At 41.0% G+C, this 113,075-nt stretch overlaps 14 protein-coding genes across 22 annotated transcripts in view; 11 read left to right on the forward strand and 3 right to left on the reverse strand.

Annotated features, from left to right (window-relative positions):
- LOC116248094 (U-box domain-containing protein 7-like) overlaps positions 1 to 5,285 on the forward strand; it is an 8,024-nt gene extending 2,739 nt beyond the window's left edge. For 2 of the 3 annotated variants that reach the window (XM_031620694.2, XM_031620695.2), the window contains 5 exons: positions 109 to 294; positions 696 to 803; positions 2,151 to 3,328; positions 3,581 to 4,382; positions 4,795 to 5,285. In XM_031620694.2, the coding sequence (XP_031476554.1) occupies positions 109 to 294; positions 696 to 803; positions 2,151 to 3,328; positions 3,581 to 4,352 (2,244 nt within the window). In that variant the 3' untranslated portion in view covers positions 4,353 to 4,382; positions 4,795 to 5,285. The remainder of the gene's footprint in view (positions 1 to 108; positions 295 to 695; positions 804 to 2,150; positions 3,329 to 3,580; positions 4,383 to 4,794) is intronic. The other variant, XM_031620696.2, reaches the window with a different exon arrangement.
- Positions 5,286 to 9,244: 3,959 nt separating this feature from the next.
- On the forward strand, positions 9,245 to 12,537 carry LOC116247097 (uncharacterized). 2 transcript variants are annotated; one of them, XM_031619057.2, is made up of 7 exons: positions 9,245 to 10,733; positions 10,840 to 11,043; positions 11,136 to 11,270; positions 11,379 to 11,450; positions 11,564 to 11,824; positions 11,959 to 12,085; positions 12,234 to 12,537. In XM_031619057.2, exons 1-7 carry the CDS (start codon positions 9,561 to 9,563, stop codon positions 12,272 to 12,274), a joined length of 2,013 nt encoding a protein of 670 aa, XP_031474917.1. In that variant the 5' UTR covers positions 9,245 to 9,560; the 3' UTR covers positions 12,275 to 12,537. The 2 variants fall into 2 exon arrangements, with proteins under 2 accessions (XP_031474917.1, XP_031474916.1); XM_031619056.2 differs by having other exon boundaries at positions 9,498 to 10,733; positions 10,837 to 11,043.
- Positions 12,538 to 26,942: 14,405 nt separating this feature from the next.
- LOC116247922 (anaphase-promoting complex subunit 10) lies at positions 26,943 to 34,315 on the forward strand. Of its 4 annotated transcripts, XM_031620378.2 has the most exons (9): positions 26,943 to 27,172; positions 27,983 to 28,032; positions 28,210 to 28,278; positions 29,170 to 29,393; positions 30,332 to 30,392; positions 30,460 to 30,552; positions 31,947 to 32,017; positions 33,682 to 33,786; positions 33,870 to 34,315. In XM_031620378.2, exons 4-9 carry the CDS (start codon positions 29,221 to 29,223, stop codon positions 33,937 to 33,939), a joined length of 573 nt encoding a protein of 190 aa, XP_031476238.1. In that variant the 5' UTR covers positions 26,943 to 27,172; positions 27,983 to 28,032; positions 28,210 to 28,278; positions 29,170 to 29,220; the 3' UTR covers positions 33,940 to 34,315. The 4 variants fall into 4 exon arrangements, with proteins under 4 accessions (XP_031476238.1, XP_031476235.1, XP_031476236.1 ...); XM_031620375.2 differs by lacking the exon at positions 27,983 to 28,032; XM_031620376.2 differs by lacking the exons at positions 27,983 to 28,032; positions 28,210 to 28,278.
- Positions 34,316 to 34,398: 83 nt separating this feature from the next.
- On the reverse strand, positions 34,399 to 35,485 carry LOC116247921 (CBS domain-containing protein CBSX3, mitochondrial-like). The gene is made up of 5 exons (XM_031620374.2): positions 35,222 to 35,485; positions 34,941 to 35,022; positions 34,779 to 34,852; positions 34,636 to 34,696; positions 34,399 to 34,546 (listed from the first exon to the last, which is right to left on the reverse strand). The coding sequence occupies exons 1-5, from the start codon at positions 35,465 to 35,467 to the stop codon at positions 34,407 to 34,409; spliced, it is 603 nt and encodes a 200-aa protein (XP_031476234.1). The 5' UTR covers positions 35,468 to 35,485; the 3' UTR covers positions 34,399 to 34,406.
- Positions 35,486 to 44,502: 9,017 nt separating this feature from the next.
- Positions 44,503 to 49,572, forward strand: LOC116247600 (transport inhibitor response 1-like protein). 2 transcript variants are annotated; one of them, XM_031619791.2, is made up of 4 exons: positions 44,503 to 45,848; positions 46,654 to 47,224; positions 47,580 to 48,069; positions 48,174 to 49,572. In XM_031619791.2, the coding sequence occupies exons 2-4, from the start codon at positions 46,716 to 46,718 to the stop codon at positions 48,930 to 48,932; spliced, it is 1,758 nt and encodes a 585-aa protein (XP_031475651.1). In that variant the 5' UTR covers positions 44,503 to 45,848; positions 46,654 to 46,715; the 3' UTR covers positions 48,933 to 49,572. The 2 variants fall into 2 exon arrangements, with proteins under 2 accessions (XP_031475651.1, XP_031475649.1); XM_031619789.2 differs by having other exon boundaries at positions 44,504 to 45,848; positions 46,044 to 47,224.
- Positions 49,573 to 54,894: 5,322 nt separating this feature from the next.
- On the forward strand, positions 54,895 to 57,472 carry LOC116247601 (laccase-11-like). The gene is made up of 6 exons (XM_031619792.2): positions 54,895 to 55,052; positions 55,183 to 55,334; positions 55,417 to 55,661; positions 55,764 to 55,892; positions 56,030 to 56,953; positions 57,061 to 57,472. Exons 1-6 carry the CDS (start codon positions 54,951 to 54,953, stop codon positions 57,189 to 57,191), a joined length of 1,683 nt encoding a protein of 560 aa, XP_031475652.1. The 5' UTR covers positions 54,895 to 54,950; the 3' UTR covers positions 57,192 to 57,472.
- A 7,206-nt stretch (positions 57,473 to 64,678) lies between these two features.
- LOC116247238 (putative glucose-6-phosphate 1-epimerase) lies at positions 64,679 to 69,589 on the forward strand. The gene is made up of 11 exons (XM_031619277.2): positions 64,679 to 64,743; positions 64,865 to 65,185; positions 65,345 to 65,454; positions 65,593 to 65,710; positions 66,275 to 66,326; positions 67,795 to 67,932; positions 68,359 to 68,457; positions 68,544 to 68,641; positions 68,784 to 68,891; positions 68,984 to 69,065; positions 69,179 to 69,589. Exons 2-11 carry the CDS (start codon positions 65,064 to 65,066, stop codon positions 69,245 to 69,247), a joined length of 996 nt encoding a protein of 331 aa, XP_031475137.1. The 5' UTR covers positions 64,679 to 64,743; positions 64,865 to 65,063; the 3' UTR covers positions 69,248 to 69,589.
- A 79-nt stretch (positions 69,590 to 69,668) lies between these two features.
- Positions 69,669 to 73,028, forward strand: LOC126409187 (pentatricopeptide repeat-containing protein At4g37170). Its single transcript, XM_050075866.1, has one exon. The coding sequence runs from the start codon at positions 70,423 to 70,425 to the stop codon at positions 72,502 to 72,504; it is 2,082 nt and encodes a 693-aa protein (XP_049931823.1). The 5' UTR covers positions 69,669 to 70,422; the 3' UTR covers positions 72,505 to 73,028.
- Positions 73,029 to 73,113: 85 nt separating this feature from the next.
- LOC116247236 (uncharacterized) lies at positions 73,114 to 74,734 on the forward strand. Its single transcript, XM_031619275.2, has 4 exons — positions 73,114 to 73,716; positions 73,831 to 73,949; positions 74,071 to 74,204; positions 74,399 to 74,734. The coding sequence occupies exons 1-4, from the start codon at positions 73,662 to 73,664 to the stop codon at positions 74,544 to 74,546; spliced, it is 456 nt and encodes a 151-aa protein (XP_031475135.2). The 5' UTR covers positions 73,114 to 73,661; the 3' UTR covers positions 74,547 to 74,734.
- A 127-nt stretch (positions 74,735 to 74,861) lies between these two features.
- LOC116247237 (uncharacterized) lies at positions 74,862 to 79,584 on the reverse strand. The gene is made up of 4 exons (XM_031619276.2): positions 78,674 to 79,584; positions 76,475 to 76,577; positions 75,604 to 75,803; positions 74,862 to 75,269 (listed from the first exon to the last, which is right to left on the reverse strand). Exons 1-4 carry the CDS (start codon positions 79,441 to 79,443, stop codon positions 75,008 to 75,010), a joined length of 1,335 nt encoding a protein of 444 aa, XP_031475136.1. The 5' UTR covers positions 79,444 to 79,584; the 3' UTR covers positions 74,862 to 75,007.
- Positions 79,585 to 79,740: 156 nt separating this feature from the next.
- Positions 79,741 to 84,722, forward strand: LOC116247239 (phenylcoumaran benzylic ether reductase IRL1-like). 2 transcript variants are annotated; one of them, XM_031619280.2, is made up of 5 exons: positions 79,741 to 80,077; positions 80,240 to 80,374; positions 80,755 to 80,992; positions 83,160 to 83,363; positions 84,314 to 84,722. In XM_031619280.2, the coding sequence occupies exons 1-5, from the start codon at positions 79,892 to 79,894 to the stop codon at positions 84,379 to 84,381; spliced, it is 831 nt and encodes a 276-aa protein (XP_031475140.1). In that variant the 5' UTR covers positions 79,741 to 79,891; the 3' UTR covers positions 84,382 to 84,722. The 2 variants fall into 2 exon arrangements, with proteins under 2 accessions (XP_031475140.1, XP_031475139.1); XM_031619279.2 differs by having other exon boundaries at positions 84,328 to 84,722.
- LOC116247240 (phenylcoumaran benzylic ether reductase POP1-like) lies at positions 84,702 to 87,707 on the forward strand. Its single transcript, XM_031619281.2, has 5 exons — positions 84,702 to 84,834; positions 85,821 to 86,027; positions 86,111 to 86,245; positions 86,612 to 87,053; positions 87,422 to 87,707. Exons 2-5 carry the CDS (start codon positions 85,845 to 85,847, stop codon positions 87,586 to 87,588), a joined length of 927 nt encoding a protein of 308 aa, XP_031475141.1. The 5' UTR covers positions 84,702 to 84,834; positions 85,821 to 85,844; the 3' UTR covers positions 87,589 to 87,707.
- A 12,257-nt stretch (positions 87,708 to 99,964) lies between these two features.
- Positions 99,965 to 102,031, forward strand: LOC116247037 (phenylcoumaran benzylic ether reductase POP1-like). Its single transcript, XM_031618984.2, has 4 exons — positions 99,965 to 100,240; positions 100,330 to 100,464; positions 100,818 to 101,259; positions 101,624 to 102,031. Exons 1-4 carry the CDS (start codon positions 99,983 to 99,985, stop codon positions 101,788 to 101,790), a joined length of 1,002 nt encoding a protein of 333 aa, XP_031474844.1. The 5' UTR covers positions 99,965 to 99,982; the 3' UTR covers positions 101,791 to 102,031.
- Positions 102,032 to 103,104: 1,073 nt separating this feature from the next.
- Positions 103,105 to 110,718, reverse strand: LOC116248294 (uncharacterized). The gene is made up of 11 exons (XM_031621003.2): positions 110,143 to 110,718; positions 108,464 to 108,511; positions 108,232 to 108,387; positions 108,103 to 108,149; positions 107,686 to 107,842; positions 107,556 to 107,617; positions 107,147 to 107,333; positions 106,974 to 107,063; positions 106,190 to 106,335; positions 105,378 to 105,507; positions 103,105 to 104,507 (listed from the first exon to the last, which is right to left on the reverse strand). The coding sequence occupies exons 1-11, from the start codon at positions 110,614 to 110,616 to the stop codon at positions 103,494 to 103,496; spliced, it is 2,511 nt and encodes an 836-aa protein (XP_031476863.1). The 5' UTR covers positions 110,617 to 110,718; the 3' UTR covers positions 103,105 to 103,493.
- Between the last annotated feature and the right edge of the window lie 2,357 nt (positions 110,719 to 113,075).

The raw sequence follows: 113,075 nt of genomic DNA on the forward strand, positions 1-113,075 counted from the left end.
ATTTATGAGATGTCAACTCTGCTCATGACTTGGTTGAGAGGAGTATCACTTTCTTGGTTTCTGTTTTACATCTATGGCTGTAGAAATTGACTTTCCTGTGCATGGCAGGTGCACGGGATTATGTGTGGGGAACTAAAAAGAATTGTGGACAGGGTCATCCTGGTTCTTCCAAGACTGGAATCTGCAAGGCCCGGATTCATGTCTGGAATACAGAGCTTGTGCTCTTTAAACCTCGAAATTGAGAAGGCCAAATCACTTATTCAATATTGTTCTGAATCAAGCAAGTTGTATATGGTAAATTTATTGTTTTTTTTTTCTCTAGATGTGGAAAAGTTACTTTTATTAGGCTGCGGCCGTGTGAAATGAAAACTTTAACATAACAGGTTGGAATTTAAATGAAAACCATGTGCCTATTTCCAGGAAAGAACATAAAAACTGAAAAAATATCTATCCCCTCCTACTGTTAGGAGGAACCCCCCTCTATCAATGCCTTTGCACCTAAGCTACATTTAAGTTTGCCATCCATTCACACCCAAATCACCTGCTCCCAAATAAGAGATAGATCATTTTCTTGATCCGTTCCACATATACTAACATGTAGTTTTGGAGTGGCCTAGTCGTTCTTCTCGCGAGATATCACTTTATGAACAGTCATATGCATACAAGTATGTCTTATGTTCTACAAATTTTGGCAGGCTATAACAGGGGAATCAATCAAGAGAAGATGTGAAATTATACGGATGTCTCTCTGTCGACATCTGGTTCAAGTTCAGAATATGGTTCCTATTGGCTTAGCCTCTCAGGTTGTTGACTTGACCCATCTCCATTGTATGATTATGGTCTTGGATGGTTATGTTTATTACAAATATTTGATCATTGGGATGATGCATTTACTTGATGAACATTGATAGTCAAAGCTAAGTTTTGCAGTCATAATTGGTATCAATCAGCTTAAGTAGGCTGATTGGAATTGAAGTAGAACCTTTTCAATTTGATGCACTGTAATTAGTGGAGACAAGTGGCATTCTTTTTTATCTTTTATATTTTTGTTTTCTTTATTTTTCTTTCCTTTCTTCTTTCTGATTTTTAGTTAAAAAATATAAATCTTAACTTGATTTGATTATGAAAAATAATTCCCCTTCTAATCTAAATCAGCTGATTCTCTGAACATCTTGGATGACGGTTCTATTCACAAGCTGATTTGATGATGCATCTTTTTTCCTTTCAGAGACATGCAAAAATAATGGTTCAGGGGGGCTTACCCATGAGACATCATATGGGACCGACCAGCAGACTTAAATAGGTTTTTTGATGGCTACACTAACTAATTAACTAACTAACTACATATGTATATATATATGCACACACACACACGTGGCGTACAAACACAGTTTTCAGTTTTTTTTCCAAAAATACTAACATTATATATTTTATCTTTATAATTTAAAATATGGTGATCCAACTCTTGGACTGGTTTTCCATTTAAATATGGTTCAATATTAAAGATGAAAGCTTGACCATCTAAAACTTCTGAAATTTCATAAACTATAAAATCTTATCTATTGGATCTGATATAAGACTTGATGTGTATTTAGATGTGAACAAGTAAAATTGCATCATGAACTTGGTTACAATTTCAAAAATAAATTAAAAAATTGAATGTTAAAAACATGACCAGACATTTTGAACTACCACGAAGAGGCCGAAGTTGCTCCCCTTTACCCTATCCATCTAGTCCAGGTATACATATAGATATATATTTATCAGTTACTTTTTGAACTATCTTTTGTTGTTTGTTGCAAATTAATCTCTACACTGAGGCTTGGTAGCTCTCTCAGTCCACATAGTGGTTTTTGCAAATTAATCTTTACACTGAGGCTTGGTAGCTCTCTCAGTCCACATAGTGGTTTGCTCTCTCTTGGGTGAGTGCATTTTTCGGGAATATAGTTCTTATTAGCTATATTTTTTCCCCAATAAAATTGTAATATCTGTGTAGCGCATAGCTTATATTTAGCTGGGAAATTCACCATTTATTTCACTTGTTACTGTTGGTAGAGTTATGTTATGAGTCACATTTTTTGCAGATATATGAAATTCTAAATGATCTTAAGGTGGTGAAGATTAATGTTACGAATCACATTTGTTTGCAGATATCTGAAATTGTAAATGATCTCAAGGAGGTGAAGTTTATGTTAGAACTGTCAGAAGAGGAGGCTGGCAAGGCAATTGTAGCAGTGCTTCTGCAGGATACATCTACAAGTAATGCAACAGAAATTTCTGAGATGGAAGTGTTTCAAACTGCTGCTCTCAAATTGCACATTCTGTCTCCTAAGGCAAGATTAATAGAGAGAAGATGTCTTAAGAAGCTCCTCGATAAATACCGTGGTAGTGACCAGAAGAAGGAGAACATTATACTTTTTCTCTTACACCTATTGAAGAAGCATGGAAGGTTTGTGAAAGATCAGCACCAAGAAAGTGCTGATGATCAAAGTAAAGAGTTGTCCACCACCTGCGATTGTTTATATGATAGGTGTAGATACAAAGGAGATGGTACCTTTCATGCAGTCTCCTGCGAAGAGTTTAAGAATCATGTCCAATGCATGCCCCCAGCTCCTGATAAATTTAGATGTCCACTTTCTTTAGAAATTATGCATGATCCTGTAGTCATTGCTTCTGGTCAAACGTATGAAAGAGCATGGATACAAAAGTGGTTCGCTGAGGGCCATGACATATGTCCGAAGACAGGGAGGAAGTTGCCTCATCTTTCAGTGACTCCAAATGATTGTCTGAAAGACTTAATCTCTAGTTGGTATGTTAAACATGGGATCCCTAAGGAAGAGGAAAGGATAAGACTGACACCCTCTACATCATGCCATTGGGATGGGTCCTGCTCAAGCTCAGCTTCTAGTATAGACATTTCCTTGGAAATGCCAAACTTTCTAGCAAAGAAGAAGACCTCAAGACCCACTGATGAAGTTGATCTCAGCCACATATCAATTGGCTCTTCATGCAGCAGTTTCTGTTCAGATTCATCATCCAACTTGAGCTTTACTACTTTGAACTACAATTCATTCAAGTCATCATCTTTAGGAAGTCACAGGCATGGACTTCTAATCAAGCTGTCTTCCCCACCATTGGACTCTCAACACAAAGCTGCAGCAGATATTAAATTTTTACTGGAGGAACATCATGATGTTTGTAACTCCATGTTACATAATGGTTACCTTGAAGCCTTGTTGAGTTTCATAAAAAGTGCATCTGAACTGTCTGATCTAAAGTCGCAATGTATAGGAGCACAGGTGCTTTTTTCTTTTGTGAAGAAAAGCAGGTAAATTCCTGTATTTCACCTATGACTACTACGCACTTATTAACAGTTTATTGTACCAAGTACCAACTTTGTTGGTCGTGCCTAAAGGGTAGGATTATGGTGGCTTTGGTTGACTGACAAATGCTGGTTGATTTCTTCACATGCTGTGGATCAAGTAGACATAGGAGATATTTTAGTATCTTAATGTTGTTGGCATTTGATGTAGCTCTGTGGTCTTTCTACTTAATTATGATCTTTTTCCTGACCTTGCAGAACCAAGGTGCCATTCTTGTCAAATGATGTATGTGACGTCCTTGTCCTTCTTCTGGATTCTGGAGTTGTACAAGAAGTTTTATCTATCCTGCAAATTTTATCTGATGACAACTATTGGAAGTCCCAATTGATTGCATCTAAGGTAGTTCCTTCTGTTGTCAAAATTTTTGAATCTCAGACTGGCGAATGTTTGGCATCCGCAATTAAAGTCCTGTATAATCTGTCCCCTCTTAGTGAAGCCCAATCTTATTTGATAGCTTCAAGATGCATCTCCAAACTGGCTCCACTTCTGAGTGATGCAAAACTTGCTGGAGATATTATAGGAATTTTGCACAATCTTGTTTTCACTGAAGTAGGCAGGGCTCAAATTGCTGAGACCTCAGGTTGCATAAGTTCTGTGGCTGAGCTGCTTGAAGATAGCTGTACAGAAAACCAAGAACATGCTGTGGCCGTACTCCTTTCTTTGTGCTCTCATGATACTGGTCATTGTGACTTGGTCTTAAGGGAGGGTATAATCCCTTCTCTTGTTACGGTCTCTGTTACTGGAAATAAAAATGGCAAGGAAGGTGCCCTCAAATTGCTCAAGTATCTGAGGGACTTGAGACACATCTATTCTGAGGAAGGCAGGCCACATTATATGAATGTTCGGTGTGAAATGCCAATGCGTCAAGAATCCTTGCCCCAAGAAAGGAAGCCAGTGATCAAGTCTTCCAATTTTTTTTGCAAGAAAATTGGCAGGTCCTCAAAGCCAGAGTCAGCAACACTAAGATGAGAAGTTTCGTGAGAGCAATGATTCATCCAGGTACATATTTTTTATTATGTTTTCCAAGATTTTTAAATTCTGAATAGTTCAAGTAGCTTGTAATTTAATGTCGTTAAACTGTGGCTGAGTGATAAGGATAAGCATAATTTCTGCGTATGCTTAATTGAGTACGCTAGTCTTCCGAGATTTTGAAGGTATTTTGGCCATTTCTTAGATGAGAGCCAAGTTCACTGTGATGTTTGAGGTCCTTTAAATCTTACGTTGGTCTTGTCATGGGTTTCATGCATGTGTGGTGGACTCCATGCTTCACTTTGTAAGAACTTAAAAGGTCATCGAAAGTCATTGAAGTTGATCAAATATTCCTTTGTAGGTCTGCCTTCATGTTTGACTTCATCTTGCTTGCTTCTGAGACTGTATATTCTCTTTATGCTTAACTGAAATTAGTTTACAGTTATCAAATCTACAGCAGCTTCTGGTGAATCTTAGTGAGTGCAAGGGAGGTTTCAGTTCAGGGAACAATTCAAATATGAGAATTAGGGGTTGCATAATACTAGGTCATGGTGAAGCATCTGCAAAATGATCACAGTGCGAAGTACAGAATTTGCCTTTGTGAAGCAGCATAGTTTAACCAGAAGCATGAGGAGGAGGGAGGTGTATAACAATTACTGGGTCTCTTTTTGTAAAATATAGCGTGTTTGTCTATATGTGTCTGAAAGAATGGTGTGTATAGCATTAATGCTAAAAGCCTTCTCTGCTGTCGTTTGGTTGTATTTGTTCTCAGTGTCTCTGTTCTTTATTTTTTGTTGAAAATGGAGGCATTTGTGTTCGCAAGGGCTTGTAGTGCATCTTAGAATGCCGCCCATCCCACCATAGGCCATAGTTCATTCGTTTATTGTGTATACTGAGTATGGATACTTCAGAAGTGGTAATTTCTTTTCAACTCCTCTCCCTCTCAAGCATCTGTTTCCCAGAATTGAGGAAGGCTCTTTGAATTTCTAATCCATTCTCAGTAAACGAAGTTCTCCTATACGTGGTGGGAACAATGCGATAATCGTAAAACGATGTTGAAGGGGCGAACGTGGAAAGGAGTTTCATGCGCATTCCCCTATTCCATATGATATGACCGGTAAGAACATGGTAGGAAGGGGATAATACAGCTGACCTGCTACTTTTCACTTGCCCATGCATCACGAAAGTGCCAATAAACGGCAGTGGCACTTCAATCACCTGTGGCGCTCATTCCCCAGTCGGAATCTTTATACCTGTAGTACCTGGAAATCCTGGTTTATCGTAAAAAAGGGAACATTGTGTGACCATGGTACCCTTGTGGCCTATGTTGTCAATATGGTCGAATCGGCTGACTCGAGTAGAATTGTTGGAAAACCGATCTGATTCGGTGGCTGAATCGAGGGTGTCCCTTTTCAGTTTGAAGTAAGTTTTGGAATACTTTTAAGAAATATTTTTTTTCTTTATTTTTTGGAATAACTTTTCTAATATTTTTGGCCCCTTCACAATTGATTCACCTGTATCGGTGAATTGCCCAGTTTACCCAGCGAGCAGCCGTGCTGAATCAGTTCAGGATCCAATTTTTACGAGCACCGATTTGGAGATCAAGCTGCTTCTGTTCTTATTCTATAACGCAGCTCTGATTTTTTTATTTAAAGATAAAAGAAAAAGAAATCGATATTGGGAGGGAAAGAGAGGGAAGCTGGGCCGAATCATGGACGGTAGATCGTAGAGAACCCACTTTACCTGTGCATCTATATCCAACCGGCCCCTTCGTTCCGAGGACCTCCTTCAAGCAGATGGGCGGATGTATTTGTTATTTCGAGGAAAGAGATCAGAGTCATGGATGAAATTGGCCTTAAATCTGTCACTAAGGCCGGCAGCTGGGTTTCTGTGCAGATATGGCGACAGGGTAAGCGTGTTGAGTTCTCTTCTCCTTTTGCCATCTCACGAGCATGCTTTTATCAGGGCTCGAAGGTGTATGCCATTGTTGTTGTTGTTCTGTGGTTCTTAATTTTCTGTACCATTGATAATATTTCTCCGATAAAGGTGGGGAGGCAGATCTTTCATTGGAAGTAACAAGTTAAACTGCATGCCCAAGTGAAGCTCCACCTTTTACTACGCCCCAGTCAATTGTTGGGTTGCCCTTGTAAGATCCCTAATGCTGAATTTTGGGGAGATTTTCATGCATGGCACATGGGTTCCCTCAAAGGCGGTCCCTATAGCAGCCATGTATACTCTCACCTGATTTACAAGCAACACACCTTCGTCCAAACTTATTTGGCCAGTTCCAAATGCTATTTTTGAACTTCCAAACCTGTTCTCATACGTATTTTGGACGGAAAAACACTCTCATGCGTCCACCTTGATTACATCTTAGTCTACACGATGATGAGTCTTTGAGTTTAAAAAATTGACGTTTTCTTTTCTCTAAATGCAAAAACTTAATATTGTTTCCACATATAAGCCAAGAAAGTTGGATCACTGATGTTCAAATCCTTACAAAATTCTTATTTTATACAGAAAAATAATTTTTTAAGTTAACTCTTAGGTTTATTAGATGCATGCATGCACATCACAAAGGCCATTACGTACTTAATCGTATATACAATTGGAGCATTCGTTTTAAAGTCATTGGAATGTCATATTGGATGAAATACATTAAATTTCAGGTTGATTCTTACCCGTTTCAACAGAGGTACAGCATATAAATTTGTGATCCGGATGTCTAAAGGCACAAAATGTGACATAAAAATTAATCATTGGAACTGGACGTAAATGATCATGAGCCCCCACCCCACCCCACCCCAACAAAAAAAAAAAATCAAATTGGTCATGTTAGAAACATATAAGATCTTATCTGCGTACATAAGGATTCATAATGTTTTGAATGTAAAATCGCATCAGTAAACTAGATCATACAAAAAGTTGATGGCACTTTTAACAAAATGGATATGCATGGTTAAATGATTACGAACATGAGAGATTGGTTGAATGCATTTGCATTTCACAGACGTGTGTGTATATATATATATATATATATAGAGAGAGAGAGAGAGAGAGAGAGAGAGAGAAAGAGTATCCATAGTTCTGATGTGCCCTCTATTATATTCAACCTGATGATGCAGCTAAGTTCAACATATTTTTCCTATTACAAAGTCATAGCCCAAATGTTATTTTATAAGGAAAACTCATAGCTAGCACAGTTTTATGTCGGTGTCTCTGCGTGTATGCTTCCGTCTATAAGTTTTTTTGGAGCAAGAGTTGAAGGGAATTTCGGTTTTCATCTTATATGAGCCGGCAATAAATTAGGTATTTAGGTGTCGTAAAAAAGGATCAAGTGGGTTTTCTATTCGAAAGCCACCCGTCAACCATTGTTTATGAAACTCCTGTTTCAGATAACTGGCGAGAGAGAGGTCAGAGGGCGAGAGCATTTCTTAAGTTGCTTTAATCATGGCACGTTTGAATTTTATACATATATTTTTCGTAATCATGTTGCTTTTGTTTTGATGTACGCCGTCCTCTACTTCTATCTATAGGATGTTTCTGTCGGGGACATCCGATGTCGGAGTGGGTGAGCTAAGTCATTAATTTATACATCTTGAATGTTTGATCTAGAGCTCCACGCCTACCGTAGCAACGTTTCTATAAACCATCTTTATATATGCTCTAGAGACATGCACCATGCATGTTCCGTACAGAAAAAAATATTTATTTTTTTTCTAGTAAAATAATAGACTAATGTTAAACAAGTGTTTTTAAATCACACATTGAAGATTGAATTGGATCAAAGCTGGTGCAGCCAAAGAAACGGAAGAACCGCATCCTGGTGCTTAGATGATGATCCCCTACTCGAAAAGGTATATAGACTTTTTCAATAGGTTCAAATCACTTCCTTTTCTCATTAATTTTTCTTGTTCTCTAGGATCTAGACATCCCAGCTAAGCCTAGCCCATCGGCCTGGGCCACATCTCATGGCTGCAGTGTGAGCTCGGGTCGACATCCAAAACTTGAGCTCCAATATATTTTAATATAAAATAATACATATATATATATATATATATATATATATATGTTAACAATACTAAAAAAATCTATCAGATCCGAATGAGCCCAATTATCAGATCTGTTTTTCTGATGCTACGGCTTAATCCCAACGTTGGATGCTGGTGGGGTAACTTAATTAATTAAAATCATAAATTTTATTATTCCTCGGTCCATGCACCAGCACACTACCTACCTGTTCGCCGCTCCTCCATTCCCTTCCTCGCCGTGGTTTTCTTTTTCCTTCCTTTCTTTATCGTCCTCATTGATGGAGAAAAAAGCGACAGGTTTGCATTCTTATCGCAATTTGTCGATGAGATCGCTCCCTTGTAAATGATTCCCCCAAAGTTTTAACTTAGTGGCTAAGTTTCTTACAAACGTGGGAAAAGCTGCTAAGCATGGACTCACATACAAGTTTTCTTTGTTCAGTAACCAATTTTATTGCTAATAATTTAATTAAAATATTGTGAAACCGACGTTCATCGCGTCCGTTGTAAAACGAAAGGGTACCGAAGCCGATACGTAGTCTTATTACATATTTTAAAAGTTTCATTATAAGTAATTTTACACTTAATCAACAGAGATGATGCAAAATATAAAAGGAAAATGCCGAAGTTCCTTAATTTTGCCGGAATGATTTGGCTGCCGTCGTATGGGTGGGGAGGGAGACAGACAGGCGAAGGTAATATTCTTTGATGCTTAATTGACGGAAGAAAAGCGATTGAGGACGTCGACATGGGCTTAACGGAAGCGAGTAAAGAGGGCGGCATAATATATGTTGACAGGTAAGGGAGAGGCGGAGAAGTACAGAGGTAGGATGTAACCGCTGCTTTGGCAACGGACTTGTCTCTCCGCTTTGCTCTTTTCCCCGTCCCCGTCCTCTTCTGCGCTGTGCTTTCTTTTTTCTGGGAACTTGATTGCGTGCAACTGCAAGTGCAATGCATTCAGCCAAACAAATCGAGAGAGATTAATGAAGAGGGCGGGGACCCAGATAGCGAAGGCCCATTGGACGCTTCAGTAATCTTCTCCTCCCAGTCCCATGCATGGCGTCGATAGCAGGAGGGTCCACCTAACCCAACCTCTCTCTCTCTCTCTCTCTCTCTCTCTCTTCTCCCGTTGTGTTGCGGGAGATGACAGGATGACGATGTGTATGGGGAAGAGCTCCAGATGGGCAGTCATGGAGAGCCAACGTCCACGTGGGTGTCCATCGCCATCAACCCTCCTCTCCTCCTTAGCGCTGGATCGAGGAGGAGGAGATGGACGCCGCAGCATCCCCGCCGCCTCCGGCACTTGGACATGCCCACATGCATCGGTCAAGTCATTCGGTCCCACGCCATTGGACACCCTTCTGTCATGCCCTTGTCCTTGCCCCTCACTCTCTCAGCTTCCATCTCTTTCCGCATCACCATTCGTCAGCACCAAGCGAAACGCTCCAGGCCTTGTCGTGGCCTTAAATATACGGCCGCCCGCCTCATCTCCCTCGATATTTGTCAAGGTAATCAACGCTTCATTTTCCCTTGCCCTTCTCTTCCTTCGGCAGATTCATCGACTAGGCACCACGGCATTGGGCACAAGGGGCGGTGCGACGTTCGCCCTATAATTAACGAGGTCGAAGGTGGAAAGGGGCTTCCGTTCCCTCACCTTCGACAAGAACAAGAACAAGAACAGCGGCAGTCTCCCCCCCTTTCGCCTCTCTCCCACCTCTTCCACATACAGCAAATGCAGACCGAGTTGCTTGACTCCGCGTTAGCTATGGCAGGTCAGTCGCTTCACTGCCACCATCCCATCGACGCTCTTCCGCCAAACTTTGCCATGGACATGTTGGCCTTGGACAGGCAGGTAGCCGGCTTACGATGGCAGCAGCACAACCCCACCACCGTCGCCAGTCATGCTGCTCTCGACCACAACAACCATTTCTCCCTTCCAGCCGGAATGTTTTTGGGAACAGGCGAGCCGGCCCAGGAATCGACGGAAGTGCTGATGAGAGATCAGCAAACGCCCATCACGACGACGACGACGACGACCGCCACCACCACCGATGTCGACGGGCCGAGGATGGGTTGCGGGTGGCAGGAGATGACGCAGCATCAGATGACGAGTCATCATGTGCAGCCGACTTCGTTCCCCACCGGGTCTTTCGCCACAGTCACTGAATCGAAACCGTTTTCGACGCTGGCTCGCACGACGAGCTGTCCTCCGGCAATGGGAAGCGTCCTCTCTTCCGCCGCACGGATGGGCTTGAGATCCTGCAAAATCCCTTTCTCTCCGCTCTCTGGAGACGGCTCAAGAAAGCGGAAAACTGTGAGGAACGAGGTGCTAGCAGCTCTCGCAACACCCAATGTATGTTCCAGTGAGAACTAGCTAAAGCCAAACAAGTACCCGGCTGCCCTGCTTCTTTTTCTCTTTGCCCCTACTTAACGGAATGTTTCTTTCGTTGTCGCAGCAGGTGGAAGGGTCGAAAACGATCAAGGGAGAAATATTAGAGGCGGATGAGCTCGGTCCTGATACTGCTGATAAAGGAGGGGAGAACTCGGGTTATGGAGGCAAAGAAAATCCCAAAGGCGCTGCACCGTCTATTCCAAAGCCTGATTATATCCACGTGAGAGCTAGGCGAGGACAGGCCACTGACAGTCACAGCCTTGCCGAAAGAGTAAGAGAGAGAGAGAGAGAGAGAGGTTGATGCTTCTGTAGCTAATTGTTTACGCGGATGCACACATGTAATTGCGAACCAATCTTGTTCAGGTTAGAAGGGAAAAGATCAGCGAGAGAATGAAGCTTTTGCAGGATCTAGTCCCAGGTTGCAACAAGATCACTGGCAAGGCAGGGATGCTGGACGAAATCATTAACTATGTGCAGTCACTTCAAAGGCAAGTTGAGGTAAGGGAGAGATCTCTAGATTCTAAAGAGAGAGCGAGCGAGAGGGATATAACTTTTCGAATATATCTGACTTGGATCGCGATTGCTGAATTCGGTTGAGTTGAACAGTTCCTTTCGATGAAACTCGCTGCTGTGAGTCCAAAATCAGAAGGAACCGGCGACAGTTACTTGGGAAAGGAGGTAACTTATATATGGACTGGAGAAAATAAATATTGTTCAGAGAATCAATTGATGCTTTGAACTGTCTATTGATCTCTCTCTTTGTCTTCCTGTTGTTGTTTTGATACATGTAGGCGTTTCCACTTTGCCACTCGAACTTCCCGGGCGTGGGTATCCCGCCGGAAGTTACTCCATCATCCTATGTCCATCTCCACATGATGCAGTCAGCAACGGGGGCATCCATACAACAGCAGCAGGGTGGGTGCGGCGGCGGCGGCGGCGGAGGGCGGATAGATGTACCCGTCAACAATAACCCTTCTGGGATGACGACGTTACGGAGGACGACTAGCGCTCCCGTTGCGGTCACGGACGACTTCATAGATTCCTGCTTCCGTGTATGCACATACTTGCTCCTTTCCTTTTGCTTTCGTTCTTCTATTCTCATTTTTTAAAGGAGGGGGTTTTGAGAGAGAGTGAGAGAGCTTTGCAGTGGCCCTTAACAGTGTTGGTGGATGAATATTGTCTGCAGGATTGCAGCTTGCCGTCTACCTCGGCATGGGATTTTGATTTACAAGGCCTATACACCATGGACCTCCACCACCAACCAGGACAACAACAACCTGCTTTCTCTCCTCAAACATCGTTTGCAACCGCAGGTTGGCTGCTTCCTGCAATATTTCTTTTACCGGTCTTTCTTGGTGTGATCATGGTGGTTTCTGGTATCCAAGGACGATTAGCTTTTCATCTGATTTAATTAACGTGGTCTGGGTCCGTCTTCTTTTTTTCTTTTTTTTTTTTTTGTAGCGCACTCAGAGATGCACAATCTGAAGATGGAAATGATGTGAATAATCATCGGGGGAACACCTGGGGTCCAAGATCGACGTCCCCACAGTCTCTCCGGCCCTCCACAAACACTCTTCTACAGTGTTCCCTATTTTACAACTATGTATTATGTAGGCGTTGTATAGTACGACCTTTCCTCCATTGTAGCAACTTAACACGCACCTTTCATTCAGAGAGAGAGAGAGAGAGAGAGAGAGAGTTATGTGTGCAATTTTTACTGTACATTGTAAAAGCTTGAAGAAATCGATCAAGAAAAAATGTTGAACATGGTAACGGTCAGCTGTCTGTGCGTTTGAAGTAGCTCGCTAGGTCTGGTTTTGGTTATCACTGAATTAAAGGAAAAGGAATTCGATGGGTAGGGGGCCATGAGGGGATCTAGTGCTCCGAGGTTATGTTGCCGTCAAATGTAACGAGCCTGCAGATGTCTGTGTAGTGTATGTGGGGGGTTTACCGCCATGGCCATCGGTTTTTGTTTTAACACGACCCCAAATAATTCATGTTCTAATACTGCGGGCACTCATCCCTATGTGTCTATTTTCTATGTTTATTTTTTAAATTAAATTTTTACTAGGGGTGCGGAATAGTATTTTCAAAATCTTTACAAGGACCGAACAATGTGCCAAACTGAAAATTTTCAAAAAAATTATGCATTATTTTTATTTTTTTTTAAATGCTCCGGCCTTGATTATTGACGGCGATCCTAGAGTTCTACCATGAGGCCTTGTACGCACCGAGAAGCTTCTAATTGTTGATCTTACCACCTTCGGAATAACGAGAGAAAAACAAAAACAACATGAAGATGTCGTCGTCAGCAAGCTCATTAACTGGGTCGCAGCATGCCACTGTTAAAATAGCCGATGGATGATGCAGAAAAGCCATGGGGAGAGGGCATGACCGTGATGGTTGGTGATGCAACATGTGGACCTCCCCGTCCGCTCCCGTAATCTCTTCTCTTCTAGTTAAGGCTAAGAAGGAAAAGAGCAACTACACGTGGTCGTGGTCCCAATGCGCGCTGATCAGATCGTCCCCAAATACGCTCGCTTAATTACATGGTGAGGATCTGCTGTAAAAACTAAATTACTCGATTCATATCACCGAAACAACGGAGTATTTCAAACGAAGGCACCATGCCATAATTTTGTCGCGAGAAATGTTCTCGATTATCCTCAAGAAAAGATCTCGACATCGCCGGCCCGGACGATCGATGTTTCTTTCGGACAAATCAGCCATCTTTCCACCTACAGCACGGCCACTGTACCATCGTGTCCACTCATCCAAATAACACTACACCTGAAAGCTATATATGCTTTCCACCCCATGTCACGTGACACTTTCTTTAGCATCACCATCCTCTCAGCATGGCGAGGTCCATCTCTTTCTCTCTCTCTCTCTCTCTCTTCACCTATCCTTTTCAAATCACTTATGTAATCCGCAACTTGTTCGCCACTTCAAATTTGAAGAGGTAGTCATAGCTTTTTAACACAATTATGTAATTATATATTATATAATATATGTATATGGCCTCAGCAAACATTCCATGTTATGATGTTAATGATTTTTGTGAAAAAGCCAGTTATACAACTATTTAGAAACATATGTGCCATGTTTCTTGAAATGTTAACTAACGAGTTTTAAAGTACCAAAACGTTCAGATCATTGATTCTAAAAGTTTATCAAACCTTATCTATACATCCATACAAGGTCAGTATTCTTTTTTTTTTTTACTACAAGAAAATTATATTATTATTCGTTTCGTTAGGTTTTCTGGAACAAGCATTTTCTAACCTGGGTCACATTAAAAGGCACAAATGTAGGAAACTAAGGGCCACCAAATTTAGTGAAACAGTATATTGTGTGCCCATGTATATTTCTAGAGTTAGAGAAACACAATAGTGTAATATGCATGTATATCTCTTTGTCTGTCCACGTGTAGTGTAACACAATCTTGACATCTCATTGTTGAACCAACGCACACAAGTCTATTCCTCTTAATAATGAGAGCGATAGGCTCAACATTCAGTAGCCATTCCTATCTCTTTCTCTCTCTTCCTATATATATATATATATCCATCTAAAGGTGGAGAGCTGAGAGAAAAACAAGACAATAAGTGTATGAACTGATACTAGATTATGAAAATGTCCACTACTTTTTTCCTTGCGATGGATAGAACTGTCTTGATTAGAGGGTTAACTGTTCATTGTGGTGGATAGAACTCTCTTGATTAGAGGGTTAAGTAATTCTGAAAAGACGGAGTCAACATTTCATATATATATATATACAAATATATATAGGAAGAGGGAGAGAGAGAGGAAATTTAGGTCTTCATAACTAATTGAGACAATCCTGACTCTTGAGTTTATATATTGCTGTATTGATTTAATGATAGGAGATGTAAGTCCTAAAGTTAGAGATTGAATAGTTAAGATATATGAAGATTCCCTGCGTATGTATTAGATGCTAACGACCTAGTTGTCGGGGGATCCTAAACTATCTTGCTATTTTTTTTTTTTTCCGAGGAAAGATATTGAAAGAGCAGTTAGGACTCTGCTAACGATTGGTTGCCAGAATATATTCACCTACGGGTTTTGTAAAAAAATGGCCAATCAGTTTTCTCCCCTTTTCTCTTAACAGCCATATGTGATACGCTCGAGAACTATAACACATACTGTTTGCATTGAATACTGTTGTAAAAATCAGCTTGTATAGGTCATTTGAATCAAATAAATCAATTGACTTTGATTCTATGGGGACTCGATTCATAAACTCATGTTGATGACAATGTTGACAACTATGGAGTGGGGGGCAGGGCCCAATTGGGTACCAACTCCAATAAGTAGATGGTCCATTTAGCTCGGCTTTCTTAATCAAGCTCAAAGTGGGGATGGCCAAGATCCGCGTGGATGAGACAGCCTCCTATCATTGAATCGTTCCTGTCCCAGCCCCTGTCTCCACGTCCACCACTACCTATTCTTTTTCATCCTTCCTTTTTTTTTCTTTTTCTTTTATGTTAGAGAGAGAGAGAGAGAGAGAGAGAGAGATGTCCCAAATTTTTTCATGGCGCAGCTTCTTTTCATTTGCTGGGCCCTTCAATATCTTAAAAAGATTCCGTTTGAAGAATAGAAAGTGAAACGTAGGCAAGGGAAAAGGCAGGAGTGATGTTGATAATCTTGGCTGCCACCCTCTCAGAATTGGTCATTGAAAGGGTTGCTTCTCTTCACGACAAGCGGTTTAATTTAGATGGATGTCGTATTGCACCAAACCAAGTTTCAAACCGAAGTACTCCTGCTGTTAATAATCGCCTGCAAAGATAAACATTGAATGGTGAAGCACGGATCAGGCAATACAAAATCGGCAGGATGGAGGACCGATCAGCTGGTCCGCGTAAGGAGTTAAAGAGACAAGTCCAAGTTCCATCAGCTGCTCGTGTGTTAGGATCATGAAATAGAAACTAATTCATTTCACCGATGGTAGAGGTTCAAATTTTTTAATAATGATACACTTGGTGCAGACTGGTTGGGATGGGCATGGCGGTGGCCGGCTATTGGCATCTCTCAAAGGCCGGGGCGGGAGGGTAATGAGATAAAGCTGGAAAGGCAGACGCGTGGCGGAGTTTGATCGGCACAAAATTTGTTGCTGTATTCCTTCCAGTTTTTGTTGCTCCTTTTTATCTCTGTTCTAGGATATATCACCGTCAAAGCTTCAGGTGTCAACAACCAACCAATTAGCGTCTGTCTCCCCATGTAAGATTGACGTTTCGCAATAAACCTGCTTCACAGATCCCTCATTATTAATAAGATCTGACTAACGGCGATGCATCAGCCGCTGCCGTTGCACTTGTACCACAACTTTAATTTAATTTGACAATTGAACCGGGACAGAAGGACGGAGGAGAGGGCAAGTACGGTGTCCCTGCCGGGGCACTGGGCCGAGCCGGACCCGTGGCCCGGGTGGTGGGGAAGCTGCTGGTGCTGGTGCTGGAGACGGAGACCAAAACCAAAGCTTCTTCAACTTTGGCCCGGCTTCTAGCGGGAGACAGCTCAAGGTGCATGAACCACCACTATAGGAACGGGGTCATTCGATGGTCTCCAGAAAATCTCGGGAAGCAAACCGGAAGGCAGCGCCAGCTACGTGATGCCGGCGTCGATCCCGATGCAACCTACATAAATCTCCCATCCCATGATGACGTCCCTCTGTCTTCATATGGGGATCCCAGCGCCAACTCCCTCCCCGCCCAGAATGGGGCGGCCCACGGCACCGGAGCTCCGCGTCTCCGGTACTCGGAAGCCCAATGACCGCCATATGGAAATCGGTCAAAGGCTGATCGTGGCCATCTTCCAATCACAACCTACCTAGAGAGAACTTTAACTGCAACCTGTGCGAGGAGGGGCCAGCGGCCAACACCGTAGGCGTGGTGCGTGGTCCCACCCATGCTTGTACCTGTCCACTGTTGCCACCCCGAGCTGACGACGTATCTGGCAGGTGCAGCCACATTATTTAAAGTCTCCCTCTCTCTCAACCTCAGTCAGTCACCCCTTTTCGCTTTATGCATTTCCTTTTTATCTCTCGAGGAGGAAGTCCTCTTTGGTAAACATGCATCGAGAAGTTTCAAATCCATTCCATCGATCGATTCAGCTGCGGCAGTCTTCACTTCCGCTTAGGAACGTCCGATCAGACACCTCCATTCAATAATTGCTTTTGCTTTTTTTGGAGTTAAGGCCCGGAACCTCGTCCTTGCTTGGACTCGAAGAGTGTGTTTGGGACAGATCCGATACTCAATAACTTATGGGGTCGGTTCAGGTTAACCAGATTAAGCTTGATAAGTTATTTTTAATAACATTTTTATTAATCAAGTTCGATGAGTCCACTCATTGACCAATGACTTGTTGAATTCAAGTCCAAGTCACCAGTTTGCTAACTATAGAGCTCTCTTTTTTTCTTTCTCTCTCTATGGAACTAGTCCTTGCTTGGACTCAAAGAGTATGTTTGGGACAGATCCGATACTCCATAACTTATGGCGTCGGTTCGGGTTAACCAGATTAAGCTTGATAAGTTATTTTTATAAAGACTATTCATTAATAATTCATGAAAGAACACTTATTCATCGGGGAGAAGCCCTTCGCCTGCTCTAAAACCCACCCACTTAGTATCTATGACAAAGTAGCTAAGATGATTTTTTTGCGCAAGCATAAAAGAAGAACTCTGTAACTATGTTTTTACAAGACGAAGGGAAGTTTAGAAGATAGGACGGCGTAGAAGACAAGATCTTCTTAATGCATACATAGTTGAAGATGACAGGTCAATCCTAACCAAGGCGCTTGAGTGATGAATGCTAAGCAATTGCCTGGCTGGAACTTCACACACGTACAATTAATCAAACCATGCTTTCAAGATAAATTGATAAAGCACGCACACGGTTTAGCCATTTTTTTAACAACTCCAGCACTGCTATAGTTGTAGAATGATTCCAGTTAACTGTATAGATTTCTAGCCATCAGGACATATATAAAGTGAAAGTGAAAGTGAATGACTTGGTGAGGGGAACGGCCAAACCATCACCATCGCCATTCGCCGCCATAAAGTATGTGGGGATCTTATGGCCTTTGCGGCCGCCCGGCTATTGACACACACACACACGCATGCACATATTCTAGCAATTATCCCCCTTCGTTATAAATCTCTTTCAAGAAGTAATTATCTTTTTACAAAAACTCATTTTGTGAGTGAAGATTTCAGGCTTTGAAGGATATGCAAAGGTTAATTGTGAAAGCTTCAACCATGGAAGTGGTTGATTGTTCTAAATTGACGACTCATGCACATTTTGAAGAACTTCCTTCATATGAAAAACTTTGTCTACGGGAAAACGCGAACCAAGTTATGTAATTGAAAAATCCAAACAACTTGATCAATCTTGCAGTAGGGGCTATTGGAAAAATTAGAAGCCTAATGGTGAAGCTAAAAAGAAAGAAATCACATGATCAATGCTGAAGGTCAGATGAGGCATGCAAGTGGTCACCCAAATTGGGCATTAAGATATGAAAGCCAGTAAAAGACATATATATGCAACTTAAGGGAAATTAGGGTCAAAGGAATTTAATTAAATTATGTTTCTTGGACATGCATTTTCTCGGCTTAGCATTTGTGAACTCGGAAAAGAAAGTGTTCAGAGCTAAACGGCATAGGTGATCACTTCACATTAGTTAAGTAACTATTAGCAATATTTCTGAACTTAGGGTTTTCACGCCGTTCTGTAACTAGGATACTATAGTCACCAATACAAATACAAAAAACAAATAAGAGAATATTAACTTCTCACGATAATTTGACTGTTTCTAATTTAATGAAGAACATTGTTTTTTTTTTTTTTTTTCTCTTAAATGCACATGGATTGTGCAATAATTTCAAATGTGGGTGCAACCGATATATAATCACAGTAAGGACACCAACTTTAGGAGAGAAACTAGATTTTCTTTTCGTAACACAGAACATACTTCTCTTTCGACAGGCACGTGCCAAATTAACACAAGAAAAAGCATAACGAAGTAAAAAATGTTTGCAACAAATAAAATTCATGTACAATTTGCTTGAGATTTCATGGTTCATGTACAACAGACCTATAACTCAATTTTGTGTTGCAGGTGTGTTGAGCATAGACGAAAACTTTATGAATTGACCGTATTTTTCAACTAGGCCAAAATTTCCCTAGAGTTAGGATTAATCTTTAAAAGTGGAGAAGAAGGTTTATCATGATCTTACAGACAAACTCTTTGCATGATTTTAGAAACATGGAAAATGTGTTGTTTGGTGCATCTAAACATAATTACAAGGTATAAAACGTGCTTTAATCTGTTTAAAACAAAAAAAGCTAATTTTAAGGAAGTTACTATGAGACGTTTAACAATTAGAAAATCATGAACCAATCATTATATATATATATATATATATATATATATATGTCTGATGGATTAGGCCCCATTGAGGGACAACTGCCATATAAGTCTGATGGATCAATGCACTCCGGTATAGCATCCAAGTATGGGATGCTTATGTTGGGATCATGGGACTAGGAAACACAAACACCGACACCATAGATGTATGGAGAGTCGTCATGCTAGGTTTGAGAGAGGCCATACTCAGAGGTAGGGAAGACGTAACTCCCACCCACGTTCAGCCGAAAAGCAGTTTGCAAAGTGGAGTGCGGAATATTTGGTTAATACCAACAATAGATGAGGAATTGAAGGGGTCAGAAATGTATAATTCAGGTTAAGACACGATCTCTGTGCCATTGACAAAGGCAAACGAAGGGGAGGCGCTTGGTGAGGGAGTGAACGTGAGGGTGATGGAGCTAGAGAGGAAGGGATAGTGATGAAGAACTCACGCATGATGTAGACTTGTGGCGGGGGCAGACGCGGTGATGGCAAAGCTGAAGTTGCTAAGCAGTGTGTAGGGCCCCGGCCGTGACGGCCAAGAAGGCGTTCTTGGGGTTCGACCCCAAACGCCACGGAGCATAGAGAATCACATCAATAGAGGACTTTGTTGTCATATTATCGAATACCCTCTCTTGTTCCCTTTGTGTATCTCTGATTGAATCTCACATAAATGGAGTCTAATCAAATACCGAAATCTATTGTCGACTGTGATTGACCAAGCGAGATTGTAGTTCAAGTTCACAAAAGCATTCGGCCTCATTGAGCGAGCGGTGGCATATACGTCTATTGGAGCAATGCATTTAGGAACATTGTCCGAGTGCCTGACCGTAACATTGTGATCGGGAGGGTTTCAGATGTTGGATAGTGGCCCTGAGCCCTATCCTTCCTTTGTAACTGTAAAGAAGATTCTGCAGTTACGAAATTAAAATGAAAAATAAGTTTACAAATTTAATGTTTCCGTTTTCATTCTTACCATAACTCTCCATGCCATAACCGTAGCCGGGACTGGGAAAATCCTGAGATGCGGTCTATAAAACCCAACTTCTATTCATCTACCGGATGATGGTTGTGTAATCAACCTGCGCCTCTCAGAAGCAAACCCCCAAATCGATTTCTCTCTTGCTTCTTCCTTTTCTCTTCTATTTTGTCAAAGGTGCTGCTACTGCTGAGTCGTAGTTGAAGGATCGCTGAAGTTTCCGCTGCATACTCTGTACCAACATTGGTATCAGAGCCAGGTTTTATCGAATTCAAAAATGACTTCAAGAGTGGGAGCCTCTGAACTAGCTAAGACTGAAAAACTCAGTGGAAATAATTTTTATGCATGGAAACGTATGATCATGTTGGCCTTAACTTTAGAAAGATTGATTTATGTGATCAACAAGTCCTTTCCTACTTTAGGAGACAAACCTACTGATGAGGAAAAGAAGGAATATGAGGCTTTTGAGAATGATAACTTGATGACCAAAACCATCATGTTAACATTCATGGAAGATGATTTGATCAGAGTGTTTGAAGACTGTCCAACAACAAAAGATATGTTAGATAGTATTTCATCTAAATTCAACACCACTACTACTATGCATGTTCAATTGTTGCTAGAACAGTATACCTTGTATAAAATGAAGGAATCAGATAGAGTTGTTGACCATGTTAACAAAATGTTGGTCATGGCTAAGGACCTAACAGTAGTGATAAATGTAATATCTGATAACATGCAAATATGAACCATTCTGAATAGTCTACCACCTTCTTGGGATATGGCTGTTATAGCGTTGAGTCTTCAGTTTGACACTTTAACTCTAGAGAAACTCCCCATACAATTAGCTATTCAGCAAGAACGTTTGATCAAGAAAAATGATGCAGAACTTATGAATGTTCAAGAAAAACCAACAAATCTTGCGCCTATAAGGTCTAAAAATTTTAAAAAGAAAAGCGATGGCAAGTTCAAAGACAATTTTGCAGGAACTTTAAGAACTCAAGGAACTGTAGTGAAATGCTATAGATGTGGAAAGCCAGGATACATAAAAAAGAACTGCATGACAAAATTCTCGAACAAAAAGGACAACAAGAGTCAGAACAACAAAAACAAAGGAAAAGATCACGAGAACTACAATGAAGAAGTCATTTGTGTTGTCTCAGAGTGCTTGTTTGCAGATGGAGATCTAACTGGTTGGTGGGTTGATTCGGGGGCTACTCGTCACATTGCAAAGACAAAAGAAGACATGATTCATATGGAAAACCTGAGTCCAGGAATGCAAAAAGTTTATATGGGTAACAATTCATACTGTGATGTAATGGGAGTTGGGACATATCGACTGAATGTTGATGGTACAAGCATCATTCTTACTGAAGTCTTGTATGTTCCCTCCATGCGGAGGAACTTAGTGTCAGTCCCGGCTTTGACTGGAAAATGTTTTGAAGTTCGTTTTGTTTCAGAAAAAGTTACAGTGGGAAAACATGGGAGGACCATGTTCGATGAAAAATATGTTAAGGAACATGGTATGTTTAAACTTAATGAAATGAATAAATCTTCCAATTCTGCTTATATTGATTGTGCAATGAATGTGAGTACAAATCTATGGCATGAAAGATTAGGCCATGTAAGCATCAATAAGATGAAGACCTTAGCACAACAAGGTATTATACCTGACATAAATGTAAATGATTTCACGAAATGTAAAGCTTGTCTATATGGAAAGATGACAAGAAAACCATTTCCATCTGAAGTAATTCGGGCCACTGATTTATTGGAAATAATCCATACCGATATTTGTGGACATTTTAGAGTCCAAACACATAGTGGCAAGTTATACTTCATAACCTTTATTGACGACTTCTCAAGATTTGGTTATATTTATCTTATTAAATATAAGTCAGAAGCACTCGAAAAATTCAAGGAATATAAATATGAAGTCGAGAGACAACTTGGGAAAAATATCAAGGTTATAAGGTCTGATCGAGGAGGTGAATATACATCAAATGAATTCCTCGAACACTGCAAAGACCTTGAAATTAATAGTCAAAGAACAATGCCTAGGATACCGCAGCAGAATGGTGTTGCTGAGAGGTGCAACAGAACCCTCTTAAATATGGTGAGATCCATGTTGGCAGGTGCACAATTACCCAAAGTTTTTTGGGGAGAGGCTGTGTTAACAGCCATGTATACTATAAATCGAGTGCCCTGCAAGGCAGTACCAACCACTCCTTAGTGTGAAACCAAACTTAAGACATCTAAAGAGATGGGGATCTGTAGCACATGTAAAAGTTTTAAATCCAAAAATGAATAAACTGGATAGCAGATCAGTAAAATGTGTGTTTATTGGATATCCAAAAGGATGCAAAGGCTATAGATTATACCACTCTATTATGGGGCTCATAGAAAGTAGAGATGTAGAGTTTCTTGAAGAACTCAATAACAAAGACAATAATCCAATGGAAGATCATAAAGATCTATTGGAGGATCTGATTTATTCAGATGATCAGTCTGACAATGAACCGACTGGGGATCAGTCTGGCAATGAACCGACTGGAGAACAGTCTGGTAATGAACCGACTGTGGATCAGTTTGACAATGAACCAACTGAGCATAGAGAATCACATCAATAGAGGACTCTGCTGTCATATTATTGAATACCCTCTCTTGTTTCCTTTGTGTATCTCTGATTGAATCTCACAAAAATGGAGTCTAATCAAATACCGAAATCTATTGTCGACTGTGATTGACCAAGCAAGATTGTAGTTCAAGTTCACAAAAGCATTCGGCCTCATTGAGCGAGCGGTGGCATATACGTCTATTGGAGCAATGCATTCAGGAACATTGTCTGAGTACTTGACCGTAACATTGTGATCGTGAGGGTTTGAGACTCCAGACCAGTAGCAAAGGTGTACGAAGAATCGTCATGCCAAGTTCGGAAGAGGCCAGAATCAATGGCGGGTGAGATGTAGCTGCTTGAGTATCGTTGGTGAACAATCCTTACTTTTGCCTTGTTTGCTACTTCCAAAAATTGGAGATTGTTTACTTCTGAACATTTCAGGTTTAGGTCATGGAATACATGTTGGTTCTGCATCATTTGATCTCTTCCCCATTCACAGTGAATAGGATCGGATATAGGTGTATAGCTGGTAGAACTGTTTTGGTCATTTTGGGCATATGTCTGGCTCTATAATTTTGGAGGTATTTTATGCATATTGGCCATTTAAGGTTCTGTTTTGTACCATAATTAGACAGACAACTAATAAAATATGTTCCCATAGGTTTCTCTAATTTATAATTGCTCTCCTTGTATGTGTGTTTATCTGCTGAGCTTATTAGTTTGTTTTTTCCACCAACTCATGCCCATCCACTCGTATAGATGTATGACAATCTCACAATACAGATCAGTTAGACACATAAAAGTCTCTCTCTCTCTCTCCATATGTGTTCATCCATTCAAGAAATAAAGAGTGAACGTCACCTGCCTCATCCCTCAAACATCTTTCGCATGAAGGTGTAAGGTGCTTCTTTTGTACGATAGAGTTATTTTGTACATCATGTTTTATTTATATATATACATATAGTTCATGACCAAATCGGCAAATTCAGAATCCAAGTAGTTAAGAATATATCCATCATGTACTTGTGTTTGGTTGAGTACATTTAACTCATTTTATCACTCCTTAGATTATAGCCATCTGATCACATGAAATGAAGCATTTCTTCCCTGCCTACAAGAGCGTTTTTTGTGAAACTAATATTTCATTGGAATGTTTTTGTATATGTGCGTGTTAATCGTGTAGGTATGTTTTGTCTTTGTGTCTGAATGTTGAACTTCATATGTATCCACTTTTAAATATTAGACACTCCATGATCTTTTGTAATTGAAAATAAAAAAAAATCTTAATCTTATTGCATATATTTTAATCCAAAGTTTATCACAGTCACAGCTTGAATTTTATTGCATATATCTAAATTTTTTGGTAATTGAAAATAAAAAAGGTGCAGTCCTAGAGCTTTTTGAGAAGAGTGATAAGAGCAGGGTTCACAGGCATTCGTTTAAATCCGATTGATTCCGACTGGCTATAAACAAATGACTGGTAATTGAGTATATAATTACGAAAGACTTGTTAAATAAGAGAAAATATGTCAAATAGCAAAAAACTGAATGAAACGATGACAGCTAAATCTAAACTACGTCGTATATATTTTTCAGTCCATTGAATTTGAATGCGCTGGTGGTTCAGGCTGATTCGAATCGAATTTAACAACGTGGACAATAACACTTTACAGTTGTTGATTCATCAAGGGTGATATGTACATACAAGGGAATATTGAAAACCTGATCTTGAGTGGACGGTGACAGTGAAATGAATTACTTGCCTGTGATCCCCAGGCTTAATCATGCGGTTTCTAGTGGTTTTGAGGGTGATCAAACATGGGTTCGGGATTAGCAATTTTTAAACAATTAGTCAAACCAATGGTGAAGTGGTTCACCGCAAGATCTCTATTCCTATGAAGAAACCCATCGATACAGATTTAGGACGGTGGGAGTGATCACCTATACATCAGTAGGTGGCCACCGGTATAGATCAATACCCGAGATTGCTTGCAGTATGCTAGAGTACCGGCGAGTACAATCACCGGTATAGGTATATTGGCTATAAGGTCGAACGATCAATTCCGATGACGAATGTCAGTTAGATTTACAACGACGAGAATATTGCAAATCTAAAGTGAATATGCTTTAGATTTACTTTACGAAACTTAAGTGGTATTCTTAATTAGAACCAATTCCATTGAGACAACCAACAAACTGAGAAGAAACCTAGAGGACATAATTAGCAGTTTCTACCGACCACATTTATCTCACTAGCAACCAATTTGACCCTGCAGATGGCAATCTTGAGGCGGTCTGCAGAAACCCCAAGGAAAGAATTTCTTATAAAAGTCTTGAGTAATGAGTGTGTCTCCTGTTTTGTTATATAGATATAGACTTGTAAATATGTGTGGTGGTGTTCCTGTACCCAAGTATGCACCATACCCGGCACCTATACCAAAACCCATACCAACACCTGCACCTTACTTATGTGACATGGTTGTGTATGTGTTTTCGGGCTAAGGCGCACTAATACTCGCATCCAAATTTTTAAGGGTCAAATATGAACAAGGACCAACTTAATAGTGTCGCTTGAATGTTTTGTTAAAAGTAACCGCAGCCGGGTTTTGTGAGAATAACAAATTTGGTCCATATGCCTTGGCTATGCGAATGAGGAATCTGTCTTCACTCGATAAAAGAAATTTGACAGTCTGACATTTGTAGGTGTGTTGGCTAAAATTTGCAAAATATAACCGTAATTTATGTCAACCTTGAATTACATGGTGGATCGAGGCTACAGCCACCAATTATTTTCTGACAAAGTATTGGCAAAGAAAAACCCCACGATTATTGAGAAGTGAAGCTTTCTACCTTGGCTCCGCCCCTGCACTCCCTCCAACCCATCAAATTATTATTATTCTTGAGTGCTCGTACAACATAAATTTTGAAGTTTGGCAGTGTGAAAGCTGTGGCCAGTTCTATCGGGAGGTGAGAACTTTTCTGTTGGTTTCATCTTGTAAATTTGCTATTCATTTTATGCTTAATTATGTCATGTAGGTGATTAAGTTGCGGTGGTTTCTTTGTTTGTTGGGCATAAGCATAATCTGAAAGGTTAATTTGTTAACTTTTCTGTATTCTTGTGATATCACACCTGAATCCACATAGTTTGATCCTCACACCTGACCTCTCTGTCTCTGTCTCGCTCGCTTTCTCTCTGCAGTTACATGTGTGAATCTGGTGAGTGAAATCTTGCTTACTTGAGTTGTTTCTATCGAAAATATCAGTGTTTAGGAGCACATGTGATGCAGCAGAAGTCTTTTCTCCTTTTCTCGCTTGCTCTTCTTAGATGTTTGACAAGTGTCATAAATTTTACAAATTTTGTACATTTTATATGGTTTCTCAAACACAAGTAAACATTTTCAGAAAACTCTTTGCACACAATTAAAACATTTTAGCAGCTTTATTGATGCTTCCTAGTTCATACACTTTTATAGACATTTTTAAAAGTTGACTTTTAACATTTATTAAAAAAGTTGAAACAAATTTTAGTAATATACATCTTGGCAAACTCTTGTGTAAACCTTCCTCACACAAAGAGTTTCTTTTTTTTTTTTTTCTTTTTTTTAAGCGGGCAATATTATGAAAAAAATACTTCGCCGTTTAAAATGCAAAATAATATTTGTGACTATAGTATATACGTTTAGTGGACATAGGAGTCACTTGCGAGTTGTTCTAGGCTCACTTGTCCATCTTTTCTTGCATTAGCAATGGTGGGAAAGTAAGTAGCAATGTTTCCAATTTCTTTCTCTCTCTCCTCCGGCCATTCAATCTACTAAAATAAAACAACATACATATATCATTTTTAACAAAGGAGAGTTTATTCTTTTCCTTCACATTTTCCCATTTTTTTCACAACTATCGGATCGTCGGAACGTTGGCAATGGATTGACTTACAAACAAACGTTAACAACAAACATGTTTACAAGATTTTTACCAAAATAATACAATCGAAATGCATGTAAAAAGTAATAAGCGGAAATTTTCCTACACAGAAAATACGATATGACTAGAAAGAAAAAAAAAAGTGGTCAAAATACCGAAATTTTTTATGTATATCGTCTTTGGAAAGGTATATACGGAGAAAAACGTTACTTTTAAAATGTCGGAAAGAATGGCGGGACGCGAACAGAAATTGGCAACGTTCCGCTTCTCCTGTATGAGACTGAAACCCTTGCTCCTCCTGCCGCTCAGCAGAAACCGGAGGAAGGGAAGAAGGAGGGCACAGAGGCAGCCTCCAACGCCGGCGTCTCACCTAGTCTTCCTCCCCTCACAGATCGACTTCTCCAGGGTCGACCTCGACTCCATCCAGCTTTCTCCTGGCGAGAATTTGGGCATCTTGAGGTAAAATTTTCCACTCCTGATTCCTCTGAAACCACGTGTCTTGGTCGATTCCGGTTTTGAGAACGTCATCGTGGTCGACAACCTCCCCGTCTTCGGGCCCGACAAGTTTGAGAAGCTGGAGGGCGTCGTTAGAAAGATATTTGGGCAGATCGGCGTGATTAAGGAGAAGGGCCTACAAAATGGATGCCTTCGAATCCCGTGACTCAGAAGTTGCAAGGTTATTGCTTCATCGAGTTCAATACCCCACCGGCGATGGCTGCAAGCAGCAAAAAATGAAAAGCCCTAACTGGCAATTTTAATTTCCTTGGGTTTCGATCGCACCCTGCACCCCTCTCCAGGAGTGCGATCGAAATCCACGGATCATAATCCCCGATTTCCCCGATGGAAATCCGGGATTGCGATCCCGTGTTTGCCTGGAAAGGCTGAAAATTTGAAAATCGGGATGAGGAACCCACTTCAACAGTGGTGTCTGTCTCGGTAAATACTCTGGTGCTTTTGTAAAGCTTCTTCAAAATCCTTTCACCTACTTGAAGTCTGCTTTCCATCCACGAATTTTGAGCCTTGGGTTGCCTGGTCCAGCAGCCGTTTGACTTCCTTTAATTTTACAACTTGCCTGGATCCATTATTGACCACGTACTAAGAGAGAATCTCCCTCTATAAATTTAAGTTACTCCCAAACTTATGGATCAAGTTTCCCTGTATCTTTGTGACACATATTCAAGGGTAAAATATCCTAACCAAGTTTGACGGTTTCCTTTAGGCATGCTGATTTTTTGAGTTAATGTTTAAATATGTACCACCTTGTTTCAGTAAATCCTGCAGCAGACAAGGCTTCATCGGCTCCACTTTCACATTGCTGTGTTTGTTTCACTTTCTCTTTTCAGTAAATTTATGTCGACTATTCTTAGACATTGCAAAATCACAAATTCATATTGCAACCCCAATAAAGATTCCTAAACTGTTCAATGATATGTTGTTTGTAAAATTTTGACAACTTAGCCTTGACCTTTCATGGAATATCCCACTTCTCTTGCCAGAAAAAGTAGCATGATGCAAGCTGGGACTGAAAGCACAGGCCAAGGGCTAGAATCCTTAAGGCATTAAGGGTGAGAAATTGCAGCACTCAAATCACCCTTAAATATGTTAGACGAATGATTGTGATGAGGATTCAGAGATAAACATGCTAGAAGCTTATTTATGATTTTGGAATTTTGACTCGAGAATTAAAATTCTTAGACCATCAAGTGATCAAACACCCCTTAATTTACTTTCATTTCTTCAAAATTTTGTCGACTATTTCATACATCCCATGTAGTTGTTCTTTTAAAGTTTTTTCCGCAATTGTCGCTTGGAAGCTTCTTTTGACATTTTGGGTATGTGAGGGGCTTTTAAAAAGGAAAGGGGAGAGAAATCTGTTTCCTTTTGCTCTTTAAGTCACATGGGTGCGGGTGCGCCAAACATGGTGGTGCACCTACGTCGACTTTGGTGCGGGTGCGGCCCGACACAACACCTGCTCGGTCAAACTGAATCGGGTGCTGCTGACCCACACCCGTTCTTCTTTTCTCTTGTTTTTTTCATTTTTTTTCCTTCCCCTATCTTTCCCTCTTCTCTTTCTCCTCTCCTATTTTATTTAATAAAACATTGAATTTTATATGAGATTAAGGTAACTTTGATAAAAAGGTTTTAAAAAATTGACAAAAATACTTGTATAATAGATAAGATATATATATATATATATATATATACACACACACACACACACACACACACACACACACACACACACACACACTTAGTTTGTTTTTGGAATGTGCTGCATCCGGCGCCGGCACTGGTACCCACACCCCGCACCCATGTGACATAGTTTTGCTCCCTCTCTTTCACCTCTTTCTCCCTCTTGGTGAGTTTCATCTCCTTTTCCACTCTTCCTATTTATTTCTCTCTTCCTCACTCTTGGTATCTAGACTCAGCTTCTCTCTCCTTTTTTGCCCAATCAGTGAAAGCTGCAAAGCATTTCAAGACTCATTTCAGAACTACACTAGAGGAGAATGGCGACAGAATCAGAGGGGGAGGAGGAGGTAAAGCAAGCAGGAAGTCCAGAGCTTATTGTTGATGACAATCTGTGGGAAATGGCTAAAAAGGCTGCTTGGAGTGTCAGTTCATTCAAACAAGGCAATGGAGTCCTCTCTCTAACTGATGGCAACCTAGACACTTACTGGCAGTAAGCTCTCTCTCTTTCTCATTTTTAGAACATAAGTAGCATCAAATACTAACACTATGTGTGCTAGTATCATTTGTCATTAGTTTTCAAGAAGTCAATAATCACTTAAATTTCATTCTTAACACAATCAAACAATTGAAATTGAGAATATATATGTGTGTGTGTGTGAAAACGGTCAAGGATTCATTAATTATGGACTGTCCGATCAAGTCAACTGATGGTTTATATAGTGGTATATTTTAATTTTAAAAAAGTAACTTTATGAAACACAATTACTCATAGAGGAGTTCACATAGCCTTCATATTTACAATTTTTTCGCACGTATGTGGCATGTATATATGTATGTATGCCTTGAGAGCTTTTACCAATTGACTCTTAATTCTTTAAAACAAATTATGTTTAAGTTTGTGGCATTTATGTTGATGCGGAGGCTGTCAATTTCCTTTTTTGGATTTCCTATTGATGCTGACTGAGTAAACTTTTTGTGAAGCTATGATCTTCATTTATCTTGGCCTCAAGTGTCAAATTTGAGGTACATATTTTGTGAACTTTTCTCTGAAGTTAATGCCTGCATAAGAGAGATATGCAGACATTGAAAGATACATGTAAGACTGTTGAAGAGAGTGTCTCAGCAGCTTTAGACCAGAATCCCTTCTTCCACAGTGTGCCTGTTAGGTACTTTATAACCCATAAATCAATAACCAGAAAAACTCTTGCATCTATGCTGGATAGAAAATAACTGAAAGCAGTTAGATGCATATGAACTTTTAGTTTGTAGTTCCAGATGGTTGTGAAGATGTGACAGATTTTGCCAATTCTATATGTCTTAATATATGCAATTCTAACTGCAATTTTTATTCTTTTGTTCTTCATGAGCTGTTTTGCGACCCTGCTTTAGATTTTTTTAGCAGTTTTTTGAGACAACTTTCATTTGCAGATCAGATGGTGCACAACCTCATCTAGTAAATATCCAATTTCAGAAGAAAGTCAAGCTTCAGGTTTGACCCTCCATTTATGATCTCAACGGTGCCTCAAGGATTTGATGTCCATAGACTTATTGTGCAGTTATTGGTACTCTACGTTGACTTCAAGCTTGACGAGAGCTACACACCTAGCAAAATATCAATACGTGCTGGTGATGGTTTCCATAATTTGAAGGTAATTTTTTTGTGGGGCCTATGTTAGTGTCACTAATTTTATCTTGTGAGAATTATTGCAGGCCTTTTAGTATTAGAGGTTACTTTTTCATGTCTCCTCTGACTTGATCACTTGCTTCTTCTAAGGCTCATAAATGCAATATTTGGAATTTCATTGCATTTTTCATCTGGGTATTTTTCCAAATTTCTGCTGTTCTAAGATCTAGTTGTGTTCATCTGAGATCATTTACGTAAAAGGTTATGTTATAGAATTGTCACATAGGATCCACTTATCATATGTTTAAGGAGTACTTTTATGTTATGTTCCATGGTATACAACAGAGTGCCTTTCTATCTCTTTTTGCTTGCTTGCTTGCACAGGTGTGCTTGTGTGCATGAACATGCATGGGCATTGATGTTAGGAAAAGGTGCTGAATTCACATACATATACACACCTATGGGGTGTATGTAGTTATTTGAAAATTATACTTGTCGATATTTTTCCGCATGCACAGACCCTCAAAATTCAAATGCACAAAGACATTGTAGTTCTTCCGTCAAGATGTATGGATATAACTGTAAGACATGATTCGTTGCCAATACTTTACTTGCCATGTGAAGTTGGAGAATTGGACTACCTACTTCCTTATGCACATCCCTGAACCTCCTATGTGCCATTCCTAATCCCCATTTTCTGCCACAGGATAGATTCATTGGTTTACGTTTAAAGAGACAGGTTGGCGTGAACTAGCAGTAACTATGTTTAGAAGGAGTATACACAAATTGCCAAGGCAATGAACAGTTGTATTGTGACTTTTGATAGTAATTACCTGTGAAGGGCTTCAATATTCATGTATATGCATATGCCTCTACTTTGCACATGAACATTATATTTTGAACGTTTGGTTGGTTGGGTAATCTACTGCACATAACATATCCTTATGCAAATATGTGTCACTATTAGTTCTTTTTTCTTATGTGCTTATATATTGCAGATATAGTTGTTAAACAGGTGCTTATATATTATCAGGTCCTTCTTTGTATTCTTTACATATTTAAGGTACTCTGGTTATGAAGTTTGTTCTTCTTTTCAACATAGCTTTAGGTGCATATTGTGTTTCACTGAGCATTGAACAAGAACATATAGACAGCCTTAGTTCCTCTTCTTCTTCTTCAGCACTTGGTATGCTTGTCATAAGTATAGATGATACCTATCTGATACACATTGCGGTTGGTTCAGTTTAACTTCTTCTTTGTAAGCTTTGTGTTACTCAGTAAGATTAGTACAGTTTGACTGTATTTGAACAAGAGTTGGAAACTCGTTTTTTTGGCTATTGCATGCTTCAGCAATTGCTTGCAAGTCCACCTACTTTCAGGCTGGCCTCAGGAATTCATATTCTTATTTCATTTCTGCAGGAAGTTAAAATGATGGAACTTGAGAAGCCGATTGGTTGGATCCACATACCCCTTTCTGGAAGTGACCCTCGGTAACCAACGTCATTGATTTTTTGCAAATGTTCAAGCCTCTGCATGCTTTGGATATCCCGCTTGTGTATAGTTGATTGGCAGTTATGGAGAAACTGTTTTCCATATTCCTATTTATATGCAAGAATTGTATGGTCCAGTTCAACTTTTTGATACCCCATATAGTATTAGCACATCTCTGTCTGTTTTTGCATCTCCACTTGCTGCATTAAACTCCATCTTTGTCAACATTCTTTAAGCCCTCAAGCTGCGAATAAGTCATCCTTCTTTCCAGATTGAAGCACAATTTACTAATGGGTATTGATTATAGTTTACCATACTTGAGTTATCTGGAGTGAAAACAAAACTGCCCTTCATTACATGAACTGAGATACCGATGTAGAATATAATTGACTGATAACCCAGTCAGACTATTAAGTTATACCCTGATGGGGCATTGATGGACGACGCTAGAAATGTAGAACCATGCCAGTAACCTTGTTTAAGTGTCAAAAGTAATTTGAAATAACTTGTTCTCATGCTAAAACTAGGTTTTTAAATTCCAACAAGGTCTTAGACTGTTAAGATAATCTAAAAAGGCTGTACATCACTATAGCTTTTGTCCAAGTAGATCAAGTTTACAATGTTATGTTTGTTTGGTGCTTTTTTGCTAATGCTTTCAAGTTTTTGTGTTTAATCATGCTTCCAATAAAGCATGAGGATAAAATGAACAAGAAAAGGTCGAAGTAAAAAAAAGTCCTAATCATCTAATTGCCTAAATCAAGTAACCAAAGAACTTTGCTTTGTGTTTCAACTGGTCCCATGCTAATGAAAGTTGCTGTGGCATTTTATTCTTGGTGTGTGGTCTAGTTTATAACTTTATGACTTGTCTAATAGGCTTCTGGTGGTCTCAAGACGGTTTTCTATTATATGAGTATGGTGTGAGAATCTAGTATTCATTTCTCGGTCATCCTTGCTGAAACAAATGGCTTGCTGTATAGGCAGGTTACGGTGTTATTCTTGAGGCATGAAGTTGGAACACCAAAAAAAATTGTTTAATAGGTTAACTGCTTGCATGTTTTAGGTAATGAACTTCAAGTTTTTTCTTCTTTTTTTTTTCCCCTTTGCTTTTCAGCAGGATGAATTGTCGATATCTCAAAGTTTTCCATATGGTCTGAATATATGCTTTACTGGAAGTTTGACTTTGTAGGGCATTGTTATGTCATCAAATATTGTAGCTAGTAAGAGTTCCCCAATACATGCTTTTTACTAGTAGTTCAGGACATGCAGATTAGTTGTTTCTCCCTGGCTGAATTTTCTTGGGTTCCAATTGTGCTGGTCTGCACTGGATCTGGATGTGGCGTTTTCTAGTCATTTTAGTTAGATAGACTTCAGGTTCTTTGTCCTATGAACTGCACTGCATGGAGTTCACTCGTTTGTGTTTTTCAATCAAATGAGAACATGCAGTATTAATTTAATTCACAGTTGTCTCATTTTTCATAAACAAACATGGCAGGACAGTGTGATGCATATAGATATCTTGGAGTTTTGTTATCTGAATGTGAATATGTGACTATATAGTTCAAGTATTTTTGCCTGTTGAAGTCCATTAAGTATTTTTCTGATTATCTGGGCATGATATTTAGTTTACTAGTCTGTGTAATCTCCAAGCTTTTTGATGCTGCAGAGAAACATTTATCCACACTTTCATGCTTCAGATAGCTGTGTTGTCTAATCACCTGAATGGAAGGGATACACATATTCGTCAAATACGAGTTTATGGTCCTCGACCGTATGTCAGAATTCCTAGCTTCTTTCTGTTCTAGCTTTTTCAATTACCGAAGGATTCTCTTCTAACATGTTTATGTCACATAGGAATCCTGTTCCTCATCAGCCTTTTCACTTCACATCAAGGGAGTTCACCATGTATTCATCTGTGAGATGAAGTGAACAGACTGACCTGTCCTTTGGTGTTCTGCATCTAACTTCTCTACCGCCTTCTACAGTCAATTTGAGTTAATGAAACTTGATGCTGAAACAGCTTTGAGCATCGTGCTTTTTAATCCCATCTTTTGTGTGGGTTTCAACAGCAACGGCAAACTTAGCGACTGTTGTAGGCTTTGGAGCATTTTGCCCAATGTTTCGTGAAAAAGGATTTCTTAACTTGGCAAATAGTTGTCAATTTTGACATGCGAGCGGCCTAGTAAGTGTATGGGGGAGAAATTGTTACTTGCAGGTTGTAATGTGTATACATTTTCATAAATGTGAATACTCAGGGATCAGTCTCCTGCAGCAGATCTGTGGATGCCCTGTTTGCTCAAGAGATCAAGAGCATGATTCGTTTCAGGAACAGTTTTCTCTTAATTCAGGTTCATCTTCTCTTTTTCGAGTTTAAACGTGCTTCAAAGAGCTTTAATAGCCTCGTTGGATGAACTCATTCAAGCGCTTTAGCTCTTTCTCTTGCTCCTCCACTATTGCTTGAATGACATCTCTTATGGAGATAATCGCCGTCATCTTCTCGTCTATGACAGGCACGTGCCTGATTCCGTATTCTGCACCATTTGCATGCAATTGAAAGGATCATTAGGATGTTGCATGGTAAAAGTGGGCAACGAATAACCACATTTTCCACGAAGCTTACCTGTCATCAGTTGCATTGCTTGAAGAAGGCTGGTGTCAGAAGCCACGGTTATGAGCTTGTTCTGCGTATGGATGTCAGCGGTGGCGTAAGAATCTGCATAAAAGATGATACTCCCATCCCAGGTTAAAGAAAGGAACTAATACCTCGCCGGTCATGATATCTCCCACCTTGGTGGCTTTGGGGGACCTTTCCTGTATAACGACCTTTCTCATATAGTCTGCAACGCCATTCTCTCAACAAACCGTCAGAAAATCTAGAAATTCCATCCTTATTGTTAAGGAACCGAAAGCACATCCAACAGGCACCTCTTTCTGTTATAATTCCTGCAATCAACTTGCGCTCTCCAGGCTTGACGACCACCAAAGCTCCAACGTCATGTTGTGTCATCTGTAAAATTTGAAGCTCGTGTTAATGTTAACATCGGAGTTTTAATTCGTGTTCTTTTTTTTTTTTTTTTTTCCCGTGGAGGCATCCACGATTTGGGTCATAATATGGGTCTTCCTGGGGTCGTCCCTCCGGATATCAAAAGGTTATGAGGACCTGGAAGAGCCATACTAGCCAGGGCTCTGTATTTAGAGAAGAATACCTTCTTGGCTGCGTCATATGCACTGTCATGAGGATGGCACCAAATCAGCGAGGACTTGTCTTTCTGTTTCAGGAGTTCTTCGACTGTCGTGTTTAACATGCTATTTTCTCCACGAGCTCCAGAGGCGAAGAATCTAAAATGCGGAAAAGCAATGTTGGGCTTGCTCAAGTTGTTACTTCTCGTAGCGGGATTCCACAAAGCTGGGCGTCCTTGCAGGAGAAGATTTCTCATGCAGCTTCCTCTCATTGCTGCTCTTCACCCTTTTGACACTTGCAATGGCGATGGTATCCACAATCATGTGCGCATTTATATGCTTGTAACGGTGCTGGTCGAGAAGCTCGGAAAAGAATCAAAAGTTATTCCCCGAAAGCCCCGACTGTGGTTGCCCCGTAAGTCCGTAATACTTTTCCCGTGACGAAAGACTTATCTGTTAATTTTTCGAACCTTTTTCCTTATTGCTTTCTTCCTTTGGACGATGGGGATAGATACCTAAGTTCGTTGATCCTTTCCTTCGGCTTACTAAATTGTGACTTGGTCCCAAGGAATATGGTTACTGACTCCACAAAGCCGGTTTTCATCGTCTGCTCTAGGCTTCTACCTGAGGATATCTTTTTCTGACATAGATCCACAATTCTAGCAAGACCTCCGGGCAACTGCCTGCAAGAGAGAGGGAGAGGAAGATTGCCAACTTCATCACAATAAAATCAATCGCTACTTTTAATGGAAAGGTGAACAGTGGGGGAAATGTGGTGAGTAATAGCTTGTATGCAAATGGAACCACCACGGTGAGTGATTGAATTTTGCACGTCCACCAGAGAATGAAAAGCCAAGGGAGCATCCATGTCTCCTTGAGAGAGAGGGAAGAAATTGAGCATCGGTAGATGGATCCACAATTTTAGAAAGACCTATAATTCCTTCACGCTCAGTCGCTCACCACCAATTAAGGATATCAATGGATCCATGGATCAGTCTGCACACTAGAAGTGCGTGTCGGTTCCGCGATGCAAACACCACACAAATCACTTCTTACGGATTTGTATCTAAAGCTGGAAATGTCCAGTTAGCAGTAGTTGCAGAACACCAACCCAGATCACTTCTTAAAAAATTGGATCTAAAGATGGACATTTCCAATTAATAGTTAAATTCATTAGATGTCAGAAAAATGACAAGAAAAATAATGCATTAGAAAGAGGCGACAGGGGAAAAGCTTGTAAATCACATGTAAAGTTTGTATATATCTTGTTGTGGATATGCAAGAAGTTCTAATTGATTTGACTGTTTTTTATTTGATGGTTAAAAAATCGATCATTGGTCATAATGCTAGAGCAGCACTAGCCATCATATTTAAGCTGGACAAAGACGAGGGTTCAAATATTTAAACGTATCTACATCTGTCACCCAATCCTGATGAATGAACAGGGCCCGGCCCATTTACCTCCACCGCCATCCTCCACAGGCACGGACTGGGGTTTCTGTTTTCCGAACACAAACTCTCTCTCTCTCTCTCTCTCGTCTTTCTCCTAATCTCCCTGAAAATTTTGAATCAAACAAAGAAGACGGATCGGAATGCAGCATCAGTTCCTTTCACCTGACCCTCCATGATCTCTCATGTGATTACAACTTTATTTTTACGGTGGACCTTTAATTGTTATCTGCTATTGTTTTCTAATTTTTACTTTCACATTGGGAAGGTTAATTTAGTTGCCTCTGCGTTAGAGCATTACATCACATGTCTACATGAAAGTGAGGTAGTTTTACTGACAATGCATGCGTGTGTGGTGACTCTTCTCTATGTTTGTCTGTTTTACTCATGGAGTTGGTTACGTGCTTTTTATAACTCAGTGAGGAGTTCAATGCTGGCTTTGGGTCTCACACACCATTATGGACAAGCAAAAGTTGCTCGATACTATCCATACTACCAGAGGTAAATCTGCTATTCAATTTTCTCAGTCTCACAAACAGTATTCTCATTTTCTAAAAATGTTTTAGGGCTTTGGGTGTAGCAAAAAAAAAAAAATTATGGAGGAAAAGAAGTTTGAGAAAAGTGCATCAGTTAGCATCATTGACCTGATGTTGGAAAACTACAAAATGTAAGTCTCTTTTTATTTCATGTACTTTCTGCATGCCTAGGCATGTGTGCAGACTGATTCTTATTGACTAGCATATCTTAGGATGCTGAAGTCATATTCTTCTAGCACACTTTTAAATTTTCTAGCATGTCTTTGAATGACAAAGCTCCTTTGCGACAATATTCGGCAGTCTATGTTTCTTAAGCTGAGGCAAATTCTAAGACAGATAACCATGAGCTCTACATGACAAGTCTATTGTTTTTATGCCTTTTTTTCCTTTCTCTGCTGGTTTTTTCTTGCTTTCCGGACCATCATGTGTAACCTTATAGTGACAGGTTACTCTTTCCTGGTAACATGCTTGGATTGTTATTTTTGAGAACTTTTACCTTATAGCCTAAAATGTCCTATTTGTAAGTTAATATTGCATTAATTTGTAAAGGAGATGGATGGTTATAAAATCTTTGATACCTGTGTACCGCCTATTTAGGACCAAGATCCAGTATTATCATATTACACGTTTCTTTCTTAATGGATTTGCTTCTATTGCTATATTTCACTTGTCCATTAGCACACTTTTGGTTTGTCAACAGATGCTACACCAAACTCCTTTGTTGCCTTTTTCGTTATGTTGATAACTCGATTCTTTTTTCACTCAGTGGCTAAATCTAGAACATTATAATTGATGCAGATCGTAAATGCAGATGGTTGTGGTGACCTTCATGATGTTGTTGGTGAAGACTTTTGGTTAGCGACTCCCATCCCTGCTGTAGTATTGCTTTTGAAGGATAAAAACTTATGATGCCATTTAGTTGTTCTCTCTCAGAAAGTGTTTAGTTGCTAAACTGTTCATCTGTGTTTCTTTTTCTAATCTGAATAAAATGTGGTTACACCTTCAGGAAGTGTCTTGATGGGGCACTTTGCAAGTCGCACACCTTGTACACCCTTTAGATGGGAAGATTATGATGCAGAAATGATAATCGCCTAGGAGGTATGTCATTCTTTAAGTTAGTCTTTGGCAGTGAAATGTCGGTGTCTAGGTAAGTAGGTGCAAAGAGAATAAATATTTTCAGTCGGTTTTGTGATGCTCCTTTCATGTATGAACATTTCTATTGTGGGAGAATTGCTGTTGAAAAGTTTTCCCTTTTGTAGGGCTGCACTTGGTTCTTTAACAAAAAAATCCGGCTTTCTGACCTCGATGTGCTTATATTATCATTTGCTTGTGTATTTATGTTCTCTGTGCACTCATGCATGTGGGAACATGTGTACAAAGTACAAACACATATTTTCATGTATGTGTATGTGTGACTTAGGTCAGTCACACCATGCTGCCGTATTACCTCTTCATTGATGAGTCATCTTACTAACTTCATATTATAGGTTGGATATAATAATGTGCTTTTGCATGTGAATTTTCGTGCAGGCTCTATGTAATGATTATTGTGGTGAAGCATATGGTTCCACTGACTTGGATTCACTCAAGAAGATACAACATGGAAACCTAAGATTGGCATATTACTGGTATCAGTTTCCTCTCTGTGTTCATATGTTTACACAAGCACATACTTGGGCAGGCTGTATTACAAAAAATCCATATAGTAGAACTTCTCATGGAAGTCGGTTTAGAATTTATGCCCCTCAATGCTACTAATGGCATTTGAGGGACAGGAAACCCAGTTTCTGAAGTTCTCATGTCTAAAACATCTGGCTTTCAGACCGATTCCCCACTTCCACTCCTGAAAAACTGCCGATCAGGAATAATATTTTTTTCTGGAAAATAAAACTAGTTCTTGCTTGTGCATAATATCATTAAGAGAGTATCGTCAGTCAGGTTATTTCAAGGTATGAGTAGTGTGACCACTTACACTCCTGGAAAGAAGCCCATCAGGAATGGTATTTTTGTCTTGGAAAACAAAACCAGTTCTTGCTTGTGAGTAATACATTAAAGGAAGTATCACGTTATTTGAGGGTATGAGTAGCGTGATGGAGGAAAAATAGGTTTTTCTGTGGTTTGAGGAGATTGACTTTGACTGGTTGAGAATGAATTCGTGAAGTTGATGCAGCCATAATTATGGAATCGTAGAATTAAAATTGTCATTATTATTGATGAAATGATAATTGCATTATCAAACATAGAATTTTGATTTGGGGGTTCTCATTTATTCCACAATTAAAATATCAATATGATTCCCATAAGTTGGAATTGCTTTTTTAACTCTGTTGGGGCATAAGGTGTGAAAGCTTTAATTCCCCTTTCATCAAACAAGTAATTTTTAATTTTAAAACCAAAATGATATATTATTAAATACTAAGGCAAAAAAAAAATTGATTTTTCATTTTAATTTCAGTTTGAGGTGGAATTTTGATTTAAAAATTGTGATTCCAAAATCATAAAAATTCCAAGCCATCAAATGCCCCCTAAAAAACAATTTATTAACGAATTGAAAAATATATTTCGAGTAGCTAAAACAAGTGAATTCTTAGTTGTTTTAAATTTTTTGGTAAGAGTTGTTTCACCATCGATTCTTTATGGATCGGCCATTTGGGTGGTCACCTAATTACTCATACATGATCCAAATAATTCATTACAAGTCATTGATATTCGATCACCGTTCATGCAACACACACACAATTGCAATCATCTTCTCGGTCACCCGGTCTTCACAAGTAGCGGCCGTCTGTTGCACGTCGAGTGTGGCTTAGGTAGCATTTACTTATTATTTTGTTGTGGTTATGCAATTCACGTGCATAGATAGAATCTTTTTGTTATGGTTCTGATTTTCATCCTTCATGCCTACAAATAGAGAAATTTGTTCCCAGCAACAGCAAACAAAAGCCATCAAAGGTGCATCATCAGAAAGGGGCTCGGCCATTTGTGCATGTGGAGAGTCATCTTAACAGGTTGCAACTGTCAAACCAACAGCCATTGATTCAAGTTTGCAACAAGCTGCTTTTGTGCTCCGGTGAGATGGGATTACAAGGAACGTGCTCCGGTGAAATGGGATTACAAGGAACGTGTTATGCGCCAAGTTGGCTGGGATCTTAGTCAACTGTCTTTTTGGTAATCATTGAGGATGTATTTGATTTTTATGTTGTAAATGTTCTATTTTTTTGCTAATAAAAAGGCAGAAGATCTATCCCTCGGCAGAACAAAAAGGGTATTTGAAAATCTGGATTTTGTTTTCATTTTACCCATTCGTGGAATTAAATTTCTAAAAGCTCATGCCATTTCTATATTTCCAAGTATAATTCAGTGCAGTTGCCCGCGCATAGAGAGATCGTGCCCATGCGTCAATCCACAAGTCATATCACATTTCTGTTCATATTCTTGACAAAAGGGCTTTGAGCCACATCCTGTGGAGTTGATTATACCATCACACAGAGGATAACTAGACGTGGATACTTCATGAGGGCCCCAGTTCAGGTCAATTAGTCACCATTAAGTCGAGATTATGCAATGCTGGAAGAAGAAGAAGAATAAGAAGTAAATGCACCCTGAAAAACGAAAGCAAAAGAAGAAGCCGTCGACTACCATCTCTCCCCACAGTGATGGCAAGTATACTGCAGGAGCTACGGACCTTGGAGATAGATGGAGACAAACAGAAGAAAGCGTCGTGCAGGTTGTGCTGTTGTGTCGTGTATCTGGCTGATTTGATTCGGCACCAAGTGAGGAAGATGGCCAGTGGTTTTGAAGGCCACCACTTTTTCTTCTGTGACAAAAAATGGGTGCAGAAGAACGGCCAGCGATCGATGGTGTACACGATCGTTAAGTTTCATAAGGAAAAAAAAAGAACACTCAAGCTCACAGAAAACCATGCCTGTAAACCATGCAGTGTTCAGTTGACATACATATATATATATATATATATATATATATATATATATATATATATATATATATAGCAGTACTTCAACATATTGCGATCGACTTGTTAAGAGATCAACGGGGCAATCCTCCTGTTGTATTGGTTGAAACAGTGAAAGGAGATCTTTTTCATTTCTTCGTTTTCAAGTTAATAATTAGCAGAGCCTTTTTAATTCCGATTCAATTAACGGAGACTTACTTACCATACAACTATTTGACGGATCAGATTCAGGAGTATCTTATTTAAGCTGCTGACGCAAGGATTTAGTACTGCTAGAGAGAATTTGCTCGCCGGCAGGTTATAGGTTGCAGCCTCACTGTAGCTTAATTTCTTGCAAGACAGAACCGCACCTACATGCGGGGTGAAATATCGTCGGATCGGCGGTTGAAGCATGACGAAATATACATCTATATATCGTGCCGAATAGCTAAGTATGGTGTTGCTATTTGCTAAGCACAATTAAAGGCATAATAATTGATTGGAAGGGAAGTAATTAAGAAGAAGAAGTCTTTCACATTTTAGCCTAAGATTTTTTTTTTTGCTGTTACCACTTTAGAAAAACGTTCAAGGGAAAGTACTCTAAGAGGGTGTTTAGTAAGAAGATTGTGTTTTTGGAACAAAATGTTCTTAGAATGAATTTGTTTCAGGAATCATGCTGCGGTTCTGTCCAATATTTGATTACTGGATCTAAAAACAACATTCTTAAGATTCTAACCGTGGGTGTACTCTTATCAAGATATACTTTTACATTAAAATCAGGTGAAGATGTCAGTCTTCTCCTCTCCCCCTTGAGTGTCTCCTCTTGAGTTTCAAGGCCGACAAAACATTTTCAGGCAGGCAGGAAGAAAATTTTGAATTCTTTGAATAATCTTTGAATTTCTGTATAATAGGCAACGGTCAGGTTTCCCAACCAGATATATTCATATAGAATCACGTCACTGTGCCTGGGAGGTAAGATTAGCCTTAATTAAGTAATTGAATATCGTCCTCGAAGACATCGGATCCAATATTGTCAAACAAGAGCCATCAAGCATGTCGTATCTGTTTAATACGCGCTGCAGTCATCTCCTCACCATCACCATGGCCACCATCTTCTGCTCAGCGGTCACTCACTCACCCTCTTCCTGCAAACGAGCAACCGACTTTTATTTTCTGAAAAGATCTTTCTGAACCGTCAAAATCGGCCAGGGTGGGGAGTGAGAGAGTGCACGGGAAGAGAGAGAGAGAGAGAGAGAGAGTTCTTGGACGGATGCCATCAATCTTCAGCAGCAGCGGCAGCAGCCGTGTAAGCGTGGAGGCCAGCATGCAAGAGATTCGTGGGGTCCATGTTCGGTGATTAAGAAAAAACATTCAAATGTCTTTTTCCTTTCCTTTTCATTTTCAATTTTCTTGGTAGAGCACTGGTGACTGACCCACCTCCTCTTCCATGACGTTGGTTTTACTGTTTATCTTTTGAAGAAAATTTCCTAGTTCATCCATGACCCAATTTTCTGCTCTCTATTTGTTGGAATTGTTTTAAAACAAAGAGCATGTTCAAATGAAGCACGAGAAGAGACAAAAAGGGAATTGGTTAAAGAGGAGGGAAGAGCAGAAAGAATTTCACATGAGATTTATTAGGAGCCCCTAAGCCCAGGCAGTGCAAAGCTAGAGAGAAAACACCACTGAGGTTTTGCTCATGGTGCCGCTACCGTCAAGATCAATTGAGACCACACGATAATCTCCAAACGAATTTCACATGGCATCGGCTCTCCCTCTTCCCTTTCCATAAATATATACATATATAGACCGTGATTCCGGAACGATTCTCCCTTTTCCGGCGGATTTCCCGGCGGCCTGCTCGTGTGTGCAGCATTACCCACTCCCCTCCTCAGTGACACGTGATCTGAAGCACTTCCAACGGGACGCACGTCTTTTTTTGTTAAATTTGTTTTTTTTTTTCGTCAACTCAAAGATTCTTGCCGCACGTGCAAAGGAAATCTCTAGAGAATTAAAAAAATGGAACAGAACACGGTACCATACAACAGCTCAGACTCTGCTGCTCGTTTTGTGTTTTTATGTATCAGAAATGCGAAGGTGAGGGCGGCGGCAATCGGATCGACATCATTCTACCTGCTCTCTCTCTTCTTTGTTTTCTTTTCCCCCACCTTCACATGAGCTATGTAATTGCAGCGAACCCCCACCTCCGCATGAGCTATGCAATTGTAGCGAACCCCCAAGAACTCGAAGCGTAGTAATCAAAATGCATCGCCTTCCCTCCTGCAGATGCTGCCGTCGCAAAAAGACTTCCAATGCAGCCTCCTCCTCCTCCTTAAATGGCAGTAGCCAAACTGGGGCACCATTTTGTCTGATATTTTGCTCGTGAAATTCTTACAAAAACATACTCCTGTTTTGACAGAATAGCATAAACGTGTTTAGATTCCGATTTCTTTTATTTAATTGCCTAAACTGCACAAATAACAAACCATCAAGTGAAGAAGATTCAAAGTTGAGCGCGTTATAACAGCAAAACTTGAGTGCGTTTTTGCAAGAAATTCTTTTCATATCCTACTCATATTATTATATTCAACGAACATAATGCATTACATTAATTTTAACCACTTTCAGACAGGCATATAAATACACATGGTCGTTTCATATAAACATCTATACCATTTCTGAGGGTCATGATGATCCTTATAACAGCATTTATGGCGACCATGTGTACATTGGCTTCTTTTATCATATACTTATACATTCATACATATATATACACATTAACAAGGGATATACATATATACATACACATTAACAAGTGGTGTATATATGTACATATCATACACTTAAGTTTCAACATGCATAATTGACGTTTGGTGACAAAGTTGGTTATATGCGGTGTACAAAATTTCGTGTATTAGTATGGTTAATGATAAGGTACGATACCCCTCATTCACACTTAAAAAAAAAAAATTATAGAAACATCTCCTTTTTTATTGCTTAATTAACCGGGACATGAAGCAGTCAATCTTTACTTAGTTTGGTGATGGGTGTATATGTGCTAATAAGTGAAATTAACCAGTATCAATTGGTGATAATTTTTAGGTGAGTACTTTATATTATAAACTACAGTTGGCCGAACAAATATCAACTTGGAGATTAAAACTTGCTGAAGAACTGTAGCTTTCCATAGCGTAGTAACAGTGCACACTGGCACAGGAAACGGTACAATTTGTTCAAAGGAAAATATTTATTCTGCGGTTCCACCTCGCGAGTAGCCTACAAGTTGCAACATTATTTTAGTTCTTTAATTTAGATTGTTATCCTTTTCTGCATAATTATGCTTGTTCGTGCCATGGCGTGGTCGGTACTACGGATCGAGGCAGTAGTCGGCGCTCCTTCCTCCTCCCACCAAGTTGCAGGCACGCAGTCTTGCTTGCGACTTCACACTGATGGTCTTGTCGTTCTTCTTCCTGTCTTACTTACTGCCTTTTACTGTAAGTAGTCTTCTCACTTTGTCCAAAGGGAGTTGAGGAAAAACCAAAGTCCAACTTATCCTGATCATCTCCAAAACTTGGACGCCTTAATTTCCTTTATATTTTACAATTTTTCTCTCATTACGTGCACTGCACAACGCAGAGAAGAACGGGGTACTTTTCTTTTATTTTCTACTTGCTCCTTTTACGTTGCTTCTTTATGAACAAGTTGCCTGGTTTATCTTTTTCGCATTCTGTGTGCTACACACTCTCACCCGTCGCTTCAAATTTGAGAAAGTTTGTCCTGTTTATTCATGGAAAGAAGAAAGAAGAGACGCTCCTGGTGTACATGTGTGTGCGCTTGAGAGAGACAGAGAGGCCGTCGAAACAGAAAGCGCCACTTTCCGATTCTTCTTCTCTCCACAAAATTTTCGAGCCACACGGACAGAGATGAGCATTGGGGAGCGCAGTGCCCGATAGCCCCCTTGCTTTATTGACATCTGATCTCTGAGAAAGAGGGGCAGACGACCATTTTGGTCGTCCGGCGAGGTGCATCGGCTTTTCATTTTCCGACCGTTTCATTCACCGTGTTTGCTTAGAAAGGCCAAAGGTATTCTCGTAGTTTCGTGCTTAGGGGAGGGGTTTGGGGGCTTCTGGCACCCCCGAATTTTATCTTTAATAATATATAGGTATATCTTTTTTTTCCCCTTGCTGGGGCATTGACCGTACCGTTCGTCCCATGCCACCCCTGACCCGACCCCTCTCTGTTTTATCACTCTGTTTCTTGTTGAGTGGACCTCACAGCACCCCTCCTTCCTCCTCCTTTCTCAGTCCCTCTTCCCCTCCCCAACCCAACCCTCCCGCCCGCCCAGATCGTTCTTCTTGCTTCACTGAAAGGCGGTTAAATCGTCCCCCGCTTGCCTCCCCTCCCAAAAGACCAGTTCCTTGGAACCCGAGTTGAGTGCCTCCTCCTCCCCCTTTCTCCCCTCCTGAACTCGCTGGAAGTCTATCCGGTCTGCTGTTTCTTCCCCTTCCTCCCTCAATCTGACCTGTTTCAGAGACTCCCTGTTTTCCTGTGTGCTGTAGGGAAGCAAGATTCTTTGTGCTGCCCGCGTATGGGGGGGCTTGTTAGAGGGAGAGTCTGCCTTTATCTTAGGCTGTTTTTTATCCTTGCCTCCTTCCGTTGATTCAACATCCCAGCTTTGCCGGTTCTTGCCTGCCTTCCAGAGCTCGTTCTTCTTCACGGGTAAGATTGTATTGATTGTCGCCGAATACCTGCTTCTTGCTTTGTTTTCTTCCTTTCATTCAGAAACTTTCCTTTTTTTTTCTTCTTTTGTTTTCTCTTTCTCCCTCTCTCTGCCCACCGTCCCCCCTTCCTCTGTAACTTTTCTTTTTCTATCCGAGATGGGCGTCTGATTGTGTTTCTGTTTTTTTTTACCAGTGACCCACCTATTTTGTTTGCGAGGTGCCATTGGAACCGATGACTCGCTTTCCTATCAATTCAATCATTGTTGCCGTCATCTCTTCTTGGTGTCTCATGTACCCCAGTTGCTGATATGGAGAGCCTCCCGTCTGCCCCTTGATGGAAATAGGTCATCCCCATGGATGGAGACGCGGTGTACGCCCTTCAAACTCCTCCTGGATGCTTTAACCCAATAATGGAGATTCCCTACAAAAGTGGCCTTCTCGCTGTTTAGCATTTTGAACATCCTTAGACTCGACCATCTTGTGGGCCTCCTCCCCAGCCCGAAGCCGATTCTGTGCTACCCATTTTTGATCTGTAAACGCAAGGGGAAAAGCACATGCGGACAACCGCACCCACTGGTCGTCCTTGGAAGTTAGTCCTCTGGCGCTTATCATCACCATCATCATTGTCATATTCCTTCTTCTCCTCCTCCTCCTCCTCCTCCTCCTCCGCCTGCCATCATTTTTGTTAGAAGTTGTTAGTGCTGCTACCGCTTCTGCTGCCCATCTTCCTCCATTATCTGTACTTGGGCTTTATAATATAACAATGATCCCTCATTGAGCTCAGTCGGTGGCCTGATTAATAGGAGGAGACATTTGTATAAACCAAGCAAAGAGGGAAATCCGAGGACTCTTCCTTGACAACTTGATGGATCCGCAATGCCAAGACTTTGGGACGGAGACCCAGAAAGAAAAGGTTGAGACTGAATCTTCCTTTCCTGATGAGATCCTGGAACACATTCTCGGCTTCATTTCCGAGCGCAAGGACCGGAATGCTTTTTCATTAGTCTGCAAATCCTGGTTCAGGCTTGAAGCATTGAACAGGCGCCATTGTTTCATCGGCAACTGCTATGCCGCGTCTCCTGAGGTTCTCATCAGAAGGTTCCCCAGGGTTAAATCTCTTGTTCTTAAAGGAAAGCCGAGGTTTGCTGATTTCAACTTGGTCCCCCAGAACTGGGGAGCTCATCTAGGTCCTTGGGTTGTGGCCATGGTTCCTGCTTACCCATGGCTCGAAAGCCTTCATCTGAAGAGGATGAGTGTTAAAGACGAGGATCTGGACATTATCGCTAGCTCACTACCAAAGTTCAAACAGCTGATCATTGATTGCTGTGATGGGTTCAGTACTGGTGGGTTGGCTTCCATTGCCAGCAAATGCAGGTACTTCCTTTTTCATTTTTCTTTTTCATCCTCTTCCCTTGCAGTTCCATTTTCTGTTTTTTCTCTTTCCTTTCTCTTGTTCATGCTTAGGTTTCAATAAAGCATGCTTTTAATAGTGTCAATTGGTGTCCAATGATTTCCGCCATGATTAATGCCCTTGGCCTCCAATTGTAATTACATGATTTAAGTAGTGTTTGTCTGCTCACCAACCATTGGTGCTGTTTAGTATTGCTTGATCATTTGATTGAATGTTTCCTCTATATTTTCTTCATTATCTTGGCATTCACTGATGGAGGTTGTCTTGGGGTTCTAGTGCCTTCTCTTAGCTGTATATGGGATGTTTCACTGTGTGCAGAGAGCTCACCGACTTGGAGCTGAGTGAAGATCATATTGATGACAATGGGGCGGACTGGTTGTCGTGTTTTCCCGAGACAACCTCTCTTGTATCTCTGAGCTTTGAGTGTTTAAACTCGGACATAAATTTCGACGCCCTTGAAAGGTTAGTGTCGCGATCACCTTCCCTGAAGAAGCTCAGATTGAACAACTCGGTTTCTATATCCCAGTTGCTGAAGCTCATGACAAAAGCACCTCACCTCACCCACTTGGGAGCTGGGTCGTTCCGTGATGAGGTTACACCAGAGCTTGCACTCCAGCTGTCTGCAGCATTCAGACGGTGCAAGGAGCTGAAATGCCTCTCCGGTTTTTATGACTTCATGCCAGAGTACCTGCAATTGATATGGCCCGTTTGTGCTAATTTGACATCGTTGAATCTTAGTTATGCTCCCATTGCCAGCGATGAGTTGGAAGAAATTATTTGCTTTTGCCATCAACTGGAACGCCTTTGGGTGTGCACCTCTGCCTCTGCTTTTGTGTAGTTAAATTTAATTGCTCTTGTTATTGATTTCCACTCTTGACTCCCGAGTTGGTTAATCTACTGACTGGATCACAGGTGCTGGACTCGGTGGGAGATAGTGGGCTGCAGGCGGTTGGTTCTACTTGTAGAAATTTGAAAATGCTTCATGTCTTTCCAGCAGATGCTAGAGAAGACAGCCCAGGAGGGGTATCTGAAGAGGGGCTTGTCGCCATTTCCAAAGGCTGCCCCAATCTCGAGTCAATACTTTACTTCTGTCACAGGATGACCAACGATGCTGTTATTACTATGTCGCTAAATTGCTCGAACTTGACCTGCTTCCGCTTGTGCATCATGGGTCGGCGCGCCCCTGATCATGCAACAGAACAGCCCATGGACGAGGGGTTTGGAGCAATTGTGAAGAACTGCAAGTCCCTGACAAGATTAGCAGTCTCTGGCTTGCTCACCGATAGAGCATTTGAGTACATTGGACTGTACGGGAAGTTGGTTAGGACGCTGTCTGTTGCATTTGCAGGAGATAGCGATCGATCCCTTGAATTTGTACTAAACGGGTGTACCAATCTGCAGAAGCTTGAGATAAGGGACAGTCCATTTACTGATAAGTCTCTGTTCTCAGGTTTGCACCGCTACGAGGAAATGCGGTTTCTATGGATGTCCGGTTGCAATCTCACTTTGGAAGGGTGCAAACGTTTAGCGAAGCTTGCCCCTCGTCTCAATGTGGAGGTGATCAATGAGAATGCGGTGGATGCCTCTGAGAACCAGGTGGAGAAGCTCTATCTGTATAGATCCCTCGCTGGCCCTAGAAATGATCTGCCTTCTTTTGTCTCTATTCTTTAGGATTCATATCCGCCACCAACCACAACTGTTTGTTGGGTGATCTTTGGAGGTGAATCCCTCTTAGTCTTAGTGGGTAGCCTTGGCCTTTGGATGATGGGGATGTATGTGGTTGCTTCATTCAAGTGGCCGGTTTGATGATATTTGCTGCTAGGAAAGGTAACAGATCGGCTGGTCACTGTCTATGATATAGCATCCACAGCCTTGTAGAGGGAGTGGGGCCATCCATACATCTGATAGTTGGTCAATGATTCTATGGCTGCCAGAATAAATTTTTCCCTTAAAAGGCTGAAAGAAACGGTGAGGCTCCGTATCAGCAGGGATTTATAATAGATGAGATGCTCTTCAAGTGGTTGTTGATGGAGGTTGCATCAGTCTCAACAAAGCAACGCTGTTCCATCATCATCGTGGTGGTTGTCGTCATCGTTAACGCGCAGGGGAGAGAGAGATTTGCTTAACTCCATTTTCTTTATTAGAGAGATTTGCTTGACTTCTCCTTTTCATTTTTATTGGTTATCTGTGAATGTAGTAGAGATCAACAGAGTCTTTTCGAGAGATGCCGTGAGTCACACTTCTCTCCTTGGGTCAAGCATTGAATAACTGTTCGGTTCCTCAAAAAATGGGACTAAAAGGTTTTTTTTTATCTCGCTCTTATTTATTGCTGACTTTAGTTGTGTTTTTTCAATTAAAAAATGCATCCTAACGCCTGAGAGGGTTAGTTGGGATCGCATTCAGATAACCGGTGGCTTACTTAGGATGGAGCACGCCTAGCGATTCCTTGTCCTCAGACGCGATCCCAGTTTACTGCAGCGGGTCTCTTCTATAGCTCTCCCTGCGCCTGCCCCTTTATGATGTAGCCTTACACGTAGCTTACGGGGTAATGCAGCGCCAGAGCCGCTGTTGGGTTCGGTTATATTGCACATCAGTTTGACTCTATCTGCATCCGTTCTTCTTTTGTGTTGTCCACGTGTTATGATGACGAATCTGTTCTCCGAACACATTTTCCTCAAATCTGAGAAGAACCGTCAATCTTTATGTGCTAGTTTTCCTCTTTACTTGAAATTATGGCTTTGCTTTTCCTGGACTGGAAGCGGTTTTTCTCCCGATGAAGTCCGAGGGATGGACGAGGGAGGATTGTTTAATCTGCGATGCCCCTGTTAGTATTGTTTTTCATTTCCCTGGACCATGATGTTGAACTTGCGGTCGATTAGCAGGCCATTCAGAACGATGGTAGGACGGAGATCAGAGAGCAGAAGGCTCTCAGGTAAGTCCCAGCAGTTGTCATCGTCCAGAGTGAAGAAGCAACGCCTCAAACCGCAAGAGTTATCTGAAGCGAAGCACCGCATGCCTCCTCGATAACCGGATGTGTGGGCATCGTAGATTTTTACTTATCTAAGTGTTTTTTGCCTGAGTCAGATCAACCTGGCTCTTATTGTTCGCCTTTACCTTGCTTGTAGAAAAAGCATCCAAAAGAAAGACCCACGGTGGTTATTGCTGTGGCTCTTTTAATTTCTCTTTCTTGAGCAGATATCCCTTTTGCAGAAAACTTCGGCCTACCATCTCCAGTTTGACTCGTTCGCCAACTGTCGGTGGAGCCATAATAACCACAGTGCGTCAACTTCTGCTACAGTACCGAGTTTTTAAAGGGAGAGCGGGCTCGGAAGCTTTCCTTTCTCCTCCTCCGTGGTGTTCCACTTTTCCGCCCTTGCTTTGTCTTCTCTACGGTCGTTCGTACGTGCTTCACTCTTGCATCTTGATTGCGGAGTCTGTCGTCTTCGCCTATGATCTTTATTGCTTGGTTTGGAAGGGCAGGCAAGTTACATTAACTACAGTGGTCGATGAAACCAAAGACACGAATGCCAGTTGGCCTATTTGCTGGCATGATAAATCAATGTTCCATTCCGTATATGCGGTTCCTTTCTCCGTAATGCTCTTCACTCTTCTCTTCCTTTCCCAGTTATTGGTCATCCTTGTCTTACCAATTATTAGTGCACGACTCCTCTCATTTTTCACGGCTCTATTCTATGTATTCTCGTTGGGACTGCTAGCTAACTAGAAAAGGTGGGTCTCTTCTTCTGCCAATCTATTACTGCCGCCACTTGCTGTGTGTGTTTGAGGTGTAACTTGTCGTACACTGATCTTGTTGTCTTGCCCTCTTGTCCATCGTATTCTCAGCCGGTACATCTCACCTTGAGCTCCAGACTGATTATTGTGCGCCCCGCGAAGGAAGGCTTTAATTTGCTCATGCACAGAGCAGGGGAGGATGCATGATCCTCGAAGCTTTATTTTCACAGAAGCATCCTTTTCTCTATGTGTCATCGCATCTTGTATACATCAATTTAGGTGCCTGCAACACCACTGCGCCAAGTTCATTTGTAAAGCTTCGACGTAGAATCTGTCAGAACAGAAGCCAGGGTTGCATTCCGCAATATACTTTGCAGAAATATGAACCTAACTGCCATAGGATACTCCACTCCTCGCAAATATGGCTAACTGTGTCTGCTGGTAGGCGCTTTGACTGCTTTAGTGGATGGTAGTAGCTAGGTAGGCAGGAATGCTGATTCCCCTCTAGCTAGGAGCTTGAGAACATTTCAAGGCTGACATTACAGGTGCGCACCTATGGAACTTCAGGTAGCGCTGTCAAAAGATGACCGGCCTTATTTAACATAATTTGGTCATAGTTGGCAAACTCGTCGGTTTGGTTGGTTCGGGAATCACTTGAGTATGCTAGGATCTCTAAAAGACTTAACCATGAGTCAAGGTTGGCCCGGCTTGTCCCTAACTCGGTCGGACTCCCTCTGTCTCAGCCTTGATTCATCCAGACTCGCCCGATTCAGCTGCTGTGATTTACATTATAGTTACTTTTAAAACTTGACCAAGTCGACGAGTCAACTCCCCTTGCTGACCCGATGACCCAGCCATCTGCCGATCTGAGCTGAGTCATGGGTTTGTTAACTATGGATTCACCTTGGTGTGAAAATCTCAAGATCAAGATCTCCTTTCTTGAGCTTGAATTTGGGAACGATAAGAGGGAAATCAAAGCAAGCAATCAGTTCATTAAATGCGAAAATAAAGGAGTTGTTCTTTTCTGTTACTTAGGATCACATTCCATCAATGCCAAGGACCCATGTGGAGAGATTGTAATTTAAAAGCCTACTAGCTCGATCCATGTGACAGCTAAACGTTGACATATGCATTTATAGGGCTTATATTTCTCTTTCTAGATCTCCCTCTTTTCTATAATTTCTGCTTTTACAATGGGGACAGTTAGACATCACACTTCCACCTTCCCTCCCTTGCAACTCTTCCAAGTACTGTGGTACTCTCTCCTTTAACAGTGTAATAATGTGAATTTTAAAAATGATTATGACTAATATCCGAAAGAGTTGGCACAACTGATGGGGTAGGGATTGATAGGCGGCTATTCTCCATTTGAAGTTCATGAGACTTCAACTTATTGTATTTCAGGAATCAAAAGTAGGCCTGATAGTGGTATCCTAAAGGGATGGGTGCACCCCAAAATATACTGGTAACTATGCATTGACTATGAAATGCTCTTGTTGTTGCTCTAGTCTGAATGTAGCGCTCCACAAATCTTTCCGGCAAATGCAATTGTTGGGTAGGGCACCATTCTTTTCCTGTATCCTCTTAAACTGGTAAAATTTTTATATGGATGTTTATGATTTCTTGTACTTAATGAAACGGGCATCTCACAGTCCGTTACCCAAGCTAGTTATTACATTGTCCCTGTGTACGAAATTTCATTTGTCATTTTAATAATGACAAAAAATTCCTATGGTTAATACAAAAAAGAAACTCTTTTTTGTAGGAACAAAAAATGAAACTGCAAAAAAAAGATTTAGAAATTCGATAAATGTAAAGTTTATTAGTTTATATATACATATCGTTATAACCAATATATCCATATATATGCATATCGTTATAACCAATATATCCATCTAAGCTGTAAAAAAGTGTTTTCATTTTTTTGTCTCACCAATTGCTTTATTTCATTATCTGTTAAATATTTTAATATTTCATGAACATTACCTCATACTTATGTTTAAGGTTATTTCATACATATGTCTGTTCTTTCATTATCTTATAAATATTTTATTATCTCATACTTATAGTTAAGGTTGTTTTATATCTCATAAACATTATCTTATACTTATGTCATACATCCATCTGTTATCTCATTATCTCATAAATATTTTATTATCTCATTAATCCATATGTAATGTTTGAGCATAAAAATAAACACGCATATTGATAATAAAATTCACATCCGGCATATGCTCGTTATATATGCGCAAAGCGACGTACAAAACTTACTCTCGTTGATTACTGCATGCATCAAGAAATTGGTGTTCGGCCTAGCTACATAAAACTCATTCTTCTCAATTTTCTCGCAAAATAAAGCATGCATGGCCAATTAAATTACATGAGGGTGAAAAACGGACGGAAGCTGTGGCCTGTGGAAAACAATGACTTTTCAATGTCTTAAGATTTGAACTGGGGTCTCTATGTACCGTTGGCCGCTTCAAATCCCACCACATAATTCGCACAACCCTAGGCTATATGACGATTGCGTGTTGTTTAATTATTATGAACATGTCTTCTCTGGAAAAAATGATATGAAATCTGAACTTGGGGAGTGATGATGCACGTAGCAGTTCACCCTGTTCATTGGTCAATGCTGATCCCGCATAACATTAAATTTCGTCAATACTTGACGCAACCTGATCGATGCAAACTGTTGAGATGTAACCCACTGTCAGGTACTGCAGTACCGATCTAGTCTAGTGGCATCTCTCTCCATCGAACTTATCCTTTCCTGTCCTGGTCTGACTTCGATCACTGATAAACCGGAAAATGCTAAAACCAGCAACGAAGATTTCCCGGAGAACGATATTGGCGTATAAAAGTTGAGATGTATAAAATTTGGGCGCCGTCCTTTTGCCTCTTGGTGCAGGTTCATTAAGTCGTCTGCTCTTGGAGGCCGTTCCCGCTAATCTACCATCAGTCATCTATGCAGAAGATGTATTAACAATAAGATCACACAATTAACAAATATATATGAGATCTGCCGGCGTGCTGCCAGTTTTTGGACTGGTCGAATGCCGACCCTTTCACCACACAGTAACCGTACTTCGCACTCAAACGGTTAAGCAACTTAAAACTTACTCCTGCTGCCAGCACGAGCAGTGAACCATTTGACGTTGACAAGAATTGAGTTCACCTAACCTCACTTGTCCTCGGACTTGGCTTGTAAGTACCCACATGATCAATGGCGACGAACAGGAAGCATTCACCCAATTTAGTTTTACTCATAGATGATTGCTGCTGAATTCAAATCGACAACCAATGGGGCGGGGCCGAGGTCGACGGATCGGCATCAGATGCAGTCACGAAAAACGGGCCACAAGTGCCTGCTGCATTTCTTCGGTTGTAACCATGCTTCTTCTTCTTTATACATATATATACTTAGCAAGCAAAAGTCAAGTGATATTGTTAGATTTAAACTATTATTATTTCTAATTAACTTTTTCATTTATTTTTTAAATAATTTTTGTATCGTTGGTCGATTCACAACCAAATCGATTAATATGCAAAAAGATGAATGTTCTTGTTTACCTAATGCCAAATCATTTCTTTCGTAATTATGTGTAATTGTCTATCCCAATTATGACTGCCTCAGCATAACTAATTTCAAAGGCAAGGTAATGTGACTTGCGTCAAATCTGGGACGGACATTCATGGTATCTACCGTCTTCTTCTGTTGACAGACTAACAGACGACCAGCTGTCCATTCCTTAGGAGCCCTCCTGCGCACTTAACTGTTCACTTAAAGTTTTTCTCAGATCTTGCTTCGAAGAACTGTTCTCTCTCTCTCTCCCTCCCTCCCAAGAAAAGAAAAGGAGCGAACAACCGCCATCACGAGTATAAAAACCAGGAAGCCAGCTCCCCCTTTGACCACTGAACTACCACATTGCAGCAGGGGAGAAGACGGGAAGAAGGATGGTCGGCTGCTGCTTCTCCTGTTCTCTTTGGTTCCTTTTGTGTCTCGCGGCCCTCTTCATAGTGTCATCAGAGTCCGCATTGAATCGTTACCAATTCGATGTACTTCGTTTCCCCTGCTGCAGTTGCAGTCGCTAGTTAATTAAGAATTTTTGCTTCTTCTTCCAGAATTTGTGCTCCTTACGGTCGTCGACTCAACCTGATGACCATCTTTCAATGAGATATATTTCAGGTTCAGGTGAAGAACGTCAGTAGGTTGTGCCATGCCAAGCCCATCGTCACCGTGAACGGCAGGTTTCCTGGGCCTACCATCTATGCTAGGGAAGGAGACCGGGTCGTTGTCAACGTCACCAACTACGCCCAATACAATCTCTCCATTCACTGGTAAAAAGATGCAATATATATATATATATATATATATGGACGTTGTTTAATTGATTGAATAATTACTTGGCGGGATGAACAGGCATGGTCTGAAGCAGTTCCGTAATGGCTGGGCTGATGGACCAGCCTACATAACACAGTGTCCGATCCAGAGCGGGCGCAGCTACGTATATGACTTTAACGTCACAGATCAGAGGGGAACCTTGTGGTGGCATGCACACATTCTATGGCTCAGAGCCACCGTTCATGGCGCCATCGTCGTCATGCCCAAGAGGGGCGTCCCTTATCCTTTCCCCCAGCCTGATGCTGAGCTCAATATTGTCTTAGGTGCCTCAGCTTCCTGCAACTTCTAATTAAGTTCTAACCCCGCGACACACAGTACGTATCTACATGATCTCCCTAGTAATCAAAGGATTGGTGTTCTTGTAGGAGAGTGGTGGCACAAGGATGTTGAGGTGATTGAGAGCCAAGCCAACTCCCTGGGTGTCCCTCCAAGCTTGTCTGATGCACATACCATCAACGGGAAGCCAGGACCGCTCTTCCCTTGCTCCGAGAAACGTACATATAAACTTGTTAGCTTAATTTCTTCTATCAACTCATTGCTACAATATATACACACACACAGACTCTCTCTTAAAACGCTAATTCCCATTTTCCATGATCAATTTCCTGCGCGCGCGCTCTTGCATTTTCAGACACGTACGCGATGGAGGTGGAAAGCAACAAAACATACATGTTGAGGATCATCAGCGCTGCGCTCAATGATCAGCTCTTCTTTAACATCGCCGGCCATAACATGACGGTGGTGGAAATCGATGCCGTCTACTGTAGACCCTTCTCCACACACGCTTTGCTGCTCGCACCAGGTCAGACCACCAACGTTTTGGTTCGCACCAACCAGGTCCCTGGCCGGTACTTCGTGGCCGCAAAGCCGTTCATGGACGTCCCCATCCCCGTCGACAACAAAACCGCCACCGGAATCCTTCAATACAAGGGTGTCCCCAACAGTGTCGTGCCCAGCATGCCGCCGCTTCTCTCCAAGAACGACGTCGGCTTCGTGAAGAGCTTCAACGACAAGCTCAGGAGCTTGAACTCTCCTCAATTCCCCGCAAACGTTCCTCTTCAGATCGATCGGCACCTCTTCTTCACCGTGGGGTTAGGGAGGGATCCATGCCCGACGTGCTTGAACGGGACCAGGTTTATAGGCGCAATCAACAACATCACGTTCACTCTTCCCACTGTGGCGCTGCTTCAGGCGCATTATTCCAGAATAAGCGGCGTGTTCACGAGGGATTTTCCGGACAGGCCGCCGACGGTTTTTAATTTCACCGGTGCACCACTAAAGGCCAACCTCGGCACCAAGGTCGGCACCAGATTGAGCTGGATCCCCTTCAACTCCACCGTTGAATTGGTGCTTCAAGGCACCAATCTCGTCGGCGTTGAGTCCCATCCCTTCCATCTCCATGGTTACAACTTCTTTATTGTTGGAAGGGGAATCGGCAACTTTGATCCCGACAAGGACCCTGCAAGTTTTAACTTGATCGATCCTCCTGAAAGGAACACAATTGCGGTTCCTACCGGTGGATGGACGGCCATCAGATTCAGGGCTAATAACCCAGGTAATTGATTAACCCGCATTTATTGGGTACATACTGTTCATTGAGGTGCATATATGTACTGTAAATGGTAGAGGCACTGATCAATTAAATTCTTATATCCTTTCCAGGCGTATGGTTCATGCATTGTCACCTGGAAGTTCATACTACGTGGGGATTGTCAACCGCTTTTCTGGTGGAGAATGGAGATCGTCCTGAAGATTCTCTACTGCCTCCCCCGATGGATCTTCCTCCTTGCTAAACTGCTCTCGATCACGAGGGAATATAATTAAGGCGGAGAGAACAAGATCCATCGGTATATATTGTTTGATCTTAATTCGTTTGAGCTAAGTGCTCAGTTTATTTCCTTTTCCTGTACAATTAAGTTGCAGGAAGTATATATGCCAAGTGCGATGTTGAAGAATGTCAGATTAGACACGACATCGCACCAAGTGAGATTGGCATTGTCCCATAGGTCTTCTCACAAAAATGGAGAGACTTTTGTGCATGTTTGCAATAAAAGCACCTGGAATTTGGAAACCATCGACTGTTTCACGCATTTCGTGGATGATACCTCCACCAAATTACAGGCAAATAATTCCCCAGCAATCGGATCAATTTGCGGACACCGGACGTGAGCACTCATGTAGTTGAGTGCATATACACTTATACACAGGCTTTAACTAAATTAAAGGGATGCTTTGATCGGGATAATGGATGGGAACTCTATCACCTAATTCATAACCATATTCGTGTTGTAGCACTGCTGCAACATTGCAACGTTGGGCATTAAGTCTCTGTTTGATGAGAAAGAACGGAGCCCCACAGGCCACAGATATATAATTCACATTACAGATATATACGGCATTACTGTCATACCGAGCTAGGCTATGGCTCATGTGATAAGACGAATTATTTCGTGCTACAACTGAGACAGACAGGTGTGAATCGTTTATGGGTGTCCGACTGTCTTATACATATACATATATAGGCGCCAGCGTGTGGATTGTCCTTCAGACCAGATTCAAACGTCAATAGTATCAGAACTATGTTAAATGAATCTGATGGTATGTCAGTCAAAAAGAAGAACAGGGGCAGGATTTACGTGGTTCGGCTTGAACGCCTACGTCCACGGGAGGAAATCAACAACTTTTCTTATTTTTGCTCTGTTACATTTGCACGTTGCAGAGTATAATTTATTTTGAATTTACAACGGCTGAAAGAGCCAAGAGAGGAAAGAATGAGCGGAAGGAAAGTCGACGATCTGCAACGTTCTTTTCTTCAACGTTCCTTTAGGAATTGTCTTTCCATAACAAAGTAAGGAAACTCGTTGGGAGGGATGCAACGGATATATCTCCATGAGTTGATTTTCTCCAAGGGCTGTAACAATCTCCCCCTCAAGTTGGTGCACAGATGTCAATCTGTCCCAACTTGTTTGAAATAAATTTGTGCTTGTTCTGTCCAAGAGCTTTTGTTAGGATATCTGCAAGTTGATTGTCACTATTAACATATGGAGTTTCTATAGTTCCATCTTGAATTTTTTCTCTAATAAAATGACAATCAACTTCTATATGTTTCGTCCTCTCATGAAAAACTGGATTTGCTCCAATATGGATTGCTGCCATGTTGTCACACAGGAGTTTCATGGGGTTCTTTACGTCCACCAGCATGTCTTTCAATAAAGCTTTCAACCATACCAGTTCACAAGTACAAGATGCCATAGCCCTATATTCTGCCTCTGCACTTGATCGAGCTACGACTGACTGTTTTTTGCTCCTCCATGTTACTAGATTTCCTCCAACAAACATGCAATAGCCTGATGTAGATCTTCTCATTGGGATTATCAGCCCAATCTGCATCGGAGTATCCAAAGACTTCGAAAGATTTGTTTCTTTTCATTAAAATCCCTTTTCCAGGCGTTCCCCTTAGATACCTTACTATTCTATGAGCTGCTTCCACATGTGTCGATCTTGGCTTATGCATGAATTGACTTATAAGACTAACTGCATAAGTAATATCTGGACGAGTAACAGTAAGGTAAATTAGCTTGCCGACCAATTTTTGGAAACTATGAACATTTTTCACCATTTCACCATCATCATGCGTAAGTTTGCAGTTGAGTTCTAATGGAGTGTCGGCTGGCTTAGCTCCCATGCATCCAGTTTCCTTAAGGAGATCCAAAACATATTTCCGCTGACATAAGAATATTCCTTTATCTGAGTGTGCTACTTCTATACCCAAAAAGTACCTTAATCTGCCTAAATCTTTTATTTCAAATTGGCTATGAAGATACTTCTTGACTCGATTCATGAAGTCAATATCGTCACCTGTCATAATGATGTCGTCAACATACACAAGGAGAATTGTGATCTTTGAACCTCGTGTGGAAACAAACATGGTGTAGTCCGCGGAGCTTCTTTTGAATCCAATCTTGGCAAGCGCATCACTAAGACGGGAAAACCATGCACGTGGAGATTGCTTAAGTCCATAAAGGGCCTTTTTTAATCGACACACGTATCCCATCTTGTTTTCAATGCCTTGAGGAACCTCCATGTAGATCTCTTCATTGATATTTCCATGCAAGAATGCATTTTTTACGTCAAGTTGCATAATATCTCATTCTTTATTTGCAGCAACTGAGAGTAACGTTCTGACCGAATTCATTTTTGCAACTGGTGCAAAGGTTTCAGTGTAATCTTCTCCTTCAGTTTGAGTGAACCCTTTTGCTACTAGTCGGGCTTTGAAGCGTTCAATGGTGCCATCACTTTTATATTTTGCCTTGTAGATCCATTTGCATCCCACAATCTTCTTCCCATCTGGCAAAGGTACTAGGTCCCAAGTATTATTTTTCTGTAGTGCTGAAATTTCCTCTGTCATGGCATCTCTCCACTGTTTGTCTTTGCTAGCCTCCTCATAGTTTTTTGGTTCTTGGATAGAATAGGTCTTTAGGATATAGTCTTTGTAGGATTCAGACATGTTGTCAAAGGTAAAGTAGTTGTCGATGGAGTGAGAGTTGTAGGTGGATAGGTAAGTGTAGTAGTCACTAAGCTTAGATGGAACTTTTTTTTGTCTTGATGAACTTCTAGGGTTTTCCGTACTGGTGGACTCAAGTTGACTGGTTTGTTGGTTCGCCACAGGTTGGTTTGATTGAATGGTAAGTTCAAGTTGAGGGGCTAACTCAGCTGACTCAGGTTCATGAAGGTTTTGGTGTTGTTCTTCATTGGAGGCATTTTCATTGACGGGAGGCTCAGGAGCAGCATGATAAGATCCATGAACATCATCAAAAATTCCAACTAGTGGGCGCATGGAGTTGTTGACTTTTGTAGAATTTGTTTCTTCCTGTCTAGAAAGATCATAATATGGCTCTTGCTCAAAAAATTTGACGTCTTTAGTCACAAAATATTTTTTTTAAATTGGATCATAACATTTGTATCCCTTTTTTCTACTAGAATAACCAAGAAAAATACACTTCATAGCTCTTTTGTCAAGTTTATTTCGAAAAACAGCTTGTATATGAGTAAAACATTTACACCCAAACACTTTTAAGTGTTGGATGGAAATTTTTCTATTCAACAAAAATTCAAGAGGAATTTTAAAATCAATACTAGAGCTTGGAATTCTATTGGCAAGGTAACAAGCTGTTCCAATAGCGTCGGTCCAAAACTTTTGAGGAACATTCATGTGTATCATGAGAGAACGGACAATATTGAGTAATTGCCGATTTTTACGTTCCGCCACTCCGTTTTGTTGCGGTGTTCCGGCACAAGAGTTTTGTGGTTGAATTCCGCATTTTCGAATAAATTCTTTTAATGTTTCATGCATGTATTCCCCTCCATTGTCGGACCGAAGCTTTTTTATTCTAATACCATATTGTGTGAAAATCATGTTATAAAATTCTTCAAAAAATTTTGGAACTTCACTTTTGAAATTTAAAAAATATAACCATGTGACACGAGACTTGTCATCAATGAAAGTCACATAATACTTATAACCAAAATAAGAGTCTACCGGGGCTGGTCCCTAGACATCGGAATGTACCAAATCAAAGAATTCAGTAGATCGTTCAGAAGCATGATGAAAAGGTAATCTAGATGACTTGGCAAATTCACATGCATCACAAGCAAAATGATCAACATGGACATTAGGAAACAAAAGTTTAAAAGTACGATCTGAAATATGCCCCAACCGAGAGTGCCACTTTTGATAATATGAAAAACATGCATTTTTGGAGTAGGTAAGAAGGCTCGAGTCTGGCTGATCCATCACGTACAATCCATTGAGTTCACGCCCCCTACCAATCTCCCTCCTCGTTGTAAGGTCCTGAAAGATCACTTCCTTTGGAGAGAAAATAACCAGACAGTTGTGAGATTTTGTTATTTTACTAACAGAGATTAAGCTAGCAGATATGTTAGGCACATATAAAACTATAGAGCAGGTTTTATTATGAAGCAAAGATGCTTCCCCAGTCCCATTGACAGCAATGGGGGCTCCATTAGCAGTAAAAACAGGACCCCTTTTTACATTTTCTAAATTAGCTAACTTTAAAGGGTCACTTGTCATGTGATCTGTAGCACCGGAATCAATAATCCAAGGAGATAATTTGTTTGAAAAAGTGTAAAGAGCATGAGACATACCTTCTTTATTGTGAACAGGTTGAGAGGAAACTAAGTTCGTCTTGGAAAATTGCTGAAAGAATTTTTCCAGATCTTCTTTGGTGACGAAATTTGTTGTGTCACTTTGCTTGGTCATGGGAACCTTCTCCCGAATAGGACGTCCAACCAATTCCCAGCATTTCTCACGGAGATGTCCTGGTTTTTTGCAATGAGTGCACTTGATCTTGCTCCGATTTCTTTGGTAGCTGTTGCTACTAGTTTGATTTTTTGAGGTGGTTGCATCGTTGAGAGCAAGATAAGCCATCTTCTCGGATGATTCCTCACTGGTTTGGATATTGGGCAGTTGGTTCATGACTTTACGCCTAGAGTGTTCTCGTTGTATAGCTTGACATACACTATTGAAGTTAGGAAGGGGAGTAGTCATAAGAATTTGACTTCTAAATCCTTCGTAATCACTACCAAGGCCAGCAAGAATCTTGAATACTTTGTCTTCCTCTACACGTTGTTTGTAAATTTCTGGATCTGAGGTTGGTGGTCTGTATTGCATAAGTTCTTCCCATAAACTACGATTTTGGCTCAAGTACATATGCAAAGGTTTGTCTCCAAGGATTAACTTAGCAATTTCGGCCTGAATCTGATAAACTCTAGCAGCATTGTTTTGTTCACTAAAAAGATCTTTCAAAGTTTCCCACAATTCTTTTGCAGTCTCTTGATATAACAGTGTATCAGATATGTGAGATTCCATAGAGTTTAAGAGCCAAGACATTACCAGATCGTTCTCCGACTCCCATCCTTTGTATTGTGGATCTGTCTTGGGTGGCTGTTTGATGTCGCCATTTATGTACCCAATCTTTGATCTGCCACTGAGGAAGAGTCGAGCTGCTCTGGCCCAACTGAGGTAGTTTGCTCCATTCAACAACGTTGAGGTGATCTTCAAGGTATGATTGTTGTGATCATCCTTTGTTGTTTTGGATGAATCCCTGCTGTCGTTTCCATGGGACTCTGCCATAGGTATGAGTAGAGGATGCCTCTTGATAACAAGAGGAAAGAAGGACAGAGTCTTATGCACAGAGGTGCTCTGATACCATGTTAAAAGAATGAATCTGATGGTATGTCAGGGCAGGATTTACGTGGTTCGGCTTGAACGCCTACGTCCACGGGAGGAAATCAACAACTTTTCTTATTTTTGCTCTGTTACATTTGCACGTTGCAGAGTATAATTTATTTTGAATTTACAACGGCTGAAAGAGCCAAGAGAGGAAAGAATGAGCGGAAGGAAAGTCGACGATCTGCAACGTTCTTTTCTTCAACGTTCCTTTAGGAATTGTCTTTCCATAACAGAGTAAGGAAACTCGTTGGAAGGGATGCAACGGATATATCTCCATGAGTTGATTTTCTCCAAGGGCTGTAACAAACTAGACCTATATATTCTGGTCCCTCGAGTTGATAACCATATCACGTCAACAATCGAGTTGCCTCCGACGGTCCGACCCAAGCCTGACCCTTGCTACTGTAGGAAGGATGCCAATAGTCCTCAAACCCCATTGCCTGTGAAACCTATGATAATAGTCATGGATAAGCATGGAACCAGAACATAGCTAGAGGCCAAACAAGGGCCGAACAATAGTGGATCATGGCAATCTTATGTTCGAGCTGTAGAGAGGGAGAGAGAGAGAGAGAGAGGGAGATCTCTTGCAAGTTACACTGAGATCTCATTGTTCAGGCGAATTACTTTGGTAGAAATTGTAGGTTGCTACAATTAAAATTGGTTTCAGGAGTGTGCTGCCAACGTTAGATAATTCAGGATCGCGTGAGAATATCTGCGCAATATTTTTCCAGAATGTTTTTTTTTTTTTCTTCTGCTTTAATGGCCGTAATGTTTCTTCTTTGATGAGCTAAAATTAGGGAACAACGTGCGTGTCAGTTTTCTTTTTTGTGCGACAGTTGTGGGTGCGGGTTGGTGGTTATTGTGCTCGTCTTCTCTTGCTAAGCACCATGTCAAATAAGTGTGCGAGTTCACTTTTCTTGTGGGTACGTAGAGCTAATCTGATATGTGTGAGTTCATTTTTCTTGTGTATATATAGAGCTTGTTCTCTTTCGAAGTGAAAGTATTTTAGCAGTTTTACCTTCTGCTGCTCTCTGCTCTCTGTCCTGTTTTTTTCGGTTTGCTGCTCCGCCAGTGCGGGCAATACACTCTGAGTTCAACACAAATCCCATAAGAATAAACCGAGCGATACAGAAAATCACGACTGCATGAACGTCAAGGATTTAAAGTTTTTCATTAATCTCTATACTTCGTTTGCATGACTGAACAATCATATTAAGAAGTAAAAGTTGGCTTCTCTTTTCGTAACGAGATAAATGCATCAGGAACCGAATACGTGCAGTGCACTAGTGAAGGGATTAATCGAGGAAAAAAAAGAAGAAGATTGTTAATATTTTCCTGTTTTGGGGAATTTTTCAGTTCCTAGTCACTCTTGGCCGTGAGGGCATTGATCTTGAATGTGAACTTCAGCATTCTTCAGCTATATTTTTAATTACCACCCACTTGCATGCCTCTTCAAGCTTCAGAGTGTCGATCGAGAAGAAGAAACAAGCAACACAAAAAAAAAGGTCGACCAACGGTTGTGCTGCAGTATTTAATTATCTCCCCTGTTTTAGGCCACATTGTTCAGCACAGTAGTTGACTTTTGATTGTTCTCATTTGTCACTCTTTCACAATTCCATGATATAGGTCGTGCGTATGTAATAAGATATGCTTTGGTTTTTCTGACAGTTTCTTTACTTTGCCTTCGCTTACGTTGCAAAATTGGCTGGCCAGCGATTCATGCAAATCACTACCTTTGCATCAGTCCTCTTCCGTGCCTTTGGGGTTGAAAATTCCACGAAGTCTTTGCGCCTCTCGGGTGATCTGCATTTCGTTATCGTCCCTCCCTTTGGAAACTGACCTCAAAGATTCCCTTGGAAAATTTTTCCTTTCATGTGCGCAAAATGTTACTATCAGTATCAGAATCAATCATGTGAACACAGGTATGCATAACAGCGAAATGAGGTCAGAAATTCGAATCTCCATATTCGTATCAATGTAGTTCTCACACAATTTTCCAACTGGATTTCCCCAGCACCTCTCTGGCTCTCTCTATTTAGGATGGTTTGGGTAAAGCATATGCCTGGGGATCATGCACATATTCGACATTAGAGGTCAGATCTCTCTTCTAACAATGGCACCAAAATTGCGGTTCTCGCTTCTCGCCATGCCCAAAAAATCCGAAAATATCTCGACAATCTGAGAGACTAAAATACCTCTACATCTGGTGCACAGGTGCAGCCAAAAGGTAGAAGTAGGTGTCGGCTGTTGGGTTAAGGGAGGACTTGGCTCCTTGGCTGCGTGGAGAGGCGCCCAAAGGCCAGGTGAGGGCCTAGCGGTAGACCAGCGGTGGTAGTGCTGAAACCGGACCCACCGGCTGCGGCCCTAGGAGCAGAAGGGGAGAAGTGATCTCAATCATCCGAGGCTGACGGCTATGGCTGCACCCATTGCTTGTTCCTTCAATTTCTCCTCCATCTCTTCCCCCTCTCAGCGACTTCGTTCTCCCCTCTTGCTTGGATCGCCAACTCTCCTCACCAACACCAGACGCAACCGTCGGTCAGCATCACCCCCTCTCTCCCTATCTCAAAATATTCTTTCAATTTGAATCAGCTGTGACGATATCCCCGCTTCTTCCTCGCTAATATTAGTCTTTTTGTTCTAATTGTTGCTTGGGATGGATGGAGTTTCGTTTTATCTGTCACCGTCTTCTTGTAGGTTCGCCGGAGTTGCAATGGCAAGCTTCAACCAAGCGACCACATGCCAAGGAGTCCAAATCGTGGAAGGGCTCGGGAGATTGCCCAAGCTCTTGGCAAAATCTTCTGACGGTGCGCTCTTCTCGCGCTTACTTTTATGGTCGACTTTATCTTCTCTATCTTACCTTTATTTTTCTGAAATTAGGAAGAACTTGGTCCTGGCTGTTTCCATCGATGTCGTTGCAGCTAAACTGCATCTACTATTTACAGGTTCTGAGGTTGAAATCTACTTATTTGGTGGATGTATTACCTCCTGGAAGTTGGAAGATGGGAAGGATATACTATTCGTCCGACCAGACTCTGCATTCAATGGTCAAAAGCCCATCAGGTGTGAACTTAAAAAAAAAAAAAAATCTTTCTGCAGTATTGAAGTTCCTCGAAGCTTTGTCCTTTTTTGCCAACAATGTCCGCTCATTGCTAATGGGAAACGAACCTTTTCTCGTCGCATTCACCGTCGGAGAAATAATTTCAGTAGTTGCAAAAAACCGACCGGAAAATGAAAAAGATCTTAGACACAGGACATAGCTGCTTAAGTTATACGCCGTCACCCAACATATGAAGACAATACTGTGCCACGCTTTTAGTCCATTGACATCGAACTCATACTTATGGAATCGTTTGAGTTAGATACACATTATGTTTTGAAGCTCTGCCGACAGCTCACGAAAGGGCCACAAGCTCTGACAATATTAAATTATTAACTGTTTTTTATGGTCTGAGATATATCTGACGCCGAAATCCTACTGATGTAAATTGTATGATGGCAAGGGAAATTTCATTACAGTAAATCGTTGCTCCAAATAGCTTTATGTCTTTCTTTCCCTTTTTTATTGTTTCGTTTCTTGCTTGGTGTTGACAAAGTTAAAGAGTGACGATTCTTTGCTTGAAATAGTGGTGGCATCCCTCATTGCTTTCCTCAGTTTGGACCTGGTCAAATGCAACAGGTATGATCGTGGCTTCATCTTTCTTCTTCTGCATCAGAAATTGAAATTTTGCCGGTTGTTAGCGGGCCTGAGGTGGTTTTCTTTAAAATTGAGTAAAGTGTTTCTTTATGTGTACTTTGTAAAATCTGGACTGTAAAATTTCGAACAATATTATCTAGTTAACCCTTTGCAAAGCGCTATCCTATAATACTTTGATATGAAACCATTGTTTTTTTTTTTTTGACAGCCAGGAAGCACTTTTTTCACTAGCTTGTCAAACTCTGTTTGCGATGCAATTCATATAGGTCTCCAAAAGGATGTATTCAAAGAAAATATTTGGGGTTTACTTCACTCAGTAAATAGCTTGTTCACATACGGATTTGTCTACTATAGATACTCCTGAACCAACCCAACATGTTTCCTAGTTCAAGACATCTGAAAAATCTTATCATGGGCAAATTTGTTTGACTTATGCATCTTCCCTGACCATGTTTAATTCATCTTTTGTTTGTGCTATGTTTTGCATAGAACTATAGAGTTTGTTAAGTATGCTTCTATGTTTTCTTTGCTCTCCTTTAAGCATAGAAGTCAAACAGCAAGTTGGCTGATATCAATAAGTTATTATTATGTCATCAACATTTCGAATGCACTTTTCATCCATGAAATACTTTTCTGAAGGAATAATTACTCCTGATCGTACGCAGCAGCAGAAACTTGGTTCCTAATTTCTGAACTTAAGGTCATGTTTGTCACAGATTTTGTTGATAATTATAACAAATTTTCTTTGCTGAAGATCCAGCAGACACATTGTTTTGCTTTTAAAGTTTCCACAATGGAGATTAGAATACATCAGTAGAAATATTATCACTTTTTTTATAATAGATTAGAGGAATGTCCTTGGTTATGTTCTTAAATATGTAGGAAACATCACAGTTTCATGGATACAGTTGAAGACTTGGATAAACTGGATGTTTAGGCATGTGTACTGAGTAAATATATGACTGTTCAATATACAAATATGATAAAAGGCCACCATGTGTCAGTTGCATGTGGCTATACTTTGAGATGGTCTATCTTATGCCAGCCACCGTGATAACTTGTCTGGAATTCAGGTTTTGTCTATCATTTTAGAATTCAATCATTTTGACCGTAGGTCTGATCGGAGATTTTATCTCCACATAGTTTTCCTTTTTGAATCTTTGGTTGATCAGTGTAACTGCATAAAAATGGATTATGAATGTGATAGACTACCACATGCACAATTTCATGTCTGTAGTGAAGGTCTAAGAAATGTATGTTCAGGCAGGTGAACAACATGGATGCACATTGAACATGTTATCCTAGGGATAATCAATTCCTATTGAAATTATTTTTCTATTAATAAATGCTCTCATCATTTGGATACACTTCTATGAAGAAATCAGCCATGAATTTGGCAACTCATGTTGAAGTTTTTACTGGCCATTTGGTGGTTATCCATTAAATGCAGCATGGATTTGCACGGAATATGACATGGTCCCTTACCAACTCTGAGAATACTGAAGGAAATCCTCTCATAACTTTAGAGATCAAAGACAACCCTTATAGCCATTCTATGTGGAATTACAGCTTTGCAGCTCAATACAAGGTAATGGTCTTTCATGTCAGCTTTTGTGCAAGAATATTATTTGATATTACCATTTTTATGACAATTATTGTTTGATATTTTTCCAATCTTCTGATTTAAAGAGTTCATCTGCATAAAAAAAATTCCAAGCGACATACGGAGAAAAATGCATAGAATAGGTTTTCTGGTTGGTGGGCTCAAGGAAAGCCTGGCTCTCAAATAATTTTATGTCAATATATGAGCAACTCATAGTTGAAGTTAATCCATGTCGAATTAAAACATGACAGGAACTGTTTTCCTTCTGACAGCCAAATTGTAGATGCAACAATTCGAATTAATGTTCTAACTGAATATATGTTCTTGCTGTATAATTTCCTTTTCTTTGTTGCTACTTGCTAAAAAGTTGACTTCCTTTTTTACCTGCACTGAATGTCGATTATTTTGCAGATCTTCCTAAAACCTCGAAGTCTTTCAACAGAACTGGTTATAACAAATACTGACAAGAAGGCTTTCTCATTCAATGGTGCACTTCATACATACTTCCGTGTATGAAAATTATTTTCCACTAGCTGAATTCTGTCATATGTATTTGCTATAATACTTCTGCAGATAATTGAAATGATTTTGTGCAGGCTGCTTCTACAAAGGTATCAGTGAAGGGTCTGAAAGGCTGTAAAACTCTTAACAAGGATCCAGATCCTGTAAATCCGTCAGAGGGCTTTGAGGAGAGGTTGGCTCGGATGTTAAAGCTTCATAAATATAGTTTAGATAAAGTATTGGTACTGATTATAGTTTGAATGTCTAACTCATGTAAATTAAACACATTAAAAAGTTCCTGAGATAAATATTTTTTGCTAATTTTCTACTTACAGAGAAGTGGTTAATTTCCCTGGCTTTGTTGATTGCATCTACCTTGATGCACCTAATGAGCTACTCTTGGAAAACGGCCTAGGTGACACGATTTCCATTAAAAACACAGGGTACGCAAGAACCTTCCAACTTTCCTCCACCAGAATCTTTTTCATGTCATGGACTGATGGGGTTTTAGTTGTTTTGCCTTGATTACTAGCAGTTGGTCAGATGCTGTGTTGTGGAATCCGTATTTGCAGATGGAGGCTTTCTATAAAGATTTTGTTTGCGTTGAGAATGCAAAGGTGTGGAAATGACTTTGACAGTAACCCTCAATTGCGTTATCTGTTTTAAATAGGCATCAATAGCATGACTTGTACTAGATAGGCTTCTACATTTCCATCTGCTCTTTTCACAGATCGGAACAGTTCAACTGGAGCCTGGCCAATCATGGACTGCAGAACAGCACATTAACATTATCAGCTGAAATTTCATGTCTCCAATTTACACTCAGGAGCGCATCCCTTGGTTGGTTTCCTTGAAAGAATGTGAGCTCGATAGAATTGAATAAAGTTGGCCAAGAAACATGCTTCCGTGGATGTACACCAGTTAAAAGTTTTATGAAACAAGCGTTCCTGTAAATTCTTTTTCGGTTGCTTGGAGTATTGTTTCAGGTTCAAGCAAAAGTTCACATAGACAGGTCCATCTCCCTTCTGAACCTTGCCAATTGCATGTGTACACGTGCATTTTAGTCTGTTAAACATAAGGACAGCGTGTCCTTCCTTGGTTTATGGGAATTTGCATCCTTGCACTGTCATCTGCCAATAAAGTCCTCTATAATGTTCTCTGGCGAAATCCTTTCTGTGCATCCATCTCTCGAGGTTATTAGAATGGATAAATAGGCCCGAGCATTCTCCAAATCACAAATTTGCAAATTGTCTCAAGTTGGGGAACAAAATCCGAATATCCAACAATTCCCTCCCAAGTTCGTCAACACGGTGGAGATGAATCTTACACCAACTTAATTCCCACAGGACGTACGCCCACAGAAAGCAGGACAAAAGTAGTCGTCATGCAAGCGAGTGACGCGCCATTCTTGAGGTACATCGGAAAACCTGCCGAGCGTGGAAAGTTCTCCAGGTGTCGGATTGCGCCTGAATCCTGCTGGCCCGACTAACTGCCAGTTAAGAGTTATCTGTTTCAGCACTCTATACGTACAAGTGAAGTGGTTCGAGTACGAAGATAAACGTCGTCTTTGTATCAGTAATCCAGCCCGTTCAATCTTAAAAAAATTGCAGGGGTTGTTGTTTCACGCCAACTGGGAATTTGGAGAACACCAACATTAGGAGAAGGGCTGTCAATCGGTGCGTTTCAATGGGACTTTTTAGCAATTCTAAATCCAGCAAGGACGAATCGTCACTCGTCAGGTTAGGCCTAACACGAATTTTAGAAGAACATAGGGTACGGTGACTGTGCAACCGTCCTGTCGCTTCCGGCAATATTTACGCAACTTACATCATCCGGGGGCAGAGAAACGGACGGAGCTGTTTCGGCGTTTGGAGAAGTGGAAGCCATTTCGTGTAGTTGTCAACAACCCAATTTCACCTCCCCAACATCGATTATATGGAATGAGAGGAAGAAGGAAGACGAAGAAGATCGTCAATGAATCCAATCAGATTACAAGGAAGCCGTCTTCGTGTGCTCAAGAGGGCAGCTTCCACTCTAGGGAAGGTCCACACTGCCGGAGCTCCGTTTCAAGCTCGAGACCGAACTCCCATCTTTTTCAGGCACGATGGCCTCGTCAACCGGTTGTGTAATGAGAACAGATTCAAGGAAGCCATCGAAGTCCTGTGCAGAGAGCGCCGTCTGAGGGAGGCCGTGTCCATTCTTGACAGACTCGATGCTTCAGGCGTCCGCCCAACTGCTGCAATCTACTCCACGCTTCTCCAAGCATCCCTCAACCAGAGGGCTCTCAAAGAAGGCAGAGCCGTGCATGAACATATGGTCAGTTCTGGGTTTCAAGCTGGCCTCTTCCTTTGTAACCGAATGATTGACTTGTACTCGAAATGCGAGAGTTTGGACGAAGCGCGTCAAGTGTTCGAAAGAATGCCTGAAAGAGATGCTTGTTCATGGAACACCATGATCTCTGGGTATGTAAAAGCGGGACGGCTCAATGATGCACGCCGGCTTTTCGATGAAATGCCCGAGAAGGATCATTTCTCCTGGAGCACAATGATGTCTGGCTATGTCCGGCACGAGCAGCCCCTTGAAGCTCTGACCATGTATGGTAGGATACAAGATGAGGAAGCCAAATCCAGTAAGTTTGTTGTTTCCAGTGCCCTCACCGCCTGTGCCATGCTTCAGTCACTGAAGCATGGGAAAGAGATACATGGCCATATAGTGAGAAGTGGTCTGGACTCCGATGCTGTAGTCTGGAGCGCCCTGTCCGACATGTATGCCAAATGTGGTAGCATCAATGAAGCACGCTATCTCTTTGATAGAACGTCAGAGAGAGATGTAGTTTCATGGACAACGATGATTGGTAGGTATGCCCAAGGTGGTCGAGGAGAAGAGGCTTTAAAGCTGTTTCGTGCAATGTTAGGATGTGGAGTTGCGCCTAATGACTTCACATTTGCAAGCGTGCTAAGTGCTTGTGCAGGCCAGGTAGCAGAAGAACTAGGGAGGCAGGTTCACGGACATATGACCAGAATTGGCTTTGATCCATGCACATTTGCAGTAAGTGCACTAGTGGATATGTATGCAAAATGTGGGAACATCGAAAGAGCAAGGGCATTGTTTTCAAGAATAGAAGATCCAGACTTGATCTCGTGGACTGCTACGATCTGCGGCTGTGCTCAAAATGGTCTTGCTGAAGAGGCTCTCCACTACTTCGAACGTTTAATGGCTTCCGGAACAAAGCCAGACCATGTCGTTTTCGTTGGCGCACTTTCTGCTTGCACTCACGCCGGTCTGGTTGATGAAGGACTTGAATTGTTCCATTCCATGACTAAAACTCATGGCATAGGGAAAACTGCTGATCACTATGCATGCATAGTAGATCTCCTGGGCCGAGTTGGTCGTTTCAAAGAAGCTGAAGAAATCATCAATAGCATGACTATCAAGCCCGATAAGTTCTTGTGGTCATCTTTGCTTGGTGCATGTCGAATTCATGGAAATCTTGAGTTAGGCAAACGTGCAGCTGAAGCTCTGTTTGAGATAGAGCCCGAGAATGCAGCGACTTATGTCACGCTAGCTAATATTTATGCAGCCGCTGGCATGTGGAACGAAGTCCTTGAAATTAGAAAAATGATGGATAGTAGAGGGGCCGTTAAGAAACCGGGTTCTAGTTGGATTGAAGTAAAACGTCGCGTTCATGTGTTTCTGGTAGGCGACCGATCGCATCCCAGAACCGAAGAAATTTATCGTGAACTAGACGAACTGTCAACTAGGATGAAGGAAGAAGGATATGTTCCAGATACGAATTTTGTATTGCATGATGTTGAGGAAGAGCAGAAAGAGCAGAACTTGTCCTACCACAGTGAAAAGCTTGCTGTTGCCTTTGGGATAATTGCGACACCTCCAGGAGCGTCGATCAAGGTTATCAAGAACCTTCGTATCTGTGGCGACTGCCATACTGCCATTAAGTTCATTTCGAAGATTACAGAGAGGCAGATCGTGGTAAGGGACTCTTCCCGATTCCATCAGTTTAAAAATGGGCAATGCTCTTGTCGAGATTTCTGGTGATATGGATGCCCATTTTCCCTTGACAGTGGGGATGTGAGTTAAACTAGTGATGGCCTTACCAGATAGAGGAGATGGCGGAAATCGAAGTTACTAGATTCGTGAGGTTTTCACGAACACCATGATTCATGAATTAGCAGAAGGCCGAGGCCCTTCTCTTGTTGAGAATGGGGATTATGGATTGAGGTCTTCTCCTTCGCACCTTTGACTCATCCGGATCCAAATTTCCATGAAGAGGGGCTAAGAATGTTAATCCTACAGAAAAATGACTTTGGATTCGATTTTTTCTTTTCCATTTTCTTTGCGGGGATTGATGACGGAAGAAAAATCTGCTGGTGATCAACTATCGAACCCCACATGTTTCCCACCAATCTCGTCCAATAAAGAATAATATTGTGCTAACTTAGAAAGTCTCTGAATGTAATCATGAAGATGGTTGGTGCTGCAACATCATGATCTATCGCTATCCCTTTTATACATTGAATTTTAATGGATATCTTTTCATTTTGTTAATGACTATTCTTTCATTTTGTTGTGAAAAATGAAAATACTGCTCTTCTCTCCTATCTTTTGAAGTCCAAAAGTACTTGCATGCCCCTCCGTAGCGTTAAGACGATGATCCCTCTCCTAATCTCTCACGTTTTTGAGACGCTGCCATCCACGACGCGGTCATTCTTTTGAGGCGCTACATGCAAACTCTCTCTCCCTCTCTCTCTGTAATGAAATTTCTATTTTTTTGGTCTCTCTCTGGCTCTGTTAATTGGCTTGGGCTTATGCAAGATTAACAGAATGGCAACATGATATTGGGGTCAACTTTAGCTTTGTGTTTTTTCATGAAGTGAAGGATGCATTCTGTAAATTGATTGATTACCTGGACCTCGCCACCTTGCATGGAAGAGGCAACGCATCCCACTCCATTTTCTCGACACATCGCATGGCAAACAAAAAAGAGGTGCCATGAATGCAGATATCACCATATCCAAAAGCAAGCTGTGCTGCTGCCCTTCCTTCTACTCGCTTTTGGATAAGCGCAGCTACCAAAATCCTCCTCCCACAATGGTTGCTTGCCCAATATAAATTTCACGTTCCGAACGTTTTCATCTCAGATTACACAGCTTGCTTCTATTTCAGTTGCTGAGGGAACTCAAGATCGCAAGCGTATGGGGTCTCTAATGGCTGGTTGGGATTCGTCTGCTCATCATGATCCTAAAGCAGGTAAACACATAGAGTGAACCTTCTGATGCAAGAATTTTCACAGGAAAATTGTCTAATTTCATGGTGTCCCTTCGTACTGTCTAAATTTCATGGTCCTATTGCGTCTTCACGCAGCTTCTTACAAGAGGAACAGATCCTTCACCAAAGGAGAGATAGAAGCTTACTGGAAATCAAAGAAAAAAACAGAGGAAGATCACTTAAGAGCCATTTCCCGTTCACAGTCGGAGACTCTGGTAAACAATCTTACCATCAGTTCGCTGAGAATTAGGACCGACAGGCCTACAAATGAGATAAATAATTTCACGTTTGTAATATTTTTGTGAGTCGACATGACCGGGAACTTTTCTGTGGCAGGAAGCTACATCGAAGAAGGGAGCCGCGGCCACCTTTCAAAGATCCAGTACTTTTCCTATAACAAAGAGAATGCAGGACTTACTCAAGTCTGAACCCCTCCCTGGAATGGAGGACCTAACGAAGCAGAGCGGTTGGTAAGTAGTTAACCATCCACCAACTGGAAGTTTGTATGTAACGAAGAACAGATTCTTTTCATGCCAGCAGAGTTCCAGGCACCAAGTAGGCAGATCAAGCTGCAGCAGCATCCCATCTCCAGGAACCGACTGCTAGCTGATCTCTTATCATTTTGGTTCTGATTTTCTTTTTGGTTTTTTTCCCTGTTGTACAGGTGGACAAGAAGCTGCTGGGCATTCCTGAACGAGCCTCCAGTGATCCCCTTCGATGAGTCCACCTCCTACGTATGTCGTCAAGGCATCAACTCGCGTGTGACTCCCCACACAATCGAGAACCCCAAGCCAGACGCCCAGGCTTGCTAGAGAATCTTCTTCTTTCTTTTACTTGTAGATATGTTCATAGGCTTTCTGCGTGTACGAACGTGTGCTCCATGTCTGTATGGCAGGGAAGATTGTGTGCCTAAAAACCGGTTTGCAGCATGTATAATTCTAACAGCAGGCAGTTGATGGATTATGTATAACAAGTTCCTTCCTAGTTTCTTTTATTTGTCCACAGTGAGCCGCGTTTTACTCAAAATGCAATTTCCCGTAGGTAACACACATCCACACACACACACAGATCTGATCTGAATTGTAGGAATAATGGGGTACCTTGCAAGAATCGGTTGGAAACATTGAGGTTCTCCATAAAGAATCCGGCCAAGAAGACGAAAGAACTGAAAAATATGGGGTTGGCAATTCGACATGCAAGAAACTAGCTAGATAAAACGGAAGGAACATCAAAAATCCAATGGAGGGTTGTGAACCGCAGCGCAGCATGAATATCATTTTCGACGAACAGGAATGCACTCATCTAGGAAGCCCTGAAGTTGGGCAGCGTAGATGGCGGGGAAGGTCCTAAAATGGTCCACGTGAGGAGACGTTTTGAAGTCATGAGACATCACCGTCCTCCCAGTTGCCTTCTGCATGGCCATAAAACGCTCGATGGACTGCCAAGGGACAACTCTGTCACCGCCGCTGTACAAGTATAGCTGTGGACAAGCTGGTTGGTTGTGTGAGAGAGTGGAAATAATCCTATCCAACTTCCTGTCACAAGGGGTAAAAGGAAAAAAAAAAGGACAGAACAAGATCAATTACATATTATATTTGCATGATTAAGGTTTTTTTTTTCTCATGCAACTGAAGTATTTGTATTGTTTTTAAAAGTTTTTTAACCGCACAAAGTTAGGTTGAGGCTAACCATCTTTACACAATAGAAAGTTAAGAACAATGACAAAATAATTAGAAAAATAAGCAGCAGAACAATTCAGTAAATTTAAGGAGGTCTATTCCTATCTAGAAAGTCCATGGTTGTTATCTCAAGGGACAAAACAGTTAAACGATACATCTGGCTAACATGAAGAACAGCATATCAACTTACTCTTTTACAGCAGGTAACTTCAAGAAAACCGAGAAAAACTTCTCAAGCGCTGCCAAAAGCACAATCTCAGCAATTGAAGTCCCACTTTCTTGCAACTTAGCTGCATCTTGAACTGACGTGTCTTCTGAACCGTACTTAGGCATGCTTGTCAAGCTGTTCCGCTTTTTCAACATTGCAGCAGAAAATCCAGATGCCCAGACCTGGAAAGTTAAATAAGGATGAGACAGCCAGACGTCATATGCAACACCGAACACCAAAATATAGCAGTGAAAACTTTCATGCTGTTAGTGGGCAGGCTATGGAAACCATGAAAAATTCAAAGTGAACAACGATAGACTAGAAATTGGCAGTACCAACAAACCAGAAGGGTATCCGCTTCTGGTTTTGTCGAGCCACTTCTACTGGAGGGCCAGATCATGAAACAAAATTGGGATAAAATAAAACCTGATAAAATCAAACATCTTGCTAAAATCTGCAAAAATCATTTTCATATCCATCGGGCTATCCGTAAGTGAAGCTTATATAAAACAAAAAAAATCTAAAAACTCAGGCTTCAGTACATTAATATAGCATGAGTGATTAAAATGTGAAACCAACTTAGTACATGGCCCCCAACAACCACATGAGGTTTTCAATTCCCTTGTTCTCTTAGATTCGCATAAAGGCTTTTCATTTCCTTGTTTAATAAAACATTCTAATAAAACATTCTAACAAAAAAGACAAAACGAAAAACAAACTTTTCCAAGTGTTTCATTGGGTTTATTTAATATACGTTCACGATTAAAATCAAAACTAATGCGAACTTACGCTTTTTTAGATAAATGAAGTTTAAAAAGTAGATAAAAAACTTATTTCTCTCTGGAATTCATACCACTGGGTTTAGTTCTGGTTCTGGTCCAGAGTCAACAACACATCCTTTTATCTTCTCGGTCAGGTTACCCTTGGACTGAAGGTTCTCCAATATGACACCATAACTACAGAAAGACAAAATGTTTCTTACATACTGTATATGTAAATGCTATGGAATGTTCGCAAACAAAATCAATATTGCCACTTATGGAATTTAGCGATAACCATGCTCTACTTCAACAAGCAAAAATAAACATAGGATTTAAGTTCGTAGTCGGCAAAGCAACACAGACAAAGCAAGACAGAGAAATTAAATGGACAAAAGGCGCTTAATGAAAGACAAGAATTACATTACCAATGAAAAGCATGAAACGGGTGTCATAGCAGTGTTGCACATTCTTTCTGATAGGGTTATCACAATGCATGCGATCCATATGTGGTCTCTCAGTTATTATTCGTCAAGGTCATACATTCCAAGAATGATAATTCAAAAGGATCGGTTTTTTCTCATATTTAGCATTTTGTGGAAATATAAAGAAATTACTAAATTAGATATTCCACTCAACTCTCAATTAATGTCCGTTTCTAACTTAACTGAAGAAGCATCAAACTTTATTCTCATATATAGAAAGATTAAGAACATTTAAGACAACAAGAGGCACATCTCAATGCATTGTTTCCCAAAACTGCAAATGAGAGGTATTTTAGTTCCACCTGGCAGGTTCTCACTCTAATTATCACCATGAAAGTCATTAAACCAATAAGAGCTCCACAGAGTAACCCTCAAGCCCCCAAACATAACAAGGAAAAAATACTAAAGCAAGTGAGAACATACACTTATTTTGGACTTGAAAGGCCCTGATAATGCCATTGTTTAAGAAAGCCTAGGCCCTAGAAATGAGCAGCAAAACATTGTCACTGCATTAGCTGCCTAGTATTTTAAACTCCTACAGAAAGTATAAATTATGCTTATTCACAGGATCGGGCAGAAGTATGTAAGGCAACAGACTTTGTCCACTCGAGAATTATTCTTCCTTGGGAAAATTGAAGTGTCAAGCATAAAAGCGAATTTTTTAATTGGTCAGTAACCTCTGCTTAAGATATTTTTTCTTCATCTTTGCAGCATAATACACAAACAAGATTATACTGATGCAAGTTAGCCTTCAGAACCGTTTGATTCTTCCCTAGTTTAGCTGCGTATGTTTGTCTTTTGAATTACTTGGTCCATCCTCGCTCTACCAAACATGGACAAAGATTTATAGCATCCTACAGCAGAAACATAGAAAAATGCATCAAATCAAAATACCATTTGTATCACCACTTACTAGCTCTACTAACAGCTCATTCTTGGTGATTGTGTTCATTTTAAAAGGAACAGCGGCACATAGAAAGTGAACAACTGCTACGATTTCAAAAATCATACCTACAGAAATTTAACGAGCAATATGTGGATGATCAATGTACCGATGAATTTGGGAATACTACATAGTAAATCTTTTGTTGATCATAATGACAGTCACAGATAATCTGACTACACGAAAATTCCGTGCCTATTCTTCAGAAGTAGGTAGACTTGACGGCTCTTACGCACCTATAGCGCCAAAATCTGTACAGAGGAACTTCTACAGTTCTACTGTCGTACGTGTCACCAGAAGCCTTCTTTTTAATGCTTGCAAGAGCACGATGACGACCACCGCGAACACACTTTCCTACACTCCCCTTGCGTACAGATGCTTAAAAGTGAAATACGCCGTCTGAAGTCACAACTAGAAACACTTCGACAGTGTATTTGGTCATCATATCTGTCTGTCTCACATCAGTTAAATCCTTTATTTTTGTATTTTGTTCCTCATGTCACTTTTTCTACTCACATTTTTTGATAATAAAGGTTTGGAAGGCTTAACCTCTCAGCAATGTTGAATCGCAAAAAGATTTGATTCTTTAGCATTAGAAAAATCCACCGATGTAATCCTGCATCTCCAAAGACCACGTTCTGAGTAATAATATCAACGAGTAATGATCAAGCAGCGCATATTACAATGCCAGCAACGACGACAAAATCATCCACGCCATAACTGTCAAAAAATCTCACGTGCAGCAGTAGAATCAGACAACGCTGTAATCACGCTATGTTCTTTTCCTCAATAAATATCAAGCATCTATAACGTGCTTATGCTCCAATAGTTTGCAGACAAGAAAGAAAAGCCAACTGGACACGTACCTGAACCACCCTGTGTTGCTGAAGGTATGAACCAGTAATCCCCTTTCCTTCCCATCCTCTGCCCTTTCAGTCAACCAAGCTACCAGTTCGTCAGCTAACATCGACAACCGCTGCTCAATCCTCTCACCAATATCGAAGCCTAACAAATCTTTGAGAGGAACGACGAAAGTGATCGGCTGGATTCCCCGGGAAGCATACCACTCTGCGTACCTCTTCAAATGTTTTCGCTCAGCGCCCAGCCATCCGAGCAACACCACCGCGAGGTCAAGCGGCCGATCCGAGCGTTTAATCTCAAACTCCCGATGCCAAACATGGTACCTCTTATCGATACCGGATTCAGAGGAGTTCGTAGCTCTGCCAAGCTGCCAAGAATGCAAGATGATGGAATTCGACAAGAAGGGGGCTCGATTAGAGATTGGAAACGGCAGGGACGAGCAAGATGCCAAGGATGAATTACCAAAGCATCGGTGGCGATTGATGAAATTACGCGGACAAACTATTAGTAAATGAGAATTGGTGCAACACTTGTTGGTGGTGGGGACGGCGAACTCGTCAGCATTATTTCTCCCAGAATGGACACTCCCGACCCCCCCGGAGTTGATCAATTGGGAAGAAGGAAGCAGCCTAGGGCAAGCGAAAGCGCTGCTCCTCTCTGAAGAATGTAGACAGAGAAGATTCCTGCTGGTGCGGTTGGTAGAAAGAAAGAGGTGAGATCCCGAGGAAGATGAAGAGGCAATTCTCAGGACGGCGATCCTTGTAGGGGCATCCATGGCCTTTGCGTGTGCGCCTCCGTGATGGAGAGAGAGAGAGAGGTGAGTCTGATCTGTACAGAACAGAGACGTTCGATCTCTCCTTTTTTCCGCGGGAAAGGGGAAAGGCGGGGTTGTTTGTTTGTCCGCGGACGAGTCGCACCTGGAAAAATGGAGGGGGTACGGGGTACGGGTACGGTAAGTGGGTGCGGCAAAACAAAGGATACGGGTAAGACGGATACGAGTGTGGGTAAAAACTGAAGGGTACGTTTGCCGGCGCAGCGTGCACGAGCCTCTTTCCAACGCGGACTTATGAGACGTACTTATTCGATTCCCCTTATCCGTGGACCGTGGGGGTGAGAGAGCCACGGTTTTAGTCGTCCACCCCGTTGCTCACCGTCTCCCGTGTCTCCCCGGAGGGTTGGAAAGGAAGCTGGTCCAACACAAAGCAGGTGGAAATTTTGGGACAATGGAGAGCAAGAGCCGAGTGCTGATAGTCGGAGTAACAGGAAGGCTCGGACGCCATCTCGCCGAGGCAAGCCTATCTTCAGGTCACCCCACTTATGCTCTCGTCAGGGCAACGACGCTCACCTCCTCCCCTGAAAAGTCACAACTCCTTCAATCCTTGGTTTCTTCAGGGCTCCAACTAGTGCAGGTACTTCTTTAAATCAATCCTACGCAGCAGTCCAGAGGAAACTGTTCAGAGAACAGAAAAGGCAACCCACCCACGGAAAAGCCATGTTTTCTCCATATGTTAATGCTGAAACATCGAGCTCAATCCACCTTCCACTCATTTGGCTGGGGCTGTCATCTGCAGGGTTCGCTGGAAGACTACCCAGTTGTTGTAGAAACGATCAAGCAAGTCGATGTGGTCATATCTGCCTTAGGTTCCTTTCAGATCATGGATCAGAAGAACATTATTAGAGCTATCAAGGAAGCTGGATGTGTCAAGGTATCCTGACTTGCGCCAACAAAATCTCTTTCCCTTTCCCTGTTCGGATGAACCGTACTGTAGACATGAAAGAGTAAGAACTCAACAGGACCTGACCCTCCTTGTATGGATTTGAGGTCCTGTTGAGTTCTTACTCTTCGACCAAGACCTTGACCCACATTAGTTTCATGGAAGTTTTGGCTGAAAATTAGGAAAAAAGCTTTGTTACCGTTTGATGTAATAGACGCGAATTATCTCATCGTTTTTTTCTCTCCCTTCTTCTCCTTATGGAGGATAAGGAGTGTGTTTGCCACCTGATACTATGTGTATAGATATAGGAAGAACTTATAAGAATGGTACGCTGGAGAATAATCAAATGCTGATATGCTTTATGGGTGCAGAGATTCATCCCATCTGAATTTGGTTCCGACCCTGAGAAAATTCGCTTGCCGGATCCTTCCTATACTTTTCATGCCAAGAAATCTGAGATTCGTCGAATCATAAGAGAGGAAGGCATCCCTTTTACATTCATTTCCTGCAATTATTTTGCTACCTTTTTGCTTCCGTCACTCGTGCAACCAGGTCTAAAGTGCCCTCCAAGGGATAAAGTCTTTATTTATGGAGATGGAAACACTAAAGGTCCGTTCAATTGGTTTAATCTTTCTCCTTTTCTGAATCTGCAGCTTTTATACGCAAAAAAACTTGAAAAGTTCGTCTTTTTTGTGCGAGATTCTCAAGTATAAATTTCTCTCATGTCAATTGCCAGATAAATTGTTCCATTGAAGGATGGGCTGGAAAAGCTCAACTATTGAAATATTTTTTGAAGTTGCTATTTCGTAAAACTTGCAATTTAGTGGTAACTCGTAGACTGAATTGCTTCATGTTGCTGATGATTGTAGGAACGTGGCATTTGGGCTTAATTTAAATAACTATGCACCTCGTTTTTTTGTTTTTTCTAATTGCCAATGATTCTACCAGTTGTTCATTGCCTACTCGGGTTGTATTTCATTTGCCTGAGATGTCGTCTGATATGATTGTAAAGATATTAGAACTAATTTGGAGCTAATTATGTCAAGGAGGCAGGTGAATTTTACCTTCTTTTCTTAGGAAGGTATTTTAGTTGTTCCAGTCCGGTACGTGCTTATTTCACACAACACGTACATCTTTCATGTATTTTTGAAATGGTTAAGGTTCGTAAGACTGCATTAAACTAAGATGATTTAGATAGTTGTTGTCTTATAAAGATCAAGTTCTTCCTTATAGTTATGGACAATTTCATTTCATCTTTTCCTCTTGCGTTTCTTCACTCACCTGTACCATCCAATTGAGTGATGTAGATCGTCCATTCAACACTGTTTACATCATTTACATAGGATGTAATAATGTCAAATATAATTCTATTCTCAGATTAGATAAGCAGTTCAAGCAAGTAGATATTCAGCTACAAATTTTAGCTTTATCTATCCCAGAACCATTGTGATTCAGAAAGTTTTAGTGAGAAAATTTCCAGTTTTCATATGTCAGCATTGGGGGGGAGCTGATACTTTTCCTTCCTTCACATCTTCATTCCCATCTTGATGATAGCATCTCATGAAGGCTAAATGTTTATGTTTCCTTTAGTTTGTGAATGCAAGTAATGGTCTTATCGGAGTCACAAATGCATAACTTATTAAACCATCATTTGTGCATTTATTAGTTTGTTGATCCATGTTACACATGGTAGGTTAGTGCTTCTTAGTCTCCGTTGATATTTCTTCTATGGTGACATAGCTCCATTGTGGATTTAATGTAGCAGTGAACTGTCAGTGCTCCTGACTTAGCATAACCTTGAATGCATACTGAAAAGACTCTGGCTCCAGTATCTCATTCTATTTTTGGAAAGAGAACATGTATCAATAACCAATGAAATTGGGAATTGTGAGAAATGGAAGGAGCCTCCTGATCGAAGTTTCAAGGAGGAAAAAGGCCAAACTTGTTGTTTACAACCTCTTGCAACAATTGTAGTTTCAATATTTCTTGACTTTCCTTGCACCTTGTGCACTCATCATGCATAAGTGAATTTGTTAGGAAGGAAAAATTAATTTGCATCACTTTGTTCATGCCTAGAAAATGCTAACATATTCTGTCATATTGATATTCCACAGAATTATTGATGGCCATCAACCCATCACATGATAGTTACATTGTTAGACTGTTAGTAACTATGAGTGTCTGAAAATAAAATTTCCTCTCCCTGATCCTTTGTTTTTGGGCACTGTAACTATTTGAGGTACAAATCTTGTTGCCACAAGGATCATGCCATAAAAGTGGTGCATCTGGAAGCAGAGGTGCTGGCATGTAATTCTAGAAATGTTTACAGTTCTCATTAGTCCAGCTTGTTATGATCTTCTGTAACTTTATGTATATGTTTTGACCATAGTCACAAAAAAAATTCTCGCATTTTAAATGGTGAGGTTTTTTTCAGCGAGTTTGAAAAAAAAAAAAAAGGGAAAAATATGGTAAATTTTTTAAAAATAAAAAAATAAAAATGATCGAAAATAAAATAAGTGAGAAACTAATAGCACAAACAACAAAAAATAAGTGGATTTGCAACAAATAAAAATTAGAAAATGAAAAAAATCAGTTTTCCATTGAAAAATGAAAAAAAAAAGGATAAAACCCGACTTTTTTCGTTTTTTTGTCTTTTAAAACAACAATTTTTTTTAAGGTTTAAATGGTTAATTTATTTATCGCATTTTTTTCTTTTTTTTAAAAAAAAAAACCGCGTTTTTTATGACTATGATTTTGACAAAGAATCTCAATGCAGCCATCTTTGTTAAGGAGGAGGATGTTGCAGCCTTCACCATAAAAGCAATGGATGATACGAGGACATTGAATAAGACAGTTTACTTGAGGCCTCCAGGAAATATTCAGTCATTTAATGAGATCGTACAGTTGTGGGAAGTAAAGATTGGGAAAACCCTGGAGAAGATATATGTGCCAGAAGAGCAGGTTCTCAAGATAATTGAAGGTACATCATATGCATAGCATCAATATCCAGCTTTTACCATAACTGCTTGTGCTAATGGCTTTACAACTGAAAATACTAAATGGTGGTTTCTTGAACTTGAACTGGAGTTTCTCTTCTCTGAGTAAGCCACTCTGTGGGCGCCCATAAATGCAAGCAGGGAAGAAAGTTGTAGTTTGAGGCGGCTCATCCTCATCACAAGCTATAAGTGAATCTAGTATTAGTTCTGTACTTTAGATACCTTAAGCTTGAAGTGCCCACTAAACGTGGGGTTCGTACTTGAGCTTTGGGAGATGAGGCAAGTATATGTTTGTTACAGGTCATTCACTTCATCATGCAGATTGAACATAATATGGTACAAGAAAATGATTAAACCAGAAAACTTGTATTTTTTTTATCAATAGCAGTACGGCCATTTCTTGGATGCTCGTAACTAATGTTTAATTGCATTTCAGATATCTTTTTCTTTAGAGAGGTTTACCTGGGCTAAGCAGGCCCCTACCTATAAGAAATGAACGAGTAAACCTATATCATAAGATCAGTCCATATACAGCTTCCAAGTTCCAATCTGGATGTTTTGTCCTCCCTGATCCAATCCTGTTGGTCAAGACCATGCTAGCTAGCATGGGGCGCTATACAATTTTCCGCATTGTAATTATATATTTATAGCACAACTGTTGATGTTGATTTAAGATATCCTTGTTCTGCACTGGGAATAATCTACAATTTATCCTTTATTAGGCTTCTAGTGAAATGCATGATCTTTCCTTATTGTACGTTCTTTTTTCCATGAGAGAGGGGAAAAGTTATTGTCAGATGCATCTCTGTGTTTACGTTATTTTCTCCTTAACAAAAGAACCTCCATGTGCATTTAAATGTGTTCTCCGATCGCCTATTCTTCATTCATCACTTAGATTGTGTCTCCGTTTCTTTAGTCTTACCATCAGCCAAAGTTGCTTTGTTGCAGAGAATTCTTATCCAAGCAACTTCGAGATGGTGTTCATATATTCAGCATTTATAAAGGGCGACCACATTTACTTCAGTATCAAGGATTCAGGCGTGGAGGCAACTGAACTGTATCCTGATCACAAGTATACGACAATCAGCGAGTATCTCGATACCCTTCTGTGACATGGCCGTAATATGTTTTCAGAGAGATTGGTTTCCTAAAGCTTTTAGGAGAAGAAGCCAATAAAATTCTGCCGTTACTGAACTTTCCTGTCATTATGGTTGTGTGCATCAATTGGTTGTGGTACCTGCTGCAGGAGAGAGAAGCAGTTTTTCTATATGTTTCCCTTTTCAATGTTTTGAACTTCAAACGCAAATCCCTATAAACCATTATTCTGTTGCATTTGGGAACAATTGTGTTGCATATCTTTTTCCCCTGGACCGACAGAACTGTGACAATCCATATGATGATGCAGGGCATGTGTGCAACTGTTGGACAATCCCCTGGACCGACCCTGACGTCCCGGTATTCCTCACTCTACGTTGAATATGATTAACGAATATCATGTGCTTGTATAACCCTGACTCTGAATGATGGTGCAAACATACTTCTTGAAAGCAGCTAGAACTGCTATAAAAAAGCTTGATTTTTTCATTAAACAGATGCAGAAGTGCCATTTACTAATTGAAACATCCCCAGAATCATGTGATAGAAAGAATTCGCATGCAAGCTTGAATTTTTCATTAAACAGATGCAGAAGTACCATTTACTAACTGCAACATCCCAAGAATTATATGAGGCAAAGAGTTTCTGGGTGTAACTTTCTGCCAGGCTATTCAGCTGGGAAAGTAAAGAATAGAAGTGGAGCCTTAGCACTTCCCTTTGTGAATCTTTTTATCAGGAAAACAAAGGATCTGGCACTACTGCAGTATAACAGTGTTTAGCTTTTACTACTGAGAGGAAGCAGCTTTATTTACTGTTCCTGATTGAACGTCTGCACGGCACACTACTGGGATCCGCGCGCATTCAGCTTATCACAGGGCATTCGTACTTGGGCTGTACCACTGCGACTGGTGGATGAGAATGAATCCATCTACCAAGAGAAGATAGGAATGTAAGGAATCGGGTAGTTGGTGTAGGACGGTCACGTCCAACACGTGGCCCCTGTTCTTCCTGGCAGTAGGTGACCCAACACCCATAATCGAGTAGTTGTGGTGGGACGGTCACGAACAAAGAATGGCTCCTTCCTGGTGGTGGTAGATGATGGCCTGATCACCACGCCGTGGAACGCAAAAATGTAGGCAGATGGATCATGGGGGCCTAGTCTACCGTCCCCTCCACAGCCACTTTAACCCACTCTCTTTCTTTTTTTCTTTTTTTTACCTTGTCAGAGTGCCATAGTCAATCAGCAAGCAACAGGGGCAGAATGGTCAGAACATTCATAAGCTTCCTGCCACTATCTTTCCCGCTATGTCTCCTCTTCTATAACTAACTGCCAGCTACTGGGCTAGGTCCAAGAGAGACAGACAGAGAGAATGGAGGGACAGAGCAGGGTTCTGGTGATCGGTGGCACCGGCTACATCGGCAAGTTCATCGTGAAGGCTAGCGCAGCGTCTGGCCACCCGACGTTCGCACTGGTCAGGGACACTTCTCCCTCCGACCCAGCCAAGTCCCAGCTTCTTCACTCCTTCACCTCCTCTGGCGTCACCCTGCTTCGCGTACCACCCAATGCCATTCCTCTCTTTCTATCTTTGTCAAAATGTTCAAAACGTTGTGACTCGGTGCACTGAACTTTTCACAGGGCTCTCTGGACGATCATCAAAGTTTGGTCCAAGCCATCAAGCAGGTCGATGTTGTCATTTCAGCGGTGGGAAGTGCACAGATCTCACAGCAAGTCAAGATCATTGCTGCTATTAAAGAAGCTGGTGATGTCAAGGTAAAACTTCGTAACTTCGATTTTTCATGGTACAACATCTTGTTCCTTATTCCGTTTTCCTGCCTTACAAGAGAAAGGGGAAGGTATTGGTTCACTGAATGATTTTGCAAGGACGACTTTAACATTATTCGAGCAATTAACTCGTCTTAGACTCTAAAGACAAAAGTCGATTTCACTTGTCTTAGAACTTGGCACACGTTAGCAGTTATCATTCTCGCTGGAAAGATTGTAGATTCCCATTGACATATACATACATACATATCTCCCTTCTCGAAGGTCTTTGCTTCAAATCATTTATTAATTTTAGATAGCGGTACAACAGCAACTGTGACAAAATGGATGGCCTCTTTTTCCCCTTCCTTGCAGAGGTTCCTTCCTTCGGAGTTTGGAACCGACGTCGATCGCCAACATGCGGTAGAGCCTGCCCGGAGCATATTCGCTTTAAAAGCGCAGATTCGCCGAGCCATTGAGGCCGAAGGCATTCCTCACACTTACGTGTGTTGCGGCTTCTTTGCTGCCTACTTCCTCCCCAGTATGGCGCAGCCAGGATTGACCTCCCCTCCAAGAGACAAGATTGTCATCCTAGGAGATGGTAACCCCAAGGCCGTGTTCAACAAGGAGGATGACATAGCCACCTACACCATCAAGGCTGTCGATGATCCAAGAACCCTGAACAAGGTGCTCTACGTGAGGCCACCTGCCAATGCTTGTTCCTTCAATGAGCTGACCTCACTTTGGGAGAAGAAGACTGGCAAGACCCTCGAGAGAACCTACGTTCCGGAGGACCAAATACTCAAGAACATTGAAGGTGAGAGTCAGGCAGCCCCACTGCAACGGCCCTATATATGCAACCCCCCAACACCAGTCTGCTCTCTGCTACCTCCTGTCTCTGCATATAGTCAGTCTCCTATTTTGCATGCTTTGCGCTGACCCCTTTGCTCAGTTTTTCGCGAATCCACATTCTTGCATTGCCTAGCTCCTCATTCTTGAATTTTTGGACTCTCTTAATTAGCTCTACTGCGTACAATCCGCAAGAGTCACTGTGCTCTTGCGCTCTAAACAAGCGTTGGAGACTTCTCCTCAACGCTACGTAACGTACCCTTTCTATGGTTAGACTAGACGGAAAACAAAAGTTGGAAATTTCTTCCTAATTACAGAAGGGCCGCGGTTTTGCAGAGTCGCCGTTCCCGAAGAACGCTATGGTGGCGATCGCGCACTCGGCTTTCGTGAAAGGTGACCAGGCGAATTTTGAGATAGAGGAATCGTTCGGAGTGGAAGCATCTGAGATGTACCCCGATGTCAAGTACACAACCGTGGAACAGTACCTTGATCAATTTGTTTAAGCTTGTCTTCTTATTTATGGCAAGTTTACACCGATGTCAAGTACACAACTGTGGAACAGTACCTTGATCAATTTGTTTAAGCTTGTCTTTTTATTTATGGCAAGCATCCCTCCTTGTTATTCGTGTGACTACTTTTTGCTTGGCGTGCGTGTGGAATGCCTTTAGCTTTGCGAAGCCTTTGTCAGTGGCTTGTGAAAACGGTTGATTTCCTATGGATAATTGCTGAACCACATACACGAGAAACTACTCCATGTGTCGGAAAGGTTACCCTGGTTGGGGGTTGATTTCCGGGTAGACTGTGACTTGACATCGGTGCCAGTCACCCGGGAATTGCAGTATACCCTTGCTGATGTACTAATGATCATTACCTTGCTTGGTATTTCATATCGTCAAGCGACAGCACCAAGTTGACCTGATCTGCCCGCAACTTGAGTACCTACTACCTGACTCGTGTAAATGCAACTTTGCCCTCAGAGAATGGCCCAACAACACACCAATTTTTCGTGCTTGCTCATCTTCTCCCTCTTATTTGCCCTGTTCCTTCCCATAACAGAGACTTTCGTACCCCCTTTGTTTCAGAATAGTTAGCAGGTTTCCTTTTTCTTTCCCTTCGCACTTCTTCTCGGGCCTGCCTGTCCGACGAGCTCTTTTGTCCTTAGTGCAGTTGCACCGATCTACTAAAACAGTGAACTTGCCAGTCTTCACTTGGACCCTTCTTTACAACGACGTACTTCTTCTAACGCTTCTTGGGCATTGCATTCTTATACAGCTTATTGATCATCTTCCTCTTTGAACGTTCTGAAGTATCAGTTTGACCAGCAATCGGCAAAGCATGGCAGCGTGCCTTCTCCAGTTGCCTCATTGCAGCCTTCCTCTTCCTTGCTTTGGCCTCCGCTACCTTCTTAGAAGGGCATGCATCAATCTCGCAGAAATATTCTCGTGGCAACAATCTCTTCCTTCCTCACAATGCTTCTTCTCTTTTTCTATAAACCACGAAGGCAAACCTTCGTCATCAAACGTGTACTTCTCATAGCCATCGTCCAGTATGCGCTCCTTTTGTTTCTCTATCAACATTTTCTTGGCATAAGCTAATATTTTGGCCTTGGAATCTGTAATGTATCCTGACTCACAGTCTCATGATGATCCAATCCTTTAATCAGTAGGCTCAGAAGGTACGATTTGAAAATTATCCTCTTGATCGAGATTGGAACCAACATAAGCAGGTTGTATGGGTTGAGGAGCAGCAGTATAGATCTTCTCTGTGGCAGGTGGCCCCAGTGGTATCTTCTCTCCCAACTCACTTTCATCGTTTGTAAGATTTTCCTGGGGCCTGTTGAAAAAATATCCTGGCTGAACGCCTGAACCATTGTTTGTTCGGTTATCTTCTCCTGTGTTGGTTTTTGTTCCTCATGGAGTGGCATCATCAAGGCATTTGCTTCCCCATCTTCATCCTCTTCATCAAAATCATGATCACTACCAACATTATGCTTGCCAGCCTAAGCAAGAACCAAGCCACATCAGATATGCATGCCAGCAAAAATTTAAAACACAAACCAAACAATTAACATTGTAAGTTATGACTCGTGAACACAATTGAGCACTGACATCAAATGTCAAACCACAACACGCATAGAGCATGAGAAGCAAAATATCCACCAAACAAGAGGATCCTATGAGCATTTGCTACTCTAACGGCTCAAAAGGTAGGCCATGCACTTCCATGCTCGTGACAATCTCACCCTGACCCAATAGAAACTCTCAAAGTTTAAAACACCAGAAGCTTGAACTGTCATCAACTACCGCTAACACAGAACTAGGATTACCTAGAATAACTAACAAACCACTGGCCTACTTGATCTACAAGTCTCAACTTCAATGAAACAACCTTGAAACCAGTGAAAGGAGCACTAATTTTTGCTACTGCAGGTAACAGCTGACCAGTGTGTAGATGTTTTTGCTTGCATGATTTACCTGGTAACATCCTCTATGCTGGAGTGTTTCTGTATATGACCAATACAGAAAACAAGTATAGAAGCCGTTCAAGTTAACAAAGAAAGGGCCAAAACCTAATGCATAACTATACTGGAAAATGCAAGCCTTAGCTATGGTAATGATCGCATTCAATGGGAGAAAGGATTGGTGCCTGGGGCCCTGAAAACTCTACATCATCACAAAAACATGATAATTGGAAAGAATAAGCTCCTAGGAAGATCCCTGGATAAGTAGTTCACCTTTCAAATTTTGAACGAACATTGTACAAAGAATTGTACAATGAGTCCAACTTTTCTCTAATATATTGAAAGGTTAGGAACGTTTAAGACAAAACAAGAGGCCTTGGTTAATGTATTGTTTCCTAAACTGCAAACAAGAGTCTTATAGTTTCATCTAGCAGGTTCTCATTCTAACTATCACCATGAAAGTCATTAAGCCCAATAAAAACACCAAAAAGTAATGCTCAAGTCCCCAATCATAACAAGAAAAAACCCTAAAACACATTGGCACATGCACATATTTCAGACCTGAAGTGCCCTGATGACAGCAATTGTTCAAGAAGACCTAGGCCCCAGAAAAACTATCACTCGGCTAGCTGTTTAGTATTTTATATTCCTGGAGAGATTATAAATCCGTGCTTCATTCACAGGATCCTATAGAACTATAGAAGACAACAGAATTAGTGGTCCTCAAAGTACATTCCTCATGCAAATACATCAGAACCTTGTCTATTCGAGAAAGTGTATTTTTTCTTGGGAAAATTGAAGGTCAAGCACAAAAACAATCAGCACGTCGCCATCCAAGAAACAACACGGCGGGGCTAAGCGGCCGATCCGAGCATTTGACCTCGAACTCCCGATGCCGAACATGGTACCTCTCATCGACACAGGATTCAGAGTTCGTAGCTCCGCCAAGAATGCAAATTGATGGAATTCGACAAGCAGAAGGGTTGGTTAGAGATCGGAAAAGGCAGGAATGAGCGAGACGCCATGGATGAATGACCAAAGCATCAGTGGCGAATTAGTTAGAACCATTTCGCCAGAATGAGAACTGTCGACCCTCCAGGAGTGGATCAATTGGGAAGAGGGAAGCAGCCTAGCGCAAGCGAGAGGGCAGCTTCTCTATGAAGATTGTAGAAAGAGGAGAATCCTGATGGTAAGATTGGCAGAGAGAAAGAGGTTACTTCCCGAATAGGACGAAGGTGAGACAAGTCTGCGAAAGGGGATCCTCACAGTGGCATCCATGGCCTGTGAGTACGAGAGAAAGAGAGAGAGAGACGTTGGACGATCTACAAAAGAGATGATCTCTCTCATTTTTCGCGGGAACGACACTGTGCAGGTGCATAGTGTGGGAGTACGCGTCTGCGGATAGCATGCATAATGTGGGAGTACGACACTGTGCAGGCGCATGCGATACGGTGCGGGTGCGGGTTCGGGTGCGTGAGGCGTGGACATGCGGGTAAGATATGATGCGGAATTTGGGTAGTCGGGCAGTGCGGCGGGTGCGATTCGGGAGGTGTGGGCATGAAGACGTTTTTGATGTAGGTAGGGTATATGGGTGCCGGTATGCTGTAGGAGGCGGTATCAACGGTTACTGCTGCCTTACCAAACGTGAGTATGGTAGCTCGGTGAGGTGAGAGAACCGTGGTTCCGGTCGTGGACTCCGTCGCCCTCTGTGGGTGGTTGGAAAGGAAGGCGAACTGCTGATACAACAGAGAAACTTTTGGGAGTGCTGATATCTCGCAGAGGCAGCAAGCCCGTCTTCAGGGCGCATTACTTATGCTCTCAAAGAAGCTGATGCGTCAAGATATTCTAATTTCTAACATGATCGTCATCAACTTACCTGAAATTAACAGCCATAAATTTTAGCTTTACCTATCCTGCAACCGTTAATGAGAAACTTTCCAGTTTTCATATCTGAGCATGGGGGATATGGAGGCTAAGCATTTATGTTTTTTTTTTTTCAAATCTGGAGTCGTATGTGAATAACTTATGAAACCATCATTTAGGCGTTTCTTAGCTTCAAAGCTCGTGAATCCCTGTGACATGGTCGATTGATGCTTCTTACTCTCTCTTCATTTTTCTTCATTAATAATATAGAGCCATTTGACATTAATGTACCACTGAACAGTCGATGCTCCTGGAATGCATACTTGAACGACTCTGGCTCGCCGCTCCAGGACCTCATTCTGTTCCTGGAAACAGAACGTGTGTCAGTAACTAGTGAAATTTTGGGGACTGCTTAAGAGATGGGAGCTTCACCTTAGAAGTAAAAATCAATGTTTTTTTTTTTTTTTTTTTTCCTTTCTTCTTGTCTACAACCTCTTGCAACAGTTTTGGTTTCAATATTTCTCTACTTCCCTTGCATCTTACGTGCTCATTATTCTACAAGCTACAGAATAATAGTTTGTCTGTAGTTTTTACTGCAACTACTACTGATTGAAGGCTTTTGAGGCAAATCAACCCACTGAAAACCTGTATGCCGACGGTGACGCAAATACGAGTTGGAGTAGGTGGTGTTAGTAAAAACGATACTTCCTAGTTTGTGAGGCCAAACGCCTCTGTGTGCAATCACAGGACGGGAATGCCACGGTTACCAGCCACTTCTGCCTTGTGTCTCTATAGGCCCTACTAGTCAATGGGACAGACTGATGACTTCTCTACTTTCTTCTTTGAACAAATTGATGGAATTGGACGAGAAGGGAGGTAAATTAGAGATGGGAAAAGGCAGGGATGAAGGAGATGCCATGGATGAACGACCAAAGCGTCGGTGGTGATTCATGAAGTTACACGGATAAACTATCATGAAACTAAGATTGGACAAGCATTTTGTTGGCCGTGGGGATGACAAATTCATCAGCATCATTTTGCTTGCCCATAATGCAGTGAAGATGGTATAAGTAGAAAGCGTATAAATGCAACGGAACCTGCGTCGTACCCACCATTACCCGCACGCGATCGGCATTGCTTCTGTGCCTCAATTCGAAAGTTTCCTTCATAATCTCAAATCCAATCAACTCAACAAGTCCCAGCAGGTTAAGAAGATAATAACCAAAAAAACAATCTGACCCTATTAAACATAAGGGTAAGGCACCTCCATCAGACCGGCAGACACCTGCTGCACCCATATTCATACTTAGGTACTTCGCGCATGGTGCAATCACGCTTCGGATATCTAACACAGCTACCTTTTCTTCTATTTTCGCTGTCCATTAATTATATCTCTTAAAGTATCCCGGAATTTAGTACTTATTTTTCAATCTAAATTTATGATTCACAACCCTCTTTGAAGGTTGAATTTATTTGCAACATTACACATTTTTAGCGTATAAAATATACAGATAGCCTTGTCCAACTTTTAATTAATTGCCTTGTTGGACACCTCCCTCTATCTGCGGCACTACCAATATAAACTATATGACTGTCTCTAGCCAAATCCAAGTGGCTTCACGGCCCAATTATGACAAGGCAACTTGAATGAACTAAAGGCGCATCTTAGAGTGGTTATCAGTATCCCAGTTAGTCTACAACCGTAAAGAGGCAAAAAACGAATTGCCAACGAAAATAAAAGAGGGAACGCATTTATGAAACTATAACGACAGATTATTTTTATAGTCAAACATGAAATATAAAACTACATAATAGGTTTACCAATTGATTATTTGTAAATCCGTAAAGTTTCACTCAGTTCCTCCATTGCCCAGATCAGCAAAGCGAAAAAAGAATAAATCAGTATAGTGCCATGTTTCTCTAAATTCCTTCCTTCAGGAGACCGGTTTTAGAACCTAAGTAATAGTTGAAATCAACAACAATTGTAAAAAGTTCAAAAAAAAAAAAAGCAACCAAGAACACATGGCTACAGGCCAACATTTGGGTGAAATACAAAAGATTGCCTAACTTTCGACTTTCAACAAGCTACTGCTTAACTTTTCACCAAATATCTCAAACAGCTTCTTTCAGTCACCACCATCGATGTAGCTAACATTAAAGATTAAAATTACAAAAGGAAAAAGAACAAAAATACAGAAAAGTAAGAAAGAAAATGGAAAATGTAATAAGAAGAAATACACAAAATACACAAAACAGTATAAGAATGGTACAATAACATCTAACATATGCATGTTATCAGCGATTTAGGGATCAGGGTCTTAACTTGAGGACTACCATCCTCGGGTCAACCTGTGATCTACATGTTGCGACATTTGTGGGTTTTCTCTTACTCCTGAAAAGAAGCATAAATTTTAACTTGGCTGAACGATTTGAGCTGAGTTATGCCAACTGCAAAAATCATGTCATATATGTAGGATGCTAGCATACTGCTGCATCAACACTCTCTGAAGTCAAACTTCCACTGCATGTAGCCTATCGAGTGTATCTATTCCTTACAAAGCCAATTGAGCAGTCCAATATTATAAGGTCATGTCACGACCCAAGTCTTTGACACCAAATTATATATATATATATATATATATATATATATATATATATATATATATATATATATTAAAAGCAAATATTGAGTCTTATTCTAAACAAACTTGAGTAATGACTAAAACTTAAACAAATCAAACACTAACACTATTTTAAAAGACACCCCTATTTGATATCACACAAAGACACTTAGACTCAAACAACTAAAGTATCCACAAAGTCCAGTCTCAATGTCCAAATTGTCAATGTCGGTCCATCATAAATACTGAGGATGTCAATCATGTAGCCACGATTTCTCAAGAACTACATGTAGAGATAGAAAGAAGGGTCAGATTTCTCTGAGTATGGTAACATCCAGTTATGAATGGAACATGGTCCGGCAAAATAAGTATATGATCATATTAAACAAATTCATATGAGGACGTTATGGTCGACATCCATAAGTCATCAATCCATAATGCCCCTTAAGGTTATACAGTATTATCATGAGCGATATATACATGACTTCCATATGTTGCGAAGTTACAACGGTGGTTTATTAACAATGATCATGGTCATTGTAACGAGCAAACAATAGAAAACCCTGTGAGTACAACTCACATGTAACACAAAACATATCTTCACCAGGCGATCCAAACTGTTCGAGGACAATCCTGAAGTAAAGCCTCCTGAGATATCTCATATTGCCGCTGTAGTAGCATGGTCTAACCACGTGTGTTACCTAAAGTGGTAGACCAGCCCCTCTAGGCACACGGGTTGAGGGACCAAGAGATGTCTCGCTCTCCAACCAAAAATATAACAAAATCTCATGCTCTTGTGCTACCTAATACTCTATGGGTTGTCCAGTGTAGACGAAGGTGTGTGCAACCACAATGATCTCATGTTACACTACTGCCTCCGAGAATAAAATCAACCACTGGACCCACTCGCACTCTCATATGTCATTGTTAAGGCATGATTGATATTTTCTTATTATGCATTAACATAAAACACTCATCAGAAGTCACTCGTGCACAATCCCTGTCAACCTTCCAATGTGTGAGTTATGCATACCATGTGCACACTCAACCCATAAGGGTGTAGGCAAATGTAACTATTTATTTCCTTTGATCTTAATGTAAAGTATTTATCATTTTTCTACTATCAATATAAGCTCAGGCTTATATAATGAATGTACAACAGCTTCACACCATGATAGGGTTAAAATGGCCTATGTTGGGGCCACCACTGAACCAAGAATTTTTCTCATGAGGAATAGAAATTTATACGCTTTATTCCATAAATTGGATAAATACTTAGTCTGATTTCCTCTTTATAACCCCTCTTTCCATCCCGCCATTACACTTAGCCTCAATTCCTTGTATAATTTACTAAACTGTTACAGAGGGTAGCCTTTGCATGCATCCTCAAAGACTTATGCTAACGGCCTGGTTATGTTGCTTCTAGGACTGTTAGGTTATTAAGAACTTCTGCCATAAGGGAAACCACAATTGAAGCAATCACATAGGAGATGAAAGAGACATAGTAAGTGTAGTAATAGGGACTTGAAAGGCAAGTTCGTCAACAATAAGAGTGCAATCTTCTCATATGACATCACAAAATAGTGGTTTTAGGTGTACATGTCCATTCTACTTTATCCCCCTAGCATTCATGGCATACAAATCTCAAGGTTTACAGATTTCCCTGTGTACAGTATTAACAGTTTTTACTGCATTGATAACAGAAAGAAATGTAAACAGATTTTTACATTTAGTACACTTTTCTTTCTAAGTGTAAACATTGTGACGAAGAAGACATGCCGTTGAAACAAATTACCATATAGCAAAAAGACTTCAAAGGTATAAGTAATAACAGTTATAAACAGTTATTAATTAAATGTAAACAGACTGCACTATGGTGCACTAAATGTTCATTTTACTACTACATTTTTTCACTCAATTTTTGCACTAAAAGACTAAAACAGAGAGCCACATTTTCTCCATCTACCAAAACAAAACTTCTAAAAATTTGATGTTTACAGTTACAGGGAAATGGAAACAGACTTTGATGACAGTTATGGGATCTTCAATCTTTTTTTATATGGTTTACACATTTCCCTCTAGAACTCAATTTATTGCTTTGGGAGTAGAACTGACACTAATAGTTTTTTTTTTTCAAGTCTAATTGGCTCCTCTTCCATATTCTTATTATTACTTCTGTTTTCAGCTTCTACAACTGTCCAATGTAAACTAGGGTTCATAAGGTGTCTGATTACTAAGACTAGCTTAGAATCAGTTCAACTTTACTTCATTAGCACATTCATAGAAACCATCACAGTTTTTAGGTTTGGTTGTTGTGCTATGAGAAACAAATCTGATCCTACATCCAAGTATAGACTCCCTAGTGAGTATTTACATTGGGACTCTCCTTTAGAGTCCCTTGTGCAGTCAGATCTGATTCATGACCAGTCCTTGTGAATGTGACTCCCTAATTCTACATTTCAAGCTTTCATTCATGCATTCATACGATTTAGATTTTGCCATATATTCCTTTCTTTCAAAACTGTGTTTTATTTCAATGAATACTTTCTTGTAACATCTCTATCAACATTACCAATCACTAGAATTTCATGAAAAATTCCAAGGAAACTTAGGCTTTCGTGCGACCTTGCCCATCATGCCATTTCTCATCAAAAGGCATAATTATACAAGGAACCTACCATAGCTAGGTTAATATACACTAGTCCAAATTATAACCTACCCAAGCATCTAGACTTATTTATACATCTATATGCAATTTATGTAAGTGTCATATCTCATGGAGTGTTACACTTACCATTGTTATCTCATATTAGAAGCAGTCGTGAGTTCCCGTCAGAGTTCCCGTCAGCAACCTTCTATGTTTCATGTTTCTTTCATGCAGCCACTAACCTTGATCTCAACCAGAAAGAGAGCAAAAATGAAGACCTATCTCTCTCTCTCAAATTCTCTGTTGCTGAACCTTATCCTTTAGGATTGTAGCAAAAAGAATGTTTATTTGCTGCAAAATAGGGTTAAATAGACCATCTTCAAGGCCTCCAAAACTGTCATACCAATTTGCAGCCTCTCACAAAAAAAATGACTTTTCAGTTTTCCCACTTTCTTTTAAATGCACCCATCAATGTATTTTTCTCAACTTCCTTTCTCAAGACAATGTAACCCTTATTAAAATTTTTGTAATAATTAAGCAAAAGGAAAACCGTTGGGCCTTACAGGTCATGTTACCAGGAGCTCACCATGTTTAAATGAAAAGTCAAAGTGGGTTTGAGCTTGGCTGGAGGGAGCTCATTATGTGACATTTAGTAAGCCAAGCACAAGCTTGAGCTGCTCGCAAGCATGTCCTGTCATTGACACCAAACCTACTTCTTGTCGAATTATGACTGTAACCCTTTTTTGTTCAGCCCTGCTTCTTTCTGTTGAGTAGAAGATCATTTCTAACTACAATATGTTCAATGACTCTGAGGTTAATGTTCCTTTTTCTTTTGTAAATATGGTACGGCAGTATGGCTTTCTTAAGCTTCATCTAGTATAGCACTTCTATCAGTTGATTGCGAAAGGAGAAGCTCAAGTGATGGTGTGCAATTCTATTGGTATCATGTTGGGAATTGCCTAAGAAACAGACGTAGCCCTCAAAATTTATAAATTCAAATTTCTGAAAGCAGCAAACTAAGTCAGATATCAAGACCTTCATCAGTGGAACTATACAGGAATTCAACTTGATACAATGAAGGTTTAAGATGCTACGCATCGACCAATAATTTTTTTTAAAAAAATGAATCAATCCTAGGTTGTTGCTTAAACATGAAAATCACATCCATGTACTTAAGTTCTGTAAGGGCCACATCTGCAAAAGATTGATATACAATTTCTGCTACTATTATGCTATGAAAAATTTACTTGAATCTTTTTTCTTCTCTTTTCCGTTTTCTATATGCAACAGGCTCAAAAATGCTCCATGGGCTGTCAGAAGTAACATATAAACTGGTAGTCCCTTGTTCCTTTTTTTCTTGTCGCCATAGTTCATTCTTTGTGAACTTCTTACCATTACGGCAGTTGCCAGAAAAGCTTGGGCTGTTTGGGTTAGGGAGTCAGAGTTAAAGACCTTAAAGCTAAAGGAGGTCATGAGTTAAATACCGAGGGCATGTTTTTTTGCTTTTTCGGATAAAAGGATGTATGTCCTGCCTCACCCTTTGCTTATCAAAGTAAGAGAAAGGTCGATAGTACTATATTGGAAAAATGTGTACAGATTGAAACCAGCGTTGCTTTTTAATTTCTGAACAATATTTCAGAAAGAATGCATGTGTTTCTTATATGGCCTACTCCACCGTATATATATATTTACTAAGATTGCTTGTTGCAGACAGTCACAGCCCAAGCAGTATTTTTATGTTACATAGCATAATGATTGATGACCTGAACTGGACATTATCTTCAAGCATTGAACAAATAAAAAATAAGAAAAAGGAGAGAGAAACGCGTGACAAGAACTTGCCATTGGACTCTTTCTCGAACTAGGTTGAAAAGGATATATATATATGTATATATGGAAAAATAGAAAAACGGAAAGAAGGCTTGAGCAGTCTAATCTTATATGTCTGCATTTATCAAGGGCGACTATGTTTACTTCAGCATTGAGAATTCAGGCGTGGAGGCAAGCGAAGTTTATCCAGATCACAATATATGATTTAGAGAAAGTATTGGTTTCACAAAGCTTTTAAGAGATGATGTCAATAAAATTCTGCAATTAGAGAGTTGTGCACATAAGTTAGTTGCGGTACACATATTAGGCGAAGAATCACAGAGCTACTTTTCTGGGCCGCTATTCAACTAGGCAATTAAAGAAGAAAAGTGGAGTCTGAGCTACTTCTATTAGTAAATCTTTCCAAAAAAAGGAAAATCCTTCATCCCAAGAAAATATAAGGATCGTATACTGATACAGGCTCAACTGCTCAAGCATGATTGTTTGGTTGTAGTTTTTACTACAACTACTATTGATGGAAGGTCTGCACGCGACCAACCACTGAAAGCCTGTATGCCGACGTGATGAATGAGTTCGAGTAGGTGGTGTTAGTTAAAAGGGTACCAGAAGGGTAACTTAGAAATGTTAGCCACTGAAAGCTCCTAATTTATGAGGCCAAACAACTCCCAGGACTCGCAATTCACAGGTGGTTCCTTGAGGAGACTGGAATGCCACAGTTACAGCCCCTTCTGCGTTCTGCCTGTATAGCAGCTTAAGATGACTGCCATTCTTAACTTTCATAACGCTGTTCTACAAAGAGGGAATCTCCACCCCACATGAACACTAGAACGCAGAGAGAAAGAAAGGGAGTTCCTGTTGGCTTTAATGAAGAAAAGGATTACCGACAGTGGAGGTGGGAACTACGACCTTGGGCACCGTCCGTGGTTGGTGGATGATACGTACTATCATATCACTAATAAGTTAAAATTTGGTGGGTGGTGAAGTGCTATTTACGGTTTCATGGTCACAAAGGAACACCCATGGAATGAGTATGCTCCCATTCATAGAGAAAAGAACAGAAGTATCTATCTGCCTTATTTGGTAGAATGCGCTTTGTCATGGGTTATCAGGCTACTCTTTTCCTTTGTTTCCCCCACAGAAACGGGTTCTTCGCAAGAAACAAGTACTTCATGGGAATCAGGTGGTTGGGGCAGGACGGTGACCACCAACTTATTACTTATGATTCCTTCAGGTGGCAGGTAACCCGATCATCATAACATGGAAGGTAAAATGTAGGGAAGGCGGTCCTTGTCTAATGTCCCCACCGGCCACCTACCCTCTCTCTCTGTCGCTACCTTCTCAATTGCTGCAGTAGATCGACAGGCAACAACAGTCAATGATATTTATGATTGGTCCTCTGTTGCATTATACGCTTTCTAATTAAACTATCTTCACTGCAATATCTCTTCTACTATACACTGCCAGGGCAGTTATAAATGGGAGTCCTTGGAGGAGGCGGGTCAATCGGCTCAATCAGAGAGAAAGAGAAGCAAAGACCAGCGAGAGAGAGAATGGAGGGACAGAGCAGGGTTCTGGTGATCGGTGGCACCGGCTACATCGGCAAGTTCATCGTGAAGGCGAGCGCGGCGTCTGGCCACCCCACGTTCGCACTGGTCAGGGACACCTCTCCCTCCGACCCAGCCAAATCCCAGCTTCTTCACTCCTTCACCTCCTCTGGCGTCACCCTGCTTCGCGTACCACCCAATGCCATCCCTCTTTCTCTCTTTCTCTTTGTCAAAATGTTCAAATTGTTGTGACTGAGTGCTCTCTGAATTTTTCACAGGGCTCTCTGGAAGATCATGAAAGTTTGCTTGGGGCAATCAAGCAAGTGGATGTTGTCATTTCAGCGGTGGGAAATGCACAAATCTTACAGCAGTCCAACATCATTGCTGCTATCAAAGAAGCTGGCAATATCAAGGTTGTTCTTCATAACTTCTCTTTCTCATGGTGACATTTTGTTCATTATTCCACTTTTTTGCCTTATTAAGGGGAATGCACTCAATGATTTTGCATGGACGACTTGTTTAACCAGCAATGAACTCGCCTTGGACTCGAAAGACAAGAGTCTCTTTCACTTATCTTAAAACTTTCCCTCGGCGCGTATTAGCAGTTATGAATCTCACCGGAGAGACTGTGTTTTCCACCGTTGACGTATACGTGCAGATCTTCAAGCTCGAGGGTGATTGCACCAAAAATTTTCTTGTAGTGTTAGATACGCTGCAACAGCAACCATGATGAAAGGGCCGCCCTCTTTTTTGTGTTCCTTTGCAGAGGTTTTTCCCTTCCGAGTTCGGGAACGATGTCGATCGCCAGCATGCGGTGGAGCCGGCCAAGAGCACATTCGCTTTAAAAGCACAGATTCGCCGAGCCATTGAGGCCGAAGGCATTCCCCACACCTATGTATGTTGCAGCTTCTTTGCTGCCTACTTCCTCCCCAACATGTCTCAGCCAGGATTGACCTCCCCTCCGAGAGACAAGATTGTCATCCTCGGAGATGGAAACCCCAAGGCCGTGTTCAACAAGGAGGATGACATCGCCACCTATACTATCAAGGCTGTCGATGATCCAAGAACCCTGAACAAGGTCCTGTACGTGAAGCCACCTGCCAATACCTATTCCTTCAATGAGCTGACCTCGCTTTGGGAGAAGAAGATTGGCAAGACCCTACAGAGAATCTACGTTCCGGAGGACCAGATGCTCAAGAACATTGAAGGTGAGAATCAAACACAGCTCACTCCACTGTAATGACCCTTTATACGCAACCCCCACCACTAACTTGCTCTCTGCTACCTCCTGTCTCTGCATATAGCCTGACTCCCGTTTTGCATGCTTTGCCCCGACCCTTTTGCTCAGTTTCGCGAATCCGCAATCTTGCATTGCATAGCTCCTCATTCTTGAATCTTAAAACGCTCTTATTTAGCTCGACCACCTACCACCCTCCTCATTCAAGTCATTGAGAACCACTAAGCTCTTGCTCTCTAAGCAAACATTGGAGATTTCTTCGAAACTTTTTAAGATTAGACAGAAGAGAGACGTTGGAGATTTCTTCTTAATTACAGAGGGTTGTGGTTTTGCAGAGTTGCCGTTCCCGATGAACATTGTGGTGGCAATCGCGCACTCCGTCTTCGTGAAAGGTGACCAGACAAATTTTGAGATAGAGGAATCGTTCGGAGTGGAAGCATCTGAGCTGTACCCAGATGTCAAGTATACAACCGTGGAACAGTACCTGGATCAATTTGTTTGAGCTTTGCTCTTTCTTCAGAAGCAAGCTACGGTCTGTCTGCTACCTCCTGCGTGAAAGGGCCGATCTTTCCTGTTCTTCTTGTGTGATTTGATTATTGGTCAGCCTGCTTGTGGAATGTCTTGGCTTTGCAAAGCCTTTGTTAGTGGTTTTTGGACACGGTTCATTAACCCTATGAATAATTTACTGAACCACGTTTACCAGATTTAAGCACAAATTAAAACTTTGCTTCTTTCTTCCTCAATCTATTTCGGTGAAGGACACTTCTTTTCCCAAGGGAGGACGGACGCAAGAAGAAACACCATGTACTGAAAACGTAACATTGGTTGCAGCTTAATTTTCAGATAGACTGTCAACTCGATGCCGCTAATGTATCACCAGTACTGTTCCGCGACTTACAACGTAGCTTTGTTGCCTTGTTGGTATACTGATGATCATTACCTTGCATGGTGTTTCATCTGGTCAGCACCAAGTTGACCTCATTTGCCCGCAACTTGGGTACCCACTCCACTGCTACCTGACTCGAGTAAAGGAACTCTTCCCTCCATGTCCCACAAAAACTTGTGGATCGCTTTTCCTTTAAAAGTGAAGGAGACGTTCATCAGGAGGGCCGTGCAGATAATAAATATCATACAACACGCATAAAGATCCAGCCACCTGTGACACTAGCAAGTGGAGCATCTGAATGTGAATGTCAAATCTTTTATTAGAAGAGATATATTACTGTTGAATCTACAAGGAGGATGTCAGTCACCTACAATATCAAAGATAAAGCACCTTATATAAGACTTTAGGAAATAACTAATTTAGCCGTGAAACCATAGAATGCCTCTTGCCATGCATTAAAAAATCTAGAATGAATAAACGTTTCTAAATCTTTCATCTAATGTTTGAATCAAAATAACGCAAACAAAAGATCGGGACATGTTTTGTATCTTAAAGTTGGAGCTGATGAGCTTCAGCAACGCCCCACCAAAGCACCGCTGCCAATAAAGAAACAAAAACAAAATAGGACAACCAGAACATTTGACCCTCATCAACCGCTTCAGCATTTTAAACCTTCACTCTTCCAGTTATGGAATGATGAGACTTATCTGAAGATTATATCGGAATGATGGGGCTATTTATTTGTTTTCCATCAGCACGTTTTTTATTCACTCCCATCTAGTTCGACGACAATCATCCTGGAGTATCCTTTTTCTTTAACACTGAATCCAAGCATTTTGTTCATCATGCTTAAGTGCAGTCGTTGCGTGTATATGTGTGCGGTTGTGTCACTCACACACACACACACACACACACACATAGAGAGAGAGAGAGAGAAAGAAAGTTTTAATTCGAATGGATTGTAAACGATCAAAAAGACAGAACGGCCGACTGCCGAGAAATATACACTCGTCTCCAGTTATCCCGGACTACCCAAAGTGCGACTCCCCCCATGAGCTTCAAATCCAACAGCTCAAGATTTCATCAAGTTCGTGAAAGAATCATGTGTCAAACAAACCCCACGTAACCGATAGAAATTGACCTCTCCACCGTAGATGATGTTGATGGTAACTACGGATCCTTTCCCCATTCCTGTCCTGCTTCCTTACCCTTGGAAGCCCCGACACACAAAATGACATGAATAATGAACTTTCTTAACTTGGTGCGTGCAGCTCTGCCAACATCTCGCAATTATGTCCATGTTCCAATCTAACAGGGCATCAGTCGTTCGTGCTCATCTTCTGCCTCTTGCTTGCCCTGTTCCTTTTCATAACAGAGCCTCTCCCAGCCCCTTTGCTGTTAGGACCCTTGGCAGGTTTCATTTTCTTTCCCTTGCCCTTCTTCCCAGGCCTGCCTCCCCCACGACTCCTCTTGTCCTTCTTCATGCGCCGATCAACTAAAAGAGTGCCTTTACCAGTCTTCACTTGGACACCCTTCTTTGCAACCACGTACTTCTTCTCAGGCTTTTTGGGCATCGCAGTCTTATACAGCTTATCGATCATCTTCCTCTTTGACCGTTCTGGTATATCAGTTTGATCAGAAATTGAAGAAGCCTTGCGGCGTGCCTTCTCCAGTTGCCTCATTGCAGCCTTCTTCTTCCGTGCTTTGGCTTCTGCTACCTTCTTAGAAGGGCGTGCATCAATCTCTCGAAAACGTGCTTTCATCGCAGCAATCTCTTCTTTCGTCACAGGTTTGATAGGTTGACAATGTTTCTTCTCTTCTTCCACAAACCATGAAGGCAAACCTTCGTCATCAAACATGTATCTTCCATAGGCATCGTCCAGTATCTGCTCCCTCTGCTTCTTTCTCAACATTTTCTTGGCATACGCTAATATTTCAGCCTTGGAGTCTGTATCATATCCTGACTCATCGTCTGAAGATGAATCATCACTGGAATCAGAACGCTCAGAAGGTACAATTTCAAAATCATCCTCTTGAACAACCTTGGAACCAACAGGGTCAGGTTGTATGAGAGGTGGAGCGTCAGGAGCATCGAGCTTTCCTATGGCAGGTGGACCCAGTGGCATCTTGTCCTCCAATTCATCCTCACTTTCATCGCTTGTATGATTTTCCTTGGGAACTGTTGAGAAGACATCCTGACTGAACCATTGTTCAGTAATCTCCTCCTGTACTAGTTTTGGTTCCACGTGCAGTGGCACCATCAAAGGATTTGCTTCCCCGTCTTCATCTTCTTGGTCAAAATCATCATCAGTACCAACATTCTCCTCGCCAGCCTAAGCAAGAACCAAGTAACAACAGATAATATGTATGTCAGCAAAAACCTAAAATACAAACCAAACAATTAACATAGTGGGTTGTGACTCGTGAAGAAAACCCAGTACTGGGATCAAATCTAAAACCACGGCATATATAGGTCTATGAGGAGCACAATATCCAGCATACAAGGTCCTATGGGCATCTGCCACACTTCCATACTCGTTGACAGTCTCATCCAGATCCAATAATAACTCACCTGAAGTCTAAAACTCCAGAAAAAGCTTGAACTATCCTTAACTAGTGCTCATGTAGACCTCAGATTACCAACAGTAACTACGAAACCATTGACCTACGTGTCTTTCAATTTCCATACCCTCAAAGAATTGCAAGTGCTTTTATAGGTAAGTTTCGACTTCAATTAAACAACCTCGAAAGCAGAGAAAATGGGTAAGTAATAAATGGGAAGGAGGACTATCCTCCATCAGTGATGTTTCCAGAAGGCAGTGAAAATGGCATTAATTCTTGTGACTGCCAGTAACAACTAACAAAGTGTTCTATGATTTTGCATGCATAATTTGCTTAGTCACACCCTCTACACTGGACCATTCTGTGTAGGACCAACTAAAGAAAACCAGAAAACAAGTATATAAGGCTAGCAAGGGCCAAACAATAAAATATAACTATATCCGAGACTGAGAGTACAAGCCTTAGGTCTGGTATTGACCACACTGAATGAGAGGATTGGAGGCCGAGGCCTTGTAAACTGTACATCACGACAGAGGGTGTCATAATTGAAAGGAAGAAGCTCTTAGCAAGACCCCTGGATAAGTAGTACAGCTTTTTAAATTTTAACAGTTAAGGAGGGAAGAAAAGCTAAAAATTTGTACCTTCCACAGTTCATCATTAGAACTAGAAAGTGCCTCCCTTCTCCGCCTTCTTTTCTTGGCCTTCCCTTCAGTTTTAGACACAAAGCTATCGTATAACTGATCAAGGCAGTCTTCAAGCATATTGTCATACCTGGAATCAGAAGCGAAACAGCTTAATCTAGGACCACAGCGACAAAGTTGCGAGAAAGTTTCAACGCAAAGACAGTTGCCCAGGAACTCAAATTCATCCTCGTAAAACCATTCTCCGCTAATCACAAATACCATTAACAGGTTTTAAACGATGAGATTTTTCTCATGTATTTGTTGGCAAGGCTGAAAATTCCAGAAAAGTTTCAGTAAATTTTTAATAATAGAAAAAAAATCCTAAATATAAGAAAAAAATAAAATAAATGAAAACTAACAAAAAGACACAAAAAATAACTTTATAAAATGGTAAAAATGATGTTTTAATAATGATAGAAATGAAATAAATAATTAAACTCAAGTTTTGAACTTTAAAGCAAACATAACATAAAAATAATAAGAAAATGGAAATAAAAACGTGAAATTTTCATTTTTTCAGAAAAAAAAAAGGAAAAAGATGGGGCTTTTTTGTTTTCATTGCTTTTAATGTTTTCTATCAGGTCATTTTCGAAAAAACAAGTTCTCTGTGCCCGCATTCTCCAGCTAAGAACCAATACAGAGGCATTGATAAATTTGACCAATTATGAGTTGATACACTGAATGTTCGTTGGAGGCCGGGAACCAGAAGTGAGCCCAATAGGCATGCTAGGGTTACTTATATTACACAAGCAAAAAAAATCAGAACTAACCGCTCACGCTCCTGCTCAGAATCAAGATCACTAGAAGAGTGATCATTATCTGGAGCTGCATGATCATCCTCACTTTCACTTTCTCTTCTATCACCTATCTCAACATCAACGTCTGTGGAGCCGACAGCTTGCAGGCCCTTCTTCCCCTGAAGCATGAAAAGGGTAAAATTTAAAAACCAAAAACAAAAAGAGGGTGGCCATGGATTCTCCATCTTTTGTTTTTTCAGATAATCATGCTTGGCAGTCTTTTATGGGGAAAATACCAAATACAGAACACATAAGCAGTCAGATGGAAGCCATACAGTCAAAAGTCATGCTTGGGACTGCCTAGAGCCCAGGCCACTCAAGATGGGCAGACTTGGGTTCTTTTTCATTTTTTGCTTTTAGCTGTTTTTGCAAAAAAAACTTTGAAATGTGTGATGCAGTTCAACTAGAAAATACATGGAGAACCTATAAAAGTTTTTCACTAGTAATAATAATCTAGCAAATCATAAAATGCTTTTATATAGATGTATTATTCATTCATGATCATGTCAAAAATCAGGAGATGTGATTAGTAGGAAATATCTTTTCCTACAGAACCAGATAGTATAATAAGCTACCCAACTGTTATGGAGCACGCAGTTTACTCATCTATAATCTACAAAATAAATGATATATCAGCTTCAATTTTTCTTTGTGTGCACACATGGAAATATTTGACAGCCAGCTGAGATTGATTTCCACACATGATGGCCACAAAGGTTACATATGCACAGCCAGGTGCCCAAATGCAAAAACAAACCTTGATTGAAGACAGAGAAAATAGCTCCATATCAGTATAATCATCTGCTATATCATCTAGTTGGATTCCTGTAGCCTTTCGAGCCTTCACCTATAACATGCAAGGTCCATAAAGAAAACCATCAATAAAAAAGCAAGTTAACAACATGAAAACTATAGTCTGACAAGAAAAACCTTTGCCCGTCGTTTCACAAGAAGTTTCTTTGCTCGTTTCTTTTTACGCTCCATAATACGAGTCAACTCCTCCATTTCATTAAGCATACGATCATCATCGTCTAGCTTATTCCCCTCATTCCCATCGGCCGGCTTAGGTACAATTTCTTTTTTGGGAGATAACGCTTTGCGTACGTTCATGCGCCACCTGGAAAACAAGAAAAAAAAGGTTGTAAATTTTCTAAAGGAGATAAATCTTCATATTCAGTCAACACATAAATGTGCACTGCCAAAATGCTCTCAGATAGGTTTTACAGAATCTACACAAACCAAGTGTGATTCTTGGCTGCTGAAGACAGTCTCATAAAACTTTTATGTCCACATGTGCGCATCCTTTAACATAAATTAGAGGTGTAGAGAGAGGCCATACTTCAATAATTGCTTAAAGTCATGCTTCCCCAGAACACGTAGATCATCACAGAGCACTTTGATCTGGCAAAGAGCAAAATAATAAGCCTTTTTTCAGGGGAAAAAGGGGAGGAGAGAGAGAGAAAGAGTACCTCTTCGGTTGTTAAATCATGATCTTTGATGGGTGCACAAGCAGAATCATCAAAGGATATTGATGTGACAGATCCAAGTATCTCAAGTGGTGTCTCCGACCATACAAAGTCGGAAGCCAGACAAACCTTTCTTAAAGTTGTATCACCATCCTCATACCTACAGAAAAGATCAACCAGTTGTGAAAAACTAAAGTCTCAAATCAGTTCTTAACAACCAAAGTAAGCCAGGTATCATCAATATATCTGTTATTCCTCATTGAGCAGCAAAAGATGACAATAGTATGATAAAACTTTTACAAACGATCTAAAATGAATTAGCATACTCTTTCCCTCAAGTAATATAACACAGTGACCAATATGAATGTCAATTTACAAGCAACATTAATGAGTAGAAGCTTGACATAAGATGTCACCTACCCTTCCCGGTTTCTTTTCTGCTTTGTTCCTCGAAGAACATCCACCACCTATCCACCAAAAACCATAATAAAATAAATAAATAAATAAATAACTGACAAACATATGGAGAAGAAAGTTGCAGGCTGGTACCTTTGGACGCTCTAGAGCACCTTGGAACAGATATTTCATGTCAAGAAGACGTGGATCAATCTTTGCAGGAGCCTTGTACTTCAGACCAATGACATAAATTTCAGCCGATGAAGACCGGCTAGCATCAGGTTTAGTTACCTCAACTTTTTCAAAAAGCTACAAATCAAGTTGTAAAAATCAGGAATAATCCACAAGGAAAGATAATAATGGATAAGGTCGTATAGAGAAGGACCTGCTTCATGCAGTACAAAATGGCATTGTAGTCCTGTGATCGAAAAACCTGCACCAGAATAGTTTTCACACGTTAGAAAAATAATACAAGTTTAGATAGAACGGTATATTACTAACTACATGTTCATTGAGCCTGACAGAATATATGTGTGCAAAAAAAGGGTCAAATAAAGGAAACTAAATATCAACTGCCAATACACCAATATCAAGACATGACATTCACTAGCAAACCCAATAAAGTGGCAGAAAGATGATGTGAGAAAAAAGAACTTCCCCACCAGCCACAACCAAGGAAACGACGATAGAAAAAGTTCACACTGAATACCCAACCATGAGTTCCAATCCTCAGAATTGCCAATGTTTGTCCCATAGTATTATGTATTTATGTCAAGGATTATTCAGAGCAGCTTTAAGTAGTGGTCTTCTGATGAATAATTATTGGAAACCTTCAAAATGAATAAATAAATGATAACAGAGGTACATACTAAACATCATATAACTGAAACCCACCAGCACAACCACGCCCCCAACCCCACCGCCGGGGGAAAGAATACCACAGAAATGTAATACTTGGACAAGAAGGTTTTCTTCGATATTCTGGAACTTGGGATCTTTTATCCTTTCAAAGTAAAATTTCAAGTAAAAATTTTAAATCATCATAACATTTGTGATTCACGACATCGCATCAGCTAGAAGAGAAAACACGTAGATGCATATCTATTAAAAGGCTAGTAAAAATAATCGAAAGCCAAAAGTCTCTGTCATCTGAAAAAAAAAAAAAAAAAACGAAGAAGAAGAAGAAGGGGGAGCAGAACCTTGCAGGCGGAGTTCAAAAGGTGAGGAGATGAAAGGGTGAATCTCTATAGCAGGTCAAATATTTTTCTAGGTACACTCCTGGAATGGCATGACTCCTTGAGTCTAATCTCAAACGGGAGAGGCACCAAGGACACGATTCAGCATTCATAGATTTAAACATTATACACTGAGAATGAGCGACATCAACTAAGATGCCAACTGTCATTGAAACCAACAGTTGTATTTACGGTATCAATGGCCCCAATTGTATCCAACAACATCCGCAATACACGGCTCTCAAGAACTGCAATTCTATAATCAACTGCATGGATCACGTCTAGCTAAGACATTGAAATATTTGACTCCACTTCTTTAGCACCCAACCAATGGTGAGTCACATATTACAGAAAATTCAAATCCTTAAAAAAATTGATCTTCTTAACAAACTGACTGACTACATTTGCTGCTTTTCCCGCACGTGGTTTATGCCTGCGACCAAACTCACGGTGATCGAACCTGCTCACCAGAACCTATGAAATTTGTGCTTTTCATTTTTTGTCAGCAAAGTTCTGGGCACTGTAAGGCTTCATAATTACGTGTCATCTGACTTCTCTACCAAGTATCTTCCAGGCGTTCCGTTAGGATCGTCAGTTGATCATTTGGCTCAACTGAGCTTACCATGACTATCAATGAATTCTAAGAATGAAACAGCATATCCTTCAAAAAGCAGCTATTGTCCCGTTGTCCTTAAGACGACTTCCTTCGAGTTAAGGCACAATAGCAGGGAAGAATTGAACAACTTCCGCAGTCCTAAACACCGTGAAACGCTAAAATGCAAATCCAAAGGGAGGCAAGTAGGGAGAGGAAGAGAGGGAAAGGGGTTACCTTGGTGACGAAGGTGCCCTTCGGCGCCAGGAAATCGACGGCGAGCTTGACGGCGTCCACGACAAGGGCAGCCTGGCTGGTGGCCTCCTGAGCCCAGGCTCCGCCAACATTGGGAGAACCATCGTGGAGGACGACGTCGAACATGTTGCGGCCGCTCTCGCTGAGCCTCTTCCGGATCTCGGACCTGCACTTGGAGGTGGTGATGTCGGCTTCGATGGAGACGGCGCCCCGCATGGGCTTGATCGGGAAGAGGTCGACGCCGAGGACGAAGCTACCGACGGGCATGTGCTTGACGGCGACCTGCATCCAGCTACCAGGGGCGGCACAGAGGTCCAGAAGAGACCTGGCAGAGGACAGGAATCGGAATTTGGCATCGAGTTGGACGATCTTGAAGGCAGCACGAGAGCGATAACCCAGCTCCTTAGCCTGGTAGTAATACTTATCCAACCGATGCTTTCCCTTCGCCTTCCCCATTTTCTTCTTCTTCTTCGTCTCCTCTCTCGGAGACGGAGAGGAACAAGAAACTCGAGAAGGAAGGCGGGGTTTAGGGTTTTGGTTTAGGAACGCTCTTTTTAAGCGGCAGGCAACACGCGTTCGTCCAGGACTCCAAAGACGGTATCGCTGCCCGCTGCCGCCAAAGAGCCGCCCATTTTTGGATCGGTTCTTTTTGGATTTGTATCTGATAAAAAGCATACGAATTTTTGACATCTTATACATATCAATCAGGTATTGCATGCCGGAATTTGGGCACACAAAATATAAAAGTTCCTTTACATTCCTATAATGTTATTGAATTTGGCAAGGAAAAACTCCATTTTAAATTCGATTATGGATTCGTATCGTGAAGACCATCCCACCCAACCGACGATATCTATGTGTAAATATGTACGTTAGTATTTGGACCATCATACGCTATACGAAAGATTTGTTACTGCAAGAAACGCGCGATTGTTCATGATGCATCGCAAACATTTGGCTGCTACCCACCTTCTGATTTTCTTTACACCACGTAACTTGCCATTTTGCGTCCATTATTGGATTCATTCTGATATAGTATGATGAAGATCCTGGCGGACTGCATTGGTTGGTAAACATTAATAACAGATTACATGTAACACTGACCAAATTATCAAGGCAAGAAAATTGTGAAACATCCGGCCGCAGAAACAGTTTGGCAGTCTAAAAATTTACTGATCATCAACATCGGCTGTTTGCATGTCTCAATCAAAAATGTTGGTCCTCTCTAGGTGAGGAGGACGGGAAGAACCATGCATTACATCTCGTTTTCTCTTCATTGGCAGGTAGAATCTACCAACTTAGCTAATAAGCCGATGGGGAGATCGATGGAAAAGATCACCGCATGTATTGGCTGTCAAAATAAAACAGTTGGCCGACAATTAATGTCCACATCGCACCATCATTATATTACTCTGCATTTCCCACTAATTAATTATTTCGAAGACCTTGATCAGTTTCCTCTTTATTTTTTTTAAGTTAATCAATAATCAAAACAAAATAAATGAATTTCGTCACCCTCAGACACATAATGTCTAAACTACCCCAACCACCAAAAGCTCGTTGACCAACCACTTTGGATTCTCCATGCATTTCGTCAGTTCTCCTCTTCAATTAGTTCCTATGAACGCTATGTCTATATGTTATGCATTATATTTGTTGAAGTAACACCAGACATGTAACTTTGGAAATTGGGGATCAGCTCTCAATTGAGCCATCTAATTGGTCTCTTCCTACTCATACAAAAAACAATTCAAAATGCAACCTTACCATTCAATGCCTCAAACTCTAACTCACTAAATTAGATTGGAGTGGTTAACATGTCAAATGGTAGTTGATTGTTGAATTATCAAGCCATCAACCCTCTCTTTTTTCTTTAGAAGCTAACCAACTCCTGCATTTGAGGGCATCTTATACAGTAGGGCTTTAATTAGCAGCATCGAAAATGTAAAAGAGAACACAGAAATAATATATCAACCTGGAATACGAAAGGGAACACGTAAGAGAAAAAATAAGGACAAATGGCCAGATGTTTTTTTTATTCGAAACCTAATATGCGATTCATTTGCTTCGTGCTTTATTTCCTTTCTTCCTCTCTACCAAAACTGGCCAACGAGAAGAAGCGAAAAAAGAAGCCATGAAAGCCAGAAAGAGATTATAAGGAGACAAAAGTTCTGTTAGGAGGTGTAACAACTCCCTGCATCACCATGATCAAGTGGGTATCAACATGGAGAAGGGGAAAAAAAATAATTGCATTTGCATCCACTTTAACACAAATATAACAATTGATTTCGAGTTAATTAACTTTTTCTCTACAAAAAGATTTTGGAGCCTCTAATCTCAGGCGACAAAATCTCTCGATGGGGATGAAGAACCAGGGAATGAACCAGGCGATGGAGATGGTGATGGAGCATGTGATGCGGGTGAAGGTGATGGCTTGGACAACTGCAGTGCCGGCGGAGGTAGCGGCAGCGATGACGGTGCAAACGTCAAATGAAGCCTCTCCGGGTATCCCATCATCTTCCTTGCCTTGATTTCCACTCTTTCATCCCCTGACAAAGGCTCGAATATTATTTACAGGAAAGCAATATGAAAGAGCCAAATTAACAGTACCGACACTTCTGCAATCTAGCTAACATGAATTCCTGTATGCATAAATGCAAGGCCTGTTAACTGGCCGGCTGTTGATGGAAAATATAAAAGAAAGTAAGCAGAGGAGATAAAGAGTTTTCTAGTACAATATCCAAGAACCAAATTGACAGTATCGGAACTTCTGCAATCTAGCTAGCATGAATTCCTGTTAACCGGCCGGCTGTTGATGAAATGAATGTAAAAGGAAAGAGAGCAAAGGAGACAAAGAGTTGTGTGTGTCTACCAACCAGAGGAATGTTGCAGGCGTTCTCTTTCAGATTTCGACC

This window comes from Nymphaea colorata, chromosome 2, assembly GCF_008831285.2.
Source record: "Nymphaea colorata isolate Beijing-Zhang1983 chromosome 2, ASM883128v2, whole genome shotgun sequence".
NCBI lineage: Eukaryota > Viridiplantae > Streptophyta > Magnoliopsida > Nymphaeales > Nymphaeaceae > Nymphaea > Nymphaea colorata.

What these genes read in the sequence shown, in the direction of transcription:
- LOC116247037 (XM_031618984.2), top strand. Translation starts at nt 99,983, where the DNA reads ATGGGAGTCCTTGGAGGAGGCGGGTCAATCGGCTCAATCAGAGAGAAA. An exon ending in AAGAAGCTGGCAATATCAAG is followed by an intron (nt 100,465 to 100,817) that starts GTTGTTCTTCAT and finishes GTTCCTTTGCAG; the next exon opens with AGGTTTTTCCCTTCCGAGTT. An exon ending in GATGCTCAAGAACATTGAAG is followed by an intron (nt 101,260 to 101,623) that starts GTGAGAATCAAA and finishes GTGGTTTTGCAG; the next exon opens with AGTTGCCGTTCCCGATGAAC.
- LOC126409187 (XM_050075866.1), top strand. Translation starts at nt 70,423, where the DNA reads ATGAATCCAATCAGATTACAAGGAAGCCGTCTTCGTGTGCTCAAGAGG.
- LOC116247600 (XM_031619791.2), top strand. Translation starts at nt 46,716, where the DNA reads ATGGATCCGCAATGCCAAGACTTTGGGACGGAGACCCAGAAAGAAAAG. An exon ending in TCCATTGCCAGCAAATGCAG is followed by an intron (nt 47,225 to 47,579) that starts GTACTTCCTTTT and finishes CACTGTGTGCAG; the next exon opens with AGAGCTCACCGACTTGGAGC. An exon ending in ATCAACTGGAACGCCTTTGG is followed by an intron (nt 48,070 to 48,173) that starts GTGTGCACCTCT and finishes ACTGGATCACAG; the next exon opens with GTGCTGGACTCGGTGGGAGA.
- LOC116247240 (XM_031619281.2), top strand. Translation starts at nt 85,845, where the DNA reads ATGGAGGGACAGAGCAGGGTTCTGGTGATCGGTGGCACCGGCTACATC. An exon ending in AAGAAGCTGGTGATGTCAAG is followed by an intron (nt 86,246 to 86,611) that starts GTAAAACTTCGT and finishes CCTTCCTTGCAG; the next exon opens with AGGTTCCTTCCTTCGGAGTT. An exon ending in AATACTCAAGAACATTGAAG is followed by an intron (nt 87,054 to 87,421) that starts GTGAGAGTCAGG and finishes GCGGTTTTGCAG; the next exon opens with AGTCGCCGTTCCCGAAGAAC.
- LOC116247238 (XM_031619277.2), top strand. Translation starts at nt 65,064, where the DNA reads ATGGCTGCACCCATTGCTTGTTCCTTCAATTTCTCCTCCATCTCTTCC. An exon ending in GACCTGGTCAAATGCAACAG is followed by an intron (nt 66,327 to 67,794) that starts GTATGATCGTGG and finishes CATTAAATGCAG; the next exon opens with CATGGATTTGCACGGAATAT. An exon ending in TTTGCGTTGAGAATGCAAAG is followed by an intron (nt 69,066 to 69,178) that starts GTGTGGAAATGA and finishes CTCTTTTCACAG; the next exon opens with ATCGGAACAGTTCAACTGGA.
- LOC116247236 (XM_031619275.2), top strand. Translation starts at nt 73,662, where the DNA reads ATGGGGTCTCTAATGGCTGGTTGGGATTCGTCTGCTCATCATGATCCT. An exon ending in TCATCATGATCCTAAAGCAG is followed by an intron (nt 73,717 to 73,830) that starts GTAAACACATAG and finishes GTCTTCACGCAG; the next exon opens with CTTCTTACAAGAGGAACAGA. An exon ending in CTAACGAAGCAGAGCGGTTG is followed by an intron (nt 74,205 to 74,398) that starts GTAAGTAGTTAA and finishes CCTGTTGTACAG; the next exon opens with GTGGACAAGAAGCTGCTGGG.
- LOC116247922 (XM_031620378.2), top strand. Translation starts at nt 29,221, where the DNA reads ATGGCGACAGAATCAGAGGGGGAGGAGGAGGTAAAGCAAGCAGGAAGT. An exon ending in ATGGTTTCCATAATTTGAAG is followed by an intron (nt 30,553 to 31,946) that starts GTAATTTTTTTG and finishes TCATTTCTGCAG; the next exon opens with GAAGTTAAAATGATGGAACT. An exon ending in CGAGTTTATGGTCCTCGACC is followed by an intron (nt 33,787 to 33,869) that starts GTATGTCAGAAT and finishes TATGTCACATAG; the next exon opens with GAATCCTGTTCCTCATCAGC.
- LOC116247921 (XM_031620374.2), bottom strand. Translation starts at nt 35,467, where the DNA reads ATGAGAGGAAGCTGCATGAGAAATCTTCTCCTGCAAGGACGCCCAGCT. An exon ending in CATATGACGCAGCCAAGAAG is followed by an intron (nt 35,023 to 35,221) that starts GTATTCTTCTCT and finishes CAAATTTTACAG; the next exon opens with ATGACACAACATGACGTTGG. An exon ending in AGGAATTATAACAGAAAGAG is followed by an intron (nt 34,853 to 34,940) that starts GTGCCTGTTGGA and finishes ATGGCGTTGCAG; the next exon opens with ACTATATGAGAAAGGTCGTT.
- LOC116248294 (XM_031621003.2), bottom strand. Translation starts at nt 110,616, where the DNA reads ATGGGGAAGGCGAAGGGAAAGCATCGGTTGGATAAGTATTACTACCAG. An exon ending in GTGCTCTAGAGCGTCCAAAG is followed by an intron (nt 108,150 to 108,231) that starts GTACCAGCCTGC and finishes TTTGGTGGATAG; the next exon opens with GTGGTGGATGTTCTTCGAGG. An exon ending in CTAATGATGAACTGTGGAAG is followed by an intron (nt 104,508 to 105,377) that starts GTACAAATTTTT and finishes GTTCTTGCTTAG; the next exon opens with GCTGGCGAGGAGAATGTTGG.
- LOC116247601 (XM_031619792.2), top strand. Translation starts at nt 54,951, where the DNA reads ATGGTCGGCTGCTGCTTCTCCTGTTCTCTTTGGTTCCTTTTGTGTCTC. An exon ending in TGAGCTCAATATTGTCTTAG is followed by an intron (nt 55,662 to 55,763) that starts GTGCCTCAGCTT and finishes GTGTTCTTGTAG; the next exon opens with GAGAGTGGTGGCACAAGGAT. An exon ending in ATTCAGGGCTAATAACCCAG is followed by an intron (nt 56,954 to 57,060) that starts GTAATTGATTAA and finishes TATCCTTTCCAG; the next exon opens with GCGTATGGTTCATGCATTGT.
- LOC116247097 (XM_031619056.2), top strand. Translation starts at nt 9,561, where the DNA reads ATGGGCAGTCATGGAGAGCCAACGTCCACGTGGGTGTCCATCGCCATC. An exon ending in TCATAGATTCCTGCTTCCGT is followed by an intron (nt 11,825 to 11,958) that starts GTATGCACATAC and finishes TATTGTCTGCAG; the next exon opens with GATTGCAGCTTGCCGTCTAC. An exon ending in AACATCGTTTGCAACCGCAG is followed by an intron (nt 12,086 to 12,233) that starts GTTGGCTGCTTC and finishes TTTTTTTTGTAG; the next exon opens with CGCACTCAGAGATGCACAAT.
- LOC116247239 (XM_031619279.2), top strand. Translation starts at nt 79,892, where the DNA reads ATGGAGAGCAAGAGCCGAGTGCTGATAGTCGGAGTAACAGGAAGGCTC. An exon ending in CAGGGCTCCAACTAGTGCAG is followed by an intron (nt 80,078 to 80,239) that starts GTACTTCTTTAA and finishes TGTCATCTGCAG; the next exon opens with GGTTCGCTGGAAGACTACCC. An exon ending in GGTTCTCAAGATAATTGAAG is followed by an intron (nt 83,364 to 84,327) that starts GTACATCATATG and finishes GCTTTGTTGCAG; the next exon opens with AGAATTCTTATCCAAGCAAC.
- LOC116247237 (XM_031619276.2), bottom strand. Translation starts at nt 79,443, where the DNA reads ATGGATGCCCCTACAAGGATCGCCGTCCTGAGAATTGCCTCTTCATCT. An exon ending in AGCAACACAGGGTGGTTCAG is followed by an intron (nt 76,578 to 78,673) that starts GTACGTGTCCAG and finishes GTCTTTCTGTAG; the next exon opens with TTATGGTGTCATATTGGAGA. An exon ending in AAGTTACCTGCTGTAAAAGA is followed by an intron (nt 75,270 to 75,603) that starts GTAAGTTGATAT and finishes CCCTTGTGACAG; the next exon opens with GAAGTTGGATAGGATTATTT.